Below are 144,179 nucleotides of genomic sequence, written 5' to 3' on the forward strand. Positions count from 1 at the left end.
GCGCAATCTATATTTGTGGAAGAAGGCTGTGTAATCTGTATTAGTATTAGTGGACAGCGGTGGCATAATCTATATTAGTGGATGAAGGAAGTGTTATCTGTATGAGTGGATGCAGGCAATGTAATCTATGTTAGTGGATGGAGGTAGCATAATCTGTATTAGTGGTTGGATGTAGTGTAATCTAAATTAGGGGATGATGTAATGCAATGTAATTCATGTCAGTGGATGTAGGTACTGTAATATAGATTATCTGATACAGGCAGCATAATCTATGTTAGTGGATTGAGAAAGTACCAATCTGTATTACTAGATACAGCTAGTGTAATCTATATTAGTTTGTGTAGGTAGCATAATCTATTAGTAGAGTGAGATTTAATTAAATTTAATTTAATTGTATATTAGTCATTATTATTATGTCAATGTGTTCTGCAGTGTACCACGTATTCTCAATTTGAGTGGACAGTGATGCGGGTGCATCTCTTCTCATGCAGGCCTTTCCCCTGTCCATGAATGGCCACATGTTTTTATAAATCATTCACAAAATGGTGGCCCAGCGACTCGACTGTGTGATGCAGCGCCGTGCGGTTTAATGTACGAACCTCCACGCCTTTGAATCAACCAGAAACAATTACTTACCCCCTAATGTACAGCCAGGAAAAGCAGGAATATCCGCGCTGAGAAAATAGATGAATATTTTCACTCATTAAGGGTGATCTCAGCACTACATTAACATTGCCTGCTAAGTACGATTAAATTGACTTCAAATTAGATTCATTATATTGCTCTCGATGCGGCGCGGTGCATCTTTGGGAGCGACTCAGTCATGAAAAATGTATTCAGATTGGAAATGGCGAAGTTATAAATGCATCCCATCAAGATTTTATCATGTCATGATGATAAAAAGGTGCTAGCTGCAAAGAGCAACAATGGTGGGTAATGTAGGTTATTATATGGTACATCACACAAGATTGATATAGCCCATGATGTTGAATGTGTAATATAGATAATACTATCTATATTTGGAATGTGACATATCTGTATGTTTAAAGACTAAAATACCAAATAATATTACTATAACCTTGGCCCTCATTATTATTATTATTATTATTATTATTATTAGTAGTAGTAGTTGTTGTTGTAGTAGTATAAGTCATAGTAGTACTAGAAGTAGTAGTATTCTTCTTGTCATTAATAATAATAAAAATATGACAAATTTACAGTTATCTGTAGTGGCTGACAGAGCTTTTGAATGAGTGCAAAATGCTGTAAGCACAAGTACAACCATCAGCGTAACACGTGACCGGAAGCAACCAGCTAAATATCCCTCAGCACCTCAGAGCAGCACATACAAATTTAAAAACCAATTACCAAGTGCTGAAAATCCAATATGAATCACGTTTATTAGCTGTCGACTACACGCAGTAACCGCACGATAAGTAAGATATCATTGTAATATGTTATTGGTATTGAGTGGTCAGGGGTCAGCAGAATTGCTTGGCTTTGCGGTTATGGGTACACAAGTAGCGGTTGTAATACCAGCTTGTGTACGCTGAAGTGAGGCTCTCCGCTCTCGCTGTGCTTGTGTCTGTCTGTGCGGCTGACTTTGCTCGTTAACAGGGCTATTGGTGCATGAAAGCGCTCTAAAGATGCATATATACCAGCCCTAATGGTCAACTCCGGTGCCCCTTCCACATCGTATGCGATTCCTTTCTCGAGATGGAGCTGGCTGTCCGGTTAGTACAGTACATAGGCAATCTTTGTACCTTGGTGTGTGACTACAGAAATGACAGGAAGCCGTTTACCGTCACCCTCGGCAAAGAGAAGCAGCCCAAACCGCTCCTGTCTCCTAACCTATCATTGCTTAAATGCGGCGGCGCTATGCTAGATATTAGCCGGCAGAGCCGCTGAGGCTAAGTCGGGCAGTTAGGAGTTGGAGGTCGGGTTCGGTTCGACGTGCTGCGGTTCGCGTTTAATCGTACGTGCATTCTGGCTTCTGCGCGTAATTTTAAATGACATAATCTTCTGACAGTGTGGGGAGCCATGTCCATATATGCATATTAAACACAATCAATTCTAGTACAATGTAACTGTCTGGCACAAAGCCTTTTTGTGCATGTATGCACATACAAGTAATAACAATAATAATAATAATAATAATAATAATAATAATTATCATTCACTGCACTCTCACAAACATGTACACAGTTGTGCAAAAATGTGACCATTCTTAAAGTTGTGGCTGGTGTGGTAAATGCCTTTTTAAATACGTAAATAAAAATAAGAATAAATAAATAAATAAATAAATAAATGAAAGCCCTTTTCTTCATAGGCCATAGGCTCAGAAAATGTCTGCCATCGTGGTGATCAAAGAAAGTCGTGTCCTCAGAACGCAGGCGTTACCGGCTCTGTGTTTCCTCAGTGGCGGTAAATGGCGGTGAAGGGCCCTTAAATGGGCCTTGTACGTGCGCTCGGGGGGGCGGCCGGGGCTAATGGCACTCTCGCCGGCCGCCTTGGCTCTGAACCCGCGGAGAGGGAGGCCTCAAGCGGAAGGCGTCGTTAGCGCAGGGCGAGCGCGTCGACCGCGGGGATTAAACGCCCTCGCGGTACGCGGTCCACTTCTTCCCCTGCCCCAACCCCCCCCCCCCCCAACCCCACACGCTGGAGATGTCTGCCTCTTCCCGCCATTGGCCCCTCTGTTAGCGGTAGCCGTAGAGCTAACACGACCCCTCAGTGGCTTTAATGATGGGCAAGCCTGTCCTTTGGGATTTCCCACAGAGGAGCGACTATGTTCACTGCAAAATAAATAAATAAATAAATCTCAACAAGTATTGTTGTCTTAAATTCTTATTTCCATTCATTTTTTTGCTGAAGAAAACCGAAAGATTGCCAATTTCCATTTCACTTGTCAAGCAAAAATAACTTAAAACACGCTAATACTTTGTACTTGGGAGAAAAAAGACCAATTGCAAGACTAATACAGTTGTTAAGAGAGACTGTCAGGCGTTCTCTTCGTTTGAAGGCGTCCGCTAGCTTTAACAGCTGTGGAAACAGTAGCATTGCATTTCTTCACAGCTGCATCTCAGCGGGGTCCCTCTTCTCATGTCCGAAGATGACCCTTTTTTTCGGTAACGAGGTGCAATGGGATGAGAAGAACAAGGGAGGTCCGAGCGTTGGGAAAGTATCCACCCAGATGAAGGCGCGTGAGAACACGCTGGAATTTAGCATTTCTTTAGACCGTGGATGCTGATAACGCTGACGACTTTAGTGCCCGTGATGACGTCATAGGCACCCCTAAGGAAGTGCCTCAATGTCGTCGGTCGCCATAGTGCCCGACTCATGACTTTCCGTTCTAGGTTTTAGAGATTAAATCTGTATTTCCACACCTCCACTAAGCTCCCCACCTGACCCATCTGAAAAGGACTTTTCAAGGGCTCCTTAGGTTCTGCACTGAAACTCATTAAACTCAGGTAAAGTGTTTAATTGGACACACACAATTAAATACTTGATGTGATGCATCGAATAAAACACGGTGGGTTCATTTCCTCATGATAGTTTTGCCTCGTTCCTGAATTTTACGATGTTAAGGCCTCTGGTAGTCATTTTTGCTTTTGCACATTTAATAAACATGACCATATTGCAATCCAATACTCTTATGCTGAAAGAAGAGGAATTTTTCTTATTATGCAGATTTTTTAATGTCGGTATCTGATGATGTATACAAGGAAAAGTCGTGTGTATATGCACATTTGTTACCCATAATGCAATGTGGGCTAACCACGTCATCTCAAGAACTGAAATACTTGGCGCGATGAAAACTGAAGCAGGCTGTGTCACTTGTAATGCGTCTCGCCTTCCACTCCTGTGAAAAACGCCAGTTCTGCACAGCAAAATATTTAAAAATCTGGCGCGAGCGTAACGGCCACCGTGGCCTAGTGGTGTCGTCGTCGGTTCGCGATGCAGCGCGTTCAGGGTTCGAGCCTTGTTCTTGGCCTCTTTTTCGCTTGCGGTTCTCTGTTCTCATCTTCCCCTACCATCTGAAACGTCTCCGCCTTGGCTCGATTGCGGGTGGCGCGATGGTACTGTCGCCGTCTTTGGAACCCAAGCTTCGGTGTTCAAATCTCGCGTCTACTTTAGATATTCTTGTGTTGTTGGGTTCTCATCTTCTGTTACCCGATGCAGCACCCGTGGTTCTGTTGCCTGACTGGTGGCGTAGCGGTACTGTCGATGTCTTTGAATGCGAAGCTCGTGAGTTCGAACCCGCATGTTCCATTTGGTTTTTCTTGGGCAACTCTTGGGTCTCACTGGTTCTTCTACCCTCTGCAGCCCTGGAGCCAGAGGTCGGCAGTGGCTCAGCGGGTAAGTGTGCCGGTCTCAGAAATTCAGAAATTCAGAAATTGTGGGTTCAAGCCCCACTCCTGCAATGTGCCTTTGTCTAATCCCTGTTTCTCATCCACAGGTCCTGATGCGTGAGCAGATCCAGACGGTGTCCGAGAGGGTGCGGCGGCGGCAGCGGCGGACAGGTAAGTTGGGGGGGAGGGGTAGAAGGGGGGCGCTGGCCCCCCGGAGGAGTGGAGGAGGAACGGTGGGGGTGCTGGAGCAGGGGGAAGAGAGAGTGGGGGAGTCTTAGTTTGCTGGCTGGCCGGCCCCCCTCCCGATATTATATAATTTTTAATATATAGGGGGGCCGGCCCGCCAGCAAACTAAGACTCCCCCCTCTCTCTTCCCCCTGCTCCAGCACCCCCACCGTTCCTCCTCCACTCCTCCGGGGGGCCAGCGCCCCCCTTCTACCCCTCCCCCCCAACTTACCTCTCCGCCGCCTCCGCCTCTGCCGTCGCCGCCCCCTCTCGGACACCGTCTGGATCTGCTCACGCATCAGGACCTGTGGATGAGAAACAGGGATTAGACAAAGGCACATTGCAGGAGTGGGGCTTGAACCCACAATTTCAGAATTTCTGAGACGGCACACTTACCCGTTGAGCCACTCCAGCACCCAAGCTACCCACCTCTTATTCAGCATTATAAAGCGTACAGTGTGAAACATCCAAGACAAACAGAAAGGGGACCCGGGAATCGAACCGGGAACCTTGGCATTGAAAGACAACGACGATACCGTTGCGCCACCTACATCGTCGTAGACACACGGCTGCTTCAGAGGGTAGAAGAAGATGAGATCACAGACACCCAAGACACACCTGAATGAGATGCAGGAAACGAACACAGAACACAGAAACGCTTTCAGGTGCGCATGATGGTGATTAGACATTTTTTGGGGCGGGCGCGGTCTGGAGTCTATCTAAGCATGCAGTGAGTGAGATGCGGGATTGTACTCTCAACAGGTCTCCAATCCATTGCAAGGCAGGCCCACACACCACTTAAGTTTCACTTAACCACCGTGTCGTCCCAAACATAGTCCAAACATGTTTATTTCAAAGTGACACACAACAATATAAAATGCATACAAATAGTCATTAGGCACTGGGTGTGATAGGAGTGGACCAAAGTTGAGCCTAAAGAAGACTACTCAGACCAGGGATTCATTTCAATCACTTATTTTATCTATTTTATTGAGGCAGTGCTAGTCGAACACCTTAGATACAGGGTAATTGAAGGACAACATCTATACTATTTCTCATTTTATTTTCACATCTGTCATGTTCCATGGGCGGAAATCATTGAAAATAATGCAAAGAAATAACTTTACAATCTGATACTAGCCCAGTGACAGGTGATACAGCGGTGCAACGCGTCATTAGGTACCGATGTCACCTCAAACAGACGCTTGATCGAGCAAGGATGTTCCATTTGCTTACTACAGCGATCTGTAACCCTGGTCTTGGAGAGCCACATATTCTGCACTTAATTAATCAATTAGAGCAGTTGATTACACAGTTAGCTCACTTCACCTGGTTGCTTGGGTCTGAAACGGGTGCTGATTTTAGGGTGAAAACAAAAAAGCGGAAGAGCTTGTGGCTTTCCAGGACCAGGGTTACAGACCCCTGACCTAATACCCGTTCCCTCGATTCCTCCGTCCTCATATCTCAACCATGCATCTCCTGCTCATGTCCTCCATTAGCTGGAGCTATGCAGCAAGGAAGGGACACGAGGAAAAGAAGCAGGGATTTAAAAAATAAAAAAATGTTTGGAATGAACCCCTATAGTAGTTATTCTTACTCCCGAGGATAAACAAAATGGTGGGTCCTCTGCAGATTTCTGGCTCTAATCTGCAACCAAAACAAAAGCGCACATTAAAAAAAAAAGAAACTGAACATTAGAGGTACATGGAAACACCATAAAAGAAGCAGCACCAGATTAACACAGAAACCACCGACAGTTAAGCCATAAAACAGTCTGTCTGAAATGGTAGGAAAGCCACAAATGTCTACTCGACAGATGAGAATTCCCTTCTCCAGCTAAAGCAGGGCCAGTGTTGGTCCAAAGGCAGGTGGGGGCGATTAGGCCATCAGCAACTGATCAGGGTGTGGCCCCAAATCACCAGGGAGAGAGAAAGGCACAGGATCACCAGTAGGGGTAGCAACGTCACCAGTACAAAACAACTGTTACGATAGAATGAGTCTGAGTTCTTTGGTGTGTTTTAAAGCTGTAGCTCACTCTTTGGCACATGCGTGTGTGGGTGCGTGGGCGCTTGGGTGTGGCTTTAAGGTTATAGCAGACCAGCAGCTGAGCACAGGAATGGACAAGGGCTCTCAATGGCAAGAGTGTAGAAACTAATGAAAGGGGCCTGAACTCCAACGTGTGTCTGGGTCTTCAAACAAACGGGGATATGCAAGTACTGACTTGCTAACTTAGGCCCGTCAACCCCACTAAGCACTGGCCGTCCATAAGTCCTCCCCACTGCATCTGATTCTGGGCCAACTTCTCCAGGTCATTCCACCTTATCTTGGTCACCTTCACTTGTGCGTGAAGGAGATTCGTTTGTTGAAGTTTTCTTTGCTTTGAATGATGTTTTCCTCCGCAATAATGAACCATGAGATGGACAGTTAATCGAGCCAGCGGCGCACCAGGTTGCGAACACAGAAACCGCCAACTGTTAAGCCAGAAAACAGTTTGTCTCAAGCGTCAGCTCGACAGATGAGAATGTCCTTCTTCAGCTAAAGCAGGGCCAATGTTGGTCCAAAGGCAGGTGGAGGCAATTAGGCCATCAGCAGCTGGTCAGGTGTGGTACCGAATCACCGGGGAGTGACAGAGGCACAGGATCACAGAGGGTAGCAATGTTTACTGTACAACAGGTGATCAGCATGGCTGAGTAAAACACTGAGTGTAGATTTGAGTACTGATATCTGGTTTTTAGCCTGTGCTGCTCTTTTATGAGTGAGTGTGTGCGTGCGTGCGTGCGTGGGTTGGTTTTGGGTTTAAGGTAACAGCAGTCCAGCAGCTGAGCAGAAGAATGGACTTGGGCTCTGAATGGCAAGAGCGTAGAAACTAATGAAAGGGGCCTGAACTCCAACGTATGTCTGGGTCTTCAAACAAACGGGGTTATGCAAGTATTGACTTGCTTACGTAGGCCCGTCATCCCCCACTAAGCACAGGCCGTCCATAAGTCCTCCCCGCTGCATCTGATTCTGGGCCAACTTCTCCAGGTCATTCCACCTTATCTTGGTCACCTTCACTTGTGCGTGAAGGAGATTCGTTTGTTGAAGTTTTCTTTGCTTTGAATGATGTTTTCCTCCGCAATAATGAACCATGAGATGGACAGTTAATCGAGCCAGCGGCGCACCAGGTTGCGAACACAGAAACCGCCAACTGTTAAGCCAGAAAACAGTTTGTCTCAAGCGTCAGCTCGACAGATGAGAATGTCCTTCTTCAGCTAAAGCAGGGCCAATGTTGGTCCAAAGGCAGGTGGAGGCAATTAGGCCATCAGCAGCTGGTCAGGGTGTGGTACCGAATCACCAGGGAGAGAGAAAGGCACAGGATCACCAGTAGGGGTAGCAACGTCACCAGTACAAAACAACTGTTACGATAGAATGAGTCTGAGTTCTTTGGTGTGTTTTAAAGCTGTAGCTCGCTCTTTGGCACATGCGTGAATGCGTGTGTGGGTGCGTGGGCGCTTGGGTGTGGCTTTAAGGTTATAGCAGACCAGCAGCTGAGCACAGGAATGGACAAGGGCTCTCAATGGCAAGAGTGTAGAAACTAATGAAAGGGGCCTGAACTCCAACGTGTGTCTGGGTCTTCAAACAAACGGGGATATGCAAGTACTGACTTGCTAACTTAGGCCCGTCATCCCCCACTAAGCACAGGCCGTCCATAAGTCCTCCCCACTGCATCTGATTCTGGGCCAACTTCTCCAGGTCATTCCACCTTATCTTGGTCACCTTCACTTGTGCGTGAAGGAGATTCGTTTGTTGAAGTTTTCTTTGCTTTGAATGATGTTTTCCTCCGCAATAATGAACCATGAGATGGACAGTTAATCGAGCCAGCGGCGCACCAGGTTGCGAACACAGAAACCGCCAACTGTTAAGCCAGAAAACAGTTTGTCTCAAGCGTCAGCTCGACAGATGAGAATGTCCTTCTTCAGCTAAAGCAGGGCCAATGTTGGTCCAAAGGCAGGTGGAGGCAATTAGGCCATCAGCAGCTGGTCAGGGTGTGGTACCGAATCACCGGGGAGTGACAGAGGCACAGGATCAGCAGCAGGGGTAGCAATGTTTCTGTACATTACATTACATTACATTATAGGCATTTAGCAGACGCTCTTATCCAGAGCGACGTACAACAAGTGCATTGGTTCATGATGTAGAGGTGCAAAAGAAACACTAGAGTGAAGTAAGGATCGTAGTGCCAGAAGTGACCACTCAGGGGGAAGCGAGAGGGGGGTGTGATCACTGGATGAGCATGGTTTTTTAGCCTAAATCTGTAGCCTGCTCTTTTGTGAGTGAGTGTGTGCGTGCGTGCGTGCGTGGGTTGGTTTTGGGTTTAAGGTAACAGCAGTCCAGCAGCTGAGCAGAAGAATGGACAGGGGCTCTCAATGGCAAGAGTGTACAAACTAATGAAAGGGGCCTGAATTCCAATGTATGTCTGGGTCTTCAAACAAACGGGGTTATGCAAGTATTGACTTGCTTACGTAGGCCCGTCATCCCCCACTAAGCACAGGCCATCCACAAGCCCTCCCCGCTGCATCTGATTTTGGACAAAGTTCTCCAGGTCATTCCACCCCATCTTGGTCACCTTCACCTGTGCGTGAAGGAGATTCGTTTGTTGAAGTTTTCTTTGCTTCGAATGATGTTTTCCTCCGCAATGATGAACCATGAGATGGACAGTTAATCGAGCCAGCGGCGCACCAGGTTGCGAACACAGAAACCGCCAACTGTTAAGCCAGAAAACAGTCTGTCTCAAGCGTCAACTCGACAGATGAGAATGTCCTTCTTCAGCTAAAGCAGGGCCAATGTTGGTCCAAAGGCAGGTGGAGGCAATTAGGCCATCAGCTGCTCGTCAGGGTGTGGCATCGAATCACCGGGGAGTGACAGAGGCACAGGATCAGCAGTAGGGGTAGCAAAGTCGCCGTTACATAACTGTGATCACAGGATGAGTCATTTTTTGTAGCCTGAATCTGTAGCCTGCTCTTTTGTGAGTGCGTGAGCCCTTGCGTGTGTGCGTTGGTTGGTTGGTTATAGGTTTAAGGTAACAGCAGTCCAGCAGCTGAGCAGAGGAGTGGACTTGGGCTCGACACCAGCCACGTGCCTCTTGGGGCAGCACTGCGATGGCTAGGCACGAAAAAATGAAGACAGTGTTTTGAGTTGGTTATGTTTGATGGTGTTGCATTCTCATCGGTGTGTGTGTGTGTGACTGTGTGTACTGTTTCCCCTTGCGCTTTCGTTTAATTGGTTATTAATGCCACTTTTGACTTTAATGTGGATGTTCAGTTATACCCAGCACTATTGTGTCTTGTGTAATAAAAGTTTTTCAGTGTTTTAGTATAATGTCCGGCAATAAAAAAAAAATCTTGTACAGATGTAAACAGTATAATTTTGTTAATTATATTGTGTGACTGTGTGCTTGGATGTTAAGGCCTTTGGTAGTCATTTCTGTATGTGCACATGCAATAAAAGTCACCCTACTTTAATAGAGCTTAAAGCTTTTATTCTGAAAGAAGTTGAAGGTTTTTCCAGGAACCTCATTTTGAAATGTCTGTATGTCTGATTATGTATAGAATCATAAAAAATAAAAAATAAAAACTCAAGATGTGTCTGTACAGATTAGATACCCATAATGCATTTTGTTTATCATCACCTACCCACGAATGTGATTGCCAGCTATTTTCTGTGTACGCCAACATGTGCAAAAGACAACTTGTAAGTATTACAATAATAATAACTAATTCCACCCATGCACTCCTTCCCACTCCCTTTACACAAAGATGGGCGTACTGACAATCACACCAAGATACTTAAATTTAGATATACGTTTACTGTTCTTTGGTACAATTTACGTATGGGGTGTAACTTCATACACAAAACTGAGGTAAACCAGTGGGATGTTTGTGTGCCCGTGTGTACCTCAGTCCTGGTTTTCGAATGGCTGGTTATGGAGTGGAAATGCTGCCTGCGCTTCTTTGATAAGGGTGCTGCTGAATTTAAAATGGCTACATGAATAACTGATTGAAAGACTGAATGCATGACTATGAATAAAAAGTTAATGAGTGTGTAGGCCCAATCAAAAGTGTGTGTTCCAGAAGCCTCAATTTCCCATCAATCATCACATGGCATTTCCAAAGAAGCCAATCACATTACACAGGATGTTTAACCGTCCCAACCAATCACGACAGCTCTCGACGTCCAAATGTAAGCACTCATTCACCAGTTCCATTTCTAGGGCACATCTAGGGCCAGAGTGTCTCCTCTGTACATCACACCCCACTGTACAGTGTGAGTTCATCTGTCCTGTAGGAGCAGCCAGAGTGTCTCCTCTGTACATTCACAGTGTACTGAGGTACTGTGCCATGGTGCAACCGAGTTACACTCAGTCAACACAAGTCTTTTATGAAGCCTTGGCATGAAACAGTAATGAGACACTGTTCAGGTCACTCTTGGAATTCAGCTGGTACATCAGTATGCTGCGCTCCTCACAGACGGCTGAGGCTGACTGGTCCTTATGGAGAGGTTGGGGGGTATCTTGGTGGTGCTGTATGAGGCTGGCTCCATCGCCACAGTGACAGAGCCCCAATGGCCTCTTGTCCTCTTTGTGGTGGCGGAAGACTCAGACCAGTGAGGACTTCCAACTGGTCACGTGCAGCCGTGGTGAATCCACTCATCAGGGCACTGTGAAAACACACAAACACAACACACACAGGTCAGCACCACTCCACTGAAACATGCTTCTGCAGGACCCACTTTGAGAATAGGTCCTAAAACTACATGGATACTGGATGTGTATTATGGGCACGTTTGTAACATTACATTGCATTACATTTATCTGGCAGACGCTTTTTTATCAAAAGCGACGTACAGTAAGTGCATAACATATTTCCTGCCACACTCTCAACTCCAGTACCTTCATATGGATAAACTGTCATTAAAAATAAATCGAGCGATAAAAGGGACTTGGACTCATCCAGCCCTAACTTGAATCGGAATGTTTCCTCTCTTTTCCCTCGCGCGTGTCTGTAGTCCTCCAACTGTACATTTAAAAAATTTGACTGGTCAACTGAACTTTCTTACCCGCGTCTTGCACGGCTTTGCCGTTTTCCAAGAAAACAGTCAATTGCACGCATGGTATTGTTTTTGTGGACAAACGCACAGCGCAGTACAGTTTGATCAATTCAAAGTACTCCCGAAAGTAAAAACACCCACATTACGTGTTTATTTTCTAGACATAAAAAGCGCACAGATTTCCCTCTTTTACCCTCTGCTTCACTGACAAGTATGTTGTTTGCGAAGTGGAAGTTACCTTTTTAATCACTCGATCTGTCTTCTCCGATCAGTTTGTTTGTTTTGGTTTCTGCGACTTTATCAGTCCAGTACAGAGCAGTTCCAGTCGATCCATGCGTGGCGTGAAGATCAGGAATCCAAAGTCTCGGCGGTCGGGCAACGCAGATGAAGATCAGGCTCACATTCAACTTTGAAACCTGTCTCCAGAGAGAAATTCATGCACATCAGATTGCTTATTTAATAAAAATGATCGAAGCGCCTGATAACCTTCTGTGAGAACGTCGGAATTCGTTTTCAACACACTAGATATCTAAACCGGACCTGCTTGTAAGTTGTGATACACATGGGTCTGACGCATGCGTACGTTGATGTTTACCTTCTTCCGGCCTATGTCCGCGTTAGCTAAATAGGCTTTGATTACAGCTGGGCCAACTTTATCAACACCACAGTTCGCGAGCAACGTGAGCTTGGCGAAAAGCATCCCCGTAGAATTATTCTTGAACTGGCTAAAATATGTAATTGCATGGTTTTATCTTCCATGCAATTGCATATGTCAATAAGATGCCACGCTGTGACAAAACGTATTAATGCACACGGTGTCATTTTTTTTGCCAAGCTTTCCGTTTAAGCGGGCAAAATGACAGCTCTTGAAAAAGGCATTCTGTCGTTTCTCTGAACATTCATTTTAAGTATCTACATAGCTTTTTCACTCGTTTTTGCTTGCACATGTGTGAAGTATATCGCTATTTACAACAAAGGTTAGTTACTGAATAAAAGTGTCGTGCACAACAATTGAAAAGCATGTATGTATATTTTACAAATGTGTAAGCAATGACTCTAGGTCATATTTAGTTGTTGAAGTGAAACTGAATGTTTTAGTTTGTTGTTAAAAGTTAGACTGGAAAAGGATAACATTTTACTAACCTGGAATTTTATTTCTCTTCTGCACCCAAGCTGAAAATGAATCACAAAATACAATAAAACTTTCAGTTGATGTGAGAATTACTGGATGTTTTCAGACTTCTGCTGCTTTACCCCACAACTCTCCAGCTGTGCTTTCAAAATCACTTCAGTCTACAAGAATATTCACGCAAGAAGTGAACTGTCAACAACATCTTTATTTTTGGTGTCCCGTAGTTCCAAAGCACAGCGGACTCCTGTCCAACGCATTGTCGGTAACAATGATTTTAAAAAGAAAACGCACATTTTACTTTGTGAAGAAAGAAGAAGAAAAAAAAAAAACAATAAATGTGTTGGCTTTATTATCGCTGGTATTCAGGAATAAGTTCCAAAGCACAGCAGAGTCCCGTGTCTGATGTATTTTCAGTAATAATAATTTCTAAAAGGACACATACATTATAGGCTACATTGTGAGAAAAGAAATGTGTTGGCTTTATTGACTAACTCAGACAGAGACACAGATATATCAGCACGTAATGGCTGTCCTCCATCACTCAGGTGTGTGCTGTGCATTGTTGGACGGTTGGAGATGATGAGAATAGAAGTTCTGTATAAATGTAATCCATTATTAAATCCATTATCCACCATGATTAAAAAGGTTGAAGCCTGAATGTTGAGCTGGTGCGTATCTCTTACTGTAACCTGGGCTGCTGTGCAACTTACCGAGACAAAGCAGAGAAGACAGGAAGGACTGAATTTACTCTGAGTGAAAGTGAAGCAGATGAGCTTCAGAGTTCCAGATCCGTGCTTTCAGCGAGCAGACGCAGGAAAGGGTCAACACGGAGAAAAACGAGGTCACCCACCCGCCACACTTCTCACACGCCAGACATCCTCCACACTCAACGCGGCGTCCCGATTTGGACCAATCATGAGCGTTGTATGCTGCACGACAGCCCGGAGCAGAGCTGCCCAGCCCTGCACTGGCATCGCGGTGGCTTGCGCAGGCGCTGCGGTTGGTAGAAGATGAGACCACAGATACCCGAGAGAAGCCAGAAGGAAGATGGGAATCGAACACAGAAGCATTGCAAAGGCTGTACTAAAGCAGTCCTCGTGCGCTCTGTGGTCTACTGTTGTAGCACGCGGTCTTGTTTCGCTCCCCACTGTTTGGCTAGCTCGTTCTTTAAGCAACCCAAGTGACAGGTCTAACAGATGGGATATTATATATTGTGTTGGTTTAGTTAAAGCGTGTACTTTAGCAGCTCCAACAGCATTTATATTGCTGGCATCCAGGAATCGGTTCCAAAGCACAGCAGGGTCTTACATCTGATGTATTTTCAGTAATAATGATTTTTTTATTTTTTTAAATAAAGGATAAACACATTATACATTGTGAGAAGGAAAAAAAATGTGTTGGCTTTATTGAGGAATACAGGTGGAGACAGAAAAAACAGAAAATAACTGTCCACCATCACTCAGGTGTGTCGTGCACTGATGGTGGATGGAGATCACGAGACATGGGTCGCACGATAATACACAAAATGTCCTTCTGGTAAGTCCTGTGCATATGCATATTCTGATGCATTTCCCTAACTGCATTTCTGTATCATGACCCAATTAAAAAAAATAATAATAATGATAATTCTGTTAGACAAGGAAAATTGGTCTCTATCTAAAAGAAAACCACCTGCATAAAATATTGGACAAATACATTCATGTTGTGGAGATTATGAACAAAATGTGTTATGGGTAATTTATTGTCATATACAGGGAGTACTTTCAGAAAATTTTGTTCTGATTATGAATGTATACTCTTTACTCATCTGTTTCTAACCCAATGCAATATGTTAATTTATGAGACTAACACACATTTTGTATTAGTTTTTATTCATTTGCATTGAAATATATTCACAGAACATATAAGTGAGAGTTGAAATATATTATGTAACATACATAGATTGTTTCATTAGGAAACACAGAGTCATCCTAAATATCACATACAATGTATGCTTTAAGGAAGGGAGTATGTTTAATCTGAGTCAAAGATTTTACATTGTTCAATGGAAATCAGTAGCATTATTAATTTTCAACAAAAGGTCAAATACTTTTTTTTGTTTTTGTTTACAAAAGACAGTAGATCCACCACATGAAACATTTAACAAATCACATTAAGCAATAAAGGGAAAGAGATTCCTTCTTTTTCTTTTCTTTGGTATCGGTTGGTCGGCCAGTATTTTTTTATTTTTTTATTTTTAAGACAAACTATGTTCTGATACACTCTGAGACAAATCATTTAATGCCTTTGTGCTTACTCTAGCCTTCAGGCTGTCCTGAGCGATAGATTAAAAAAAAAAAAAAATGTTACTTCGAAAGAAAAAGACAGCCAGCTACAGTTACAGCCAGCGCACCACAGTTCTGAATGTGCGAGGGGGCGTAGAGGCGTCAAAGACCAGAAACTTAAAGGGCACCAGGATCACTTTCTGTGTTCAAAAAAAAAAAAAAAACGAAGATGGATGTATACATGGAATATAAGATAAATAACAGCAAGGTGGGGGAAAATATTAAGCAAAAACCAAGATGAAGCAACCATTTCTGCAGACTGAAGAGGGAGAGACAACTCTAACACCGGACTGCGGTCCCTGGTGTTAGAGTTGGATCAGATTTCGGAGTGCTTTACAAGCCACTGCCAGAGTTTGCACCTCTTAAGGACCAACAGCATTAAACTTGCCGTTTGAGTTCTGAAGTTCCCCTCTTCCACTCTTCCTTTTTAATTATAAAATACACTCCAAATAAATGTTCAAATACTCGACATGCCAAACCTAAGTTACACCAAGATTGGCATTAATGGTGCCTGGTGTTAGTAGAAAAATTCCTATGGGGTTTATTTGACATAAGCAGAGTTAAGTGCCCACAAACACATGAAAACCACAGGGGAGTGGGATGAATACTGACCAATGCAACTCTGTCCAGGCCTCCAAAACAAAACAGTGTCATAGTAACAACGCTCATAGTCTCAGTAGCATCTTATTTAAAAAGAGTAATGCACTTTAAACAACAGATCAAGAAGTAGATTACATATTATTCTAGTGCTTTCCAGTGATTAATCACTTGATATGTAGGCAAAATAGATACTTTTTGGAGAATACAATATGATTACACCAAGATATAACTCCATAAGGAAAATATATAAATATATATTTCTATAATGCAGATTCATTTTCACTGTATATGCGATCTGAAAGTGTTCATTACAATGCTTACATATAATTTGTACTTTTGTTGGAAAAAATATATTTCAGTTTGTGTATTAAGCTTATTAGACTGACAAATGTACACATATGGTTATCATACACTGCATATTCCATACACATTAAATGGGCCATATTTACAAAATTTACAAAATGGCCTTGCACCACCTGAATACAGGATAATGATAAAAAGATATTGGAGTAACACATTTTATATTTATGTCTCTGTTAAAAAATATATATTATTTCAGTTTTAGTGTAGTGTCTGTTATGGAGACATAGCATCACTGCATCATCTGCTCTGGAGTTATTTTTAGTGCCATCTTGTCATATCCACAACGCACAAATGCCCCCAAAGCCAGCCATTCTAAAAGCAGCAGGTCGTCAGAAATTCAGGCAAATATCTAAAATATCCTTCTTAGTACACAGAAGCTGCGTGGGCCAACAGAAAACATGCACCAACACTGAAATAATATTGTGAGAAATCTAGAAATTTTTAACTATCCCTTTATGCATTGCCTTCTTTATTTGCATTTTAGAAAAGTGCTGTAAATGGTAATACATATGCTACGAAATCCTTTACTGATACAGCCAAACTGCATCATCCAGAAAATAAATGTGGTTTGATTGACACATGCTTCATTCACACAGTTTAGGCACACACATTGTATGCTACATATAATTTGAATGCTAAATGATCTCCTTTTCCATAAATATATAAATGCCTTCGGTGGGGGGGGAGCACAGACATAAATTAACACTTCTGTCCACATCTCCTTCAGTCAGAAGTTATATTAACAATTCCAGCCACAGAGACACCCAGTCAGCAATGTCTGAGATGGAAGAAAAGTAATTTGATTGCAAACACGCAAAGTGCCCATGACTTCTTTGTTAAGCGGTTCAAGGCTTAAAGCCACACAGGAGTCATTCAGAAGGAGGATTGAATGTATGGCACTAGTTCTAAATTTTAGGCGGGAAAATACATTCAGGATTCCTATAAAACCAGAAACAACAAACCCAGGACTCCCTCCCTAGCATCTACCCAGCACAGCTAATGTGTTTGCTCAATTAAACGTGTACTCCTGATACGACTGTTCTTCCCTCAGTGATGTCCCAGCAGCCTTTTGGGAACTGGTCTCAAAGAGGATTCTCCTGGTGATTTCCAGAACCTCGGTTCCAGTTTGGATTAATAATAGTTTTTTTTTTATTTTTTTTACAAATCCACGTGGGAGAAATTTAATGGACTGATTCCTTTGACGCGCTTAAATAAAAGTCTGCACTTTTTTTCTTAAATACACCAGCGACTGGAAGTTTGCGCTTCAGCAAGGATTTGACGACAGAGGTTCCAAAAGGAATGTGCAAATGATTTTACAGCTTGTCTGTTAAAATCCACAAAATATGAGCCCGTGGATGAAAATAAAAAGGAACGTATACATAAATATGACATGCAAATATATACAATAGTCTGTTACATTTAAATAGTTTTTATAAACCTCTTAATACTGCTGAGAAATAACATCCTCAAACACGATAAAAAAAAAAAATGAATTGCCGTGTATTCCCATTGAGTTTTACGTGAGAGAGCTGCAGTAGAAACGGAGTCATTTTCGCCGGCAGCAGAGTAGAAATCCTCGTTAGCTTCATTAGCGTCTGGTGTACACCATATCTGAAGAGGAGAATAAAACGTAAAGTAAGCGTTATTGTAGTTGAATTCCCCAAAATGGTCATTAAGAGTTTGTGTCTAATTATATTAGCAAATGTGTACAGGTAGTGAACAGAGAAATGGGGACACAAAATAGTTTCCTAAGCTAAGGGTTCTGTTGGGTCCATAATGGCGTGGGAAGCATTTGAGTAGCATACATTGGGTACACTCATGCCCTTGTAAGGCCAGGTCAATGACAGCTGTTACAAAATGGCACTAATTGTCTTCACCCAACTAAAGCATTTCTATCCTTTTAGAGAAGGGTGTTTCACCCGATTAATACATTTCTGTCCTTTAGGGAAGGGTGTTTTTAGGGTCATTAAGTGACTTAAATTGGTGTTTCCATTTATTAGGTCACTTCAAGCTTTATTGTCAATAATTAATAAATTCTCCATCGATTGAAAAAAGCTTTTTGTGAAGTAATACCACGGTGGAAGTATAACTGTGGCAATGATGGATTGCCACTAAAACTTGTGGCATCAACAATACGTAGATTTTTTTTTTTTTGTAAACATGACTTCATCAATCATGCATGTACTCTATAATGCACGCATTAAGTGTAATGGATGCTCTTTGCTGAAATGCGGACCGGGTCCCACAGGTCATTCGGCGATGGGCTGAGTGCAGTGGTTTCGGAGCCCAGAGCACGCACCTCTGTGGTAGTCGGGGTTGACGTTCTCGTAGATGGGGTACAGGGGGTTCTCCTGCTCGCTGCGAAGCTTCCTGGCCCTCAGGACGTCCCGCACGCACTGGTGCAGGTACGTGTACTGGCACTGCGTGGGGAAGAGGGGCACCGTGTTAAGGCCTAGCACTCCCGCACATCCCCCACACTCACCCCTCCATCTTCACTCCTTCATCCTCACTAATTCACTCTTTATCAAACAGGGACACCGTGTTAAGGCCTAGCACTCCCGCACATCCCCCACACTCACCCTTCCATCTTCACTCCTTCACCTTCACTCATTCACTGTTTATCAAACACGCGCCTGCTTGTTTAATATAACCAGACTGTAGCGCTGATGCCTGTAGGGTCCCACACTCTGAAGTGAAAGGCGTGGCATCCATTCATTCACACTGTGAATCATTCACGCAGTGCGTCTGTGAATCATTCACGCGGTGCGTCTGTGAATCATTCACGCGGTGCTCTGTGAATCATTCACGCAGTGTGTCTGTGAATCATTCCGCGGCGGTTTCCGCTGTGATGGAATCACACGGGCTTGAATGGGGGTGCGATGCTTCACCCAGACGTGCGCTTTGACGTTTACAGATTCTGAAAGTGACACTTTAATATCGCCTCATAAATAACATCTGAACCGCGGCAGCGGACTCTCCAATCTGCTTTCTGTCAGCGGCACTATTATGGGATGCTGAAACACCATGGCTGGGAAACAAGAACTGAAAGGCAGTGAACAGAGTGTGGACTGGAAACCTGTAACGGAGAGTGTCGCGGACGGAAACACGTTGGAACTGAGAATGTTGGCGAACGTAAACGCGGGAGAACGTTGGCGAAACGCTGTGAGAACGTCGGCGTGCGGCGGCGGCCGCTCACCTCGGTCTGCACCATGTGGGAGCGGTGGAGCCGCAGGTCGAAGACGGCGCCGTAGATGTCCACCGTGTCCTTGGCGTCCAGCTGCTGCAGGACCCGGTCCAGAGCAATGAAGGTGCCCGTTCGCCCGACCCCAGCACTGCGGGAGAGAGAGAGAGAGAGAGAGGGAGGGAGAGAGAGAGAGAGAGAGGGAAGGAGAGAGAGAGAGGGACACCGCTTAGAATCACGCGCCTCTCACGTCCGACACACGTGCACCGCAAAGCTAACGAGAACGTCACCAGGCCAACCGAACCGAAACACTTCCTGTGTAGTTACTAACGGAACAGAAACAGAAACAGAAGAGACGGGGGTCTTGAAATCCTAGACCAGCGTTTAGTCAGGCTGCACGTCTGAATCTGTGCGACAGGTCAATGCCCTAATTGGCCAATTTAATTCAATTACCGCTGAATGAAGTCGCACTACGTTATTTATCAGGTGTTCTCGTCCAGTGAAAGAGAACATTGGGTCTGCCACAGACCCAGTTACCAAGTTACCAAAGCTCTACTGAGTAACACAGATGAATGTAATAATATAATGCTAATGCAGGGTAATCATCTTTGCTGAAACCTTGCACTTCAACACTTTTTACGCCGCTTTTGAAGCCATTTTCCGTTTTTTTTCCTTTCATCACCACCATTAGGAGGCGTCCTACACGGAAAAGTAACAGTGCAGTAATTCACTGTCATCCAGGCACGGCGCATCACAGATCTCCTGTGACCTATTTTAAGCACCATCGCAATCTGCCGTCAGTAAAAGGACAGGAGACACAGACATTTCTTATCCTCTGAAGACATCTTTTTTTCCCCAAAGAAAGAGGAAGAGGAGGAGGCGAGGGATGACATTTAGGGTGACCTCGGGAGTCAGAGGACGGGGCACGGCCTGAGGAGGGAGAGAGCTGGGGGGGGGGGGGGAGCTGCAGGCGTCGACGCACCCCTGCTCCTAAAACAACGCTGTGTGGCCTGCAGCGGTGCGCGTTTCCCATAATGCTCAGCGCAGAACTCACTGGGCAAAGTGGGGGAAATGCGGGGGGGGGGAGGGGGGGCTGGAAGCTGAAAGGCTCCCCAGCTTTAAGTGGCTTTAAGTACTGAGTGCCTCCTCACTACCGTGTGAGAGCCTGAGGAATGGGGGGGGGGCGTTCTAGGGGGTGTTTGCACGAGGGGGGTGTCCATGAGGAGCGGACACAGTAGAAATCTAATATAAAGAGAGTAAAATCATAAAGAAATCAGTGGGGTGGTAAATCCAATAATCCAACAAATGTGGGAGGGAGGGAGGGTGGGGGGTTATAGCTTTTGGATATGAAACTTTGGATATGAGGTGTTTAAATATTTATGCTCATCTGTGAAGGGCTGGTCATCTCTATCTCTCTCTCTCTCTCTCTCTCTCTCAGAAAGGCACACAAACCAACACACAAATACACGTGCAAACACACACACACAGGCCGGTTGAAGGGACACAGTGCGCGTGTGTGTGTGTGCGCGTGTGTGTGCGCGTGTACACGTGCGCACAAGTGTTAGAATGAGTGCCAGCCAGAATTAAACGAAACAAAAATCGACAAAACGAAACCAAAACATAAATAAATGAGCCATTATATTTGCACAGGCGGCAGAGTCCAGCCTACCTGCAGTGCACCACGGTGGCTCCAGACCCGGGGGTCCTGTTGATGTAGTCCCGCACCGTCCGCACGAACTGGATCAGCGACTGCGTGGTCTCCGGCACCCCGTGGTCCGGCCACACCGTGTAGTGGAACTGACGCACCACCTTGGAGTAGTTCAGCTGGTACTCCTGCAGGGGGCGATGTGATCGGCTTTGTGAAACCCTCCCCCTCGGTTCTCTCACCGATACACAGCACTGCTGCCAATCAGACGGCTTTTTCACTGGTCTACATTACGCAGCGATCAAGCTGGGGTCACTTTCCCCACACGCTACAGCAGACGAGTGCCTGGCACTGTCGTATCGTGACTGCTACATTTCGCCCACGCGTCCACACTCACGCTGAAGATCTTGAACTCTCGTATGGTCCACTCCGGCAGCTCCGACTCGGACAGCATTTGGACGATGAGGTCACCGTAGTACAGTGGGTCCTGGTCGAAAGGCCAGTAGTGATCGCACTTCACCTGAACGAGACAAAAGACACACACGCACACACACACTTGGTCAGACAGCGGCTGGTTTCTTACTTACAGACAGAGAGAGACAGAGCGACCCTCCAGCACATTGTCTCCTGTTTTCTGCTGACCTTTCCCTCCCTGGCGAGCGTTTGAGACGAGAGCTGCCTCGGGGAGAGTGGTGTGGGGGCCATAAGGCCGAGAAAGGCCCCCCCCCCCCTTCCCACTTGCCCCCTACACCCACCTCCCTGCCCCCTCCCTCCCTCCCTCCCTCCGTCCCCCAGTCTGTCTGTCCGTCTGTTGGCTCACCCGGCCTTTTTCCAGGCACTGCGTCACCATGACGATGTTGTGGACGTTCTGCTCCCACACCATCTTCCAGAAGTCGTCCTTGGTGCCCGGCAGGGGCCCCTGGGTGGCGATGTACTCCCGCCGGAAGCTGTTGCCCTGAAACGGCGGAAAGAGAGAGAGAGAGTGAGAGAGAGAGAGAGAGAGAAAGAGAGATGCCGTCCATTCCCTCGCCAAAAGCCCAAACTGTTCTGAACACAGGAGCAGGGGCAGCCTGAGTTTTAACAGCTCTTTAATAAACGTTTGAGCTCAATGCCTTTGGCAGGACCACAACCAAAAATGGGCATGTTCCTGTGTGAACCTGCTCCGACCGCTTTGGTCCACAGGGATTGATGGGCTTTCATTTATTAATGAGACTAAACGCAGTGACGCTCTCCAGCTGTGGGCCTTTGGAAGGCCCAAGCCTTAAGCCTCTGTGTACCCCTGCCAGTCACTGCAGTCCATCGCTAGGATTAGACTGAACGCCATCGTTAAGGACAGAAGGAGGGTTCTGCTAATGTGCTCAGTGCCACACGCCAGGCTCCTGGCTACCTAGGACTGCCCATCTGTCTCCACTGCCTGCACACCGTCCAATTACAACTGCGGACAGACACAACACCCTCCAGACCTGGCTGAATCCTGAGCTGTGATTGGTCCACCACTAGCCCCTCCACTTCTAAGCTTTTTTCTCTTCACTATCACAAGCAGATGCTCAAGTCTGTAAGAGAGGCTATTCCACCACCACATCTACAATATTTATTTTTAAGTCTGTTGCAGCGATAGCTTTCATTTGTCATAATCCTGTTGGCGTAAGCGAAGGATTCGGGTTACTCTTTGTGCTGTTGACACACACAAAAAAAAGCTACCATCTTAACTTGCTTTCTCACGGCCGCCATTTTGTTTTGTGCTACAAACTCTCTTGGTTGCAAAAGCATTGATGAGTGAAACTACACTAAATATGAGCCGAGCGACTGCTTGAATAATAAACAATGTCAGGTAAACAAAATAAGCGGCGAAAGACATCAATGTCACTTCAGTACTGAAAATAAATAAATTACCAAAAATGTCAACCTACCGGGACGTAGCTGGCATTGATGTAGTCAGCACACGGGTCATCGTCCACGTGGGACAGCTTCACTCTGGTCGAGTCGTCTAGACGGGAGAGAGAGAGACGGGGGGGGTCAGCGAATCATGAGCGTCACTCGTGACCGGACGGTTGAGTTTTCGGACAGGCGACCCCCCCCCTCAAGGCGCAGGCGCCCGCGCACGGAGCCAGAATGGCCGACGGTGACGGTTTCTCGCTTCCTCAGACGACCGGGCTAGACCTCAGCGACTCGTCTAAGACACGCCAAGAACGCAAACGTGGCGTCAAAAAAACGGACTGATGATATTCTGGGGAAGGAGAGTTCGCTGGCATTCTTAAAAGCGTCCATCGGAGACGTCAGCGGCGTAAGCCTGCCAAACTTGTCAAAGTAAATCTACAAAAATTGCCGCGTCGGACGATCTGGAGCAACGGTGTGTAAAACTGGGGATCGATCATTAAAGATGGAGGTGTATCCACCACCCGTACGGCCGCCCAAAATTCCACAAATCACAATCTGCCAGACAAATATAATTAAAAGCCTAAAGCCTCCCTCTGGAGACGGCTGCTATTGCCAGGACACGGGCGGTGTGATATTTCCCTGTGAAGATATTCTCGAACGATAACGGCATTCGTCTGCTCTGTCATAAGTGTGGGTGGGCTGCGGAGGGGGGCGGGGGGGGGGCGCGTGAGCTCGCTTATGGCGGCCATACTTCCGATGGGCCGCGCCTCGCGCCTCGCGCCTCGCTTTCCCCTGTCCCGGGGAGGTCGGATAGTTGCCATGACGACGGAGCGTCATTGCGCACACGGGCGGTATGATGTCACTCACAGGGCAGTATGTTGTTGTAGCGGTTCTTGCCCCTGTTTTCGGGGAGGGTGGCGCAGTCGAGGGGCTGATTGCGTCCCACGTCCTTCAGGTCCTGAGAGAAGAGGGGGGCAGAATTTTTTTTTTAGGGTACGGGTGACCCTGACTCAGATGGGGAGGGGGGGTGGGGTCAGAGGCACCACACTCTCAAAAGGACAAGCTATAATCCAACAAACTTTTTGTGTTGCTATTGATAAATTTTGTGTCCAAGTTACGACTTACGTGTTGAAAATGTACAATTTACATGTTACAAGGGGAGACTTGTTAACACAGACTGTGTTGAAAGTAACACAAAATGTGTTGGCCTTAACTAAGGCATGGAGATTAGTTAAAAAAATAGACACAGTGGTTTTCAGAGTTCAGGTTGCGTGCATTTACCTCGTACTCCTCAGAAAGGAGGTAGTTGGAGTCGGCCTGGAGTTTGGTGAGGTGGTTCTCAAAGTTAGAGATTTTGATAGGGCTGAGAATGTGAAGAAGAAAAATGGTTTTCTTTAAAAATGACACCAGTACATCAGAGACGGACAAATCACAAAAACATTCTTTGAAATGAATTCTTTTGAGGTGGTAAAAGGAAGTAGAAGATGTACCTTGAAATGCGTCGATTGCTGAAATAGAAGAGATTTGCAGTTAGGTGACATTTTTCCCCATCAAGGCCATTTTGCTAATGCTAATACTTTCTCAAGCCTTCATCTCCCGCTCACACTCGGCTATCTGTCTCAGTTCAAATCCTGACTTCATTGCATCTGCACTGAATTGAGTGTCTCCATGGTAAAAAAAAAAAAAAAAGCCTTTGTTGATTATGGACTGTGAAATTAAACATCACTAAAGTTACATGACAACATGAATTCATTGAAGAATGCTTCAGAGCATAAGCAACTCATCTTAACAGAGTAGCAGAACCGAGGTGAATGTGAATTTGAGTCCAGCACATAAAGAATTTCTGAACTGATCCAACCTGTCCATCAGAAGATGACAGGTGGCGGGCGTGAGCTCTTAACCCTTTGAAGAGTAGGTTTTTTATAATGTTTTTTTTTTTTTCAGTGTTCCAGAACTCCACTGCCTTCAGCTACCAGCAGCGACTGTGACATCAGCATTAGAATGTTCAGTTAAGATCATTCTAATCACACTAATCTGAAGGGTTAAGCCCCTCCTCTCTGCCTCTCGGGTGATTATGTCTGTTAAAGCCTCTCGCACACCGGGATTATTTGCAGGGGTTGAAAAGCGACTCTTCCTCCGTCGCAGCGATTAGTGCCCCGGTTTTATCACCCACGGCAACAAACTGGAGCGAGGCCGCAGAGATCGGTCTGAACCCATGGGCAACACGAGGCGGATGAACTTCCTGTGTGTAAACAAGGCTAAGCCCCATAATCCCCTGCGTTAAAACATTCCAGTGAAGCTGCTCATTAGGTGATGCGATCTAACATTGGGGGGGGGGCGGGGGGACAGGACGGGGGACGGGGGGCAGGCTGACGGCTTCATGATTTTCACTTCCAAAACCCACCTGGTTTAATGTGATCTCAATGTGCACTAACGATCACAAAGACACACCAGTACCAGAAACTAGCACCACTCAGATTCCGTGCATCTTCTAAGGACCGTTTGGCAATTTGTCACTAACAAGAGCACCTAAGCCGGTTCTTCGCAAATGCCATCGCTATGGCAACGGGGATTCTGGGCAGGAGCCCCTCACCTCCTGACGCCCATGTGCATCCCCGAGGACGGCCGCTCCCGCCGCACGCTCATCCTGACCACCGGCCGCTCCTGGACGCTCCTGCGGAGAGCCAATCAGAGAGGGCGATCAGCACCGCGGCGCACAGAGAGAGAGCCCCGGCGGCGGCGCTCGCCTCAGAGAACGTTCCGGAAGCTTCTCTCTCTTTCTTTCCATCAACCCTTCAACCCTTGTGCGCCGCACCCCACTGCAGAAGTGTGCGGTGAACGTGCCGAACTCCATGCAGTTCTGAGCTGGGCAGTGCTATGCTACTGTTACTAGCCAGCCTGAGCTAAGCTGAGAAGGTTAAAGGAAGTAATACAGCTAGACTACATTCATATTTAACTCAATGATATATAAATATAGAAAATAAATATGACAAATACAGATAAAAGAAAAATGAAATGGGATGTCGTGTGACTGTAACAGCTAGTATTTAATGTTTACCATAGCAGAATGAATCACATCACATCCAGTTATCAGAATTTAAAATGGAAGGGCTGATGGTAAAATGGCTCAGAGTTTCCCGGTGTGTTTCTCAGTTGTGCACCTGGGTGCAGTTAAATGGGGTGTGTTTAAGTGCCCTGAGGCTGCAGCGGCGCCCCCCAGAGGGTGCGGCGGGTATCGATCGGCAGTGGAAGTGCATGGGCGTGTCCGGGGGGGGGGGGCGGCGGGGGCACTCACACTTTGCGGACCTTCTGCCTGCAGATCAGCAGGACGGTGACCCCCATCATCACCAGGATGAGGAACATTCCGGCGCTGATGCCCTCGATGACCCCGCCGAGGGGCTCTGTAAAAAGCGCGGGGGGGGGGGGGGGGGGGGAAGCAGGTGAACCGCCATCGCGGCACTGCGTCCTCCACCGACCGCTAAAAAACGGCTGCTGTGGAGCCCACTGAATTATGTGGTCAGAGAGTGCCCATAAATGTGCCTGAGTGCTTCTGCCTTAAAAAAACCACCCCGGTGGAGCGCAAGGATAAAACCCGCATCCCACTTATATCAGTCGTTAATTTTAATGCCGTTAGTGTTTATTGTGCTTCCTGTTGCTAACGGCGCATCAGGGCTTCCATGAGTCACGCTCCACAGCGGAGCTGCACAATCCAGAAAGTTCCAAAAAGTTCCAAAAGTAAAAGTCCCCCCCCCAGCAAAAGTTCCAGTCATCCGCATTTGCTAATTAGCACAACACTTCAGCCAGGTGGTGGAACTAATCAGTGAAATCAGCTGGCTGAGTTCACGGGTGGAGCGAACACAGGGCAGGACTTTTACTCTCTGACCCCTTGCACATTCCACACTGCAAAAACCAATGAATAAGTCAAACTTAACAAGTGTTTTTAGTCTTACATTTAGACTTAAAAATCTATTTATTTTATTATTTATCTATTTATTACAAAATGTATTTCTGCTAAATAAGACAAAAAACTATGTGAGACTCATTTCAAGATTTGCCAATGGGGCAAAGCAGTTTCACTTGTCAAGCAACAAGTAACTTAAAATAAGGTAATATTAGATATTTGAAATCTCATTACAGGATTAAACACTTGTTAAAACAGACATTTTCTTAGCAGTGGAGCGCAGGCAGAGTGACAGGTGAGAGTCGGAGTTGCTAGGGGGAAGCTGAGACTCACCTGCTTCTGTCACCAGCGGGAGAGACAGGTAGGTGTCCGTGAACAGCGGCTCGGGGAACTCCTGCTCCTCGTCGAACAGCTGGGTGAACGCGCGGATGCTGAGCCTGGAACGAGGAGGGGAAGAGCCCTGATGATGCTGCGCGGTCCTCAGAGCCAATGGCCAAACACACTGGCTTCCCAATCATACCAGCCATTAGACCCATTAGTTAGGAAGGGCAACTTCCTCCATGGCCCAATTATTAGGACCTCCTCCTATGCTGAACCTGACCACCATCGCATAAGGTTCCTACAACATGGCGGTGGGCAATCCCAGTCCTGGGGGGCTGGTGTGTATGCAGGTTTCTCTTTCCGCTAATTACCCTGGCTAAGGGAGCTAACTGGGCTGTGCTCACCGACACAGGTTCACTCATAGATTAGATCATGCTAAATGTTTCACGCAGGAAACACAGGATCGGTCTTCGGCTGTCATGCACGCGCTTATCAAGCTGAAACATCAGACGGCGCAAATGTCAGGGCTGATTAAATAATCAAGGCCAGGAGTTGGCATGGAAACCAGAAACAGACACAGCCCTCGCTGCCCACTTTTACTATAACGTGACCTGCAGTCCTACAGCCTCTGGCTCAGTGTGGATGTGATTTGCCACGTGGAGACGGTACCCTAACTAACTCTCTACATGACCACATTATTAGAACCTCCTCCTGCACTGAGCCCAACCATCACATACGGTCCCCATGTGCGACCCGTGGCTCAGTGTGAATGTGATGCACAGCGGCACGTTGAGACGGTACCCTAACTAACTCTCTACATGACCACATTATTAGAACCTCCTCCTGCACTGAGCCCAAGCATCACATACGGTCCCCATGTACAACCCGTGGCTCAGTGTGGATATGATTTGCCACGTGGAGACAGTACCCTAACTAACTCTCTACATGACCACATCATTAGAAACTCCTCCTGCACTGAGCCCAACCATCACATACGGTCCCCATGTATACGGACCCGTGGCTCAGTGTGAGTGTGATGCAGAGTGGCACGTGGAGACAGTACCTCACTAACTCTCTACATGGCCACATTATTAGAACCTCCTCCTGCACTGAGCCCAAGCATCACATACAGTCCCCGCGTACGACCCGCGGCTCAGTGTGAGTGTGAGTCACAGTGGCACGTTGAGACGGTACCCTAACTAACTCTCCACATCATTAGAACCTCCTCCTGCACTGAACCCAAGCATCACATACAGTCCCCATGTATACGGACCCGTGGCTCAGTGTGAGTGTGATGCACAGTAGCACATTGAGACAGTACCCTAACTAACTCTCTACATGACCACATCATTAGAACCTCCTCCTGCACTGAGCCCAAGCATCACATACGGTCCCCATGTGCGACCCGTGGCTCAGTGTGGATATGATTTGCCACGTGGAGACAGTACCCTAACTAACTCTCTACATGACCACATCATTAGAACCTCCTCCTGCACTGAGCCCAAGCATCACATACGGTCCCCATGTGCGACCCGTGGCTCAGTGTGGATATGATTTGCCACGTGGAGACAGTACCCTAACTAACTCTCTACATGACCACATCATTAGAACCTCCTCCTGCACTGAGCCCAAGCATCACATACGGTCCCCATGTATACAGACCCGTGGCTCAGTGTGAGTGTGATGCACAGCGGCACGTTGGGACGGTACCCTAACTAACTCTCTACATGACCACATTATGGAGGACGGAGTGTGGCACAGTGGGTAAGGAACTGCGCTCGTAACCGAAAGGTCGCAGCTTCGAATCCCGGGTAAGGACACTGCCGTTGTACCCTTGAGCAAGGTACTTAACCTGCGTTGCTTCAGTATATATCCAGCTGTATAAATGGATACAATGTAAAGTGCTATGTAAAAAGTTGTGTAAGTCGCTCTGGATAAGAGCGTCTGCTAAATGCCTATAATGTAATTATTAGAACCTCCTCCTGCACTGAGCCCAAGCATCACATGCGGTCCCCATGTATACGGACCCGCGGCTCAGTGTGAGTGTGAGTCACAGTGGCACGTTGGGACGGTACCCTAACTAACTCTCTACATGACCACATTATTAGAACCTCCTCCTGCACTGAGCCCAAGCATCACATACGGTCCCCATGTGCGACCCGCGGCTCAGTGTGAGTGTGAGTCACAGTGGCACGTTGAGACGGTACCTGTACGCGGTCTTGGCTTTGAGGGGCCCGTCGCAGAAGGGGCCCCCGCTCTGCTCGGGCCCCTGGTCGCAGGGTCCCCCGAGGCTGTCCGTTTCGGCGCCCAGGTCGATCTCGAACCCCTGGTCGTCGCCGTTGGGCCCCTCCGCGCAGCGGCTGGGGAAGTAGCTGGTCTGGTAGGCCTTGACCGAGCCGTTGAGCCTGTACTCCTGGTAGGAGGGCAGCGGGTGGCGCTGTTCCGGCTGCAGGTCCTCCACGTCTGCGGTCGTGCGACAGTTAGCCCAGTTAGCCCGCTTCAAAAGCGCGCACGGCCCCGAATGGAACTGACTGACACAAACCTGGTGACCTTTGAACTTTACCGTGCAACACACAGGAGAACACATAGCACAGTACCTGGCAAGCAACTCCATAAAAATCTCAAATATGAAAATGGCATTTTATCAGTAAGCTCAATATTGCTGCAACCCAGTAAAATATTTGGCGGTAAATAAAAAGTTTTGGAGTTGAATTAACACTGGACATTTTACTGTGAAAGACTTGGGCGGAGGGCGTGTTAAGAATTGAGGCTCACGGCTGTTCGCTGAGCCAGGGCGTGTGGGGGGGTTGGGGGGGGGGTGACGGGGACGTACCGTCGGACTCCGCCACGATGACGGTGAAGAACTTGACGGCCCCGTTGACGTCGCTGAACCAGCTGCAGTTGAACCTGAAGGAGATGGTGGACTTGGTGATGCGGGCGGTCTTGTCGCTGACCCGGGTGCTCAGCGGCGGGAGAGGGGGGCCTGGAGGGGAAAAGACGAGGGGCGTCAGCCAACCGACAAAAAACGTGGGCCTGGGGGGCTTGTGTCTCCGGGCAAATACTTTAACAGCTGTAACAGAAATGCAAGCTCAAATTGGTTCGTTGAGACCAGCAGCAGCTTATCTCATCCGTGTTAGCTAGTGGTCCTAAAAAAGTTTGTATTGGTGAGCACATGTACAGGCTGGCTGTCTAGACTCAGGATTTATCACGACGCTCAGAGAACACAGAGATTTACATCTCCCCCATGATCCTGGCATTTCCCCGAGTTTCGCATTGATATGCTCCCCGGCACGCCGGACTGCCAGTAAATGCACTGGCCCGCTGACGCACGTATGCGATGTAAATCACAGGCAGAGCCGAAATGGCTCCCAGTCCGAGCATGAGGCCACACCGCCATTACTGTAAGTGGTAGATGGATATTGCATCATGCGGTGCGAAATTGGTTCTAGAGGCATGTCATACTTTATGCTCACTTTTTTTTTTTTCCCAGAACGGCTTAATTCATCTGAATTCAGGTGACGCATGGAAACAAATTCCTGTGGCAACAATTTCCCCTTCAGAACACCCCCCCCCCCCCCGGCACCCTGGTGCCACCTGCTATTTTAAATCCCATAATCCAACTTTTATTTCGGTGAGGGAGGACAGGATTGGACTGATCCAAATGACAAATTTGTTATACTGCATAGGGGGGTGAAAGCGATCGTCTCTGTCATCTGAGTGAGTTTGGAGGTCGGAGGTCGAAGGTCACAAGGTAACAGCGCGCAGTCGACACCAAAGTGCCTTTGCAGGGCTCAATGCTCCAGCCGAACCGGTCGGGGGGGTTGGCTGGGTAGAAAGTGAGTGTCGCTCCTCTCCAAAAAACCACGCTCCCCTGCCCGGGAAAAGGTGAGCACTCTGCAGCCAGCTACTGCAGCAGCTGAAGCCGCCTCAGCGCACAGTGGAACATTCTGGAACGACTGTTGGATTTAGAGTCCTTATCCCGGCTAGAACCGGTGTCCAGAATCACAAGGCCATCACCCCGCCCACTGCGCGTGTGGACAAAGAAACAGCATCTCACAAAAACACTCTCACAGCACTGTCAGGGTCGCGGAACTTGGAGGATCACTTTGTCACCTTCTTATAAATAAATCGCAGAATAATACTGAATCTAACAGAAATCTGTCTGCTTCTGAGAAAATGCAAAAAAAAAAACAGTCCCAGTTCGGTTGCCACGGTGAGCACAGCCATCTGGAGGATTTACTGCTTACAGTTTATGGCACCCGGTCCACTTAACTAATTATATTTGTTCAAAACTACTTTCTCTTCCTCTCTGCCAAATTAGTGGCATTTGCGCTGCGGGGGTGGGGGAGGGCGAGGGGGGGGGTAAGGCTTGGCCGTGGGCCTGCTCCAATAAATCCGCCTGCTGCCTCTGAGATTTTGAGGCCCCCGCTCGATTTCTATTTCGGGGAATCTTTATTTAAAGGTGTTTTTGCATGGTGACTGTGCCCTGTGGATGTCCCGTCTCGTTCCAGAAACCCCCCCACCCCACCCCCCCGCCCCTAACTGCCAGGGAGCCCCGAATTCACCCAGGTGTTTCCGCCTGACTTAATCAGCATCCGGAACCTTCCGTACGGGCGCGGAGGGAGCAGCGCAGCGCTAACAAGCGGAGGGGCGGAGGAGCGGGTCTGTATTCGCCAGCTCCTCCCCGGTGGCCGGCCTCGGGTTCGACTCCAGCGCTACCTACCGCTCATTTATTATCCCCCGTGGACCAATGTCAAGCTTTTTCTTCACTTTTTTTTTTGTGTGAGTCACGTTGAGTCCGTGTTGTCCTAAATAAATGAATGCGGCAAAAGTTCTTCTTCTTCTGCTGTGCCAGATTCACCCCCCCCCCCCCGACTCTCCATCTCTCTTATCTCCTAAAATAAATCATGTTGACAGAACTGGAATAAAAAACCGCAGAAGCACTCTGCAAAACCGCCGATAAGGGCTTGAACTGCTGAGCATCCAGCGGAGGTCAGCCAGCAACGGTGCGTAAAAGCACACCTGATTTCCTTACCCCTCCTCGGACGGCTAGACGCACTTCAAAACGCTTCATCTTTATCTGCGTGTTCAATAAACGGTCTGAAAGAAGGTTTTGTCTGTCTGACAACCTGTCTACTTTTCTGCTTGGTGAATTAAACATTTCTGTAGTTCGTTCAGAGAAGGTACCATTAAGGACAGGACACACAGGACAGCTCGTTCAGGGCAGATTGCTGAATGGAGCACTGTAGCTCTCAATCTTCTGCCATATTTATTTTGAGAGGGCCTCCACGTTAAACCTGTCACCTGGCTCGGTTTGGCTTCTGCCCTTTCTCCGTCAGTCAATGGTCTGGTGATTTCCAGACCTGGGTCAAATATGTATTTGTTTTGGATTCAAATACTTTTCTGTGCTCTGTTGATCTTGCCTGGTGTATTTGAGCCTGCCAAGGCGGGGTTTGTTTGCACTTTTTCAGTATTTCATCTGTTCCAATACACCAGACAAGATCAGTAGAGCGTAGAAAAGTAGACACAGGTCTGGTGATTCCCAATCTGATAGTGGGTAAAAATCATGACGTTCTCCTGCTAACCTGCGCTTGGTTGTACGTGTTTTTTCGATGGCGAGCGGCGAGAACCGGACGACGCTACGCGCTCGGCGGCGGCGGCGGCGGCGGCGGCACTCACGGTCGATCATGGTGACCACGCTGTCCTCGGCGGCCTCGCTGGTCATGCTGTCGGAGATGACCTTGACGGCGACGGTGTAGCGGCGGTGCGGCTCCAGCTGGGCGATGAGGTAGCCGGTGCTGTCGCGGCCCGTGCGCCGCGAGTACACCAGCGTGCGCGGGTCCCGCCGCAGGCACTCGATGGTGTACGAGTCGAAGTCCGACTCCGGCGGGCTCCAGGAGCACGAGATGGCCGTCGAGCTCTGCGGCCGGCAGTGGATGTGCTGGATGCGCTCGGGCTCTGAGAGAAAAGGGGGACGGGGGGGAAACGGGAGGAGTTAGGGGCTGTCAATCAAGAGCCAGGTGGGCGGAGCCAAAGTACACCGTGGCGTAATGTCACTAATCGCTCTAGTCTAGAAGAGCCACCTGCTGTCAATCACAGCAAGGGGGAGTTGGTGTTGCTACTCGCCCTAATTTATGAGGAGAACAAGAGGCACAGCTATCAGACTGGGACAAGGGAACAAGCCAGCAAATGCAGAAACTTTCCAAACATTTTTGGGGCAACTATGTATTGCTCATTTACAAAACAGTTGGCCTCAGAAAGACGGCACATTTCAGATGGGTCAGTTCAGAATATTTTTGGTATCGCCTTCTGAGATTACGGTCTAAAACCAAAGAGAATGACCTGGTTGATTATGATTACCCTCACTGAATTTGATTCGACTAACACCATTAGCATCGGCCAATGGCGGCTTCCGCAATGTCAACGAATAGCCTTTCCACGGTGGACAGCGCAATGCAGGCCTCCCAAGAGATCCAGCCATGGATGACACAACCTTTTCAGTTATGAGCAAAGCCTTTTCATTGCATTGACTCTCGACTGCCAGGGCGGCCATATTGAAGCCGTGATGTACGACCTTCATAAATGCGCAGCCGTGCGTCAGCAAAAAAATCACGAAAAAAAAAACCCTTCCTCCGTTAGAACTGCGTTCCAACTCTTCGGCTTGCAACTGGAATTAAAATACATCCGACTGGATGACTCACACGCAATTTCATTTAATTAAATTTCAGTCTTCGGGCCAAGAGGAAGCGAGCGAGAACGTTGATGCGGGAGAGTTAAAAATGGCCGCCCTGGCTTTTTTCAAGCTGTTCTCTCCGAGCCGCGGGATAATCAATCTGTCATCTGCATGTTGCGCGGATGTAAAATATGCAGCGTTGATGAAGGCCATGGGAAATGGAGTCCTAAGGACGGGCGACGTGTTCGCAAAAGCGAAAAATAGCCACGGCGCACGTGTCAAACCGCTTCTCCTTAAGAGTGTTGAGTGGAAAAGAGCTTATCGAGGATTTGCACTGTATGCTTCTGTTTGCGTTTACCAAGGGATCTATTTTGGGCAGTAATATCACGATTTAAAAAAAAATAAAAAATCAATGATATGAACAAAAAAATTGAAGCAGAAAGCACAGACCACTTTGGTTCCTACAGGCAGGTCCATAAACTTTTCCAGGGGTGGACAGATGGACAGCTCGCCCCCAGTAGACCCCTTCATCACAGGGGTCCACAAAAACCAAAGAAACCAGGTGAGGTTTCTGTGTAATCAACTGCTTCAGTTGATCAATGAAGCACTGAGTAACAACAAAAAACCAGCAGACTCTGCGGCTCTCCAGAACCTGGGCTGGCCACCCCTGGCGTAGGCCTTCATTAATGATTGTGGTCAGTGGAAGGAAAAACTGGATCATTTATAAAACCAAAACTGTCCAACGCACTTAATCGCAACATTCTTCAAATGGATTAATTGGCTGTCACATCAGTGAAATTATTTTCCCCCGTATGCCGTCTCTGTCCTTTGTGCTGAAAAGCATTTGTTTCGCCCCGAGATTTTCAAATGCGTACCCAAAGCACGTATACCTATAGACGCACAGGCGTCTACCCAAAAATAAGTATTTTATGGAAACCGTAAGTCTGGTGGAAAAAAAAGTAAGAAAGACAAGAGAATGGAAAAACTGAATTTCAATTATATTTATTCTCTGATGCCCTCTGTCTCTCTAAGATCCTCCAGTCTTCCTGATGAATAAACCATGAGTCGTTTTCCATTATGTTTCCAGTGCATTGTGTGTATGGCTGCGCTACACGCTTAGCTCTGTCTATAACGAAGCCATTCTGCCGCTGCGGGCTCAGAGGCAGGTATGGAATATCAATAACTCCCCACAATTTGGCAAACAAGCCGACGGCGGAAGACTACAACATTTTAACTAAAAAGTACCGAGACCCCCGCCCCCCCAACCCCACCCCGCACACCCAGTCGCTCTTTTATTCAAACTCACCCTGTGCCACCGGACGCCCGCGCCCCTTTTTCCCCGAATAGCCAATCGTCGCCGAGCAATGTGATTAGGGGGGCCAATCGGTTGTCGGAGCTGTTACGAGTGTTTATTTCTGGAACGCACAACGGCCGGAGTTTCATCGGATCACCGCGGCCCTGAGCTGATTCGTTACCGCGCGACGGAGCGGCCGGACCGCCAGCTGTCAATCACACCGCCACTCCGCCGCGCGGAGCGCTGATCCACACCACCAGCCTCGCCCCCACTGACGGCCAGTTACTGCCCTCTGCTGACCGTTTGGAGCAACAGCCACACAAGACAGGTGAACCGCCATGTAAGTAATGATTCTAATACAGTTCTGTGCTTCGGTATTATATTTTTGCACACCCCTTTAGCAGTTAGCAGGAAGTTGCTGTGCTGCTTGGGTGTACCTACTGACATACTCTTCCAGCCCTGCTACTGTTCTGCTTCACGACCTGCTGCGGGTTCATTTGAATTTGGAATGTGAAATAAATGTGTTTTTATATCACCTTCGCCAACAAGATTACTTTCCTATTTGCCCTGGGACGCTGAATGCTGCAGCTGATTTATGTGCAGCTGGGCACATAAAAAAATACACAAAGTTCACTTCCAAATGGCCCTAAGATCACCCATCCACACCATTCATTAAAATGGACCAAATCTCCAAACTCCGATCGAATTGAAACGGCTAGAACTGAGCCCACGCCCCCCCATCCCCGCGGGCTCCACCTACTTGTCCTGATGCTCTGGCTGATTGGCAGGCTGTAGGCGGGCTCCCCGGCCCCGGCCCCGGCCCCGCCCCCGCTGACGGTGCGGACGCTGAAGCGGTACAGGCGGCCGGGGTACAGGCCGCGCAGCGTGCGGGTGCTGGAGCCGGGGGCTTGGTACGGGTCGAAGACGGACAGCGGGTCCCGCGGCGCCCACTCCAGGGCGAAGTCGTCGTAGTCGGTGCCCGCCGGCGCCGTCCAGGTGATCTCCAGCGACGTGTTCGTCACCCCGCCGAACGACACTGAGGTGGGAGGCTTGGGAGCTGTGTGACACGGGGGAGGGGAGGAGAGAGAGAGAGAGAGAGAGAGAGATTTTGAGATTTAAAAACCCTTTTATTGGGACATTGTTTAACCACAGAAATTACTGTACTTCAAAACAAAAATAATATACAAGCAACATAAAGAGAAAAACAATTAACAAACTAACCACAGGCAGAAAAGAGAGAAATAGCTAGTGAAAAGAGAGAGAGAGGGAGAGAGAGATATTCAGCGTGATAGGCATGTTTTTCCATCATAAAGGTGTATGAGTTTTTTTTATGGTGTTATACATTATAATTCACTGTGTTTGCCAAAGTGTGTGTTCTATGGTGCTATACATATATTATAATTCACCGTGTGCATCAAAGTTTTTCTGATTGGGGTAGACTCATAGCTATAGCTAGTTTAACTTGCTTTTGCAGAGGGGCGGGTGGGTTGTGGGTTTTAAACGAGGTGGTCGGAGTGAAGCGGCGGCGCCGGTCGAGCTCACCGGTCCTCCCGGCGACGGTGGCGGCGTTGACCAGCTCGCCGCTGCGCGTGAGCACCACGGCGGTGTACAGCCGCCCCGGCACCAGGCCCGGGAACGCGTGCTCCGTCTGCTCCGCCCCCAGCTGCCCCTCGGCCTGCTGGGAGCCGTCCGGGTTCCGGAGCGACACCAGGTACCCGCCCACCTCGCCCGGCGCCCGCTCCCAGCTCAGCCACAGCCTGTCGCTATGGTTACGGTTCTGCGCCGACAACCCGGTCACCGGAGCGGGAACTACCAGAGACACAGGAAAACCACCGGCACTATTATTAATACTTCACCACTGTTATTATCAATATCTTATCACTGTTATTATGCAATATCACTACTTTCCCCACTGTTATTATGCATTATTATCAATATCTTATCATTGTTATTATGCAATATCACTACTTTCCCCACTGTTATTATGCATCATTTTCAATATTTTTCACAATTCTTATTATGCATTGTTATTTCTTTGTCAATATTATTGCCCATTATTACAATGTCTTAATCATTATCGTTATGCATTATTATAAAAATCTGCATTCCTCTCTTCTGAGTATATATAATGCAGGATCATTTCCATAATGACAGAGATTGAAAATACATGTATTACACATCTGTACATGATGTCTTTCATTACATTGTTCAATTCTGTAGAAGGATAGGCTTGGATAATGTGATTATCACAAAGATAATATTTATGAAGATCGAAAAATGTTCAAGAAATAAACTTCCGATTGAAAAAAGTCTAAACCTGCCAACCATACATAATTAATAAATATCCAGACACAACATCCTGAACACTGTTATGTATAATATGAATAATTTACAAGTGAAAAAATTGAGAGTTATTCCACATTATTAAAGGACAGCATAAATAAATAAAAGGAAATGATGCATGAGATTTATTTGCATTTAGATTGTACCTGCTCGGCTATGAAATTGCATATTGTACATTGTAGCTCAACAATGCAGCGAAAAACCAATATCTCACATTCGATAAGCAACTGCCGACTGCCGTTTCCCCCCAATTTTTATTTCTACGACTTTGAAAAGAAAAGAAAAAGAACTTTCTATTAGCTTCAAAGTCATGCAGAGTGAACTGTGAACTAAAAACACACTCACAAGAACCTGAGAGAGGTCTCTGTGGAATTCAGTTCAGGTGTTCAACTGGGAAGCAAAGCCTTTAAAGGGACAGTTCACATTTACGGACCCAGATCCACTGAGTTTATTACCTCAAACACTACAATAAATTGGGGTGCATGTTGGGCTCAAGCCCTCCTAATTTGAGTACGCGTACCTCATTGTCTGTAAGCCATTATCTTTTCTTTTTAGCCAAATAACATGAATTTAAAGTGTATTTATGCAAGCGAATAAACACACAAGAAAGTGTTTAAGTTTGGTTTATTGATAATGTGTTTATTAATTACCATGGAAAAAAAACTGTAAAACTAAAGGTAGTGAAAACCGGACAAAAACCCCTTGAATGAGTTAAACAGCTGTCAGGTGGTGATTCTAAGGCCCTATTAAATCAGTGCTATTTGGCTAACAAAGCTAATGGCTCAAATTAGGAGGGCTTGAGCCCAATTTATTTCATAACTCAAAGCACCCAGGTCTAAAAAAATGCGAACCGTCCCTTTAAGCCTGGCGTGATTGACAGACCACCCAACCCCCCGCCCCCCCCACCCCCACCTGTGCGGGCCCAGACGGAGGAGTCGTTGGTCTGCTCCCCGCTGCGGGTCAGGACCACGGCCTTGTACAGGGTCCCCGGCTGCAGGTCGCTGAAGAGGCAGTCGCGGTCGCCGCGCTGGCCGTGCTGGCGGTCCTGCAGCGTCTCGTCCGCGCTGTACAGGTAGATGTCGAACGCCTCGAACTCCCCCTCCGGGGCGGCCCAGCCGAACGACAGGCTCCTGGTGCCGTTGGCTTTGATGGACAGGCCACTGACCGCTGCTGGACCTGGGGGTACACACACACGCACACACACACACACAAAGAAAAGTGATTAATCTTCAACACACACTCATCATCATACAATCTCGTATAATTCTGTGTTTAACTGCTGCTATTCTGCTAGATTAAGCCTATTCTTCAGAGGCAGGACAGAGAGAATTTACAGATAAATCAAAATGGTGGCTGTGTAGCATCCATTGTGTGGATCGTATGATCATATGCTCTTCTGTGAAAAGTGAAGAGGGCGTATTGCGTGTTCTGTGCAGTGTGTAAAGCTCATATAAAGGGGGTATTGCGTGTTCTGTGCAGTGTGTAAAGCTCATATAAAGGGCGTATTGTGTGTTCTGTGCAGTGTGTAAAGCTCATATAAAGGGTGTATTGCGTGTTCTGTGCAGTGTGTAAAGCTCATATAAAGGGCGTATTGTGTGTTCTGTGCAGTGTGTAAAGCTCATATAAAGGGTGTATTGCGTGTTCTGTGCAGTGTGTAAAGCTCATATAAAGGGCGTATTGCGTGTTCTGTGCAGTGTGTAAAGCTCATATGAAGGGCGTATTACGTGTTCTTCCTTCGGCGACGGCCGCCTCGCTCTGTATCCCGCCGCTGACGGTGTGCACCTGCAGCCGGTACTTCTTCCCAGCGGTCAGGCGGTCGAAGCGGTGCTGGGCGGCGCCCGCGGGCTGGGACCCGTTGGCCACCAGGGCGCCCCGCTCGTCCAGGAGGCGGAGGCTGTAGCCGTCGGCGACGCCGGCCCCGGCCCGCCAGGTGGCCAGCAGGCTGCAGGTGGTGTGCTTGTTGTCCACCTGCAGTCCCGTGACGGAGGAGGGCACTGGGGAGAGAGAGGAGCGACGGCAGCCAGTTTGGACCGGTTCACACACACACCGACACGTTTCAATCCCATAATGCAAAGCGTTCTGTGCTCTGTTTGTAGCTGTTCCTCTTTTATGGTTGATATCCTCCTACAGATCCAACAGTATACAATATGTCATATATTTTTTCATGGGGCCCCAAATCCCTCTTGGTACCCCAGCAGCATGTGTTTCTTCTTCTCTTGTTTGCACAAACACACGCGCACATACACACTCACACACACACACACACACACTCTCCCTGCCCTCACCAGTCCTCCCGCTGGCCGTGTTGTTGTTGACCAGGCCCCCGCTGATGGACTGCACCGTGACATCATACTGCTGGCCCGGCTGAAGGTTCTGGAAGCCCTGCTCGTGGACGTGTTTGGGGACGGGGCGGGTGTCCAGCAGGCGGGCCCCCAGGGACAGAGAGACCGAGTAGCTGTCCACGTCCCCCTGGCCCGGGGCCCAGTTGATCTTCAGGCTGGTGCCCTGCCCGTTGTTGCTCACGTGGATGTTTTTCACCTTACTGGGCACTAGAGGGAGATAGAAGCCAACATTAGATGGAGAGGAAGGCATGTGAAGTAAAATGGCTTCTTTGATTAATTGCCTTGGATCATAGATACAGCCTAGTTTCTACTCCAGGAGGTTATGCACATTCTGTCTTTGAAGAAAGCAGTTGGGAGTTTCGCTGACTCAGTGCACTCTGAAAAATCTTTAACTTTATTCAGCAAAATCCATCATTATCAAAGGGATGTGTACTGTGCACTTCCACAAATGCCATTAGCGTCACTACTGTAACACTGGCAATTTGGAATCAATACTCCTATTCAATAAGGAAACTATATATAGAGGTATAAATGTACAGCACTTATTCTCGGCTAGCAATAAAAGAGGAATGGCATATGAATTTAAAATGACTCACAGAGCTAATGTTACACATTCTGCACTGCCGTAATTCCTGCTTTGCCACTCGCTCAGAAACAAAGGCACATTTTTTAGTTCTTTAAGGACCAAAGTTCCTAACTGTACCCTAAAAGTACAATTATGTTTTATTCAGGAACTAATAAAAACCTTTTACGAGAAAAAAAGGTGCAAATGAATTACAGTATGCATTGCAGGCTAGGGATACAATTGTATGTACTGCACCTATAGGGTACCACCTCAAGGTGGCACGACTGCACCGAAGCATTGAACCAAAAAACCCCCCGAAATGTAACCATCCCACCCCTGTCCCCGGGGCCCCACTGACCGGTCCGGCCCTCGATGAACTGGGCCCTCTGGTTGGGCCCGCTGAAGGTGGACACCACCACCTTGTAGAGGCGGCCGGGCGTGAGGTTGGCCAGGCTGCACTCCCCGGCCGCGTGGCTCAGGGTGACGGGCGGGAACACCTTCATGTCGCTGAAGAGCAGCTGCACCTCGTAGTGGTCCACGTCGCCCGGGGCCGCCGCCCACGTCACCCGCAGGACCTCCGTCCCGCTCTCGGCCAGGGACAGGTTCCTCACGGTGGCAGGGACTGCGGGACACGCAGGGGCATCACATTGCACACGACATTACATTACATCACAGAGGCATTAAGTGGCATTACATTACTGACACTCAAAAAACACTTTTATCCAGAGTGACTTACACAGCTTTTGAATTTTTTTTAAAACGTATTTTCTTTTATGTAGTACCCATTACACACTGAGGCAATTCAGGTTAAATACCTTGCTCAAAAGTACAACAGTGTCTTACCTGAAGGCCAAACCTGCAAACTTTTGGTTACAAGCCCAGTTATCAAATCATTAAACCACACGACAGAGACGCCACACTAACACATCCAGGCCTTCTGAAACATCTTTTTTCCTCGTTTAAAGTTCACAAGTTCAAAAAGGAACAATTTAAATAAAGTTTTCCACTCACACGTCCGCCCGTCCGTGGACACGCTGGCCTCGTACTGGCCGCTCCAGGTGCTGATGATGACGGAGTACAGCCGGCCGGGCACCAGGGAGGTGAAGACGCACTCGCTCTGGGACTTGGGCACCGTCTTGTTCTGCTGGAAGACGTTGTTGTGCTTGATGGCCACCTGGTAGAAGTCGAAGTCTCCGGCCGCGTGGCGCCAGTACACCTTCAGGTAGTCGTCTCGGGCTGAGTGGATCGCCGTGGGGTTCTGCACGCTGGAGGGTTCTGGGAAATGGGGAGGAGCCAGATGTAATTCCCTCCCTCTTTATCAAGAAGTCCTTTTTCAACCAGTCACACACCATGTTATATACTGTCATAATGCTTGTGCAGTTGGCCCTGAAGTTTAAAAAATATTCAGCTAAAGTAAGTGTGCGCTTTAGTAACACTGTTGAACAAATATTGTTAGAAACAAAAAATGAAGGACTGCTAGCTAATTGATTGAGTATATGAAGTAACAGCAAGCATGGGAGTGTACCAGTGGCAGCCAAGAGAAGCTTCTACGTTAGTGGCATTTGGGAGGGGCAAACAGTATTCACATATAATACGTAGAGTTGCGTTTTGACCAATCAGCTGCTGTGTTACTGGGGAGCAGGGGAGACGGGGGGGACCTACGGGTGCGCTCCTGCACCACGGTGTGGTTCTCGTAGCTGCCGCTGCGCGAGGCGATGGAGATGTCGTAGAGGCGCCCGGACACCAGCGAGCTGAAGACGCACTCGGGGCTGGCCTTGGACACGGCCAGCGTGTGCACCGTCCGCTCCCGGTACCGCAGGCTCACCAGGTAGCTGTCCACGTCGCCCGCCGCCGGGCGCCAGGACACGCTCAGGAAGTCCATGCGCCCGTTGTTGCTGACCGTCACCTCGCCTACGGCCGCGGGCACTGAGGGGGGGGGGACAGGGGGCAACACATAATGAGATTGGGGGGTTTAAGGGGCGGCAAAATCCCTATTCACACTCTTGCTCCTGCAATTGTACACAGTACACAAGAAGGCACAGCCAAGTGCACTGCAATGAGTTCCTCAGTGATCAACAACTTAATCTGCTTACAATCTGCTATATGATTAATAAAACGTGACAACAAATGATCATTTTGACACAGAAGTAGAGAAGTTATCAGTATGCTGGAGGGCAGTATATCTAATTTTCCCTGATTCCCAAATGAGAGAAAAAAGGACCCAGGAGCTGTAGCAATACAGAAAAATATGTCTTTGTCCCAGACATTACAGAGGGCACTGTTGCTCAAAATAGCCAAGAGTCCTGCAGGAAAATAACAATCCTCTCAGGAAGTCTTTGAAGAAAGACCTTGACTTTTTTTGTTGTGCATACAGAGCTTCCTGAACATTCCTGAAATTCCTGTCAAATTGGAAAACAATATTTATCGCTGTAGCGATCTTGCCCTCAATTCCCAGGACAATGGCTCCAGACTTGTTAGTTTTTCTCATATATGGAAATGTACCTGTTCACATGCAGAGTTACGTAACAGATCTTATACAAGATGTGATGTACGACTCCGAGGTATTTTAAATTTTTTATAATTACAATAAAATTTTTATATTTGGGCTATGAAAGCTCTGCTATTCAAATACCAGCAATTGCAGTTTGATCACTATGGGTCTACCACTAAGACGGAGATCAATCAAATTGGCTCCACCAATAACAATTATCAATTCATGGCAACAGGGATACGAAGATAACTTAAAGTACAAAGACATTTCAGAAGAGTTTGTCCAACATAAAACGCAGTTTGAACCCTTACGGTCTGACCAGCTTGGCACAGGCCCGCGTCAGTGTCGCCATGACGACGGCGCAGGTGCCTCGTACCTGTGCGTCCCTCGGCGACGGTCTGGCGGGAGGCGAGGCTGCCGCTGACGGTGGTCACCACCACCCTGTAGAGGGCGCCGGGCTTGAGCGAGTGGAAGTGGTAGGCGGCGGTGACGTTCGGGACGCTCTCGTTCTTGATGACGATGCTGTCGTGCACCAGCAGGAGGCGGTAGGAGTCCACGTCGCCCGCGGCGCGCTCCCAGCTGGTCTGCAGGCTGTCCGTGCGGCCCTGGTTACTCACGCGCAGGTTCTTCACCTCAGCGGGAACTGCACACGCGCGCGCGCACACACACACACACACACACACACACACACGCACACACACGCACACACACACACACACACACACGCACACGCGCACACACACGCACACACACACACACGCACGCGCGCGCACACACACACACACACAAACACACACACACACACCCTTAATCAATCTGTGCTTTCAAAGACAGAAAAGCACCCGAAAGACCACACCAAAGAAAAGTTGGTGTTTGGACGTGATAAATCTCTGTAAAATGACTTAAATCGGTATCCCTGGATATGGATGCTGTCCCTGCGTCAGTTGTTTCAGCCCCCAATCCCCATCATAACCACGTTTAGCAGAAAGCGGAATCTGACCTAGGATCAGTTTCCAACGGCATGCAAAATATGGACTTTTCAAAATTCAAGCATTTTAAATAAGCCTAAGAATTGTAACGTGATTTAGAATTTTCATGCGACTCTCAATTCAAATTTGATTCGATTTTGTTTTACTGTGAAGGGTAATCCGACAGGCAAACGCGGCGGACGGCTCACCCGTCCTCCCCGTCACGGAGGCGGAGCTGCTGAGGTCCCCGCTGTTGGTGGCGACCAGGATGGAGTACTGGCGCCCGGGCACGAGCACGTTGAAGGTGCACTCCCTCATGTCCCGGGACAGGTGGCGCTCGGCCACGGTGGCCCCGCCCTGCTGCAGCAGCACCGTCTGGTTGTCCCGCTCGGACCAGGCCTGGTTCCACATGGCGCTCAGCGACGTTTCGTCCGCGTGGCGGATGTGCAGCTGCTGGACCGGCCGGGGGGCTGAGGGAGAGAGGAGGAGGGGGAGGAGGAGGGGGAAGAGGAGGAGGTGAAACATCACTAAATATCAGCAGAGCAGACAGCACCCCCTGTCACCATATTATGAGCAGTCATCCACTGATTGGAGCAGCTGCATGCTGACATCATCCACGTCACGTCCTTCAAACACCACAAAACAGAACCCAAATGAGCCACTGTTAGTTATTCTGAAAGGACCCCTGGAACAGCATGTTTCATATCCGACAAGTGCTCATATCCATGGCAACAGGGCATACTCAGGCCATACTCCCCACACAGGGAGGCCCAACACTCAATGAAAGTGGCTTCATAAATCAGGTTTCCTTTTTTGTTGAACCAAGTTCCTAATTATACATACGGTAGACTTGAAAGAGATTTACTGTGAAGTCAATCTGAGAGTTATAGATATTAATGATGTTGCATAACACAGTGGTGTTTTTTATTAAATGGAATGCTGTACCTAGTCTGCCCCGGCAGTGTGCAGTGGTGCTCAGGCCTCCGGTCTCCACGGCAACGGCGGCCGTGTACAGCCTCCCAGGGACCAGGGTCAGGCCTGAGAAGGTGAACTCCCGCACGGTCTTCTTCGCGGTCTTGTTCACCAGCGCCACGGAGTTGTTGAACAGCAGGACCCGGTAGTTCTCCCAGTCGCCTCTAGGGGGAGCCCACGTCATCTTCAGGGCGCCCTGCTCACCGAGGCCCACCATGGCCAACTGGCTGACCGAGTCTGGAACTGGAGTACAGACAGGGGGACGGGATGACGCACCCGACCCAAACAGTACAGTGACATCAGCGCCCCGTCCACACCAAAATTACTCGGCACATCCTGCAATGCCAATCACACACTGCCACACATCTCACACCCTGCCACACCCATCACACGCTATCACTTCCATTCGCTCAGCGAGACTCGTAAATTTTTCCTTATTGTTTAAAGGGATGTCCAAACTCCAGCCTTAGAGGGCTGCAGCGTCTGCAGGTTTTTTTGTGGTTTCCTTTCAAATGGCAGCCATTTTACGGCTTGGAAACAAGGTGTGCGGACCAGTGAGCCATTCCACTTCAATTAAGCACTTAAGGGCTGAAACGCACCACAAACCAGCAGACTCTGCAGCCCTCCAGTGCCTGAGATCCCAGTTCTAGATAGTAGGCAAAATAATGAACCTAGTCAGACTAATTGCAGTGGGAGTATCTAGACAGCAGCAAAGTACTTTAGGAGAAATTCTGAACATTCACAGAGCTGAGAGGTAAAAGACCCTGTATTTAAGAGAGTGATTCCAGGTGCTTATACAGAGGTGTGTCAACACCTGTAATGACCCTTCCCCTTTCTCTCAGCTGGGACAAGCTAACGGTGCAGTAGCAAGCTGGAGAAGCACCTGGACATGTGCTACACTGCAAAAACCAATCAATAAGTCAAACTTAAGACAAAAAATTGTATTTATTATATAAAATCTTATATTGCTAAATAAGACAAAAAGATAGCCGATGAAGTGAGACAGTTTCACTAATTTCAAGACAATCTAATTGTCAAGCAAAAAGTAACTTAAAGCAAGTGAATATTTTGTACTTGAGAGAATAAATGAAGATAAGATCTTAAGTCTTAAGTGTTAAGTGTGGCTCCGGTTCAGGCCGGGGTTCGGGGCGCGTGGGGGGCTCACCTGTCCGGCCCGTGGCCCGCGTCTCCGCGGACAGCTCGCCGCTCTGGGTGCGGACGGAGACGCGGTGCTCGCGGCCGGGCGCCAGGCCGGAGAACAGGGCCCGCGAGGCCCCGGCGGGGAGGGCCTGCTCCTGGGGGGCCGCGCCCGCGCCCGCGGCGGAGAGGGTCACCAGGAAGCTGTCCGCATCGCCGGGGGGCGGGGCCCAGACGGCGGTCAGGGCGTCCCGGCTGCCGTTGTTCAGCAGCTTCAGGTCCAGCACCGCGGCGGGGGCTAAGGGGGGGGGGGGAGTCACGTCAGATCACCATGGCAACAATCAAACCCAGAATTTTCCGCTGTGCCGTTTGTCATGGCAATGGACACATCCAAGTGGCACCAACAGACTCCTTACGACACAGCAGGTCAACAAGGTCACCAAGCGACAGACGGATGTGCAGTACAGACGGCATCCCTTATTATTATCAAAGACCTCAGGGATGTGCAGACAGTACAGTGAATCGACTGGGTATTCAAATACTGTACCACACATATATACGTGGTACGCTGAAATACATTCAATTTAAAAATGAGTATAAATACTTTTCAGGATTTAAACTTTCTGCACACGGTAGCAGAGGGACAAGGCAAAGAGTTTTCTTTCATTAATTCACTTCCCATCAAAATGATAGAGAGAATACATCTTGCAGTTTTGCCTTGAATTCCATATTGGGTATAACAACTGTAGAAGAAGACCGGCAGGTCATGGGCTTCATGTTACAGGGCAAAACATACTGGGATACGTTGACAGAAGAGCAATATTACTCAGACTGTAAAGCACACACAGAAAGACACACAGTTTGAGAAGCGTAAACTGTGTGTCTTTCTGTGAGTGTGTGTGTGTGTGTCCCAAACAAAGGGGTTTGAACAGAAGACACAAAGGAGTTGGTTTGGGTTGGAGAGGGCAGGGGGGGCAAACGATAACGAGGCAGAACAGGGAACAGCATGGGAAGATTTTGGACGGGATGGAGGTGGTGGGGGGGGAGAGGGGATGGGGGGGGGTGAGGGGGAGGGGGGGGGTCCTGAGACGCCTTCACCAAATCGCGGGCGGACAGCCGAGGAAGGGCGGAGGGCGGCTGCTGAAAATATCTTGGAAGCGGTTACAAAGAGCGGGGCGTGTGGAAAAGCGAAAAACAAAGAGCTGTGCGCTCAGTTCATTAGGGGACACGCCCTCCCCCTCGCGCCCTACGGGACCCCGCACCTGGGCACGGGCGCTGCCAAATTTCCCCTCTACAGGACAGGACAGGACAATCCACTAATGGACTCATTAATCAAATCCTGTAGGATTTGATAGGAAAACCTGTCACTTTTGAGATTGCATTTTGAGAGGCATTTTGGCAAAGAATGTTTTTCCCCTTCCCCTTCTGGGGAAGGTTTGGTTATTCAACATCCCAACAATGTTCAGCCACAACAATTGGATATCTACTTTCCTTAATAGTTGATAAAGGGTATTTGTATGAGAGGTATGAATGTAAGAGGAATATACACTTCTTGTAAAACACCAGGGGAAGGCATATCGCAGATTTAAGGCAGTGCTGCCAAGTCATGTGCCACAGAGAGCTTTCATTCCAACCAATCGCTACCCCCACTGATTTCACTAATTAACACACCTTCAACCAGAGAGGAGGGAACCAATTAGCGAAATCAGCAGACGTAGTGATTGGTTGGAATGAAAACCAGCATACTCCATGGGCACATGATTGGGCGCCACTGCCTTAAAGGGAGAGCTTCCCAATTTCCTCCCACGCTGGCCATGGGGCGCCATGGCAACCACAGCAAGGAGTTTGACCCCAGCCGAGACAGGAAGTCATCTTTTTTTTTTTTCCCCAACGGCGACGTCCCTCACCTGTGCGAGCCTGCCTGGAGGCGGAGTTCTGGAGCCCCTCGGCTTCCGTCACCACGGAGACGTTGTAGGGGCGACCCGGCACTAGGCCGGTCAGGCTGTGGGAGGTGGCGCCGCTCTGGAGCGTGAGGTTCCGGACCAGGCCGTCCGGGTCCCTCAGCAGCAGCCTGTAACGCTCCACTCTCCCTGGGCCCGGCTGCCAGGAAACGCCCAGGCTGTCGGAGGTGGTGGAGAGCTGTAGGCCCCTGACGGCCGAAGGAGCTGGGAACCAAACACACAGAAAGTTGGGGATTTAGTGCAAGTCATTTCTACTGATTGACCGTCCAAACAGTCTGCAGAATTCCACATGAACACCCTCAATAAGAGGCAGGGGGCCAACGGGCTGTTTCGGGGGTATTCTCCAAACATCTCAGGTCGCAAATAGGAGGAGCCACTCTCGTCATTGCGTTTAAAGACAAGAGGGAAAAGACAGCGTAAGAAATCCACATTAAATGTTAATAATGACACCTTCACATATAACTGCCATCAACCCACGGTTCCCAGACTGTGGTTTGAGTTAGGGGTTAAACATTAACCAGTTTACTGAGATGAGGATTGTCAGCCAAAGGATTGCCTTTTTAAGGAGAGCCTGAGATTAAATAGTTTGGGAACCATGGGTTATTACTGAAACTCTGTTCTTGCTGCCAGAACAGGGAAATGGAGTTTTGTTGGTTAGTACCATGCCACTTGGGATTCAAACCCGCAAACCCCAGTCAGCTGTCGTGTTTACGCGGGGCAGACGAGGCGGGTACCTGTAGCGGCAGAGGTCACCACCGCCGGGGAGGTCCTGTTCCCGGCGACGGCCACCAGCCTGAGGGAGTAGAGCGTGCCGGGGGTGAGGGCGGTGAAGCCCGACTGGGGGGCGGCGGTGCCCGTGACCCGGGTGGTCCGGCTCTCGCCCGTCGCCGTGCCCTCCAGCGTGAGCTCATACCAGTCCACCCGCCCCGGCGAGCGCGGCCAGGACACCTGCAGACCCGCCGTCCCGCCACCGTCAGGGAGGGCCACCAGACGGGCCGGCTCCTGGGGGTCTGAGGGGAGAGGGGCACACCTTCAGTGGGACGCACACGCACACTCACACTCACACTCGCACACGCACACACACACACCCACACCCACACTCACACTCACACTCACACTCACACTCACACTCACACTCACACTCACACACGCACACACACACACCCACATATACACGCACACCCACATACACACATAACCACACACTCACACATGCTCCAAGTGTCCAGTCATTGATTAGATCAGGTTTGTCGGATTCCAGTCCTGTAGGGGCTCAGTATCTGCTGCGCTTTTTTGCGCTTCAATACTTAAACGATTCATTTCAATCTGACAGGCAAAGAGGCCCAAACACCTTATTTCCAAAGCCTAAACAGGCCACCGACAGAAAAGGAAATGACACAAAACCTCAGACACTGCAGAACTCCACCCATAGTTTAATTAATCACACCACACACCCTGCTTCTAAGGCCTAAACTGACCGAGTATTCAAACAAACCCTAAAAGCCTGTCCGCTGCGGCCATCCGAGACCGGAGTTTTATACTGTGTCACTGATGTAAAATATCAGTATTAATAATCCCTGTGTATTTTTATTAATTCACAAGCCAAATTGTATATAGTACGTTTTTTTTTTCTTTTCTGTTATTTACCAGCATTCTGGTATAATAAAAAAGGAGAAGTAGGATGGAGCACATTGTTTATTCTGCGCCGCGCTGGAGAGGCGGCGCGGGCCGAGGTTTTGCGGACGGCGATAAGATTGTTCGGCTGCGGCTTCAGGCCGGGGCAGCGGGAGCTTCCGTGCAGGGGGGCCGAGCAGGGAGGGACTCCCACAGGATACGGGACAAGAAAGGAGGGGGGACGTTTTTTGGGCAGGCCAGAGTGGGGCGCACTACTGAAAGCGGGACCTTTGGGCACTGCCAGCACTCCCCTCGTCCCCCCCGTCCCCCATCCCGTCCCCCTCCTCACCCCCCGACTTCGCCCGGCACTGAACCTTGAACTCTTTCTTTACGGCTTCCTCCCTGGCGCCCTAGAGAATCTGCGCTTTGGTTTTGAGAAACAATGGAGAAGCACTCCATAAATCCCACCGCAGCTTTTCTCAAGCACACTTCGCCCCTGGGAATACACTGTTCTACTGTACTGCAGTACACTGCACTTACACTGGAAATACACTGTTCTACTGTACTGCAGTACACTGCACTTACACTGGAAATACACTGTTCTACTGTACTGCAGTACACTGCACTTACACTGGAAATACACTGTTCTACTGTACTGCAGTACACTGCACTTACACTGGAAATACACTGTTCTACTGTACTGTAGTACACTGCACTTACACTGGAAATACACTGTTCTACTGTACTGTAGTACACTGCATTTACACTGGAAATACACTGTTCTACTGTACTGTAGTACACTGCACTTACACTGGAAATACACTGTTCTACTGTACTGTAGTACGCTGCACTTACACTGGAAATACACTGTTCTACTGTACAGTAGTACACTGCACTTACATTGGAAATACACTGTTCTACTGTACTGTAGTACACTGCATTAAACATACTGCAACACTTCCACAATGTTTGAGAGAACGTGCTAATTATCGACATTTTCTTTGCACTGCTATGAAATATATTTACCATTGTAATTTCAAAAAGGTTTATATATTTCCAATATAGTGCAGTTCATTCTATTTCCAAGGGCACACATGCACTTTTATAACAGCGATGGTTAATTATACTCTTCAACAGCATGTACTTGGTTTTTAATTGGACTGAGCAAAAAAGTTAACTAAACGCATTCTAAACACGTTGCCAAACAAAGTGGTTTTATGATGCAGCATATGTTTTCATCATTCTAAAAAAAAAAAATCCTCAAATTCTAATTAAAATAGAAAAACATTCAGAAAGGGTTTAAATACCAGATCGATTTTAAACCACAAGCAGAGTAACTTCGAGGTTCACCAAAAAAAAAAAAGGTTGCGTGCTTCGAAGGTAAAGTTCAGAAGTGCACTTTTTATCTAATCTATCTGTCCCACAAAAAGCCAAACATTGGGCCCTTCTGCATCCGTTAGAACAAAGGAACAATGGGGGCGGGAAGTGGGCGGGGAGAGGGGGGCCTGTCTGGAAACAAACACTTAAGATTAGACGATCCGCATTGTTACCCACGTCTGCCCTGGAGCGCGGCCAGCACCCCTCAAACCAAGAGACCCACAGTCTGAACAGCACCCCTCAAAATGAGAGACCCACAGTCTCAGCCGCACCCCCCAAACCAAGAGACCTACACCCCTCAAACCAAGAGACCCGCAGTCTGAACAGCACCCCTCAAAATGAGAGACCCACAGTCTGAACAGCACCCCCCAAACTGAGAGACCCACACCCCTCAAACCAAGAGACCTACACCCCCCAAACCAAGAGACCCACACCCCTCAAACCAAGAGACCCACAGTCTGAACAGCACCCCTCAAAATGAGAGACCCACAGTCTCAGCCGCACCCCCCAAACCAAGAGACCCACACCCCTCAAACCGAGAGACCTGCACCCCCAAACAGAGAGACCTTCACCCCTCAAACCAAGAGACCCGCAGTCTGAACTGCAGCCCCGCTCCCACTCACTGCCTATGCAGAGGCCATTTCCATCACAGGCGGCCATGACACCACCAAAGGCTTCTATACTCTCTGCGTTGCCATAACGCTAAATACAACCTTTATACTGTCTGGGTTGCCATAGCACCACCAAGGGCCTCTATACTGTCTGGGTTGCCATAACGCTCCATAGGGCTTCTATACTGCCTGGTTTGCCATAACGCTCCATAGGGCTTCTATACTGCCTGGTTTGCCATAACGCTCCATAGGGCTTCTATACTGCCTGGTTTGCCCCGCACCAGCAGTACCCCATGCCTCATGATGTTCAGCACACACCACTGGATATTTCGGGTGGTGGCTGAGAGTTCTGAGAAGAGAAATGGATTCTTGGACTTAAGAGGCTTGGTGGGAGGAAATAAATAACTGCCTTTCACCCAGACACTTCCAGAAGTATTTTGAAGCATTAGATTTGTTTTATAATAAAAAATGAATTTCTATACATTTTTGATAACAACAGCATTGTTATGATGCTGATGCTGATGACTGTGACTATTATTATTATTTTTATTTATTATTTTATCTTACTTCAACATACTTATATGTAACATATGTCATGAACATATGGATTCCAAAGTTAAATGAAAATATATGAAGAACATGATGTGTACACCACACTGATTGTTTAATGCCCTCTCATCATCAAATAATAATAATAAGAATGATAATACTAATACTACTACTACTACTACTACTACTACTAATAATAATAATAATAATAATAATAATAAATAATAAATAATAGTACTCAGCAGTAGCATGACCAAAATAATAATGTGCAAAATTACATATTATTAAAGTCATTTTAGAGAACAATAATCATAATAAAACAGCATTAGTGAATTAAATGTAAAAAAGATAACTCATCTTCAATATTGCAAACAAATATAGAAATATTGCCTACATGAGCATATTACAGGATTGAAGATAACGGTATCCAGCCAACTCACCTGTTTGCACTGACACATTGGTTCGCCCTCCGTCACTCTCTGATATAATTTCCAGGTGGTACGAGGTGCCGGGTTCCAAATCCCCTATCTCGCATTGAAACTTCTGACTGTCGGTTTCATCTCGTGGACAATTCGTGGCAGAACTTCTGTTCACGGAAACCACATTGAAATTGCACGCTTCTCCCGGAGTAGTCCATTTTAGCAGGACAAAGTTTGTTTTAACGCTGGATTCGGTCAGGTTCACGCTACACTTCACAGCTTCGGTCGTCTCACTCTATAAAAAGGAAGAAATGCAAAGCATTAACGAATATCTTTAATTAATTTCAATATTTTCCACAGGTTCAAGGCGCTATATAACATAAGCGACAGAAGAAGATTCTGATGTCAACTTCAGCAATGACTCACCTGGAGAGACATTAATGCTACACAAAGTATAAAACAAACAGTTCTACATCTCAGCATTGCGATTGTTGTTTTAAATAATCCACTTCAATAAATAGAATCAAAATACAAAAAAAAAAATGAATCCAAAAATAGTTGAAGTTAAAATAAATCAACTAATAAACAAAATATTTTCTGAATATAAAAACTTTCCAGTGTTATTTTCTTCCGTTTACGTTTTTCCAAAATTGCTTCTAGTTGCAGATTACGGCAAAAACATGGTCGCTCCAGAAACGCGAAATCCGAAGGTTGCATTTAGAGTGCAATCTATGGAAAAGTTGATGAAGTATCTGAGCTCGCAGTCTCTCGACATTCCCACACTGTAGTTCTGACACACGGTGACTTGCTGCAGCCGCTTTCATGTACTTCCTCAATCAAGACAAAATGGCCTTGTCTTTGTCCAAAGTATTAATCCAGATTTCGGAATGATAAAATAGGTCAAAATATCAAATAGATTAGAATAAATTCATTTCTTTCTCCCTATAATAAATGTATGTTTTGTTTTTTTTTTTGTTCTCTGGAAATATTTCTAGTAGGTTTTACCAATCTGTGTATCTAATCTATTAATTTGCGCTCAGAACTCGAGATTAGATTGAACCAGTATCTAAAAACGTCCAAATCACAGAGGTGCAGTCTTAGACTTTCACTTGACTGGAAGACGCTTCTACCTTAAACAGTCCTCCGATTCCTTCACGCGCCCCACCCGGCTTTCCTTCCTGCTTGAACTTTCTCTCGAGACCCGATTCTTTGTTTTCTTTAGGTCAGATTCTGTCAGGACATACTGCGGTATTTTCATTACCTGCTACATTCTGAACGCATTCTGTAGGTCTCCCCCTTTACACGTTTTAAAAATTTAACGGTTTACTAATATACGTGCGTAAATTTGGGTAGGGGAATGTCTGCTGTGCTTTCAGAACTCCGATCCAATAAAACGTAAAAAAAAAACATACTTTTACAACAATTGGTAGGGAAAATGATTGCATGTAACTTTAGAGAACAAAACTGAATACTTGAAACTGTGCTTGGCTCAGTTTTATCTGTTAATCAGCAGAACTACAAACACCTGTTAGGCTTAATCATAATTAAGACTAATCGTGTAATCATTATAACACTCTTTATGTGATGCTGTGACCAATTTATGTACCAATTTATATGTTAAATACGCCTTGCCTAATCAAAATAATAAATAAATAAAATTATCTGAATTAAATACCCAATTGAATCAAATGTCAGCTATATCACTGGCCAGCAGTGAGTCCATATGCATTCTTATTAGACCAGTCATAATCAGGGAAAATCGTTCAAGGACTCCCACCTCTTTAAGACTATAAAAGTTTATACTGACAAAACAATTATGCATTAATATTTTAAAATCATGTCTTTTAAAATAAAAACAAAGTATATTTTAGCTGAACAGTGACAATAATTATAATGAAAAAATGGTGGAAGCAGAAACAAAGTGCTGTAAAAAAAAAAATAGTAACAAAAATAAAAAATACAATACAATAGGGTTCCAGCATATTTAAATTTTTAAAAATGTATTAAGAAATATGAATGATAATTTCAGCTCCACTCAAAAAAGGGTAATTTGTCTTGTCTACAAAGGGGAACCCTTCCTAGTGTTTTTTATGGAACCCTCTATGGTAGGTGTGAAAAGTGTGAAACCTCCCAGATTGAAGCATTTTGCCCGACAAAAGAACCCTTGAACTAGACGGGGTTCCTCTGCGGAGACACAGGGGAGCCCTTTTGGAACCCTTTCTTCTGAGAGCAGACGGTGAGATTGAGCGGGCAGTGAGACTGAGCGCACGGTGAGACTGAGCGCACGGTGAGACTGAGCAGACGGTGAGACTGAGCGCACGGTGAGACTGAGCGCACGGTGAGACTGAGCAGACGGTGAGACTGAGCGCATGGTGAGACTGAGCAGACGGTGAGACTGAGCGCACAGCTCTTCAAAGGTGCTCTCTCCATAAACACAGAGGAGAGGGGAAGTGGTGCTAGGAGAGGCCCGGATGTGCTTAAATAGCCGACCGTCGCCACTCCCAGAAACCCTTTCCATCGCTTCCTGACCTTCAGGGGGGAGGGGAGGGGGGGTGTTGGGGGCGAGTGGGAGTGGGAGAGTGGGAGGGGGGATAGGACAGGCTTGGCGGCTTTTATCGCGAGGAAGAGGGGCCTCGCACACAGCCCGCTCACAGACCCGGCCGCGCAGAGATCACGAGCCGCGACCTCCACAATGGAAGGGGGCCGAGCAAAGATAACACCCAACCGTGCCAAGAAACACACGCCGTTGAAGGGACGGCCGTCCCAGACTGCGATAAAATTAAAATGCGACGAGAACTCGGCACATCGCCCTGGCAACTGTTTTCCTTTCCACGGTTACGCCGGTCTGTGTACCCTGGACACTGGACGCTGACTTTCCATTCGTTGAAGTTATGGGAGCGCCGTCCAATCGAAACCTCATTTTCCTTAAATAGACGTGGCTCGCTTTTAGCCAGCTGACAGACACATTGCGACCCACTCAATTTCAAATAAAAATGCGCAAACGGTCGATAAAAGATTAAGCTAGCCACTGGCTTTCTTCAGATCTACGGTGGATGTAGAGTTCTTCCAGGTTCAACAGGCAATGGTGAAAAATTGACCAATCACAAAATGGAACATAAATAACTGTAGCCAGCCAGGTAGCCTGGAGACTGGATTAGGTACACCTCCACTGACTGAAAATGACTGGAACACCATTGTACAAAATAATATCCATTCATTTGTAATTTAGGGAATTGGATTCCCAGAGAATCTGTACATTCGCAGGATAGCAAATGCATTCGAGGTGGTGGACAACATCTGTGCTCACCTGCAGTGAAAAGGCATTGGAAGGTTGCATAATGGACAGGCATGGATATTAGTAGCAGAAGAAATGTTGACATTAATACAGGCATACCCCATACAGCCCTTATGATGTATTCCCAATGCGCAAGACACAACAGGGTCATTTCTACATTAGTTTCGCAGCCTTAGTTATTTCCCCTGAATAATTATTTATTTATGCCCACAGTATTCGTAAAGTATTTGTAAAATAACAGAATAAAATAAAGTATTAATTGCACCAGGGTACAGGTCCAGACTATTGTTAAAGACCATGTGAGCACAAAGAGAGTGAGAAAAATAAGATTAAGAAAAAAAAAGGTTAAATAATAAATGAGAACTGAAACTCATCAAAAGAAGCACAGCTATTTATACATTTTGTTTTTTAAAAATCACAATGAGTGAGCGATACCTGTGATTTCTCAGCTTAGAGATTTCCCCAGCGTGTAAACACATTTTGGCAGTATATTTGCGCCACGGGGGTTAAATGGAAAGACCTCCCATTGTGTTATGGAGCCAGAGGGAGAGGCCAAACCCCCCCCCCCCCGCCCAACACTGCCCCCCGACACCCATCCCTCATAATTCACACATCAATCTTAATCACATGGCTATTGGCGAGACACCAATATCCTCTTTTATAATCTTTGTTTTTTTACTGACCTTTTAGATTCCCTTACACTTAAAAATCTATTTGTGGGCATTGCGTCAGCAGCGTTATGAGTATACAGGTTAGGGCTGAAAGGGGTATACCTGTTTTAAGAAACTCTGAAAAAAAAAAAAAAGACCAGGAAAGCCTCGGTGACCTTTGCCAAATTTTACCGCCAAATTAACGGTTGTGATCAGTTAAGATCGGTTGTGGGGAAATCCCATGGTCCCCGTGGTCCATGTTCATACCAATTTTCCTGCCAAATTAAACAGATTGGTTCTGGGGGAAATCCTCAAAATTTCAGAAACATGTGGTTCACGTTTATGAAACTGCCAACGTTTCCCAGAATCCCTCTTGTGAGGGGTTTTGTGAGGTAAAGTGCTGGTCACGTCAGAGAGAAGAGCCAAAAGGGGCAGTGTGAGACCCCCCCACTCACCCGCTGGGTTGTGGCAGTAGTGGTGGGGTGCCTCCTGGTCCATGTGAGCTCTGTGGTGGCGGTGCTGGTCGCTGCTGCAGTGGTAGCAGGAGCCGCAGAGGTCACGGCAGAAGCTGAGGTCGTAGCAGGAGCTGCAGTGGTTGTGGATGGAGGTTCAGGAGTTGCAGTAGATGTAGTGGAATGTGTGGTAGAGATAGTAGTTGTAGTAGATGAAGTGGGCAGCATTGCAGTAGATGTAGTAGAAGGTGTGGTAGAGATAGCAGTTGCAGTAGAGATATCAGGTCTTAGAGGGGTGGTGGAAAGAGTAGCAGAGATATCAGGTGAAGTAGAGAAATCAACAGAGGGTAAAGTGGTAGGGTTAGCAGTAGAGATATCAGCAGTCAGTAAAATGGTGGGATTAGCAGTAGCAATATCAGATAAAGTAGAGATATCAGCAGTGGTGAGATTAACAGTAGCAATATCAGATACAGTAGAGATATCAGCAGTAGTGAGATTAACAGTAGCAATATCAGATACAGTAGAGATATCAGCAGTTAGCAAATTGGTGGGATTAGCAGTAGAGATATCATCAGTGGTGGGATTATCAGTAGCAGTATCAGCTACAGTAGACATATCAACAGTTAGCAATGTGGTGGGATTAGCAGTAGCAATATCAGCTGCAGTAGAGATATCAGCATTGAGTAAAGTGGTAGGATTAACAGTATCAATATCAGCTACAGTGGTGAGATTAACAGTAGCAATATCAGATACAGTAGAAATATCAGCAGCGGCGAGATTAACAGTAGCAATATCAGATATAGTAGAGATATCAGCAGTTAGCAATGTGGTGGGATTAGCAGTAGCAATATCAGCTGCAGTAGAGATATCAGCATTGAGTAAAGTGGTAGGATTAACAGTATCAATATCAGCTACAGTAGAGATATCAGCAGTGGCGAGATTAACAGTAGCAATATCAGATACAGTAGAAATATCAGCAGCGGTGAGATTAACAGTAGCAATATCAGATACAGTAGAGATATCAGCAGTTAGCAAATTGGTGGGATTAGCAGTAGAGATGTCATCAGTGGTGGGATTAGCAGTAGCAATATCAGATACAGTAGAGATAACAGCATTGAGTAAAGTGGTGGGATTAGCAGTAGAGATATCAAAATTACTGCCTGCAGGAGCTGTAAAACTGGCAGTATTTGTAGAAGAGATAGGAGGTGCAACAGTCAGGGCATGATCTAAAGCGCCTGGAGTAAGAATGATAGGGGCTGTTGTACTGGTGACAGGGACTGTAGTAAGGGTGATAGAAGTTGCAGTGGGGGTAATAGAAGTTGCAGCTGGGGCAATAGAAGCAGTAATATGAGTAACAGAAGTTGTAACAGGGGTGACAGGAGCTGCAGAGGTCCTTGGAAGTGCCTGTTCCTCATCAGTGCTCAGGTAGAGGGCGTCACTGACAGTAGCGGTCCGCGCGCGGGCCTGTCTCTCGGTGCCGACGGCAGCGCGCGTGGCTGAACCGGCACTGAGGCCTGAGCTCTCAGTGAGTGCGGCGCCGGTACCGGTCCAGAGGCCAGTGGTACCGGTCCTCCTGGTCCGGGCCTTGATGACGTCGCCGGTGCGGATTACCGTGGTGACCGGGGTAGCCGCGATCCCGCCGACCCGCCAGCTCCAGGACGGAGGGAAGCTTCCGGGAAAGGGAGGGGAGGCCGTCCTGGGACCGGCCGCGGCCGCGCTGGGCGTGGACCGAGCCGCAGTGGCAGCGGGGAGCGTAGTGGAATCTGGAAATAAAAATAACAAAGTCACAAAAAAAAGTCATTCGGTTGCCACGAAAGTCAACGTGCTCCAGACAGCGCGATATCCACACACAACCACCCACACCTCTGCACTGCGGGGGTTCATCCTTTGACCTTCTGCTGAAAAAAAAAAAAACCAAACTTTTTTTAAAACCGCTGTGCAACATCTACTCAAAACCGTCCACTTAAGGCACACAATCTTTAACCGGTCACGGCCCCCGACCTTACATTGTGCATTCAGTTCAAAAGAAAATGTCACAGGCGTTTTATATGTTTTCACTTTGACTCGCTGCAAAATGTCACAACTTCTCTGAACTGGACCAAATTAGAAACAGGAACACAATTGAGGGGCGTATCAGAAGAAATCCAAACTTCGCCATTTAGCCCAAGTGCACCTCAGAGAACCATGGCTTCAAACTGATTTTTTTTTTTGTTTGTTTTAAACTACAAGAAAAGGCTTGCATCTTTTTCAGGCAAATTGTTTTGGCCAATACTATGCTTGAACCTGGTGAGACTGGACAAGCTGTCGTTAAATCAAGATGCATAAGGCACAACACCATTTCAGGAGCGTACGCTTTTAACAGCCTGAGGGCGACAGTGATATTGAGCCCGACTGACCCCCTGTGAGCATGCTCTGTAGAGACTGGTAGTGAAGAGACCTTCCACTGTGCCCACTGTCACCGAATCCTTGTAGCTCTATGACAGCTACGCCGTATTTATTGGCTTCCTGTTACGAATTAGACGCAAAGCACTGACAGATTTATCCCAGGAGTCAGAAGAGAATAGAAATACTCTGTCTACAGCAAGATGAGTGGTGCAGTCCAACACCCCCCCTCCTCCTCCTCCTCCCCCACCCCCAAAAATGGGCAGAGGTTCAATTTCTGTCATAGTGCTTCTTCAGTCGTTTTTCTTTCAGTACTTTTTTGTTACTTATCACCCTCTCTGCTTTCTACCTGTCTGAACATAGCACAGGGAATGAAAGGCAGACTGTATCTCTCTCCTGGAAAATAAAAAAGAAATATTCCACCTCACAGAGAAGCCCTGTCTTCTGGCAATGAGTTAATGTTGCTGCATTGTGGTGCCCAAACGTAGGATTTTGGCTTCCTGCATATTTGTCAGACATGGAATTCTGAACTGAACACAAATTCACATTAAAATGACAAAATAAAAGCAGCAAATATACGGCACAATGTCTCCTCACTGCCCTTTGACCCCAAAATTGCCACGCCCCATCTGCATGACTGCTGATACGAAGCAGGACATGGGGTGATCTCGAGGGACAAGCCTGGATTGGCTGGAGTGGAACATCAAGGGAGGGGCCTAACAGAAAGTGCCAGGGCGGGGCGGTGCCGTAGCCAGGGTGAACTCTGTGCAACCCCGGCTCAAATATAACACATCAGCCCTACCGCAATGCCTTTTAACCTCCCGACCAGCAGGGGGTGCTACGTGCACAACCAAGGGGCTTTTCCCACTGGTGGGATGGGTGGAGATGAGTGGCCGCCCCTGGAGAAATCTCACTGGTGGGGGGTCAGAAGGCCAGTGTGCAGGCCTTCGACACAGACAGGGTACGCCCACGGGCGGCGTCCAATCAGGAAGTCCCCCATCGGCCTTGGCGATGAGCATCATGGCCGAAGCTTCCATGGTATGACACTAAAACTCTGACAAAACGTGGCAGGAGCTGTTTTAAACTTGCCCATATAGAGGGTTCCTCATTAAGCTAGATCCATAAGCCACATTCCTACTTGTATCTCATGGGACAGGTATCCAATTTCCAGCAGAATCAGTGGATTTTGTGACAAATGTTTCTGAAAACAGCAGTTACAAATGGCCCCGGGCCACCTCCGGAGGCTCATGAACAAGGCAGAGACTTTCACAAGAATATTTTCCATACTTCCATCATACCCCTTGACACCATAATTCAAACGGACCCAATGTTGGTACACAATGTAGAAAATAAAGATTCAGTGTTCACTGTAGACATTTGAGAAGGCTTATCCAACTTTTTTTAAAGAGAGTGAACAGGTTCGCTTCCTTTCATATTATTTTGCTTTATTCAGGGAGAAAGCAGACAGGGTAAGGATTTTTAAAAGGGACCAGAGAACAGAAGATGCTATGGCAGGGATTGAGCCTATACATGGACTAAAAGCCAGCCACCCTACAGACTGCACTACACTTACCTAAAACACAACCAGCTGCTACTTTACACCCTGCAGGCCAGTAACCGAGCCCACAGAAGAACAAAAGCAGATGATACAGGTACCCCCTGAAGAACCCCAAGAGACCAGAGGGGGCGCTATGGGGCACTGAGGCTTCATGGACGTTACTCCTCCCTCCCTAAGTCGCATAAAGCCCAACTGTGCACAGCCAGTCAAAGCCTCTGGGGCCCTCGGCCAATGCTGACACTGATGAGGTCAGGATCAGATTCATTGCATTGTAAGAATGTGCCATTTGAGAAGACAACACGTTGCACTTTCATTAACAGACACAAGGGGGAAGAATGCCAAGGGCCACGACTGCTCTTCCAAATGATCTGTACCTGGACTATTGATAAATTGATTGATTGTTACATTATACAAACAAAATAGCTGTGCAATCTCTTTCTCTCCCTCTCTATGGCTACACAGTATGTGCATTTGGGTGCAATAAGGGTTGTTGAAGATGAAAGAAAATAAATAAATAAATAAATAATCCCAACATGAGTTTAAAAAGTTAAACTATTTTCAAGAAGCAACTTTTATACTGTGTATACTGTTGCAAATAAATTGTTCACACCAATGTATTCATCACCTTTAAAACCCCATTAAAAACCACTTTTAACACAGAAAGTGATCCATAACTTACAATACATAATAATAATAAAGCTGAATTTGGAGTGTTAAAATCATAATGTTTATTTAATGATACCATGCCTATGCCAACTATTAAGTATTGTAAAACATTCAACCACTCGCCTATTAAAAGCTGTGGTGTACTGGGGATTTTTTAGAGCTGTAATTGAGATTCCAGCTCATCAAATATTAACAGTGCTCTCCAAATATTTATCTGACAAAGCTATTCAATCTAAGCAAGGATACTCATACTCAAATTGGGCATATTAAACTGTATGAACGTACTGTATGAAATCAGGTGCATACAGTATGTGCTCAAAACAGAAAAAAAATAGAAATGACAATGTGTCATGCAAAAATCTCCAAAAAGTGTATTTTATATACAAAACGATTCGTTTATTTATTTACTGAACCAAGACAGCATTATACTTTAAAAATGCGACATAATGAACCAGCTCTTTAAGTTGAGTTATGCGACATTTGCAACAAGAAACCATGCATGGACCTGAATGAGAACTTTAAAAAGTGTAAGAAAGCTAACATGACAAAAAGACGAAATTTTTGTAAAATAAATACATAAATAAATAAACAAACGGGGACGCAAGTTTGTATTACGACACATGCGATGTGTCCATGCTGGGCCTAAACGAGACAGTGTGGGGTTGTCAGTCGCTGTTTCAGCGAAGCCAATTTTCTCAGGAAGAAGAAGCACTGCTGACGACATTCCTGTGCCGGTGTCTCGGCTGGGAATGTCCCTGAGCACAATGTGCGGGGAAGTTGGTATCAAAAGTGATATCCTCTGCTTTCATTAGCACAAATGCCTGAAGGGCCAAAGCTCAGACAGGCTCAACACGATTTATCTTCGCGTTAACTGCTGGTACCCAATGAAACTATATTCCCTTTCCCGTTATTTTCCCAAGCACGCGACAATAAAATATAACCGTTATTTTCTCAGGTGTTCGCACAGCCAAACCATTTTTGGTGTTTCCCCACAGAGTGCATGCTGTGAATAGGTGTTTGCAATCTTCACGGTAAGCCAATGGCGTGGGTAGGTCTGATTAAAAGTGAAATTATTTTTTTTTAATCCCGAAAACTCACCTTCACTTGGACATAAAGTGGTCAGCGTTGGTCTCCCCCCAGGGTCCATAGAGTACTTGGTCCAGTTTGAATACTTCTGGTCTGTTCGGAGGCCCACGCGTGGACCTTGCTTTCTCAGGTACATTGTCCAGTCTGCCAGCCCAAACGTCCCGTTCTTGTCGTAGCACCTCCACGCAGGTGCGACGCGGCAGTCGTTGATTGAGGTCAAACGCGCGTGGCGCGGTATAGACGTGCTCGTGTCGGCCCATAGACACTTGGAGGACAGAACATGCTGCAGCTTCATGTCATTTGTCCATCTCCAATGCTGATTGGGATTTTCCTTATTACATCTGCCAAAACGGACTGCCGTGTTGTGTGTTAGTAGGCATAACACCGTCCGCGTGTGGGCAATAAGGAAATCCTCTATAAGCAAAACAGAAATGTATGTCTTAAATGAAGACAATATTAACAGATAATCAGCAAATTAATTGCTTAATACCACTTTACTCTTAGTTTAACAAATTATGAATAAACACGAAAAGCGTGTCAATGGTCAAAATCATGAGGAACTATTGACAATTAACCGATGAAACCAACAAGGAGAACAAATAATAATGCCATGTCATGATTAGCACAAGAGCATTAAACATATAAACACGTTCCGCACGTGCCAGCTATCTTATATTCACTCTTGCGCACAATTTGCTGTGGTGAAGCAGACTAGACGGCATACAGTTGCTGCGATTATGCAATTGTAAGAATAATAAAAGTTATGGCATTTTAGCTTAAAGTGAGGACACACTGAGCCAAACCATTTTTAGCTGAAGTAATCTGCTCAGCTCTGTATACACAAAAAAAAATACATTCAGATGCAGTTTTATCACTTGTATCTTGAGTTAATAAAATACCTTTTTCTATTATAATGCATCACCTAGTCTGTATTTCGTGAACTCAATGCTACAAATATTTTGTTATTTTAATAACACAACTTTAACAGCATTTTTATCATTGGAGCAAATGCACCATTAGTCTAATCTGACTATTAATTCATGTTTGCTTAAGGAGGCATACAAATGAAGTGTATAATCGCTCTTTTTCCAGTGAGTTATTGTTACTCGAGAAGGCAAAGATGAAAATCTGGACATGTTTCCGTTATTTCGGCCGAACCAGCCCCAACCTTCTGAGAGACCTATTGATACCTCCTGAATGTTTAATAACGTCGACAACAAATAATGGTCAGTCAGACAACGCGTTTTACTCACCTGTCTCGGCAAAACTCAAAAATATTATTAATAATACGGCCACAAATAAAGTATCCATTTTACGCGCAACAAGTTCCTCGCGTTCGCTGGTTTCAGATGAGCCGAGTTGAGGCGTCAAGAGGAAATGCGCCTTCAGGGGAAGAAAGTCAATGACGAGCGCTTCCTTCTATTCAACTGTTTTTTGGAGTTTCGTAGTAGAGCGCCATTTGAAACTCATCAACCTGGGAGTCTTCTCTTTTCGGAAATGCCACGGTGCATTGCAGATGTGCAAATGTACATGCAGCTGTGTTACCACTAACACTATAATTGTGCCCACAGCCGCTCTCCTGGGTTGCAGGGCGTTAACTGCTGCGCGTGTAATTCGGTTTAATAATGTGTTTTGGCCCCACAATCCCGAAAGCAGGTCATTTAAAATGCGCTGAGTATCACAGTTCCAAACGTTCATACAGTGTTTAAAAAAAAGGATTAGAATACCTTCAGAATCAAGGCAGAGACCTCCATTTTTATTTACTGAGGATAGTACCTGAAAAAGAAAACCCAATACAATGGGGGGAAAAAAAACATATTCACAACATTTAAAATTGTATCAGTTTATTGGCAGTACAGAATATAAAGTCAGCCGCTTAGGAAACAACACAGAGTAGTCTGCGTAGAAGTACACTGCTCAGTCTATCCAAGGAAATAACATTTTTTTCCCACAAAGACATTATAATGACACTTGATTAAAAATCAGTATACAAATACACGGAACAATCCTTTTGAAAGCTTCATGGTATGGCTTGGTTTAGCACACCTGGGCTCCTCCTGAACGGCACTGAATACACCGTGTGAAGGCCTAAATACCCACAAATGGCCTTACTCTGCGGAGATGAGAAAAATGAGCATCAACTCAGAAATACAGCTACAATATCTGAGCTGCCAAAAGCTTTCTTTAACCGACTGTTGCCCTTCCACACCAATCTGCTCTTCTATTTTGAAGTTTCTTTTTCTGTCAAAGAAACAAAAAGTCAATATTAACCACAGATAAAACCCCAGGTGTGCTAAATACAGGCTCGCATTCCTTCCAGTCAGGGGCCACGCCCATAAACAGCCATTCCATTCGATTCGATACTTTCCCCCCTCCTTGCGTGTCATTTGAGGCATACGTATGTACAGCATATCGATACCGATTATAAATAGTTTACAATTATAGTCATATTAGACGGTGAAAGTATCACAACATTCATCTGGATTAATAGTTTATAGGAACACAGGACTGGGATTGGCTCACGCAACCAGAGGCCCACACAGTGGATAATCGCTACAAACGGTAAACAGTATACATCAACGTTTCTGATTTATAAACACGAGTAAATGGGCATTGTGCATTGTACCTGCTACATGATCGTAATATAAACAGATTAATATCATCTTTTGAAACCTTTATCACTAATAATAATAATAGTAATAATAATATTTATAATAATAATAATAATAACAAATTAAAAAAACAATACATACAAAAATGTTTCCATAAAATTCTCATTGTCAGACAACAATCTTCCTTCCCTCCTATTTTGTAAGATTTTAAAGATAAAACACTTGCAGTCGTAGCAGCAAGATCCTTATGTGGTAAAATGGTACGCCAGCCACATAACTTGTTAATAGCACTTTTTGCGTGTACCGTACACACTCCTCCACAATAAACGCACCGTACCGTAAATAAAGACGAGCATTCACAAGCAGATCACCTTCCTCTCGGAGCACGATCTCTCAGCGGGTAAAGGCCTGGTTACGCGAGGACCCGACGCGTGCGGCGGGCATGCGGGTGTGCGTGCGCATCCGTTCACACCCGGTTCGTCCGAGAAGCACGAAGCTTAACTGCGAGTTGCTACCGGAATTTCGAGGCAGTTGGGGAGACAAGCACCTCAAAAAGAAGTTGATATACACCATTGGTCACGCACGCTAAAAATAATGGCACAAATATGCCGTAACACAACCTCTCACCGGATTTCTCTGTCTGTATACTGCATGTAGTTATGATGGCAGTTTAGAAAAAAATAATGATGTTACCCTGTAAAAAAAATAATGTTGAAGTTAAATGGTAGGGGAGGTCATGCTCCTTAGTGTCGCTTATAAGGGGAAAGCCTCCTTCGCACATTCTTGCAATGTTTTAAAGTTTGAGATGCCTATGGCATGGAAACAACACCTATATTATAAACTTAGGTCAATATAGTGTGCTGCCATCTAGTAAAATAAACATGATACTACATAACAGGACTTTTGGGAACAGACTAGAGGTCTCCCCTTTAGCGTTTGCACCAGACGGGGATCTGAGAAGCACCACTTTGGGCCTTGTTCTTGTTGTACTTGTGAATGAGATTCGCAGTCGGTTAAAAAGACTCGGGAGTCGATTCAATTGGTCGTGAAAACAAGTGCATCACACTTTGGCTTCCCGCAGCGAATGGCAGCTCTCGGAATGCAACCGTCCAATGGGATCATTTTTTAGCACCGAAAAACAGCTCATCGTGGCATTCCAAGATCTTACTTAATATCAACAAGCTGAAAAGCGACCGACTTGGAACAATATCATTTGTTGCCCAACTCTAAAGTTTAAATAGAGCATTTCTCCTACAAAACAGAGTTGGCTCATTAGACGGAGCAGAGGGTATAGACAGGTTTAATGTACATGTGTTTGATAACTACAGTACAAATGCAATAAATGCACTCCTATGAAGTACATGCAAAAGCATCGCGGCTCATAATCCCATACTGACAAGATTACGAGTTTAAAACCGTGAAACGTTTTTTGAAAATGTCATTTTACAAAAATATGATTACGTTTTCAGTTTCCGAAAGCTTTATACTTCACCTGACTACACCGTCAAATATTTGGACTGTGATTTTAACCTTCATTAAGTACTGTGTATGTTTTTTTGGTATTTTACAAGGTAAAGTGTAATTCAGGGACAAACTGCCCCGTGCAGTCAAAAGGCTTCCTATAACAGTCAATACAGTAAAGGTATGAATTTGAAAACCGATTCTATGCTCATGCCTAAAATCTAAAGCTTATTTTCATTCAAAGCGAGACTTAGCCTCACACTTTTTAGGGTAGAGTAAGTGATAATATGCTTAATGATGATTAAAACGAGACATACAGGCCCCTTTGAACAAAGTAGTACGCTTTGGCATGAACTGCACTTGCAGATTCACTGTACTGCATGGTGCCTGGACTGACAGGGGAACAGTACAGTACTGACGCAGCACTGACGCAGTACTGACGCTCATGGTATTCCAAGGAAAGGAATATGCCTGCGTTTAGATAAAGATGAGTTGGTATTTGGTAGGAATGAGGTCCCCTTGTTGCCGGATAAAACGCCAATACTCTCTTCCTAAAGCAAGCTGCTGCATCATGCCTCCCACAAAAAAAATAATCCATTTACTCACTGTGACCTCAAGAGCAGAAGCCTTGAGTCACCTGCAGCACACCGTGATTATAACAGTCTTCCTTATTGCACCCTCTTCAAAGCAAAGGTGACATTCTAAGATCTTTTTTAAAAAATGATTGAACATTGAACAATCAAAATAAAATTTGATTATCAACTTTGATTAGTAATATTAACTCGATACAGGAAAAACGTATTCAAATAAATAAATACATAAAAAACAGCCATTAGTAAATTCTACAAGAACACGTAATAGCCGATAGAGGTCCAAGATGTAGGTGTACTGTCGGTACAGCTGGCAGAGTGGGCGGAGCCTGTGTCGTTGCCGTGACAACGAGGCAGAGCTTGTTACAGGGCGTTAAGAAGCCACTTACGAGACAGACAGGACGAAGAGGAGGAGGAGGAGGAGAAGGGGACAGGACACAGTACATTCGTTAACGGACTATTGTCCTTCTTTTTCTGGTGTGATCTGTTCCCTTCTTTTTTGACGCCAGGTCAGTTCATTCCGCAGTTGCCCCACAGGATGGCTCCTAGGTTTGAGTGACAGTTACCAGGGTAACGAGATTACCTCATGATTCTTCCTCCCGCCTCACTGGCCTGCTTCAGCTGACAGACGACTCTCGTACAGGCTCAGAGCGTGGTGCACAAACTCATACTGCTCCCCTGTCTGAATCATCCCTCCCCTGTGCATGGGGCACACACACACACACAGACATGCACACGCACACACACACAGGCATGCACACACACACACACACACACACACACACACACACACAGGCATGCACACGCACACACACACATACGCACACACACCACACACACACACACACGCACACACACACACACGCACACACACAAACATACACACACACACGCACGCACGCACACACACACACACACACACGCACACACACACACACACACGCACAAACATATACACACGCACGCGCACACACGTGCACACACAAATGTGCACACAAACAAACAAAGACACAAACAGACATGCATGGTCAGAAAATGCAACTATGGCTCACTTTGTTCATAACCTAGTGGCCCATGGTGATCAAAAATTAAACACAAATCCATGAGTGACGAGAATGAACCCAACTTTACAGTATGTGCTTCTCATTATTATTATATTGTATATAGCTATTATATTAATATGCTGCTATACAGGCCAGCACATATTGTATATTCCACCGGTACCAGGGCCTAACTATGCCTTTTACAATTAAGAAGGAATAAAGGAACACAGAAAAAGAATTAAGGTTAGCAATTATATAAGAATTAAGGTGCACGTTATCATGCTGGAGAAGACCATTTTCATATTTAGATAATATATGTGCTGTTATTACATCGGCTAGCTGGCTGTATGGCAGACTGGAAGCACTGCTAACAGATTCCCGAAGGCAGCCGTCTCCCACTTGGAGTTCCTTTCCCTCACTGGTGCATCATGGGAAAAGGAGCAGTGTGTTTACCCTGAGGGTGTTGCTGAATCTCTCCAACCTCAGCGATTCAGCGCTTTCCTGTCCTTATCTCTGGGAACGAGCCCTACAAGCGATGGAAGGTGAAAACACCCTCGTCTCGCACCCCCCCTCCCCCCCCTAACCCCCCCGGCATCCTGTCCTCACCAGGGCCCCCTCGGGGGGGGGGGGGGGTTCTCTCTGAGCAGGACATCTCTCCACCCTGCACGTCCTTCAGCCTGGGCTAGCCTGCAGCTATGCTAGCCTGTTTATCTGCAGTATAGCACACTGCAGTTTACCTTCGTCATGTCTTCAACTACGAGTGCTTTGAGACCAGGTGCATTCTCAATCCTGACTGACCTAAACATTAAGAAGCGCTTTTTTTTTAAAAACCGTGTCTGAAGCACCTCAGGGGCGGAGCCCACGCACCTGTCCACTCGGAGCTGGCACACGATGCCCAGCACGTCCACGGCCCCCTCCTGCTGCAGCTGACGGCACCCTATCGTCGTGGCGATGAAGCAGCCGGTCCGGCCAATCCCAGCACTGCGCAAAAAGAGGATGTGGGCGGGGACTGGTTACAAGGACAGCTTGCACCACAGCGATGAAGAGGTCCAAGGTCAATCAAGGACAATCAGTAAATAAGAACTAGGTACTAGGTATTTAGAACAGAAATTGCATTATCTGTGCATTTTATTTGTTTATTTTGTCTCAGGAGTGGCAGGTGGGTTGATCTTGCATGCTGACCTAGGTAATGTGGTAATTTACACACTGCTGGAAATTAAGCAGTTATGGGTACACAAGCCTGGACTAAGACTGCCACTATCTAACGGACCCTCCTACGTTCTTTAGCCCACAGCAGCCAGAGAGGGCGCACTATAACCCGAAACGCTGTGGCTGCGGGTCTGCCCCCGTGTGACCCGTCTCCCCCCCCCCATCCCGCCCGCGCCTGGGGGGGGGGCCCCGGAGCGGCACCTGCAGTGCACGATGACGGGCCCCCGGGGGCCCGAGGCCAGCCGGTCCTCCTCCACCTCCGCCATGAGCTGCAGCAGCGGCTGGGCGCTGTCGGGGGTCTTGTGGTCGGGCCAGGAGGTGTACCAGTAGTGCTTAACACTGCGGCTCTGGCCCCCTTGCTGCGGAGCACAGGCACACACACACAGAGAAGGGGTGATGTCAGAGACGCGTCATAGCTACTCAACGCCAGTGTCACACACCCATAAGCACATGCATGCACACACACACACACACACACACATGTATGCACATGCAAACACATACACACGCACACACAACACACACACACACACACACACACACGCATGTATGCACATGCAAACACATACACACGCACACATAATGAGTCTAAGATTCACATAAATATACAAAATACAGGAATAATGAAGCTACAGTAACTGGAAAAAATTCAAATACTCAGTAGTTACACTACAGACTCTACCAAGGGCTGCTGTGACTACTCCCAATGCTGTGCACCCTAAAACACCCAGAGCACACCTAGACTCATACTACACACACAAGTGGGGGTTTTCTTAATCTCTTGGTTCCAAACACTCATTCAGAGACCACAGAAAGGTCTCCCCAAATTACACCTGAGCACACAACAGTCCTCATCACCCCACCCACAAATCTACTGCTCTTTAGGGAGCACGGGTCTCTCCCTTAATAGAGCAAATAATCATGGTGCAGTCATGGCATGGAAATTCACACAGCATTATGATCTTCATATTGTCCTGCGTTGTGTAATTAAAATGAGCGATGCTCTTCCATTTCCTCACTCGCACACTGCCCTTCCCCGTTTGATAAACAATGTCAGCAATCAGCGACGTCCATGCAGAATGACACACACTGCCCCCTATCTCTCCTTCAGCGCCACTGCAGCTCTGCTTAAATCTCCAGCGCTTGCTCCCTTTCAGCCAATGCGCTTCAGAGTTGAATTATGACACGTCCGCGTCAGCGCAAGAATTAAATGAAATCTGGAGACGCTGACAGCCATTCCGTACCGGAATGAAACTTTACAAGAACCGCCATTCCAGGGTCAATGTCTCTCTTTGGCGAGGCTGGTGATTGGCAGCTGGTTTTGATGCAGGACAGCTTGGAGTTTTTTTTCCAGGCACTTAGCTCATAAGCTTCATAACCCACCATGTCTCTCCCCCTCCCCAACCCCCCCAATTTTACACGCAGGCTCGTTCGTCTAACATCTCTGTCCTGAACACAATCGCACTGGTGATCTGCCAGCCCCTGTAAATACAAAGCCTATCCCATCTCCCGTTTCCCCTGTGAATTAAGTGCATGAACTACAGTAGCACCTGTTACATTTAACACTTCACTTAAACCAAAATCTGCAGCCAGGTACTGTGTTTGGTCAGCACTGGTCCAGCCACACTGCTGCTCAGAGCATTAGCAGCACTGACGTCCACAAACTGCCGCCGGCTCGTCACTGGCTGGCCCGCTTTCGGGCGCCGGCTGTCGTCATGGCGACGGGCGGGCGCGCGTGCGCACGTGGCCTTACCTTGACGGTCAGGTTGCGGACGGTGTAGTGCTCGCACTCCCGCGTGCCGTTCACCAGCACCTCCACCTTGCCGTAGATCCCCCGCTTCTCCGGCCAGTACAGAACGCACTTCTGCCAAAACAAAAAAATATTTAAAAAAATTTTAAAAACACGCCGCTCATTTCACGGCAGAACTTCGTCCTCTCAAAGGACGGCACGTTCGAGATGATTTCCTGCCAAGCGAGACGCCTGTCAGCCTCCGACGGAGTCTCCGCTATCCCAGGAGTCTCGGCGTGCGAGAGCGGACCCGTCACGCAGCGTGAGGGCGTCCCGTGAATTGCCTGTCTGCCACGTTCCTTCATTAGGACTCCCAGCATCCCAGACACAGCTCTGCTTCTCCCTCAGCTTCTGCTTCAGGTGCTATGATGTGTGGCGGATTTGGAGGAGCGAGGGTCTCTCTCTCTCTCTCTCTCTCTCTCTCTCTCTCTGGGATCTGAACAGCGGTCTCCTACACTGAGCTTGTTTCAGGAGGCAGGGTAACGCAAACGCCCCCCTCTTTTCTGTCTGAAACATCTTTAGACGAGGCGAGAGGGCTGCTATTGTGCGATGGGCCGGCCGTTATCAGAGGCCCTCATCAAAGCCTCCGGCCTGCTCGGCGGGCCCCTCCCTGTGGGGCCCCTCCCTGTCGGGCCCCATTGTTCCCCTCCCCGAGGCGCCAGCCGGCGGGCCCGCACCCTGGGCCGCTCCCCCCTCCCCCCAGCCCTGACCCGTCCGCCCAGGAATGGGTACTGATGTTGGTGCTGGTCCAGGGAGAGCCTGTCCCATTGTGGGCCTGGCCATTGTGAGTTATTTTCAGCACCCCCCCCCCCGTATCTCGCCCGCGTGCCCTCGACCGCTCGTCTCCATGGCAACGACCCCCGCTGTGCACCGGGGTCCTCCCCGCTGCGTTTCTAATGCTCCCTGTCCCGCCCCACCCATGCTGTGATAGGACGAGGGGTGACCACAGGCACACGCTTCCATTCTGAATACATACAGATATGCAGATATGAGAGATAGCAGGAAAATCTGCCAAAATCAATATTTATACTACAACGCATCTACATTACCAACAGGACATGCCTGAAATGACTGGATTAAAACAACTGCTCATCGAGGACACAGGGGCACAGGGCGTGTGTGTGTGTGTGAGACAGAGAGGGAGACATAGAATGTGCGTGTGCACGTACGTGTGTGTGTGTGCGTGCGTGCATGCTTGCGTGTGTACGTGTGTGTGTGTGTGTGTCGGTGCACAGGTGCATGCTCAGTCTTGCATTTCCCACTCCCAGCCAGCAGGGGGCGCCTCACCTCGTTCTTCTCCTTCAGCTTCGTGATCATGACGATGACGGGGCAGTCCTCCTGCCAGGCCATCTGCCAGAAGTCGTTCACCGTGTTGATCATGGGGCCCTGGGTGGCGATGTAGGACCTCTCGTCTCCCAGGTAACCCTGCACAGGCACACAGACTGTGAGAAACTGAGATCTGAAGCCTGCCGCTTCCGTTCATCTCCCCACCGCCAAAACGCTGCTTCCTCCTGTCCCCAAACACGGGTGTCCTTCGAGCGTCAAACGAACAATCCATCCGGCGATTTTAATATCTGAATATACAGAACGAAACACAATGAACTGGACTTGTTTATGAACAGGTGCTTTCACACCCAGTTCACTCTCTGCCCTGTACTCCTACTTCACCCAAACTAAAGCCGTGTAATCTGAGACACGCATGTAAGGGCCAGCCTTTGGATATGTTTTCAACGTCACATGGAATCTCAAGGTGCTCATACTGACACACAGTCACAACAGATACTGGCAATGTCTCCCATGGTAATGGGCATATCGCCAGCAGGTGACAAGAACACCCTATGCGATGACATCACAGTGACATCACAGTCCGCTAGTTCACCTTTAGCCGCTGTAGCCAGAGGAGCAGTATCTCTTTCATTGAGACATTAAGAGTGTACTGTATTGTCCGTTACCTTTCCCACGCACAGACTGCAGCTCTTGTCCCTGCTTACATCAACGCACAATTAACACACGTTAGCTCTTCCTGAAAACACTCCTGGAGTCATTAAGTGGCCTAATGCACTTGGGCCCAAAGGACTAAATGCTAATATTAGCTAGCCAGTCACCACTTTGGATTTTCAAGTGGGGATAATCTCGCTCTCTCGCTCAGCACCCTCGCCCCCTCCGGGCGGACGTCCCCCTCTTAATTAAAAAGACGCGGCGTTCCGAAAACCGCGCCAGCGCTCCGAGCGGTCAGGGACGTCTCCCGGCCCGAGGGCGAGAGGAGAGGGGCTCTTGGCACGGGGGGGGGTTCCTCCTCATCCTACAAAAACATCCTCTGTTCCCCCCGGGCCTGAGAAAAGGTGCGCTGATTGTGTTTTTGTGCGCGCCGCCGGACAATAAGGGGGCAGGGCCTGGGCTTCCTTAGGCTGCGTGACCTGCCCCCCCGCCTCCGCTCCCGACCCCCCCTCCCCATACCATAACAAACCTCTCCAAGAGCGAGAGCATTCACCACCGCTCCTCACGCAGGTCAGCAGATCAGGAGCCATTAGGAGGGTTTTTACATAAGGCTGGCGTTGCTTTCCTAACCTCTGCCACTTGCAAAATGGCCGCCGGGGGCAGCGAAGCCCCAGAGGTTACGACAACATCAAACGTAACGGGGGGTCCGTGGAAACAAGCGTGTAACGCTCTACATCGCTCCAGAGGTCATTTAGAACGACAAAACGTTCAGCTTTATTTACTGTTTGATAAGCAATCAATCACCCAAGTCAATCTTCATTTTGGATGGCACCTTTAAAATGGGTGCTTCACACTGGAAATTTTCAGGACAAATATAGGAGCAATAATTTAAAAGAATGGCTTTTATAAACCGATGTGGACAAGAGTGGAAAGACATTCCCTGACCACTGGGCAGATTAATCTAGAAAATAGTGGAATACAAGCAAAGCCTTTGAAAAAGAATAGCACACCAGCTCTATACTGTGTATCAATGCACATGCATTTCTGTTATGGGGAACAGAGCCGAAATTACAACCCCTGCAGATGAGCAGAGACTTAAACGTGCGGGCCGGAGCACGCAGGGGTCAGGCGGTCCTTCGGGGATACCGGCTGTCCAAACAGCGGCCCGGGCTTCGCGGGCGAGCCGAGTACCTCCCCAAACAAACGGGGTTAATGAGGTCTCCAACTGTCCCGAGCTGGCTCCGCTTCCTCACGGCAAACCAGTCACCGCACAAACCGACCAACCCCCCCGTCTGCGTTTGAGTTTGAATTTGAGATCAAGCAGTCGTTTCAATGGGGCTTCGTGATGTTTGGACGCGACTGCGTATTCGTACACGTGAAAATGTGCGTGCTTGATGTTCCGGACGTTTTATTTCGCGTTTGGTTTGAAACCGAAGCCATGTGAACGGATATTTTCTGAGTTTTGTTCAGTTCCTGTTTCGCGTTCGTCGAACAGAACGTTCCATCCCACATGTTCTCCTGGAAAGTAAATCAGGCAATCAGAAAAAAACGCGCGATTAACAATCAGAGGAAAAAACATTTGGACTGCACTTTGTGTTTTTGTGTTACCGTGTCTGTTGCCATAACAACAACCTCTTGCTGACAGGCAGGTAGGGTTCTGTTGGAGGTGTGAAGGGAAGGCGCTCTGTGTCACACCCCGTAGCCAATGGGGAGGAAGAGAAAAGGGCCTTAAACTTCCTGCATCAGGAAACAAACCTATTGTATGTTTAGGCGAACAAGCAAAGCCTTCAGCTACGCTTTGGGACAGGGCTCCTGGCACGAAATGCTCCTTTCACTAAAGAAAAAAAACGTCTTAACGTCCGACACAGCGGACAATTGAGTAGAGCGATGCAAGTCAGTGTTTAAACTGATTTTACAACAACATAACCGCAAAAATGTAATCAGAGTGCTTGCAGGTCCTACTGGCTCTGCCTCAAATCATCTGCATCGAAATAAACAAATTAATTTACGCAATACCACTCTGTGTCACACCTTACACTCTTGAGAAAATACATAACATCACCGCTCTCTCTTAAATACTGGGACATGTAGTGTGTGAGCGTGCGGAACTGAAGTATGGTAGTTTTAATGCGGGGACGATGACTCACTCTGATGTAGTTGGCGTTGATGTAGCTGCCGAGGGGGTCGTACGTGTTCCTGGTCTTCAGGATCACCCTGGAATGGGGGTCTGCGAACGACAAAAAAAACGAGCATTCGCTGGTTACCGTGGCAACCACGCAGCGGCACCGTTCAGGGCCACCGATTCGCCCCGTGCGACGGTGTTTTAAACGGCGGGACGGGGAACCGCGCTTCACCGAGGGGCGAGAACGCGTGGGGGGGCGAAGGGTGGCTTACGGTGTACCCACGACACCCAAAAGAGACGGTCTTGTTCGGTTAACCTGGCCCGGACCCGACTCGTATTTTTAAACCACCTTCTAATGTTCTTCAGCAGACCTGGAAGAAGGAAGCTGCACCCACTACAGGAAGACATGGCACTTAACCCCCAGGCAACAAGGACGTGGAGCCCAGCCATCCACCTCCCCCCAAAACACTACCCATCCCCCCCAAATAAACCTACCCATCAATACACAACAGGGAGGACCCAAACATTCAGGGCCTAAGTGATGGTCCACACACCCTGAATTTCAGGGGGAGGGAGGTGTCACCCACGAAGACTGTGCAATCCCATTCAGGGGCAGAGTCCTCTGCTCTGAAGGAGTTTGGATGGGCACGGTTTTGGAAACTGAGCGTCCTTGGATGTGACCGTGAGCCAGTTCCCGTTCCAGTCTGAACGCAAGGTTAACGTTCTGTTCCTTCTTGCAGAATATCTGTTTTTGTTTGGGGAGGGGGTTCTGGAAGGAGCAGCTCTGTCCCAATATTGATAAGGGGCCTCCCCTTCCTCCGTGCGGGACAGGGGGGACGCAGATAGCGATCGGGCGCGGCGTCTGGCTCGTTGCGTAACGAAGCAGGCGCTCTCTGGATCGGGACCCGCGGTGAGAACAGCCCGTCCTGCTCCCCGCCGCATTGTTCTCGCAGGCCCCGCCCCCCCCGTGCCAATGGAAACTATAGGTTCACACGCGCTGACCCTGACCCCGCCCCCCCCCCCGCTGATGGGAGTAATGAAGCTCTTCCTCCCCGGCCTGTCAGCAGCTGCGAAGCTGGCGGTTGGCTGCCAATGTTTGGGACCGGAAACCCTCGCCCCTTCCACCCCGTCCCTTTACAATTAGCGCGCTACCCCCACCCCCCCTTCCCCCTCAAGAACCTCCACCCCTCCCCCCAGCCAATCAGGGCCTGTCAGCATCAAAGGTGCGCACAAGATGTGACCCCCCCCCCCAGATCCCCAGGAAAGGTGGGTTAAGGAGGAACAAGGGGGGGTTATATTTGAGGAACAGAATGTTCCCTGGTGGAGGACCAGCAGGGTGGCCATCTCTCTGCCTGAGGAGGAAGCCCCAGAGAGGGTGAGTCCCATACGGGGCAGTGACATTGCTACCTCTGCACCCTCTCACACAGAGTCACGCGTTACTATCAATGCTGAAAAGGAAAAATTCTTACGGGTTGAAATACTCACTTGGCAAAATGGTCTTGTATCTGTTCTTAGTTCCGTGACTGGAAATGTCCAGTTCTTTGGGATCCACAAAATTCATCGGAATTTCCTGCAAAGCACACAAAGACATTGAATGTGCAAAATGAATATTGTATCTTATCGAACCTGTGTTTTTGTAGTTGTTCCAATGACCCTGATGAGCGCTTTTGTACATCGCTTTGGATAAAAGCATCTGCTAAATAAATGTAACGTAATGTGATGAATATCATTTTTGACTGTTATCTTTTTGGACAGAATTGCAGGGAACTCTGTTAGGGCACGGATGGGAAAATTCCCACGATGCATCACACAAATGATTCCGACAGCACATTGGGAGAATGCTGGTAGAACGTTGGGAGAACATTGGGAGAACACTGGGAGAACGCTGGGAGAACATTGGGAGAACACTGGGAGAACGCTGGGAGAACATTGGGAGAACACTGGGAGAACGCTGGGAGAACATTGGGAGAACGCTGGGAGAACATTGGGAGAACGCTGGGAGAACAGTGAGAGAACATTGGGAGAACATTGGGAGAATGCTGGGAGAACGCTGAGAGAACGCTGGGAGAACACTGGGAGAACACTGGGAGAACAGTGAGAGAACATTGGGAGAACGCTGCACGCCGCCGCCCCTCCTCACCACGAACTCGGCGTGCAGCCGCTGCGTGTTGAGGGCGATGTCGCGGAGCTGCTGGCGGGACAGGGCGCGGCCGGCCGTGTGCAGGTACTCCAGGGCGACCCGCTCGCGGGGCGTGGCCGGGGCGCAGCTCAGGGGCTCCACCGCGCCCAGCGCGCTCATGTCCAAAACTAGGGACACGTTGGACCCCCGCCTGCAGGGGGCACAGCAAACAGCACCGTCACCCACAGACTCTTTAAAAAGGCCAATGACAAGCCGACCCCCTGTTCCCAATCCGCAGGGCTTAAGAAATACAAACACATAAAACAACCGGGCCTTTCTGAAAACCAGCACGTACAACATGACCAGCTGCCCAATCAGGGCTCAGAACAGGCAACCCGCCCGCTCAGAGACACGCCCTGTTTGGCTTCTTGCTTTTGCCTCTCTCCCAGATCTGCTGACCTTTGACCCGCCCCCCCCCAGCTCCACGGAGGGGGCGGAGCTACGCCACTCTCGGTTGCCAGGTCTCTCAGTCTATCACGGGGGGGAAGGAAGACATCAATTAGCTGGAAGAGAACAGTGCGCTGGCTGCGAGTGTGGGACTGGAACACAAAGACAGACTCCGAGCCCCAGTCTCCCTCTTTCTCTCTCTCTCTCCCTTCCTGTCCATTATCAATCCTCATCTATCTCTACTCCTCCTCTCTCTCTCTCTCTCTTCTCTCTCATCTATCTCACTCACTCACTCTCTCTCTAACTCTCTCTCTTTCTCTATCTCAGGTCAGAATGTGTGTTCCAATTTTTAATTTCTGCGGGAAGATAAAAAAGTGTTTGCTCAGTTATTTTTATTTTTGCGCTGTTTTCAATGTCACCCTGAAAGGGCAGCCTGACCTTAACAGCCTCCAAATAACATCCTCTCTCCAGATTGGTTTGAACCCTTTACCCAAACAGACTTTTTCAAACCTACTCCACCACTCTACCTCTGAACCACTCCAGTTTCCTACCTCTTTTACAGGCATTTATTTACATGTGTTTAACCGCAGTAGCTTTACCGATTTCGCAAACCCACCCTGGGCAATACAAGCCATTGGGCCGTGAACGTACAGGCTAAGAATTCACCGGAAATATAACCGGGTCACAGGTCCACTTATTCACCATATGCCATAATTCATATATTCATATTTCATATACAGTATATGTACTCTGATGAAGAAGAACCTTTTCGTCCCCACAGGCGTAGCAGTTAAGAGACGAGTTCATTCATAGCCAGTCTAAGAGCTCAGGGGCCGGTGGTATTACAGTATGCAAAGTGAAAAATGATTCATAAGTGGATTATGCAAAATTCAACAGATTCAATTCGTTCCAATCTCTGGAATAAAACTGCCTCGCAAAGGTCATCCCTCAAAAGCTCACAGGCTAATTCATCTTTCCTTTCACAGAATGCCTGTGCCCCCCCAACCACCACCCTCCCCCCCCACAACCCTCAACCAACAGCGAAGTGCTGGACTCCAGGACAGGACACTAAGGTTCACCCTGCCTCTTCCCTCAAAAAAAAAGGACTAATTTCCCCAGGGCAAACACAGCCATACAATATAAGTACAGCAGCCCTGATGAACCCAGTAACATGCAAAAAGCATAATCACAATTTACAATGCACACTTAACATGAAGCTTTACATGACAACATCAGACGAGGACTAGCAGTACACACATGCACTTGAGTTTCTTTGTTTCCAGGCTGAGCACTCTTGTGCAGTGTGGGTGTGGGTATGTGTGTGTGTGGGGGGGGGGGGGGTTGTGGGGGTGTGAGGGTGTTGGGGGGGAAGTGACCCTGGGACACGGAGCTGGACCAGAGCCCTGCAGCAATCAGTGCGCTGCGGGCAGGAAGTGCCAGCATCCTGTGCAGGAAGGGAGCAGACACGCAGCCCAGGCCTGCCCCTCCCTCCACACGGGCCGGGGGCCACACACGGGTCGCCCCGGGGCCAGCGCTGCCCCTCTCAGGGGTCCACCGGGGGGCCTGGGGGGTCCTGCACAGACCAGCCGCTCGTGTGTGAGGATGAGGGGGGATTCTTCATCACCATCATCACACAAACCAGCCCACAGCCCTGTCCCGTCCCACTGCCACCCACTACCACTGAACTTAAATATCAATATACAAACACGCACACACACACATAAATATGCACGCGCACACACACACACACACACACACACACACACACATACACACACATATTTTGCATGCATTACAGTTTCAGAATGATAAACTAAAGTGCACATGGCACATGCAGAAGTTTGGGCACCCAGTCAGGCATTACCGCACTTAGTAACGCTCATTGACACCTGCTTTGGTGTCAGATCCATAACAGCTTACAAACGTTCCCTGCAGCCAGTGAAGTCTCTCTATTCTAACTCTGATCCTCCCAGCTCACCGGGACTGTCACCCCGGGAGTGTCCTGTAAGGTGAGGGGGGTTCTGCCGGTTCATTTGAGTGCTGGGTGAGGGTTGGGGCGGGGCTGGTATGTTGGGTCTGTAGGCCAGGTTCACAGCTTGGCTCTGCACACGTGCGGTCGGACGCCATTTCGATTAAAGGAAAGCTCCAGTCCGCAGCTTCTCACCCGCTCAGGGCAGAGCTACACCGCCTGTACAGAAAGCCCAGATGCGGTCTGTCAGCCGGTTCGCGTGTGGCGCCCCTTGTGGGGGAACGGGGTAGTGCAGTCAGGATGTAGTCAGTGTCTGTCTCAGCCTTGACTCACACTGTGACTGTCAGGCCCACCCGTCTGAGGGGCCGCGTGGGGGGGGTACATCGTACCGCTGCCCTATAAGGCAGTGTGTGGCAGGGACAGGCCTGTGGTGCTAAGGCCACAGGAATCCAGGAAGCGGAGCGCCCGCGCTCTCCAGCGGAGAGGCCCGGAGCCGAGCGTCAGTGAGGAGCCCGCTCCCAGGCCTGACGCAGCGCTGGACACTCTGAGGACAGCCTTCAGCGAGCTCCCAGCAGGCCGAGCGGCCAGAACAAAGCACACAGCCGCAGAGCCGGTGACACACGCGATGATTTAACTGCGCTCCCACACAAACACGCACAAACACACACATACGCTCCCACACTCTAGAGCCACACAAACACGCACAAACACACACATACGCTCCCACACACACACACACATACGCACACACACACACACATATGCACACGTGCGGACACACACACACACATACGCACACGTGCGGACACACACACACACATATGCACACGTGCGGACATACGCAGACATGCAAGGATACACAGATGCACACAGGCACGCACACATGCAGACACATGCACTCACACGCACAAACACACACACACACGCACTAACACACACACACACACACACCACTCTTCCAACAACCAACAGTAATGGCAGATATTCCATAAAAATGTTTGCTGTTTGACTCTCCTCCGGGAGACCCAGACAGTTACCAGGAGGTTGCAGGTTCAAATCACGTGCTAGACTGCTGCAGCACCCCAAGGCACAGAACTGACTATGCCCCGCAGTCTGAAAACAGCCAAGTCATCCACCAAAAGCGATTTAAAAAAAACTAATTAATAACATTAATAATCTGCACGCCTGACTGGGGTCTGCTGGCTGAACAGCGCGGACAGAATTTACAGCTTCACACTTTATCTAATCAAGGCGCTCGTTTAGATGACAACAAGAGATAAGATTCTTTCTTTTTTGGCGGTTTAATCTTTCAAAGTCAGTCCTTGAGTCCTTTAAGCTTTTGTTGAACCCCCCACAGGACGTACACACGCTGTTCTAGGAGAACGATTTCTGATAAACAACATTTCTTTGCCGGGCCCGGGGTTACATAAATGTCCCGAAATAGATTTTAATGAAGTTATGAAAGACCCCGTCGGACCGGACCACCTTCCTTTATCAGGGGGGGGGCTTCCCGAGCCGACGCCCGGTTTCCTCGCCTGGCCCGCTTCGGTTTTTTTAACGAGCGCGTTCTCTAACGGGCCCTTTCTCCTGACCCTCATCAGCAGCGCGGTGATTACAGGAGCGAGCTCTCACCTCACCTCACGCACTCCTCAGCCCACACGTACGCCACCTCACACCTGCTTCCTCACGGGGGGGGGGGAGAGGGGGAGAGAGAGAGAGGGAGACAGAGGGGGGGGGGCAAGAGGGGGAGAGTGAGCAAGAGGGGGAGAGAGAGAAAGAGAGAAAGAGAGAGAGAGAGAGAGAGAGGGGGGGGGCTCTATCCCACTGGAGTCAGATTCTGCTGCTCTCTCTTTTTTAATATAAAAATTCATGAGACCTGATCAGATGCCAATCTCAATGAAGTAAATGACAGATTATTTTTTAATAACAACAGCACTTCCAGTGCTCCTAATGCTACCCAGTGCTAATCACCGTTAGCATCTCTCCTTGATACTTTGCAGCGATGATTCTTTTCCTAATATATTCTCTATTCTGTTTGTCAGATATTGTACCACACCACAATGTCTACATGGTGCACTCACATGCAGAAATGTTGCAGAACAGCCCTAAAAAGAGGGATATTTATTGACTGTGTATACTATGTGAATGCTGCTCCTCCTCTCTCATCTCTGCAGCCGGTCGTTAAAGCTCTTCTCTCTCTCCTCTGCGTTTGCGGGCGCCAGAGCAGGTAGCCCCGCCCCTTTGACCTGCTCATCAGGCGGAGAGAGGGGTCAGGGGTCAATCAGTCATAATGAGGGGAGACGCTGCACATCCATGGGCGAGGGGAGGGTGGGGGGCAGGGGGGGGCGCAGATTTATGGTTTCGGGAAGAGCGCGTCTTCTCCAGGAAGCGGGAGCGCGAGGGTTGCCCCGGAGACGGGGAAATCAATTTGGAAAAACGTTAATGAAGAGCGGGCGAGCAGAGAGAGATCAATCTGGCGTGTGTACCGGGGGCGTCCCGCTCGCATCATCCATCACGCGTTCCCCGTGACACAACAATGGGCTCGCAAATTAAACAGTCTGGGAGGGGCCACCGAACACCCCTGCCCGCTTAAAACTAAAGACCTTCGACGCTAGCATTGCGAAACCCGCGCCGTACGCACAATGGGCCTCGTTCACGAACCGTGCGTAGGATCGCGTTCGATCGTTCACCGCGCGGAAGGACGCTTCCAAGAACGCTTCTAACCTCTATTTGTACATGGCTGTACAGGATTGCGCATAAAATTTACAAACAAGCCCGCATTCATCATCTCATACACCTGGGATACGCACAAAAACAAAGGTCTGCACATGTGTAATGAGTCCCATATTGGTTTCTCGTAGGAATGTTTCTGAAGAACAAAAGTAAGAATAATTTAAGAAAGGTTTTGTGAACGAGGCCCAATGTGGTTTATCTCTCTCTGAAAGTTTCCACAGAACTGCGGATGCACCTCCGCAGGGGCGACAGCTATTTCGGGCAGGTGGGCAGAGCGCCACGGGGTCTCCCTACGCGAGGGCCAGGGGCCCGCCGGTCAGCAGTCATAACTGGTGAGAGACACGGGCCCCGGGGCTGACTGGTCCTGACTGTGCAGCAGCCTGCGGTGCGTTTAGGAGAGAGAGAGAGGGGAAACGGTGACTAGCCTGCCTGTGAGCACACGGGGGGGGGGGCGGGAGCCATGTATCCGCAGCGCGAGAAAACACACCGTTTTAAACGCGCCCCGATACGGTATCTGTGCAAACAGGAGAAACCGCCAACTCCCCGCCCCGTGTTTGTCTTGAATGCAGCCTGTTGATACTGTGACTGAGTGTCCGGAGGCTATGCGATTGGTTAAAACCCCCGCTTCACTTCCTGTGAACGGCCATGTCTCTAATGCTGAGTACTTATCAGCCATCGGGTAAGGATCAATATGCCATCATTGGCAGGATATTGGTGTCAAGGCAAATATTAGCAGTGACTGGTGCATCATGACATGCCTGATGTTTTTTTAATCAATATCAAGCAAATAACAGGCTATCAAAGCAATATACCGGCAGTTTGCTTCTTTAAAAATGTTTTCCTGTATTTGGGTTTCAGGATACAGTGTGACGGAACCATAAGTGGCTCGAACGACAGAAATATGAGCAACACTGCTGGAGTTAATGTACATTCATCCACCGGCCTCAAAAGGTTATGCAATTCCTCTAGTGCACCACTAGAGGTCAGTGCAGCACCAGAGTAGGCCTCGACGGCAGCCGTCCACCGCTGGAAGCTTCTATCTCTCCCAGCTTCTAATGTCTACGCAGAAACAAAATGCGCTCTTCTGTTCTCTGTTTTCAGAGGAGATAAATAATTCAGACACCGTTTCAAAAGGCGGCTCTCCGGGGCAACCGTCAGCCGGGCGGAAGATGAAAAAGGGGAACGGGAACGATATTGGCAAACGGGCGAGAAACATAGCCGTCCTGCCGTGAGCCAGGAGAGAGAAAAGGGTCTCTCTGGAACATTAGCCGCTGCGTAGCCCCCCGTGAGAGGGAGCCGCACATTAAGAGCAGGAGAGATTAATCGTCAGTACTGAAGGTTTGCACACGGCAAAAAAAAAAACACGAGCGGTCGCTCGTTTAAGAGCCGTTAGCTGGGATCTTCTGCGGCTTTTTCCCTCAGCCGAACGCGCGTGTGTGCGCAGCGAAGTGACCCGGGGTCAGGGCGTCTCCTTAATGAAGAAACCGAAGAACAAATGGAAAACTTCCCCTCCGCACACGCGTCCAGAGGAGAGCTGCGGGAAGCTCACTCCTCTCTCTGATGGCAGCAGCGTGACCAGCAGGGCAGGAAGTGTCATGGAAACAGGTCTGCCAGGTCTGTGTGTGTGTGTGCGTGAATGTGTGTGAGGCTGTGAGTGTGTGTGTGTGTGTGTGTGAATGTGTGTGAGGCTGTGAGTGTGTGAGTGTGTGTGTGTGTGTGTGTGTGTGTGTGTGTGTGTGAGGCTGTGAGTGTGTGTGTGTATGTGTGTGAGGCTGTGAGTGTGTGTGTGAGTGTGTGTGTGTGTGTGTGTGTGTGTGTGTGAGGCTGTGAGTGTGTGTGTGTATGTGTGTGAGGCTGTGAGTGTGTGTGTGAGTGTGTGAGGAGGGATGGGGGGATTAAGAGATCAGGGCTCTCCTGAGTCTCCAACTCCATTAAAGGATTCAGTGCTGAGCAGGAAGCCTCTGCACTTCCTGAAGATCCTGCACCCCCCCCACTCCCCCCCACACCCCCCTCCCTGGGATTACTCACAGGGGGGCTATAATCAGCCTGCGCTTTCATCTCCTCCACCACCTCCACCACACCCAGCACGGTGCGCGCACACACACACACACACACACCCAGCACGGTGCACCCACACACACACACACACACATCCAGCACGGTGCGCACACACACACACACCCAGCACAGTGCGCACACACACACACACACCCAGCACAGTGCGCGCACACACACACACACACACACACACCCAGCACAGTGTACACACACACGCACACACACACACACACACACACACACACACACCCAGCACAGTGTACACACACACACACACACACAGAAATCATAACTCTGCTGCTGAACTCCAGCATTTATATGAATGTACACAAATACTATTAGCACATCAGACATCTTTTTTTTCGGTATTAAAAAAACAGAACTCACAGAGGCCTCCTTCATTACAAACTGGTCCAGGGCCATTTACTCCCTCTTCAGTCATAATTAGGTCATCTATTTTGCAGAGGCAACAGAATTCAATTCTGTTATGAATTAATCTGAATGGGGAATGAGGCTGTACTTCACTCACACGCTTTTAATTACAAGACTGTGTGAAAACCCCATAGAGCAAGACACGTCTCTGCCACTGGCCTGTAGTGCTGAGCCACACACAGTGGGAGTGCCTGTCACTGACTGACATTACTGACCTGAGCCACTGACACTGGGGTGTCTATCACTGACCGACATTACAGACCTGAGCCACAGACACAGGGAGTGTCCATCACTGACCAACATCACAGACCGGAGCCACAGACCAGCAGAGACAGAGCCAGACTGGCGCTCGTATCCCACTGATAATTATGGCATTTTCAGCCACAGAGATGATTGGTGCTGTCATGGTAACCAGGGAGCATGTTTTATTGAACAGACCAGCCGATCCACACAAGAGCTTCCCTGTGTCCTCTTCTAAACGCTGGGCCTGGAGGGGGGGGGGGGGGTAAAGTGAACCCTACAGACCTGCCCCGAACGCAAGGGGGGGAGAGGGGTCCCGTAGCCGGGGGTGTCCCGGGCCTTACCTCTCCTGCAGCCCGGCGGCAGGCTTCATCCTGAAGGGGGAGGGGCCGGCAGAGGGGCAGGGCTTGGCGGGGGCGGCGGCGCAGGCGCTGGCGGGTTTGGGGGCCGGGGCGGCCCGCACCATGCTGGGGCCGGTCCGCGGCGGGGCCGGCGGGGGGGGCGCGGTCCGCACCGGCACGGGGGCCAGGTGCACGTCCCGGCTGGGGGCCTCCTTCAGCTGCCGATCGGGGTACTCGACCTTCTCCTTCAGCCGGTACAGGACCTGCGGGACGGGGGGAGAGGGGGGCGGAAGTCAAAATGAACCTGCTCTGCCCTGTACAGCACCCTGTATCAGGGGCCCAAACATGATTACCTGAACCACGGTTAGCTTAGCGTAGTTAGCGTATTAGCCGGCCAATCACAGTGCCTGTTTAACCGTAGGGGAGCGGTGGGGCGGAGTCACAGAAGCTCTCTCTTTCATTGTAGCTGGTCCCTGCAGGCCTGTCAGTCAGGCACTGATTAAGATCCACTTAAATGACAAACATTCTGACCTTTGACCTACATGTGGAACCCATGCGGGTCACTGAGAGGGCATGAGCTCATTACGTGAGTTCATTTTTACCTAACGAGGCTGCCACGGCAACAGAGCGCGTGTGTGATCACCATTACAGGCTCCCACACCCCCAGCCCTGTTCTCCACAATACAGAGTCCTCCGATAAAAAAGATGTTAACCAGTATGTACAAGCCAGAACAGACAGTCGTATTAAGTGTGTGTGTGTGTGTGTGAGTGTGAGTGTGTGTGAGAAAGTGAGAGAGAAAGAGCGCACATCTCCAGTGATGTAGCTAAAGTGTTTGTTTGTTTGTGCAAAGTGAGAAAAGTCTCAACACTAACGCATTATATGTACGATCCTACAGCCGACATTCACCCGGGCCTGTGGGTCCACTTTGTTCCGCGACGCCCCGTTCTGTCTTGGCTCTCAGTACAGGAGAGGTACAGCTCCTTATTTCAACTTATATGCTGACAGGACAACTGTCAGTGGAAAACCATTAACTCAGTGATGCCCTGGATGTACATCTTTACCTCAACAGACCCCAATAAAAACAGACGCTGCCAGTTGGAGAGAGTGAACATGGAGGAAGTATTTCCCAAAGCTGGACAACTGTACAACTTTAACTCACGTAGAAGTGACAAGGGCTTCAAAATGTTGAGAGATTCAGCCCATGCTGACTCATCACGTACCTGCAGTCTACAATATATCAGCACTGCACAGGACCACAAGGACGTCTGCCTGTCCTACATGCACTGACAGCTCCAGAAAAGAAGGAAGAGTACAAAAAATTAAACAAATAATTAAAAAATTTAAAAAACAGATCGGAATGTACCTTTCGGTAATCCCTACCTGTGTTCCTGTTCTTCTGACAGAACCCCCTCTGTTAATCCCTTTTATGAATGGAGAAAACCTCAAACAAATCCCTCTGTTTCCTTCTATTGCTAAGCCAGAATTAATTAAGCCCCTGAAGTCTCTCCTTGAAACTATTTCCTCATAACTTCTACATATTTCACACGGCAAGCAATTTAGTTTCCCTTCCTTGTTCTTTTAAATTTTTTTTCCGTATTTTTGTAGTCGTGTGGTGCACAGAACCGTACAGTCTCTGGTTCTGTCCAATCAAAATATGTGAGTGGTGCATGCTGGGAACAGACAATAAAGCAAGGCATTCTGGGTAATGGAATTATTACCCATGCATTACTGTCTCGGCGATGGAACGTCCAAGAAACACACTCTGTTGGGCCCAGATTGTGCAGAAGCATGTTGCCCTGCAGTTCTGGACTGAGGGTGTGAGAACATGCTGTAGTAACTATGACATCATTAAGATGGCACGTAAAAAAAAAAAAAAGGATGATTTCATCCACTTAGAGCACGTCCAATGAGCAGGATTTACAGCCTCACAGAGACCCACAGCTTCCCGAGCCGGACCGGGAATTCCGAAGGAAGAGGGCGTTTCCTTTGTCTCGACGAGCGCGTTAGATCACCCCGCAAGGGTGCGATAACCGTGATGTGTGTGTGTTCCGTCGTGACATAAGTGCGTTATGTCACGATACATGGGCAGTCTGTCATGACATAACCGTGTTACACCGTAGCAAACGTAGCACGGTGAGGGTGACACAGGGGACGCAGACTGACAGGCGTGTGCTTTTTCTCTCTCTGGCGGTATAGCGCATAGCATGGCCCACAGCTCCACACTGTAGCGGCTCCAGCTGCGTTACAGGACAGGAGGCTCTGGCTACTCAGCTTAGATTATTTTCTCAGGAAGAGTCGGCTATTATAAGCACAGATCACTGCAGCTCCTGGTAAAGGGATTCCGGACTCAACCACTCTTCCTCTTTGGTCTTCATTAATATGAAGCCGCAGTGGTGTCCACCCCCCCCCCCGTGATGATGTCACAGGGATTGCGTTAACTAAGACAGACTAACAGCCTTTGCTCCTGACTAATGAGATGCAGAGAGAGAGAGACACAGAGAGAGAGAGAGAGAGAGAGCTCAATAGTCCATGTGTGAAAATAACCCTCACATTCACAAACACATGCAGACACAACTGGTCCCCTCTCATTAGCACAGGCTACAGCGGCTCACATCACAGATCTAACCCACAAACTACCATCGCCCCACCAATAACCTCTACACTCAACCGCTTCACAGGCATTAACCAGCCAACCAAATGAGCTTCCTTTTCTACCTGCGAGTATAACACTGACCAGCAGGAGTCTCCTGCTCCGTGTCCTCCATCCCTTTCTCAATATAGTTTTGGACGGTATTTTTTCAGCGCTAACAGAAATAATGTAGCCATAGACAGCTGAGCGATCAGCGTGGGCAGAGCAGAGCGAAACGCCTGAGGGCTCGTGAGCGCGCGCTCCAGACGGTGTCCTGGGAGATAAAGAGGAACTAACGAGCGCACCTGTCAGCACTCGCTCGCTCGCTCGCTCGCTCCACACACCCCGCTCAGGCTGACCGGAGGGGGGGGGGGGGTGGGTACAGAATCAGAGAGACAGGCTTCTGCTGGGAGCAGAGCCCAAAACTGCCTCGCTCCTCACATCAGGAGCAGGGACAGCAGGAACAGCAGGAGGAGCAGGAGAAGCACAGCTAAGACAACCCTGCCACACCAACTCTTCCATGAGGGGGGGGGAAAGCTCCACAGCCATGTGCACTCCCACAGCAGGTATGAGGGTGGGGGGGTGGATTTAAATCCCCGCTTCCCCCTCTCTCCGACAGCGCTTCCTCTGCAAGGCTCTTCAGTGACACCCCTGAGAGGGCTCCGGTGATTCACACGCCATTAAAGAGTAAAAAAGCACAGACAGGCCTGGGAGACTGACTGACTCACTGCCAGCAGTCAGCAGCCATTAAGGGAAAGCAGCGGGAGAGGAGAGGAGGGAGGGGGGAGAGAGGGAGGAGAGAGGAAGGGAGGGAGAGGGGAGGGGGGGGACTTACCATCAAACAAGTGACGATGATTATGAAGATGGTGAGAAAAATGACCACGGCGTAAAATCCCTCTTTGGTCCACACGTCGTCCCGCTCGTACTGCCCCTGCAGAACATTCTTCTGTGGAGAGGAGAGACTGGGAGTCACGACCTGGACATCCCCCACCCCTTTCCCCCCTCCCAAAGCACCCTGGACTGTCCCAGCTCTGCCCTCAGGGGACAGCCCTCCCCCTCCACCCCCCCCCGCCCCGCCCACCTGCAGCGGCTCCGGCAGCCAAACAGGAGCGAGCGTGGAGGGACTCCCGGGCTGCAGCGAGCCGCTCTGTCGCCGTGGGAGATCTGACAGGTGAGCAGGGAGCCGCGGCGCAGTCAGGAGCAGAGAGGCGGAGTCAGAGCCCTGGCTCCGCCCACAGCCCCCTCCCACACACTCTCTCACACACACACACATATATACACATGGACACACACACTCTCTCTTACATACACGCACTTATACTCACATATGCACACACACACATGTACACACACACACACACACACACTGTCTCTGCCACACACACACACACACACTCACTCACACACACACGTGAGAGTGAACAGGAGCGGGGGGTTGAGACTGAAGGTCAGGGGAGGTTTTCGGGAGGACAGAGGCGCAGCCGGAGCAGCGGGAGCACGGTGAGCAGCTGCAGCCCCTGTCCGTTTGGAGCGCAGATTGGGGTGCGCAGCGGCCGGTTGGAGCCCACTGCCCTCTGGGAAACGCTCCCCGGACCATAAATCCCCATTAGCGCCCGGGGGAGCGGGAGCAAACGCCGCGCTTTACGCTGTAATGAGCCCAATGCATTATGGGTGAGTGCCACACTGTCACCGCACGACACAGCCAGGCTGATATACACCATCTCCCGCACACCAGCAGCCACACGACACAGCCAGGCTAATATACATCATCTCCCGCACACCGGCAGCCACACAACACAGCCAGGCTGATATACATCATCTCCCGCACACCAGCAGCCACACGACACAGCCAGGCTGATATACACCATCTCCCGCACACCAGCAGCCACACGACACAGCCAGGCTGATATACACCATCACCCCCACACCGGCAGCCACACGACACAGCCAGGCTGATATACATCATCTCCCGCACACCAGCAGCCACACGACACAGCCAGGCTGATATACACCATCTCCCGCACACCAGCAGCCACACGACACAGCCAGGCTGATATACATCATCTCCCGCACACCAGCAGCCACACGACGCAGCCAGGCTGATATACATCATCTCCCGCACACCAGCAGCCACACGACACAGCGGAGTGCTCAAGGGCCAGGCGGAAACTCACAGTGCAACAGCAGCACTATGGAGTGAGTCTCCATTCCACACGCCAGAATTACTCTCTCACTCCCTCCTCTCTCCTCTCTCTCTCTCTGTCTCTCTCTCACTCTCTCTCCCCCTCTCTCTCTCTGTCTCTTCCCCACTCTCTCTTATCTCTCTTCCTCTCTCTCGCTTCCCTCTCCCTCTCTCTCTCCTCCCACTCTCCTTCTCTCTCGCCCCTCTCTCTCATCACAGTGATGAAATACCAGGTCTCAGAGAAAAGATATTAAACAAGGCCGGAGTAATAAATGGAGCAGTAATTAGAGAAATCCATCCGGCGCTCCAGACCGAAACGTCGTTTAACGTCCCTCCATCGTTCAGCTCTTATTAATTTCACGCGACACGGAGAGAAACCATTTGTCAAGAGAGAGTTTAAACGTGTTTCACTGTTAATATCCTACTTTCAGTTAGACAGCTATTCCTAATGGCTTAGCAACACTACAATTTATTGGACACGGCAAAAAAAGAAAAAAGAAAATCATTAGAAAAAAATCATTTGAATCTTATTTGAGACTGAGCAAGAAAACTGAATGAGAGAGATAGGGTTACAGTGACAGTAAGTTACTGTTGTTTTGTCATGCCAATAAAGCATTTGAATTTGATAAGGAGAGAAGAGCAAGAAGTGCGTGCTCCTCTCGTTTTGGAGAGAACGCAGAGAGATCCCTCAGTCACACCTGACAGGAGCCCGGAGCCGCGGCAGGCAGTTCCCAGAATTCCCTGCTCAGCGTGATGTCGCGGCAGCCTCTGAGCGTCTCGCAGGAAACAGCGTGACTGTAAGGAGCTCGCCGTCTGCTCTGCTGGGGGACGCTGGCGTCTGACGCTCGGGCTAATTCAGGACCGCGAAATGTCTTCTGCTCTGACGCGTTATTCAGTCTTTGATTCACCTTCAGTCCTTACTGCGTGAGGGCGGGGCCAAAACGCACAGCGTGATTACACTGCTGACACAGAGACTCAAACATACAGCGCACATGAACACACACACACACACAGACACACATGCACACACGCACACACACATACACGTGCACACACACACATGCATGCACATGAACGCACGCACGCACGCACACACACACACACACACACAAGAACACCCAACTCTCACAGTAACTGTTGTGAAATTTTCTTCACAATGCATGTTTGTGTGCAACTCTGTATTAACTGTACTTATTGTGTGTGGTTGTAGTGCTGTGATGTGTGTGTGTGTGTGTGGTGTGTGTTGGTGTGTGTTATGTGTGTGATGTGTGTGTGTGTGGTATGTTGTGTGTGTGTGTGGTGTGTGTGTGTGTGTGTGATGTGTGTGATGTGTGCATTATGGTTTGTGTGTGTCTGAGTGTTTGTTTTGGAGCGAGGGCTGTGCAGAGCTGACTCAACTACAGCCCAACGTTTCACCATAACGCCACAGAGAGGCCAGCAAAACAAGCGCCGCACAAGCCGACACAACACACACTACGCAACAACAAGCCGAGACAACACACACTACGCAACAACAAGCCGACACAACACACACTACGCAACAGGACAGAAATAGAGAGAGAGAGAGAGAAGAGAGAGGAGACAGAAAGAGAAAGGAGAGAGAGAGGAGAGAGGGAGAGAGAGAGAGACAGAAAGAGAGAGGGAGAGAGAGAGAGAGAGGGAGAGGAGACAGAAAGGGAGAGAGGGAGAGAGAGAAAGAGGGAGAGAGAGGAACCCCTGACGATCAAAGGCACGGGGGGGGAGCGTACCTCAGGCGTGACCTCGGTCACCCCAAACGGCTCCAGGCTCCTGTGCAGGACGTTGATGTTCAGGGAGCGGATCACCTCCTCGGACGGGACGGGCTCTGTGGCTCCGGGCCGGTCCGATGACACGTACAGCTCGATGCCGTTCTTCCTCTCCTGCGGGGGGGGGAGTGGGAGGAGCCCGTCGCCACGTCAACAGCGCGGACACACCTCTAACCGGCACTCGCACACGTGCAAATTCGCATTCTTATCCAGAGCAACGAATAAAGAGGCACAGCATCAGGAGTGAACATTCAACACTGCCAGGGTCAATGATTAACCTCTGACTGCCAGGAAAACAAGAATGTGCGCTGGCAGCTAGGAACAGACCACAGAGTGGACATACACGCCTAGTACAGAGCACAGGGCAGAGCATGCACATGATGCAATACGTCCCTTAATAGTTAATCTAACTCAAAAGATCCCATCCGACCATTTAAGGTCATCACAAATATGTGATTAGAATGTTCTGAACTGAACATTGTAATGCTGATGTCACAATCACTGCTGGTAACCGAGAGCAGTGGAGTTCTACAACACTGACTTCTGAAAAAAAAAAAAGCATTCAAAAAAAGGCTTCTAAAGGCTGAGTGAGCAGAAGTGCAGTGGGGGCGGGGCCTCACTCTGATGCCCTGCAGTGCAGCGCCGCGTATGAAACACAGCTCACAGCTGCAAGACTGCAGCCGATTCCCACGGGACTATGACTTACAGCCCGTGAACAAGGTGCTAAACAGTACCCGCCTGGCGCCTGGTCAGCGGCGAAACTGCAGACGAGGCCCAACGCAAACTCCCCAAGTCACCCCGTCCCTCCGCTAAGTGAAATAAACTAACTGTGTAACGCACAGCGAGTCAGCACACCGGTAGCGCTAGTCCTGGGCTTTTCCGTGCCTGTGTTTAACCACAAGTTTAAAGCCCACAGAAGGTTTACTTGTTTATTCTACTTAGTCTCAAATGCCTCTGCACTTCCAGAAAAGAACATGGTTTTTCAACACTACAGAATACGGTGCAGTTAACAAATGTGTAATAAAGTATTAATAAGCGCATTCTACCCGCTTATAAATGCATCGTAACACATTAATAAACGGTGTGTTGTGCCGGGCGCTCTTACGCTGAGGCGGTTGATGTGCACCAGGCGGGGCGGGAGGTCCAGGGCGGCCGCCACGCCGTCCCGGAACGCGCGGAGCAGGGTCGCGTTCAGCTTGCGGACGTCCACCTGCAGAGCCTGGGGACGAGACGCCAACAGAGTCACCGTGGAAACCGCCGCCGCCGCAACTCTCGCCAGAATCGCCGCGGAAACCGCCGTCGCAACTCTCGCCAGAATCGCCGCGGAAACCAGCACAACTCTCCCCACCACGCCGGCCCCTTGGCGATGATAATGTCATAATACCGCAGCAAGATATTAAATCAATAATGAGATTAAAACGGCTGCACTTATCACCTTTTCCTGTTCACATATTAACGCTGCAAACAGGACATTCTATTCCCTGAAATATCATTCTGAGGTTATGCTAACAGACCTTAAGCAAATAAGCTAAGCAATTAGCGACTTAAGCTGGTACTTCCACCCAGAGACAGGAGTAGGAGAATTCCTCAAACCAAAAGTGCGCGGAGATACCAAATGCTATCAGTGGTACGCTGATGTGACTTGTGAACCAACTGTTGTGTCTTGCAGAGGTTAAAACAAGTCAGTGAATGACATCACAACATAGCTGTCAATCAGCCATTAAGGGGGCAAAGAATAAAGATACTCCACAGAAACATTTTGAACTGCAATTACCAGGAACCCAAAATGGATTCCCAGAAATCAAAAGTACAAAGCAAAAATACTCTTTTTATTTTTTATTTCTGGCACATTTTAAAACGGTTCAATGGACAATGCACCGAAGCAGCATGCATGAGCAGTGTATTTATTTATAACCGTGTCTACAACTGAAAACCAGAGAAAACCGGTAACAACTTTAAAATTACTCTATTAACGTTAAACGTTCCAAGCCACCTTCCGAGCTTAATGTGAAAATGACTTGAGTTCAGATTTCCAGGAGTGCCAGGGAGCCCTGTTCTGTTCACATGAAAGGCCACTGAGTCCACTGGGAGGCGGAGTCCCGGTTCCGCTCAGCCCCGCCCCCTCCGCAGATCAAAGCTTGCGCACGTGGGCGGCCGGGGCCCGTCTGCTCGGTTGATGTCTGTGATGAAAGCGAAGGGGGGCGGGGCTTACGTTTCAGATGAGGAAGGCACAGAGCGTTGTTTCAGGAGGCAGCTGTGACCCCAACTCCCACACGCACACCCAGTAGGATATTTTAAAAACACCCAAGCTTTCAAAGCACACTGCCTGGGAGATACCAAACAGATCCCCTCTCTCTCTCTCTCTCTCAGCATTTGTGCAGATTAACATATGTGTTAGCCACTTTTTAAAATTTTGATCACTTAAAAACACAGACATATTATAAAAACAATAAAGGTGTCCAAATCGGTTTTAAATCTCAGTGTGCATAAGACAAAGTGAATGACCTGATCATCTGGTTACCATAGAGAATCTGTGGCTGAACATTTTTTTTTTTTCCTGAAAATTCCCCACCCCCTGTCCCCCCTATCCCACCATCCATCCGTCCGCCCGTCCTGACACAGACAGGCCCGAGCGAGGAGGGCTCCCCCCCTGTTCCGGGAGGTCTGCAATCTGATTGCCTCTGAATGATTCCCCATTACAGCCACATAATCGGGTTTGTGTGAAGCCAGAGGGATAGAGCCTGACAGTACAGAGCAATAAGACACAGCAAACGCGGTGTGGGGTGGGGGGGGGAACCGCACACAGGAGCGAGGAGGGGGGGGGGGCGCAGCTTGTTTTTGTGAGGATAAACAGAGCGGCCCCGCTCCTGCCGCCCCCACAGCTCTGGAAACAGCGCTCGCTCTCGCTCTCTCGCTCTCTCTCTCTCTCTCGCTCTCTCTCTCTCTCTCTCTCTCTCTCTCTCCAGCACACACACCCCCCCCGGCTGTTTAACAGGAGCAAACAAACCCACATCACGCTGGCCAGCGGACTGGAACACACAGCGCGGGTTCCGCCTGGTTCGGGTCATCGCCCCCGCCCCCCCACCCATCCCCCCACCCCCACACCCCACACCCCATCGCCAGCGCTGGCAAAAGCAGTTTCTGTGTTTTTCTTTCTGATTTTTTTATGGACACACCTGACATGGACTTTCTAAGGAAACGGGAGAACACGCCCCCGCCGTCTCTGACTGACTCACTCTCACTGAAACGACAACGGCTGAAATTCTCCAAGGCCTCCATGTCAGGATTAACCAGGACTCCTGACACCCCCCTCCCCCAGCCCCTGCCCCTGCAGACCTGCCACCACGGGATGGCGGCAGGGCGGGGGGTGGTTTGGGACGGGAGCAAAAACAGGATGTAGCCGCGGGGCAGATCGCACCGGGGACAGGCCCGGTTAAAGTAATTAGAACCCTTAGGAGGGCCACCCCCCCACCCCTGCTGCCCGCTGCCCTCCTTCCTGGCAACACATGGCACACCTGTGCGCAGGTACCAGTGAGTCACTCCAGCCCACAGCCTCACGACAGAGGAGTCTAAGGATGGCGCCAAAACTAGGAGACTGACAGCCGTTTACCGCCAAAATCCCAGCGACGTCTTCAGAATCACATTCTGTTCAGCCTTCCCACAATGCAATGGACAAGAGAGGCAAACGGCCTCGGAGAGCGACGCCACGGCAAGGCTGCTCAGAGTTCACATCTCAGCATTAAACCCATTCAGTTCCATCTGACCTTATGACACCATTACGTTTCCTGTGAAATACAATCAGAGAACCATCAGTAAAATCAATCTGACATCTCAATTATAAACTGCACGCACATGTACACGCACACACACCCACACCGTTTATACACACACACCCCCCACACACACACACACACACATTCCCCCACAGCCATACTCACACACACACACACACTCACACACCCACAGCCATACTCACACACACGCGCACACTCACAGCCATACTCACACACACGCACTCGCACACACACACACACACACACACACACACACACTCCCCCACAGCCATACTCACACACACGCACCCGCACACACACACACACACACACACACACCACACATTTCCAGGCAGAGGGTAAGTTTGCTGGCTCTCTATGCGCAGGGCAGAGGTTAAGGCAGCCGCGTTAAGGTGACTCAATCGTTACGTCTCCCTGCACTCCCCCGGCACACCACCGGGGCGAGTTTCCAAAACAGAGGCGCAAACCCCGCCGCGGTCGCCACGGCGCCCAGCGGCGCGCGGCAGCTGTGCACACAACACGCTCAGCCTAATGGAGCGACCGCCGGCACTCACCTGGCAAACGCACCGGGGGAGACAGAGACAGGACGCCTCGCTCCCGTCCTCCATCTTTACCCCGCCTCCTCCTCCTTCCTGTCAGCCCCCCCCCCCCCCACCCGGACCCGCCGAGCGCTCACGCTCACACACGCGCGCGCGCCCAACATCGACCGATAATACGCTCCCGGGCTACTCTACACAAGCCACTTCAAAGCACTTACCGCTTCCCCGTGTGTGTGTGGGGGGTGTGGGGGGGGGGGGTCTCCGTGCGGGCACTCTCCCATTCCACTCCCCACCCACGCAACACAACGACACCCAAGAACGCTCAGACTGCCTCTCTCTCTCTCCCTCCCTCTCTCTCTGTCTCTCTCTCTCTCCCTCTCCCTTTTCTCCCTCTCTGCCGCGGGTCCAGCGCGATTATTTTAAGAGATCATATCGCGTATTTATGCAGGGGTCTCACCGAACGGGCTCGCTATCCTAAGGGAACACAAGCAGGCTACAGGGCTAAAAGACATCATTACACATTACCCGTTTACCCAGTGCACAGAGCCTTAAAGATCACCACCCCTTCCTACAGCCAGGAGTGCTGCAGTCATCTGCTGAGAATCACATTATACCTCATTGATACAATATCTCATTATACGATATGCGATTACTCCTGACATGAACAACCTCATCAATTATCTACAGAAGGTTTTAGATGGTAGAATATTATTTCATACTCTCGCAGGTTTAAAGGGCAGCCACAGTGAATACAGTTACTTTTGGGGAGACGTTTGTGCCGTTTATATTTTTATTTTTTGGAGGGGGGGAGGTTGTTTTAGATAGCTTCCCCCCTTCACCACTGCAGCCCCGCGTTCTCACAGCATCTTACCGCTGATTAAAAGAAGGAGGGCTGGCCACTCCTCTCTGGCGATTAGCTCGAATCAGTCCCCCCCAAAATAGCCCCTGCCTGGTACACTGCGCCTCAATTAGCCTGTAAGACCGTTTCACAACAGGAAATGAAGGCTAATTGGATGACACTGGGCAGCCACCCCGCTGCCAGCTAGGCTAACATCACAGGGAATCCAATTAAGATCGTTTGCTCTTCCAGGGAATGACATAACGGGATAAAGCCAGCCACAGACAATGGAGCTGCAGGGAGGTTAAAAAGGGGAGGAGCAGAGGCAAAGGGTGGCGGGGCAGAACTGGAATAATATCAGAAAAGCAACAAATGAGTAAGCTCCACAGGGTAGGGAGGCACAAGGATGTGCCTGATGGATCTTTTTCAGGTGGATGTCATGGTTCTGACCTGTGGAGACTGAAGGCTACAAATCCAACTGTAAGAGGAATAAGAAAGGGGACATTTAAAAAAAAGAAGAAAAAAAAAACAAGCAAGTGAAGGTAGGCTACTAGAGCTCACGGAGTCATTCAAAGTTAACAGGAAATACCTGCTACGGATCGTGCTAATGAGCATCAGGATGCAACAAAAAAAAATCACATCCTCACAGACTGCGAGGCCTTGGTGGAGGAAACCAACGATTGCCCGGCCAAATTTCTGCAGTTCAACAGTCGAGGAGCCTGATTTGTCCACGCTGTCAGGACCGAGGACAGCGCCCGGGAACAGGCGCCTCGCCAGATACGACCCGCGGCATCTTGGGAGTTTCAGCGACAGGGACAACGCGGCTCTGTCCCATAATGCACTTCATCAGCCCCCAGCACTGATAAACCACATCTAGTGGCTTGTGCACGTTTTACAGTCTCAGCTCCCACGATCACTTACGCGTTAAATGAGCACGTCTGCATTTCGACCATGTGACCACCATTAAAGACGCTCACACCACCTTAGTAAGGGCTGAATGCTACAACACGGGTGAATAAGAACTACAGAGCCCAGCATGCTCCAGAGAAGCCTGCTCCTGTGAGCTAAATGTTTCATATGCAGGGAACGGTGTGACTGATTTAGGACTGCATGATGCTGCCACACCGCCCTGTTGCGCATTGAGATTCTGCCTCTGTCACAGACCCCCTCCCCGCTTAAAAGCCCCTCCTAAAATCGCCTCTGTCCTCGACAACAACCCCGCCGACCCTGTTCTTTCTGCACAAAGCGCCTCGTCTGGCAATGCACCCGCCATCAAATCTGGTTAAATGTTTAAAGACCGGGGTTGTAAAATGAAGGTCACTGATTGGGCGAGGTGTGGGGGGGGGGGCTTAGTCCCAGCGGAGTGTAATTATCTGCGTTTCCCGCGACGTGGCGGGGGGGGGGGGGGGGGGTGCAGCGTGTCTGAGGGGGGTCTGACAGATTGAGGCCGGCGAGCCAGCCGGCGGACAGCGCTGGTCCCGGCGGCCGTTTCCGTGGCACCCGCGAACCGCGGCCCAGCGGCGGATAAGCGGCCCTCGCTGCCGCTCCCGCCCCCTCAGCTTCCAGAAGGGAGAGAAAGAAATCGGGCCCTCAGAACAGACCAATCTATAACCCACGCAGCGGCACAGGACAGAGGAGGAAATAATGAGACTATTAAAATACACCACGTCCACTTTAAGGAAGTTAAAACGCACCACGTGATTAATGCAGCCCAGGACTGAACAGACCTGCACTGGCTTTAGCATTGCAAATAATCGCAAATGCAAATAACTCAGCGACGGGAGGTGAATATTTCTCTCAGTGCGGTCGCTGCACCCATACACGACCCTAACCCTTCCACGCGGGACGTCTGAGAAACGCACCCCATTGTTGTCTGCGGGCCGACGGGCTGAGTGTTTTTAACGAGGCCCTGGGACAGGACGCGAGGGGCCGCACCAAAAATAGCCGCAGAGAATGGGCGGAAATTCCAGACACGTCGGAAAAAAGGGCGGGGCCCGGGGCAGGGCGTGGGGAAACAATGCAAGTTTTACAGCAGGGCCCTGGTGGAGGGGAGAGAGAGTTTACCCCACCGCGGTGGGACACCAGCGTCGCTGTGAGGAGGGCCTGCTTACCCAGCGCACCACGACTCGAAACAGCCAGGCGTTCCCCTCTCACACACCGTTCTCACTTCAGTACAGGGGTGTCAAGCTCCAGTCCCGCGGTGCCTGCTGCTTTTCAGAATGTTTCAGCATGACAAGCTATGTCTCCTGATGTCATTCATTTTACAGTGAACTGAAAGGGGAGAACAAAATCAACCAATAGGATTACAAAAAAGGGAAAGGAAAAAAAAAAAACCCCTAAACAAAATGCACAGGGCAGCAAAGTGCCCTGGAGGAACGGCCCTCCCCTTTGCCACCGCATGGGGATACTGCCATCTGGTGGGCTGAACAAAGCACAGCACAGCACGTAAACAGGTCACAATGCCCTGCTGGACACGCCTCAAAAAACTGCAGAGGATTTTTTTTTTTGTCCCCTCTTTCCATTCATCATTGATACGCGCTTGAGACTCTCGAGCTCGAATCCATAATCCCGCCATTCAGAGGGGATAAAGCTAATCTGCCTCTTCCTGAATGCGCACAATAAAACGGCTATTTATAGACACCGAGAAGCCTGGCAGAAGCACAGGCCATAACTCTGTATAAATAACAGTTTTTTTTTTTTTTTTTTACATTTAAAAGAAAACGGAAATTATTACAGATAACGAAATAATGACCAAACGGTGGGAAAATGGGCCCAAATGTACTTTGCTAAAGAGACACACAGAACAGAAACGGACAGAGCTGTGCTGTAGTAATGCGGTCGAAGCCGCAGGCCAAACGCACACGGGAGGAAGCGGCTTTTTATGATCCGCCCGGGCTCCCCCACAGCGACGCGAGAGTCCGCAGCCCCTTATGCGCTGAGCACAGCGCATGTTTAGTGCAGAACGGCGTCTGGTCACCAACACAGAGATACGACTGGTCTGCCGTCAGTATCTGCATGCTGCAAACAGAACTGCATGCTGGTCAGTACCATTGATTCACAGCTGAAATGTACACTGTTAGAGTGAGAGAGTCACAAAGGGGAAGAGAGACAGAGAGAGAGAGAGAGAGAGCGAGCGCCTGCACAGGGCTCCGGCACGTGTGTGTGCCTCTCTTCCCTCTCCAGAGACTCCGCCCCCCAGGGGGTCACAGGCTCCGCCCACAAAACAGGTTCCATACTCTCTCACACCAGCCCCTCCCTTTCTCACTAATGAGCTTCTCTTCCAGAACTCTTCTGCTCCGCCCCTTTCCCCTCACCGCTGCCAATCATGCATGGCCCCGCCCCCTTTCCCCCCACTGCCAACCACACCTGGCCCTGCCCCCTTTTACACGTGGCAATCACACAGGTCCCCATCTCCCGTTACCGGTGTCAATCACACATGGCTCCTCCCCCTTCACCAGTCCCATTCACATTCTCTCCAAGGGCACATGGCCGGGAACGTGATCCTCCTCTGCCTTTGCCTTTTTATGTCCTTTTACAGTTAGAATTTCAAACGCTTTATTGACAAGGCATGTACATACTGACAGACCTTATAGTTCACCACTGCATTTAAATCTGAATCCTTTATATTGCCATATAATGTACATGCTGACAATCCTCAGCATACTGCTCCACCTCCCGCAGCACCACTCACACCCCCCACCCGACAGACAGCTGGCATGAAACGTGAAGGCGAGCATGTGATGAGACCTTCCTCTCCTCCCCACTTCCCCCTCCTTCTTCATCCCCCCTCTCTCTCTCCCTCTCTCTGTTTCTTTCTCTCTCTCTCTCTCTCCCTCTCTCTCTCTCTCTCTCTCTCTCTGTTTCTCTCTTTCTCTCTCTCTCTTTCTCTCTCTCTCTCTTTCTCTCGTGCCTCCGTCTCGCTCTCGATTCGCAAACCGGTCGGCGGATCGCCAGGGCGACGGGCGCCCTGCGGGGCATGTGTCACGTGACCGCACACCGCCCGGACCAGGCGCGGAGAGCGGAGCTCCGTGTGTCACTGCACACGGGAGCCCCTCCCGACCAATCGGGTCGCGCGCATCCCCTGCCCCGCCCCACGGGGAGGAGCTAATCTCAGCGCCATATTACACACAATCACACACACACAAACACACGCAGTTTAGCACAGAAATGCTGCAATGGGAGACATTTACAACAGAAAATACAATCAGCAAAAAAGTAAACTCAATATACAATGAGGCAATACTGTGAACCGGCACAATGTGCTATTCTCAAAGGCCAATTTAAGTCCTCTTTTGAATGTGAAAATATACTGAAGCCAAATATAATAGAAAATAGCATATTGATAAGCCCACACAATGAATAAATGGCACCGAAGCACTGCTACTGTATTACATGGTGCTACATGGGCAGGGAGTGCTCACTTAGACCTTACGAAGCACATGAGCCACCGTTACAGCTGGGTTTGCCCACAGGATTCAGGGACAGCAGTGCACCTGTGTGGAGAGCAATTTGTGCAAACATCAGCACCAAGCTCACGCACCCGCCTCAAAAAAACCATCGCCCCCACCTGCAACGCCCCCCCCCCGCCTTCGGCGTTCTCTGAATTTGGAAACGTGACCTTCAGCTCCTGAGTTTAACTCAGCTCCTATGTTGGTACAGGGGAACAGGGAGCAGGGTATAGCAGGGGAATGGGGGTGCGGGGCTGGGGTACAGGGACAGGGGGCAGGGGAATGGGGGGTAGGGCAGAGGCGCAGGGCACGAAGTGGGGGGGGGGGGTGGTGGTGAATGGGGAATACGGCCCCAATCGCGGCCCCCTCTCAGACGGGCGGAGCCGTGGGGCCGTGCACGGGGACGTCTGCAGCGTGGAGGATTTATTTATTGAGTAACTAAGGGCGACAGACGCGGGGCTGCGGAGGAACCGCTGGGGCGATGGGCGCTGGGCGCTGTCCACGGTCCTGAAACCCGAGACAGAGCTCGTAGGGCATCACCCGCTGGGCAGAATCAGACCCTCACAAACACGAGTTCTGACTGTGACACTGCTGACCATGGCCGGCAGCCCCTGGAGGGCGGCGCGTGATTGGGCGATGGGTCGCCCGGGGGAGGAGAAGGGGGCGTTTCATTGGTCAGGACTGAACTCGTCTCGTTGCCGGACTCTTCAGCAATAGGAAGAGGAAATGCATAGATATAACTGTCAATACCCTCTTGTTTATCTCTGACCACTCTCAGGCCAGGAAATTAAAACCAGGACCCTTTCAAGGATGTGTGCGTGCATGTGTGCGTGCGTGCGTGTGTGAGAGTATATGCATGCGTGCGTGCGCCCAAACAAGAAGCAGATGCAAAGGTCATTCAGGACCATGAAATGTCACCCACAAACTCCATCCCCCACAATGCTTTGTCCCAGCACAGCACCAGAAGCTCTTCCCTAACCCAAAAAGGCAAATCAGGAGAGAGACAGGCCTGCGCTTCCTGCCCACGGAACCCCCCCACCTGGGCTTCCTGCAGGGACAGGGAGCGGGCGAGATAATCCCTGCTCATTTCCTGCTCCAGTAATGAAAGTGCTTTTCGCCCAGATTAGAAAGGACAGCCCGGGGAGCGATACGAATCGGCAGGGCTGACAGCACACAGGTGAAGTCCCACGAACGGAGATGGTTATAAAAACCGCACTGCGGACGGATATAAGCCAACAAACAAATAAAAGACAAAAAAGCAGCCCGCAGATACGTCCGCAAACCACTATGTCCTTGGCCCTATGTCTACACCCTGTGTACATACTGTATATACAGACATATACACACAGGGAACTTACACAATCGAGATAGTCATGACACAAGCAGTGATCAACAGCCAACATATCCCAATATTTTATAATAACAATGAACAGCAACACAATACAGGCGTGCTCATCCAGGTCTGCAGAACACGTCATCAGTTGCAGAACAGGTCATTCCCGCTGCAGCTTTGTCCATTCCTACTTTTGAGATAACAAAGGAGGAATTTAAAATGCGACTCTTCCCTTGGCTCTCCACAGGAGACCTCCGTTGGTTGTAGAGTAACTGCAATTAAAACCACATCTTGCACTTGCGTCTCTGTCTGAAAGACAGCCCAGCACAAGATGAAGCTGTCGGACGTTTGCGGCGTCTCTAGTTTCAACGGGAGCGTCCCGGCTGTATGATCCTGATCATTAATATTTCAGCTGGCCCGCTGTGGCAGGGCGGGATTTTTTGGATGTGGTCCAGAACACCATTTATGTCACCGTAAATCACCCCACCCCCCACCCCCCACCCCTCCTTGACCTTGGACGGATAGCACACGCAGGGACGGGTGGGTTGCACCACGCAGGCACGCAGGGGGCGCGCGTTCCGGCGAATCGATCGGGAAAAGGCGGGGCCCCCCGGACGCGCTCCCGAAACGCGGAGGCTCGTTAGCTCCTAACTCTCTTACGGGGGGAAAGGGGGGGGAGACGGACGTTTCGTCGATGGCGGCCCGTCGATGCAATCCGCGGAGAAAGACGCGGTCTAACGATCCCGCCGCGGCTCTGGCGGTGAAACGGGGGAACCGGGGGGAAAGATCCGGACCCCTCTCGCTCTGGAGGAGAGCCGAGCGGACGCGCGATAAATCACGGCGGGGGACATCAATCAGGCGCCCGGACGCTAAACAAGCGGGCGCTAAGCGATGCACTGATACCCGTCCGTCTGTTCTGCCCGCGAGCCAAAACGAAATCCCGCTATCCTCCCGCGAGCATCATCACAAAAGCTGGGCCGCAATTAGACCCGCTCAGCAGCCATATATCTTTAAGCTCCGGTACTGACAGAGCCGGGCCTGGTAACCGGAGCGGTGCGCGGCGTCTGGCGCTGCGTAACGGCATCGAAACATCTCCGCTTTGTGGGAAACTGTGTCAGCGCCGCTCCCTACGAAACTGGGTCTCGGGCTGCCGTTTGTTTTCGATCGAGCCGGGCGCAGAACAACACAAAACAAAACAAAACAAACAAACAAACAAACAAACAAACAAACAAACCCTCGCCTGATCGCCTGGCGTCTCCCTGCCCTCAAGAGCTTGACCTGCGTCAACGTGACAAAACACACACACACACACACACACACACATACACTTGCACTTGCATGAGCACACACACACACGCGCACTCACACACACACACACACACAGGCACACACACGACACACGACACACACAGTCTCCAGATATCTCGCAGCCAATCAGAGACAGGCGGTGCAGACGAGCTGGAGCTCTGCCAGGCAGGGAGGGCTGTCACCAACCAAATGGCATCATGGGAAAATGACAAAGCAACAGGCCCCACGGCGCACTGACAGCCTTATTTACAGCAGAGCCGCCGAAGGCCAAGGCGCTAACATTAACCGCTAACATTAACCGCTAACGTTAACCGTCTCCAAACCCCCAGCGAGCTTCCACAAACGTGCTCTAAGTCTCATGAAGCCTGAGACAGATTCTATGTCTTTATTTAAATCAAACGGACTTGCCAGGAGAGGGTTCTCTCTCATTTAACCCAGTCGTACATTCAAGGCCAAAACAAAAACCACCCCTTCATTTTATCTTGGCAAATACAGGTTGGAGAGTTCTTACGACCAAAATTAAAGCATCAAGCTGTGTTTGCGAGGAATAAAACTTGGCACATTTTGGAATTATTAAAAAAAATAAATAAACACAGTCCAAATTCAGGTCGACTGCAGAATGAATCCAGGCCAGTGATTTCGGAGGGATACACACTGCCGCTGTCACGCTGGCCCATAATGCACTGCGACCCTCCGCTGAAACATGATTGACGCACCCCTCCCGACTCCCGAGACACCGTTTCCCCCGCTGCCTGTCAGCCCCCAAGGCCAGCTGCACACAGCCTGGCCGCCACCGCGGAGCGAGGGGGGGGGGGGGGGCTGTCACATGGCCCAGAGACAGCGAGACAGACAGCTCGGGCTCGGGCCCTGTGGGAGTATCAGAGGTCCAGCGCCAGCAGACATCACAGGAGACAACCACCCACCAGCATACTAATAACCACCCGCCAGCAAACTGTATCTGTAATGGGAGTACTGTGCTGTAATATGTATATCTGTACTGTAATGGGCATAACACAACTGTAAAGGGTATAACTGCACTGTAATAGGCACAGTGTACAGTCAGGGATATATTATACCATGATAGGTATAACTGTACTCTAATAGGTATACTCTACTATAATGGGTATAACTGCACTGTAATAGGAATACTCTACTGTGATGGGTATAACTGCACTGTAATGGGTATACTCTACAGTAATGGGTATAACTGCACTGTAATAGGTATACTCTACTGTAGTGGGTATAACTGCACTGTAATGGGTATACTCTACAGTAATGGGTATAACTGCACTGTAATAGGTATACTCTACTGTAATGGGTATAACTGCACTGTAATAGGTATACTCTACTGTAATGGGTATAACTGCACTGTAATAGGTATACTCTACTGTAATGGGTATAACTGCACTGTAATAGGTATACTCTACTGTAATGGGTATAACTGCACTGTAATGGGTATACCTCCCCACACGGTGTACTCACCACAGTGACGATGTGCTGGGCTGAGACCGGGGCGTTCTCCAGCTCCACCTCATGCCCGGTTTGGGCCAGGAGGCTGATGCCCTGCCCTCGGGGGGCCTGGCGGAAGTGGGACCGCGGCGCTGCGTCGGCGGCAGGGGCGGCGGCGGGGGGGTGCAGCTTGCCGATCCTGGCGCGGGACAGGTAGTGGAAGGGGCCCCCGTGCCTCCCCCCGACGTCCAGGTCCAAACCCAAACCCCTCTCCTGGAGGTGCCACTGTGACCGCCACCGCCGCCGCTCGCGCTCCTGCGCGGTGGCGAAGCCGCCATGGTCCCCGGAGAAGCACCCTGGGGAGGGGGGGACACGGCAGAGGTAAGAGGGGACGGGTCGAACACGGTGACGGTTGCCGCGTACACGGGGGGGGGGGGGGGGGTTGGGGACCGCGAGACGGCTCTCCATCACAGCCAGCCCAGATCCGGTTTCATGGCAACACCCCGCGATGGAGAGTGAGAGGTGGAGGGAGGGAGGGACAGAGGGGCTGCTGCCATCTGCTCCGGTTCCCTCCCACAGGCAGAGAGGCCTTCAGCACCTTGGACAGCAGCGGCCCCACACACAGCCCAGCAGAGCTGAGTCTGAGCAGCAGTGTCTACTGTAGCCAGGTCTCCTACGCCAAACTGGTCTTACTGTTTATATTTAACACTACTGATGTGTTTTATGTGCATGTTTGTAACTTTTAACTGGATCTAGACCTAATCTGTTTTTTTTTTGCCTTTTAACACACATTATCAAACCTTTCGCTTCAAATTTGATTCTGATTTTGTCGCTTTGAATATTGTAACAAGCATGCATTCAGGCTCACAAAGGTCACGTTGTGGCAAGAAAATAAAATATGGTGGCAAATACAAAAAGGGGTTCTTATTTGTTCTAATCAATCCATCATAGGGCACGGAGACCTCAATCTTTGCACATGTAAGCTGCTTGCCTGAAGCCATATGAGCCATGCATGATATCAGGCGATACAAAACCACACAGAGCCTTGCATGCATCATGTATGGGCTCTCATACATAAGATCTGGTATGTTCTGATTATTAGGTGAAACAATATGGCCGACCATTGGATACATTTTTCTGAGTTGCACAAGAGAAATGTAGATGTTCAACCGTATTACAGTATTGAGCTTTTACAAATTAAGGCCACAAGTCCTTCAAATAAAATGTAGTTCATTTTAATTTAATAGGTCTGTACAGAGAGAGAAGTATGGTGAAATATAAAAAGAGGGATAGGGAAAGAGAGACAGGCAGAGAGGAAGAAAGTGCACATTGTGATATCCCTATTTAATTAACTTGCTCGCTCATGCGCTAGCGCTAGAAGCTACGGACCCTGTCCTCCTTTCACTGCTGAGTGCGGCCCAAAGAATGCCACGGTCACATGGGCGCGCTCAGCCAATGGCCACGAGGCATTAGTCCCAAGAGAGGCTTGACAGGTTGGGCGACCCTGGGCACATTCCACTATATAAACTCAATGGCCAAGACACGTACAGCCAAGATGACAAGGGACAGCGGTGTGACCTTTACACAGCCCCTATGTAAATATGACAGACCCGCTACAGCACAAGGTGAGCGTAGTGCTACATGCAGGGGGTTGATCGGAGTCTGGGGTCTTCAGCCGTCCATCAAATCTTCGACCTTGGAAGCTGATTGGTCGCTGGGAGACAGAGACATGCCAGTCAAACCGGGCTGCCACGCCCTCTTCTGACAGGTGCTTCACGGCGGCTAGGAGAGTCCGTTAACCCATAATAAACAGGCCTCGGCAATGATAACACGGAGGTCTATCGTTCCTCTCACCTCCATTCAGCGGATGGATTGCTCAGTAGCCCCATTCCAAAACGAGCCGTTAAGTGTCTAATCCCTGTTGCATCATGGGACCCCTGGGACTGTGCAAAGATTGTGCATTCTTGAATGGGCGATGCACAACACATAACAGCCAATATGAATCACTCTGAGTGATGACAATGATAATGGTCATGGTGCAGCTAAAAATACCTTTGATACTACATCAGTAGTTTGTAGAAATAATTATTTATAGTAGTTGGGATATTATCATTACTGCTACTACTGCGACTACTGTACTACTACTACTACTAATAATAATAATAATAATAATAATAATAATAATTGTGGCAAGCCATTCATAACAAACGTTAAACAGTTGCAAAGTCGCCGGCACAGTAGCTATACCAGGATCTAATTGATAAAATAACATTCATATTCATTTAACTTAATGCATTCACGAATACAATAACAGAGGAGCACATACAAACTAATGCCTGTGATAATCATTTTAGAATCCGATAGCCTACGTTTTTATAAAGTATAATGTTATCAAAAAGCTCCCTTCTCTGTCTGTATCAAGTTTCTTTCAATCCAAATGCGAAATTTGATCATTGGACGTGATCTTTTTTTTCCGTTCAGTTAAAGTCCGTTTTTTCCCCGGCTACAGCGTTGTTTCTCGGACGGTTGCTTCCTTGGTGCTGAAGAAAAGCATGCGATTGGACTGGAGGCAGGGATTTGATTGGCAACAGCGATCACCCATTAATGGGGAACAAATATTAGCGCGCACACATACACACACACACAAACGCTTCGCTTTTTACTGTTAATCTTAGCCTTGGACATCTTGCCATTCATTTAGCGATACCGCAAGGAGTGTATACATTAAAAATGCTTAATTCTTACTGTAGGAATTCTCACATCCAGCCCTAGTCGGATTTAGTCACATATTGTTTTACAGGCATACCACACATATGAACTGTATTTTCCACAAACCATCAGCTCATTTGTGAACTTGCAGAAATTCGGATATTGCATAACAAGAATTATGACCCGACAATTCATTCAAACCGCCTCAAACGGTCACATTGCCAGCCGTCGGTTTCTTTTCATAATTACCGAAAATTACAAACTTGTCCTCATTTCATACAAAACCTTCAGATAAAACATGCACGTTGGTCAACAAAAGACTAGTTACACAAAAGAAAACCTGGATGTGAGCAAGGTTATTCTCCGCACCTGTTAACAATTACGAAACCTTACCTGCAATCTCGAGCTGGAACAAGGCGTAAACAACCAACAAGAATATGCTTCTTCCTCGCATCTTTCCGTGGGAATAGTTTCCTTCCACGTTCACATTAAAATACGATTTATTAATGTTTTCTTTCCTATCTGTGTTTCTCCTTTCGTGGTCGAGAGTCTGCGTTTGTGAACCGCTTTCTATTGAACGAATTTACGGTATTTTTTTGCTGCTCTATTTCCAAACGGTGCCTCCCCGTGCAGCAGCCACAGCGGCTTGGGTTATAGTAGCTCGCGCAGCTACTTGACGAGACCCGTCTGGGGGGGCGAGGACTGCTGCATAATTAATAAAGGAGTAGTCTGCCGTTAAACACGCAAAGATTCCTTCAGACGTACACACGGCTTTCAGAACGTGTGTGGACCAGGTTGTAATTAAACGTACAACATATAACTGTCGCATTCTTATTAGACCATATTCTCACCGATATGCTGATATAATTTTTTTTTTCCCCTGCAGGTCAGTATAATTGTTTTTGTGATGGGACCAACAGAGGCACAACAGCACATAAAATACATCTATTCTAACATGAAAAATAAAAATCTTAATTGACTATCATCATGGTATTGTGTGGCTTAGTTGTGTAGGTCAGTCAGAAGGTCAAGGTTCTCCCAGGGATGTGGCCAATCACAAAGATGGCTTGGAAATGATACTCTAGCTCTTAAGAACCGGTGCCAAATATGTACATCTCCCCTTTGATCTTGGGGTTCGATTTCCCTCCACCCCCCTCCCTTAGCTTCTGGGGTGCACCCAGTTACTGTAGGAAGCATGCCGTCACCAAAAGCATTCTGGGTAAGAGGACTATTGCTGTTCTCCCAGTAGCTCCAAGACAGCCCAGGCGTATTACACATCCAGCGGTTTTTTTTTTTTTTTTTTGGGGGGGGGGGTCCCCCATCCTCACTCAGGGAACCCCACCTGGCAGTTATGAGCATGATCTGTGAGCCAATCAGACAGCCGAGGCAAGGTAAGCCGTCTGCTCCTTTAAATGCAGTCAGATCCCACCTGCTACCAGCACCGATCGCCCACACAGAAAACTGGTCAGACTTCCAGTGCATTCTATGGAGGGCTGTGAAACTGAAAGCTTTGCAGGATCTGCATTGGTTGGAAATCCTAAAAACCAAAACGCTTTTATTCTACCCTGCCTGCTGCCCCGCCTTTCTGGGGATTTCTTCATACCTAGCTAAACCTAGCTAATCTCTGAATATCACAGTAGAGAAGCCATTTTTTTAGAGTAACACAAGCGAGCGTGCATCATAATGTATACAATTTCACAGGGTGGTTCTGTATTTATTTTTTATTATTTTTGGCTTTTGAAGGAACTGCCCTCATTAAAACATCATTAAACCAGGAAGAGTGAGCATCTTGCCCAAGTCCAGGGACAGCGGAGGTAATTATATGCCTGTGTACGCCTTCCGAGCGCGTTATCTACAGATGAGGCTGTCAGGCTGATATATGGGGTGTAGGCTAATGGTAACTTTGGCAAGCCCAGGCTTTGGAGCCTGGCTCCCAAAAGCATCCGCTCAGAACCTCATTCTGTAACCGTGACTACCTGCTGTTTGTTTATTTCACATCGCCGCTAGGCTTTCCTGTTGTTATGGCGGCGTGGGTAATGCACAAAGAAAATTATTAATCAGGATGACTGAGTGGAAAGGGGGGAAATGCTGTAAAACCACCAGTCGAGTTCACTAGGGGCTGCTGGGAGTTGAAGTCCAAAGTTTAAAGGACGCATTTTCACTGGCAGATATAAGCCTCAAGCCCCCAGGAACTACAGTGGCTCCATACACAGAGGTGAGTTCTAAATGAGACCTCTGTACAGCCCACCTTGCTTGATTTCCGAACAAACAGAAACTTTTAACAGGGAGTGGAATTCTCCAGTCCTCGTGATACCAGAGGCTCCCCAGCAGTGGTCTGCTGGTCCAATCGGAATCCTTTTCCCCATTGCCATTCAGAGACCCATAAGAGAAAACACAAGTTTCCGGATCAAGGACGTCTCCACTCTCACGTCTCGGAGCGTTTGTCTCGTTAGCGTTTGTCTCGTTAGCGTCCCGTACGGCTAGTTCCGCTCGGCCGTGATTGGACACGGCGGCGTCGTCTCGTTACCGCCGACGGCATCGCCGGTTAAAGGCCAACGTCAATATGAGCGACAGGGAGGGGCCCCGTTCGCATGTGCGTGATCGATAGCTAATTAGCCTGTCTGCATGGCCCCGAGAGCAATTTCATGGAAGATGTTTGTTATGGATCGACAGCGGTACAGTGCAGTAGTCACGTGGTCTGCTGTGGATACAGCCTTAGCCTGGCAGTCATGCAGTGTGTTACAGTTACCGGTGTGGCTACATGGCCACGTCTCCCATAGCACCCCAACCATCTGGAAAAAGCGTGAGACTGAGATGCCATGAGTATCTTTTTTGCAATAATGCACACAATTTTCAAATTGCTCCAGGTTTTTGTATATACTGTATACACGGGTGATGACACCACGTTGTTGTTTTGGCTCTGTACTCCAGTAGGTTGGATTTGAAGCGAAACAATGAGGTTAAAGTGCAGACTTTTGAGGTTAAAGTGCAGTCCGTTTTAATTTGAGGGTATTTACATCGGGTGAACCGTGTAAGAATTACAGCACTTTTTTCATACACCAGTCCTCTCATTTTAGTGATGTATGTGCACCTCAACCTGACAAAATGTCATTGCACCCCCCCAGCATGCAGGCACTGTTTGCAGGGAGAGAGCAGAGTTTAGCACCAGCGGAGCTGCAGAAGGGGCATGCTGACTGATCAGACCAACCTGACCTACTTCTGGAGGTGGGGAGGGGGGTGGGGGAGGAGGGCGGCACTCCTCCCTGAGAGCCAGTGTTGCCAAGCGGAGCATCCCAAAAAAAAAAACGCTGATGGAGACAGCCGGCTTCCCGTGACTCACCGCCGAGCAGGAGGTCCTGAGAGAGCGGTGTGCCCCGGTAGAGAGAGGGCGAGGGGGGGGGTCACCCGATCCTGACCCAATTAAGTGCAGAGTAACAAATAAAACCAGCAGCCCCCGCGGCCCGCCAGAACCAGGAAGCAAGATCACAGACTTATGCGCTTTCAGCCTCTACTGACACGGCGCCCCTGTAGGGGACATAAGTCTCTGGTCTTACCCTAAAAACTACGTATTATATTGTGCTGGATCCTACAATACTAAGGCCATTCGATAAAAATAAATGAACAATAGGCTGAGTTTTTCCAGACACGGATTAAGCATTATAAATGTTTCACATCTAGCAGCCGTCCTGCCCATGTCTCAGTCCATGAAATATAAATGAGCCCTTTTAAAGACAGAAATCTTTTTTTTATTTTTTTTTATACGATAAGTCTCTTAATGTGCTGCTGTACCCAGAGCTCTGGATCAATAAGGCTGTGCTCCCCAGCCTGTTAGCCTAGCGTACTCCTGACGCCAGCCCAGCCCCCGCAGCCCCCTCTGAGACTACAATAAGTTAATAAGAGAGGGGGGCGGGGCTCTGGACACCGCCCCACCCTCCTCCGCACACGGACCAATCAACTGGAAGCGCTCCTTCTCCTGCCGGCCTCTTTAATGACATATCTGCAGCGTGTTCACAGGGATAGGGTGGGTGGCCAGCCAATCACAGCCAGGGTCACACAGCCTTCCGTTCCAATCACGCAAAAACCCAGCATGCATTTCTCTGACCAATTCACTTACCCGTGATTTACGGTTTAATTGGAGGGAGTGGGGCGGAGATGAGGGGTCACTGTAATTGCGAAAGGATCCTTCTCCGGACTCTAATACTGAAAGACAAGGCCTTTTTATCTTTATTTCCTGTGAGAAGGGCATCCGGAGGAGATCTCATCTTAACTCAATTAAAACCGTCCGCTTGCAGCACGATGCCTATATTTATCCACTGTACACACAGAGTGACGTGGACACATTATTACACTATCACACTACTACTTTATATACAATAGTAAACACTTTAACTGGGTATGTTTACAATGTGCTGCATATCACTAGCTGCAGGGACTGTTGCTTCCATATCACTGAATCACTGAATCTTTTTTTTTATTTTGTGCAGTATTTTTAATGTGGCTCCATCTACTGTGCAGTGAAGGTATCGCAAGATGTGGTGCCAGGCGAAAAACGGTGTCAGTCCTCTCCTCTGTAGAAGAGGGGGGGGAGAGAGAGAGAGAGAGGGGGGGTGCTGGGGTTTCACCTGAAGGTCGTTGGCAGGGGATACGGGACGTCATCGGAACCCGGCGGAGAGCGTCACCGCCGTCCTGCCGCCCCGTAAACAGAAGTGTGCGTTTCGCCGCCGCGGCGCGGACGCCCAACAGAAACATGGCCAGCGCCGCTCGCTTAACCGCAGGATCGATACCATGAACCGCGTAGCCTGCGTGCTACGCCAGCACCATCACACTGCAGAACACACAAGGATTTAAAGCCTCTGTTTATCACACTCCGTTTTCCGCTTCTTATCTGGAAGACAAATAGATGTGTAAGGCCTTATAGTATCTCTAAATCACACTCTGACTTCCAGTTCATATCTGGAAGACAAATATATATATATATAAGGCTTTCTGTCCTCTCTAAATCATACTCTCATTTTTAGTTCTTATCTGGAAGACAAATAGATTTATAAAGCTTTCAACTCTCTGTAAGCCATACTCAAATAATATAGACAGACAACTAGATAATTGTGGGAAAGTAATTAATTATAATGAACCCATTGATTAAGTCATTCAAGGCGCCGAAAGCCATAAGCATAGATTCAGTCAGACTGTTTATGCAGGGCTTATGGAAACAAACTCAGTCACGTCTGTGCTTCACGCGTATGGTATATTAACATGAGTGCGTTCGCTCTCCAGATCACATGACAGTTTACTCGGCATACGAATGACAAGTGAAAATGGAACCCAGAACCAAACGGTGTGGCTGGTGCGTACTGACAACCAGCCAATGATGGGGAACAGTGCCGTTTCTCCTCTGCAGTTTTATATACAGAGCCTTCCTGTGCGCAACGTTGTCAGAGCCAAAGGCAACTCTAATAGTCATATTTCTGTCACGCGGCAGGGTTCTGCGGAACAAAATCATCTGGAGAAGATAAGGAAATGATAAACGCTCTATACACATGACAGAGGCCTCTTACAGTGTCTTCAGAGAGCTCTGTCCTGTTGCAAATAAGTCCAAGTAAAACATATCTTCTCCATTCTGCGTTCTCCAACTTAAGAACCTCGCTAATCTCAAAACTTATATTAGTGTTCAGATATCTTCGTGATTGTATTAAAAATGTTAAAAAAACACAAAAAGGGGTTAAGCATTCAGCCCCTTTGTGCAAACGATCTTTCCACATTTTGCCTCGGTGCCCCACCTCCTGTAACAAAGCAGAAGAACATAAGGGCTTGTCATTAGGAAGTCATGTCAAAAAACAGATAAATGCTCATCCTCCCCTAAAGGAGACTTGGGGGGAATTAAGGTTATGCTTCCGGATACCTGCAGGTGTTTTATAAAAAACACAATAACAGCCCTGCTGTGCAAGTATTTTATTACGTGCTGTAAAACCTAAATGCCAAGTGTTTCCAAATGAGCTGAGTGGTCTCGACTTTAAAAATTCATAATAACCCACATAATAATTATAACTCAATTTAAAAAGCCATTTGAGGAAACTTAACTCCTGGGCTTTGCAGCGCAGTTACACGATAGTAATAATTCTTTATTGGATTTTTTTTAATCGTGCCTGCCTGTTGCTATGATGTCAACACTGGTAGGCATTAGATTACATTATTAGCTGGTGCATTTTTCCAGGGCCAAGCACGGGAGCAGAGAACATTAACGTTCATACCAGGAAAACAAAAATTAACACCTAGCAGGCACAAAAGGCCCATTCCTAATCAAGCGTAATATTAACCTAATAAACAATAACTGGCATTGTACCAAGAGAAGGTAACATTAGGCAGATAAGTACAGGCTATACCTGTAGGACTACCCTAAAAGAGACAGACGGAAAGAACACATCACACATCAATTATCCAACGGACATCCTTCAGTCAAAACAGCCCAGTCACACGCTGTACCTGCATGCATAACACAGGCAAATGAGGCTACGGACTCCAGCGTTATTAAGGGGGGAAACTCAGCCTGCAGGTCGAAAGGCTCATCACCTGGCTTTATTACACGCAGGTGCGTTAGACAGAAGCCTGAACAGACAAGGAGAGAGTGAGATACCTGGCAAGCATCGAGCCTGCACCCCCAGTCTGCAAAACCAGTAAGTAGCCTGTGATATTTTAGCCGTTTCAATACAGCAACTGTTCGATGCTTGTCTGCACTGCCCCCTCGTGGTGAAATGAAATCAGAAAAGCAGAATCAATTAATTTTATGCACTAACCCTTAGTGACCGGCAGAGGGGAGTGTTGCCTCATATTTGATTATTTTCAGTGCTACACGGGAGTGGTAAATGGTAAATGGACTGCATTTATATAGCGCTTTTATCCAAAGCGCTTTACAATTGATGCCTCTCATTCGCCGGAGCATTTAGGGGTTAGGTGTCTTGCTCAAGGACACTTCGACACGCCCAGAGCGGGGTTTGAACCGGCAACCCTCCGACTGCCAGACAACTGCTCTTACCTCCTGAGCTATGTCACCCCACATGAGCACATGGCAGCACATGGCAGTCGCTCACCGAACTGAGTCATGAGTTAAATCCCACTGTGAGAACACGGATTCATTCTGCATTCAGATTTCTGGCCTTTAGAAAAACTGAACATACGCACCTGGTGCCGTATTAAAAGGGGAACAGTCATGCGCTCTGGTGAGTCAGAGCATAGTTCACAGGGAGGGGAGAAGTACTGCCTGTGTGTGTGTGTGAGTGTGTGTGTGTGTGTGTGAGTGTGTATGTGAGTGTGCATGAGTGTGTGTGAGTGAGAGACAGCGAGAGACGGTGTGTAATCGGGTGTGTACATGTGGGTATGTGTGTGTGTGTACGTGTGTAATTGGGCATGTGTATGCATGTACAGGCCTGTGGATGTTAGGCATTCCTGTATGGTGGGGTAACCCCACATAAAGGAGCGCGATCACAAACACTCGCGCCCCCCCGCCCCCCGTACCCCGTCCCCTCCGGGTTCGGACATTCCAGCCCGTCCGCTATTCCCGCCGGCGAGGCAGCTGACTGGGGGGGGGGGGGGCGCTGAGCGGAAGGGGTCTGTGTTAAAGCAGGCCAGCCCAACGTGATGCCCCGAGTCACGCGCTTTAGGAGGGGAGGGGCCGCTCGCTGACCCCCCCGCGACCCCTGACCTCCCGATGCCCCCCCCCGCTCACCCCGGCACACGCCAGGCCCCGCCCACTCGGAAGCTGCGTTTGTAGCATTTTTTCCAAAGGTAAACACTGCCCCCCCCCCCCCCCCACCACAATGTGCATCTGCTTTACGGTCACAGTTTGACCTCTGGAGTACAGAATGGGGGAGGGGGGGTTAAAATACAGAGAAAGGGAATTAAACAAAAAGGGAAGTGGAGGTAGAAGAGAAAATGAGGAGGAAAGAGAGAGAGAGGGAGGAGAGAGAGAGAGAGAGAGACAGAGAGACGCTGTAGCTGCTGGCTATTGAACCTTATCTGTGCTGACGCGGCCCTCAAAGGAGGACGTGGTTTGTATACCCCATAACACAAATGTGCACGCACACACACACACACACAATATTCTCTACCACCACACAATACCATACACGGCACACACACACACACACAAGCGCGCACACACACACACTCTCTCTCTCACACACACACACACACACACACACACTTATTCTCTCACACACACACACAAATACACATACACGCGCACACACACACACACACACACAAATACACGCGCACACTCACACACTCGCTTATTCTCTCACACACACACACACACACACACACACTGTAAACAGTGTGACCTCACAGGCCCTGAGTGGGAGGGCAGGTCAGTGGTCATGTGCCCTGTGATCGATACCATCCTCCAGCTGCTTGGCACACGCCTCTGTGCCCACATCCCTCCATGGCCCTGCACCAGTCCCAGCAGTGCCCACACACCAGCCCCTTTTTCTTCCCTGAGAGAAAATGAACTCAGAAACGAACACACTTTGGCTACGGCGGATGGGGGGTGTGGGGGTGGGGGGGTGCCTCAGGGGATCCACGTGGAATTTGACCTACAATTCCCAGAAGGCCACAGGAGCAATTAAGTATCTCAGAGCCGTGATGGAGTGTGGGCCACTGCTGGTTGAGCAAGAGGGGGGAGGGGGAGGGGCAGGGAGGGAGGGGGAGGGGCATGTGAGCTCCCGGTTCATTTCCTGCATTTTTATGACTTCACTATCTCATTAAGCTCTGCCCTCAGTCACGCTGTCACATGCACTTTTTTTATCAAAGGAGTTATGAAACAGAGATAATGAAGGTACAGTAGATAAGAGGAGAGGACAGAGTGAACCCCAGGGAAGCTCTTCAGCCACAGCTTACATATATATATATACTTTCACCAATACTCAGGAAAAAAAACCCTTCTTACAAACGCTTTGGCTAGTAACATGGATTGTAGAAATAAGTGTCTATATGTGTGGTGTGTGTGTGTGTGTGTATTATATATATATTATATATAAATATATATATTTATATATATATATATATATATACACTGTGTGTTTGTGTGTATGAAATGCATGTGTGTGACTGTAAATGTCTCTGATGGCAACAGACCACGCCCCCTCAGCACATGATCTCCACAATCAGGAGGGCAGGCCTGTCAATCCCCCAGAGGCTGGGGGGGGAGGGGGAGGGAGGGTGGGCTGGGCAGGGTCAGGAGTCAGAGCAGATGGCCTGCAGCAGCCCTGCCCCTCAGCTTCCGCACACCCCCCCCCCATCCTGACAGCCCTGGGGGGGTGAAAGAGCTGCGATAATTATAGCAGAATGGGGCAGGGGGGTGTCAGAGGGGCACTCCATCACTCCATACTCTATCCAAAAGAGGATCAAAGAGCAGCACCTTCAACCGCCCCCCCTGCTTCATTATCCCACTGCAGTGCACAGGTGCATGATGTCACCTGTCAATCCTGCCCACACACACACACACACGCACACGCTCCACTCGCACACAGAAACACACAAACACACACACTCTGCGCACGCACTCACACACACTCACATAACGCACACACACTCACACACACACACACACGCTCCACTCGCGCACAGTACACACACTCACATACACACACACGCTCCACTCGCACACACACACACACACACACACACACGCTCCACTCGCGCACAGTACACACACTCACACACACACACACACACACGCTCCACTCGCGCACAGAAACACACAAACACAAACACACTCCGCGCACGCACTCACTCACACACACGCACACACTCCACTCGTGCACACACTCACATGAGGCACACACACATGCTCACACAGACCACACACACACCAAACGGCAGTGAAGCGCTCTAACCACCATGCACACATCCTGTGATATGAATCTTTCTATGTTTATCTCTCATCTTTTTGTCTAATTCCCTTATTCATCTGGCATGCAGTGAGTCCAAGGTATAAAAACATTCTATTATAAAACCTATTCTTTTTGTTAATTACTACATAATAATTATGATTACTATTTATTAGTAGTAGTATTATAATAAGAATAAAAAAATTATTATAATGATGATGATTATTATGATGCTGCCACCATCCACATCCGTCCCATGCTGTGTGTGACTCAGTGTGATGTCACAGTCCCCTAAGAGGATGACTACCATGTTGTTTTGATTCCACCCATCAGAAGTCCACCCTAAAGCTCCAGGCCTCCTTATTTATTTAGGAAATTCACCACTGAAGTGCCCCCCCCCCTCTCCCCTCCCCAGCTGAATGCAGGAGCCATGTCACAAAGCTGGCTGATTATTCAGACAAACAAAACATTTCTAATTTATCAGAGCTTGGATGTGCTTTGCTACCACACTGGCCAAACGTAGTCACAAAAAGATCACCTCCACTCCACCCCACCAGTCAGCACAGCTGATCTTAATTTGGCTCACAATTAGACACACACCTGGATTCCACCATTCCAATCAGTTACCTGGGAGACCCCATGCACACTTAGTCCAACAGTCAGGTCATGACCTTTTTTTAAAAATAAAATATCTCTGGACAAAAAAAAGAAAACCTCACACTTCCAGTCTGTACAGTGAGCATTACTCCTTCACAAGCCAAAATGGCAGTTCATGCTTAAAGCCGACAGGAACCTTGTTGCGCTGCAGAGTCACACCTACGGTATCTTCTGTGTGTCAGGCATATCACTCCTCTCCTCCACTTCCTGCCTCTCTCCTCTACCTCTGCTTTTCATACTCTGATGGGGGGGGGGTACTGTGGAATCCCCCCCCCCCCCCACACACACACACACGTACACACAAATGCATATACACACAGACGCATACATACACGCACACACACACATATATATATATATATAAACACACTCAGACGCACACACACACACAGTACACACACTCTACTCAAATAGTGCTTCTTCAACGATGCATGTATTTATAGCGGCAGGACCTACACTGTTCGGGTTTCCATTTTAGGTCATGTCTAAAACCTTGTCTGAAAAAGGGATCATCGGAGAGAAAGGCCACCTTGTCAGTGAGAGAGAGAGAGAAAGAGACAGAAAGAGAGAGACAGAGAGAGAGAGAGATGGACCAGGGCTGGAAATCTTTATCCACAGTGCAGTCTTGTCTGTGGAGAGCAATTTTCTCCATGTTTATATTTCTGAACAGACTAGTGAGTCTGTTGAGAAATATAAACACCCCCCCCTCCCCCCCCACAGACAGCCTGTCTCCACGCCGACCTCACAGCGACTCCGTCAGCCCATTCAGCAGGCCGCGAAACCAGGGCCAGCCGCGCGCTTCTCGCCCTCCGCGCTCGGGTTCGAGCTGAGCTCACTGAACCCCGTCTCCCCGGCCACCACTGGGGGACACGGCCATAGAAATGCTAGCGCCCCCCCCCCCCTCCCACCGCCCCCAACATCACACACTCACCGTCTGAAGGGGCGCTCCCCCTACCCCCCCCCAGGTCCAACGGAGCGATGACGCGCCACGTTCCGCCACTAGATGGCGCTCGCACCAGCAGCCACTGAGAGCGTCTGAGCGCGTATTTCTGTGCAGCCTTCAGAGACGTCGGAGGGAACCGGTGAGCCCGCTCCCGCAGCACGCACAGGTACATTATCTACTGTTATCGTTCTGAAGGAGTCGGTCTCGGGGCCTGTTCTGAAGGAGTCGGTCTCGGGGCCTGTTCTGAAGGAGTCGGTCTCGGGGCCTGTTCTGAAGGAGTCGGTCTCGGGGCCTGTTCTGAAGGAGCCGGTCTCGGGGCCTGTTCTGAAGGAGTCGGTCTCGGGGCCTGTTCTGAAGGAGTCGGTCTCGGGGCCTGTTCTGAAGGAGCCGGTCTCAGACGCATTTGCATGAAACTCAAACGCTGTGCAGCCTCTGCCTTTCTGGTTTTCAAGAAGCAGCAGGAGGTGACAATGCCCTGATCTGCAACCAAATACTAACTGTGTGCATGCATGCATGTATGTATGGATGTATGTATGCATAATTTATGCATGCATGCATACAACACAAACCCTCTCTCTGTCTCTCTCTCTCTCAAAACTGTCAAATTCAAATTCAAAATGCTTTATTGGCATGAAATACATTTGTAAATATTGCCAAACAGCACATACAGAAATAAAGAAATACATTAGAGCATGAGCATAAACTGAAACAAACAATTGCTATATCTAACTGCCTCTGACTGGTTAGTTGTGTTAGAATACCAGGATCAGTCTTCCTGTAGCGTCTCATCTGTCATCACTAGCGTTCACAATGTGCAGTGAACGTCAGACAGGCGCACAGGAAGCAGTGTGACATCACATGACGCGCTGTAACCAGCCGTACAGCACACCAGAGCCTGCACAGCACAGAGCCTGCACAGCACAGAGCCTGCACAGCACAGAGCCTGCACAACACAGAGCCTGCACAGCACAGAGCCTGCACAACACAGAGCCTGCACAGCACAGAGCCTGCACAGCACAGAGCCTGCACAGCACAGAGCCTGCACAGCACAGAGCCTGCACAACACAGAGCCTGCACAGCACAGAGCCTGCACAGCACAGAGCCTGCACAGCACAGAGCCTGCACAGCACAGAGCCTGCACAGCACAGAGCCTGCACAACACAGAGCCTGCACAGCACAGAGCCTGCACAGCACAGAGCCTGCACAGCACAGAGCCCTCCTGCAGACAGGGTGCTAGTGCAGGGAGCTTGCTCCTCTCTCTCTCTCTCTCCTCTCCCTCCCCCCCTCCCCTCTCTCTCTCTCTTTTTCCCTCGCTCCCACCCCCCTCCTCTCTCTCACCCATCCCCCTCTCTCTCCCTCTCTCTCTCACCCCCCCTCTCTCTCTCTCTCTTTTTCCCTCACTCCCACCCCCCTCCCTCTCTCTCTGTCTTTTTCCCTCGCTCCCACCCCCCTCCTCTCTCTCTCTCACCCCCCCCCGTCTCTCCCTCTCTGATTGGGCTACCTGAGCTGAACCCGGTGCAGGTTGGGAAAGGAATGCGCAGAGGGGATTGAGTTCTCCGCTCAGGTCAGTCCGGGTGAAGCTGCTGCCGGTCCCGGGTAAGAAAGCCGGTTTGAGGGCGGGGCTCCACCCGAGCTATTTTCGAGGATTTGTTTTTAAACATTTTTTTAAACCGTGCGTTCCATGATCGGGACACCTGATCATCGCGCTCGCTCTGGCATTTTGGGGCGAGCCAAGGTGAGGTCACCTTGGGGTGCACTAGCCGTGTTGGGTCTCAGCGAAGGGCGAACTGGCTGTGGGGGAGGCAAAGCTCCTGTGTTTACCCATTACAGTACATTACAGGCATTTAGCAGACGCTCTTATCCAGAGCGACTTACACTATTTTGTTTACACAGCATTTACACTGCATCCATTTTATACAGCTGGATATATAGTGAAGCAATGCAGTGTTATAACCTGCAACCCTTAGGTTACAAGACCAATTCTTACCCATTATTATGCTACACTGCCGTACCCCACAGCACACGTGCCCAACCGCCAAAAAGAAGACGCTTATAGTCTTTGAAAAGGCCACTGATTGGACGGGATTACTCATCTCAATCCGTACCCTGAGACAAAGGGCTCCATCTGTAGCCTCAGTAAGTGAGAGCGGGATAAATCTGGGATCAGAATCCCTTAACTCCACGGACGAGGGATTGCTCTACCGCCATCCCATAATCCTATCAGCGTCTTTGAGGCCCTGCATCAGTCTGCGCCGCCATTGGCCCATTCGCTTTGAGCGACTGGCTGTTTATGCCCGATAGCCAATGGGGGGTGGCGAGGGGCGGGAACGGCTACGGACGCCTGAGATCCTGAGATGAACTTTTCAACTGCCCAGCGGAGGCATTACGGCTTTTTATGTCCCCCCCCCCCTCCCACTCCCTCCATTACGGAACGGCCCAATCACATTTGCGGGCTCTTCTCATCGCTGAGGGACGCGCGTTTCCGCGACCGCGGCTCCCGTAAACGATTTTTCCCCTCTCCTGACCACGCCCGGCCTTCTTTCCCACAGTCCCAGGAAGCTTCCCCATCAGAACGGCAGCACGTTAGCAGGCTAATAACACGATAGCGCGCCGACAGCACGAGGAACGTTCAAGTCCACGTTGCCGGCCTCGCGGAACAGCGACCGAGAAGCGGCGTTGGAAATAGCCGCTACGTCACACGCCGCCACGCGTTCCTCGTGACGCTCACCCCAGGCTTCCGTTTCGTTTTGGGGAAGCCGCTCGTCCCCCGTCTGCACTGCCCACGCAGCTGTTAACGCGAGAGACTTTAGCGGACGCTAAATTAAAAGCTAACGCCACCGTCCGCCTTAGTGCAAAGCAGCAGAAGTCAGGCCGGGTCCGCTCCGGCGAAATGTTGACGTGCCACAGATGTTCCGCTCGGCGCGATTAGCATTTTTGTTTTCACCTGCGAGCACTCAACACCGCATTCCTGCTACAGCGAGCACGCAGACGGGCACACCGGCGCGGAATTCCAGGAATGCCTCTTGGCTCTGTGTGCGTGTGTGTGTGTGAGTGTGTCAGATCTCTCCACCAAAATTTGTGCCAAGGAGCACATGTGCTCCCAAGTTGAAAACCTTTCAAACTGAGGAAAACACTAATTCAGACCAATTAATAAACGTGCTTCCAAAATATTTTTCCAGTTAGCACACATCACTTTTCAGGAGCAAATGTTCCTAAAATGGGAACAGTGCGTGCGTGTTTTGGGGTGGGGGGGGCAGGGCTGGGTCCATGCTGAGCCCATACAGGGAGGGAAACTGAACCTGTCACTCCACAGCAGCACTGAAATCCTTCCACATGACTGTGCCATCTACTCTACGCACTGCACTACACCCCCCCACCATCTCCATGGCTACAATCTCCCCGTCAACACACAACACACAACACAATCACCACTATTATTATCATTATTATTATTATTATTATCCATCCATTATCTACAGTATACCCGCTATTCTATCACAGATTATTATTATTATTCGCCCCCTGGACTGGACTGGACTGGGCTAGAGGGCAAAGGGCATGAAATAAAGTGCATTTGGCTGACCTCTGACCCTCAACGGACAGCCGAAAATAGACCACGGCCCGTGGGCGTTACTCAAGGAGCGCCTGTGCCAAATACGGTCACGCGACACCCAGCCAAACCGGCTCTGCGCTGATCAGGTGACCTCGGGACACACAGGGCTGCGAGCGTCCCCTCGCCGGTCACATGGCAACGGAGGTCACGGCTGAAAGGGGTCAGCGCAAGGCCGCCCAGGATGTGTCAGCTGACTTCAGGTTTTTTGGGGAACGCGAGTACGTGAATGAAAGCTGGCCCCAAAAAAGTCCCCTATGGTAACTTACAGACTGAAAAAAAAACCTGGTTCTAGACACAGTAATAAAAAAGTGTGTGTGTAAGTCTATGTTAGTGCATGAGTCTGTACGTCTATATTTGTGTAACTATCTGTGTGCAGAATACATCTATGTTAGGGCATGTGTGTTTATGTTAAGTCTATGTAATGTGTATGTGGGTGTAAGTATACATAAAGTTATGTGTTGTGTGTCCACGTTTTCTCATGAGCCCTTGGGACCTGGCTCTCTGCACGAGGGTTACCGTGGCAACCCTCACGCGGGCCATCAGTGTTTTGGGGGGGGGGGGTTCTGGCGTTTGCCCTACGAGTAGCGGTCAGGGGGCCCGCAGTGAGCGGGACTGGCGGAGTTTCGACACCGCCCCCCCCTCGCCCGCCCTGCGGAGACGCGCGGATCACCATGGAAACGCCCCCGCCGCGGCCCCAGGCCCCCAGAGAAACGGAGCGAGCGGCTACAGTAGCGCTCTCCATTACCCCCGCCCCCCCTCCTCCTCGTTTCCCACAAACACCACCGACGGCAGTCTTTCACACAGGGACATTATCATTATAACAGCCCCCAAGATTACCGCAATTATCCTTATGATTGTTTTACCATTCATTCTGATGACTACCCTCCTGAGACCCAGCAGGGAAGAGAATGTCATACAGGCGCCTTGGATGACAAAAACAGCACTGGCCAAGCAGCGAACCTTCTGGGGGGGGGGAAGTGTCCAAGATCCGCCCCAAACTGAGCGACCAGACGAGAAGGGCAACTGTCAGAGAAGTGATCGAGATGGCAGCGTGGCAAAGCGCCAGATGGTTATAGGTTCCAGTCCCAGTCTCCAGTAAAGCCACGTGCCTACACTGCTGTACTTACATACACAGTCTGCAAATGTTGCATTTGGTAAAACAAAAAAATTATAATTATGTATATATACTGTATATATATAAAATCAATTTTTAAAATGCAAGTCATATAAATCACTGCTAAAGGCCATAAGCAAAAAACCGAAGCAAAAAAAATCAATAAATTAATGAGGCAAGGTAAATGCACTATTTTTCTTCCCCCCCCCACAGCCGAGATGACATGAGCCATCTGTTGCCATAGGTGGCGGGTGAGCCAGTTGGAGGCGTGGCCCAATGAGGACGGTGGGAGGAGCCTGACAAAACAGCGTCATGTTTCCAATCGAGGGTAAGGCCCCCGCCATGTCGGTAAGAGGAACCTGACAATAAAGTGTCATGTTTCCCATAGGGGGCGGGCGCAGGGGTCTGGGGGGCGTGGCCTCGTGCTGTCAGTAACCGGAACCTGACGGCGGTGTGTCACGTTTCGGGGAGCGGGAGATGGTGCCCTTACAGCGATAGTGATGAAGAGGCATGACTCATCACGCAGAGAGGCCGGCCTGCGTACGGACTGGAGCGCTGCTTCCCATCCTCAGACTTCTCAGAAAATCACTCTTCACAATTAGCAGTGATGTCACAGCCTGGCTTACTGAAAAGCAGTGACCACACTGGCCAATATCTGGGGAATGAAATATATGCTCTTAAGGGTAAAGTGTTTTTTTTTTTTTTTTGATTGGGGTGACTAATATTTATCAAAGTTAGCAAACACTTGTGAAGAATGGTTACATTACATTACAGGCATTCTCCTCTCATCCAGAGCCACTTATAGGAGGGCACGGTGGCAGTGTTCTACCCGGGAATCGAACCTGTGACCTTTAGGTTACAGGACAAACTCCTTACCCATTATACTACACTGGTTAAAGCAGCATCGTGATACATTAGTTCTGTGTGCTGAGTGACATCCTGGCATTTGGGTGATGTCACTGATGTGAGCGAATGAAAGGCAGGCTTGGGAATGCCACCGACGGCCCGTTCACAGCAGACTCTCTGGCTCCGGTGCCACGGAAACGGGCTTTGACGGACAGGAGCCTGCCTCGGCCGCCCGTGGGAAAAAAGGCACAATTCCGCTCGGAATTCTGCCGGCGAGCGGTCTCACGGTGGAGTACGCGGTTGCCGTGGAGACCCAGTGCGTGTGTGTGCGCGTGTGTGTGTGTGTGTGTGTGTGTGTGTGTGTGTGTTTGTCTGTGTGTGTCTGTATACCCCCTCGAATTTAATTGAGGGGCTCCACGGTAGGAGTGCCTCGCGAGAGCCAATCGGAGGGCCGGACGCCCCGCCCCCTTGTTTAAGCGAGGGCTCCAGCGATAATGAGATTACACAACGCTTTCCCAAAACCCACACACATGGGGGGCAGGTTCACATCCCAAAACACAAACATGCTTTTTCTTCCTGACGTGGGCGTGGTGGGGAGCGGAGCGGGGGGGGGGGGGGGTTGTAATTGAGGGTTTCGTTGATCCCCTTAGTGTGAGAACAACTTATACCCCCCCCACTCCCGCCCCCCCCCCCGCAAAACGCAGTTAAAGAGCAGCTGAGAGAACAGCGCTGTTCATTCACGTTACGTAACGTCACTGAAGGAGCGCTGAAGAGGAACGCAGAGCGCTCGTTAGCATGGCTGAAGGGTACAACCCAAACCCAAACCGAGGTGCTCCGCTCCAAGCACACGAAAGAAGGTTCGATTTGTTCGAGTACACTGGCGTCTGTAACTGTGTAATAGGTGGACCCGCTCCAGACGCAAGCCACTCGCCCAGGATCAGTAAGACACTGGAGCTCCGTCCCATTGGAAGATTCGGTCGAAATGTGCGCGATAAAGAGTCCACTTTGGGAAAGGCATCGAGGTTTATAGTGTTTTATGACTTTTATTTTTACCTCCTTATTTTATATAGAGGATGTGCCGCATTGATATAAATACATGTCAGTTCTGCTAACCCACTAAAGCGAACCCATTCCCCTCAGCTGCTGACTGGACACATTCATGTACTTCTGGCCATGGCTGCCTTAAAACAATAAGAGGACATGAAACAGGGCTGACCTGTAACTCTCACTCACCGCGTGCCGTGGGGAAGAAAGCCTCGCTCCATCAGCGCAGGTAATCAGCAGCGTTTCGCAGGTGAGTCACCCCCCCCCCCCTTCCCCAGGTGACCCCAGCGTCCCCCGAACTAACCCCTCAAACCCCTCCCACCCCCGCCTTCCTGAGGGAAACATCCAACCCCAAAGAAATACAACAAAAAAATAATAATAATAAAAACGTCCCCGATGGCTATCCGGAACGCCAGCTGCGAAAACAGCCCGGCCAGCCCCGGCCTTCTCCTGTGGCCAATTAGCCGAGGCGCTCAGGAAAGGGCCCGACGTGACCTCGGGCTGGTGGGCGGGGCCTAACGAGCATCTCCTGTCACTCAGACCTCGCTCAGGCACAGCCCTCGTCGTGAGGGGCCAATGGGCTGCGAGGGGGAAGCCGGGACAACTTGACCTGGGGGGGGTTCTGGGATAGCGTGAAAACAACGTGGGAGGACTGAAAGGAGGAGAGGAAAAAAAAGAGAGAGAGAAAAGACGATGGAGGAAATGGCCGCATCTGCCCCGGTGAAGACAGGGCACTGAGCATGCTCAGTGGCGTGGGGGGGGCGTCCGCTCTGTATTTGCCCCTTAACTGCTCGTTCTCAGAGGGAGTCAGACAGCAGTACCAACGCACAGACTGCAGATGTGCGCCAGCATGACCAGCCGTCTACCGACTGCAACATCCAGAAGGCAAACTGGTGCTGTGTCAGCAAAACGCTCCCCAACAACAAACCGGCCACCTGCTCCCTCAGCCCACCGAATAAACTGCCACCGCTCCATCAGCGGACTGGCTGAGCGTGGAGAATGTGTGCGGTAGTGCTCCCAGACTGTGTGTGTGTGTGTGTGTGCGCGCGTATTGTACCCACAAAGAAACCATATTGTGACTAAAAGCAACCAGAGGACAGTGTCCCATACACAGTAGAGGGAGGTGGGGGGGGGGGGGGTCACCAGTGGGACAGTCACGATTTAGCAGTTCAGTTTGTATACCTCTTACACGTATACAGCACGTACACCTGTCCCACTGCAACCCAGTAAGTTTGGGAGAGATGTAAAAATCCTTATAAAACCTGGCAGCACTTGCCCCTCAACTAAAAATGGATGCTACAAAAAAAAGTCACGACCCACATCTGCACACCCTGCCGATTACACCGCACATAATATCACAGACCTGGGAGTTTTCTTCGGAGAGGTGTTAAGAACTATTCTAAGCTTGCAGAGGTAAAAAATAAGCCTTGAAGCGCTTCGTGTCTCGTTAACAATTGTGAGAACGGAACGTTAAAGGTATTTTTAGCGCGCTGTTAGCCTCGCCTGTCGGGGTGTGACGGTGTGATGTGACGGCGGGTACGCGGCGCTACCGGTGTGCCTGCTAGCTTTAGCGTGGTCCCGCGGGCCGCCGCTCCCATACCGCCGTGTTAGCGGGCGTCCTGCGCCTCTCGCTCTCTCGTCCTGCGATGCGAGCTCAACGGATATCGCCGCGGTGACCTTGCGAGTCACTCCGAACGCGGGCGTCCGCCAAACAGACGCGTGCGTAAATAACGGCACGCTCAGCCTCAGCCGCCCCGCTCTCCAGCTTCACCCCTGCGCTGCCTGTGACTGAGGGAGAAAGAGAAGAGAGAGAGGGAGAGAGAGAGAGAGAGAGAAGGGGGAGAGAGAGAGAGAGAGAAAGAGGAAGGAAGAGCCAGAGATGAAGACAGAGAAAGAGAGAGGGAGGAGGAAGAAAGGGAGAGACAGGAACCAGGATAAAGGGTGGGGGGAGGAGAGAGGAAGAGAAAGAGACAGAGCGTGAGCGGGAGACCGTGCTGCAGTTCCGCGCATGTCCAGCAGGGGCCCCCCTGGAGCGCTGCGGCGCGGGCTGGGGAAGGCGTGGCTCCCCACTCAGGTCAACGAGTTCCTTGCGGTGATGAACCGAGCGGCTCTTCCAGACCCACACAGGCTCTGCCTGTGCGCGCCTGCTCAATGCGCTCATTATGAGCTCCACTTACCCTGCAGAGCACTGCGCTTAACACACCCCACACACACACACACACACACACACACACCCCACACACACACACACACACACACACACACCACACACACACTCAACATCCACACACCACACACACACACAACACACACACACACACCACACACCACACACACACCACACACACACACACACACACTCCACACACACACACACACACCACACACACACACACTCAACACACACCACACACACACACACACACACACACACACAGACACCACACAGACACACAGACACACACACCACACACACACACACACACACACAACACCACACACAACACCACACACACACACCTAACCAACACACACACACACACACAACACCACACACACACACACACACCCACACACACACACACACCACACACACCACAACACACACCACCACACACACACCACACACACCACACACACACACACCACCACACACACACACACACACCACACACACCACACACCAACACACACACACACCACTCACACACACACTCACACACACACCCCACACACACACACACCCACACACACCACACCACACACCCACACTCACACACACCACACACACACACACACCACAACACACAACCACCAACACACACAAACCCCCACACTCACACTACACCACACTCACACACACACACACACACACTCATACCCACACACACACACACACACTCTCACACACACACACACACCCCACACACACCCCCACACTCACACTCACACTCACACACACACACCCACACACACACACACACCCACACACACACACACACACTCACCCCACACACACACACACACACACACGCGAGCGGCCGGTGTCGAGCAGCACTTGTGTGTGTCTCTCTGAGACAGCAGTGTCTCCCGCTCGCCTAATGACTCATGTCTGAGGAAAGGTGTTCCTCATTCCACACACAGACCACCACCCAGACCCAGACTCAGGGGAGGGGGGCACATTCCTCACTACAGGGTGTGCCGGGGGAAGGACGGGGGGGTTAGCCGCTGGCTGAGTCTGTGTGTGTGTGTGAGTGTGTGCGGGGGAGTGTGTGTGTGAGGGGGAGTGTGTGTGTGTGTGTGTGTGTGTGTGTGTTACATTAACAAAGCGTCGCGCTGCTGCAGCATCACAGGCTGGGTGAATCGGGGTCACACTGGCACCGTTTCAACAATCCACAGCTGGATTCTGCAGACACCCCACACTTCTACAGCACCACACACACACAGCACAATGCTCCTATATATACATACTACTACAGCACCACACACACACACATCACAATGCTCCTATATATACATACTACTACAGCACCACACACACACACATCACAATGCTCCTATATATACATACTGCTACAGCACCACACACACACACACACATCACAATGCTCCTATATATACATACTGCTACAGCACCACACACACACACACATCACAATGCTCCTATATATACATACTGCTACAGCACCAAACACACACACATCACAATGCTCCTATATATGCATACTACTACAGCACCACACACACACACATCACAATGCTCCTATATATACATACTGCTACAGCACCACACACACACACACACACATCACAATGCTCCTATATATACATACTACTACAGCACCACACACACACACACACATCACAATGCTCCTATATATACATACTACTACAGCACCACACACACACACATCACAATGCTCCTATATATACATACTACTACAGCACCACACACACACACACATCACAATGCTCCTATATATACATACTACTACAGCACCACACACACACACATCACAATGCTCCTATATATACATACTGCTACAGCACCACACACACACACACACATCACAATGCTCCTATATATACATACTGCTACAGCACCACACACACACATCACACAGCCCTGCTCCTATAATACACACAATCCTACAGCATTACACACACACACAATGCTACAATGCTACACACACCCCTATAAGTTTGCTGCTATGGTACACAATACCTAAACCCACAATCGCACAGACACCAGTCCAGTCCAACTGACAGTTTTAAAACCGCCCGTCAGCCAGTTACTCTCCTCTTAAGTGCACTTGGACAGACTAAAACACACTGCAATAAGTGCGACTGGCCACGCAGAGCGGCCATTTTAAATGCACCTCGGGGCTGGCAGGGGCGCACGCGTTCCGGTCGACACCTCGTCTGTGATCTCACCAGAGCGCCCGCACCTCCGACCGAGGGGACGAGGGCAGTTTTGGGCAGTTTTGTTTGGGGTACAAATTCTTCGGAGGCTCAAAGATTTACGCAATTTATGCAGATTAAAACCGAATTCCACCATTATTATTATTTCTTCACCGTTTCCTCCCTGCTAAAGCTCACTGTGCTAAACTACGGCCAGCGGGGTTTATCAGCAGGGATTACCAGTCAACTGACCGGGGGAAAAAGACCCAAAGACCATCTCAAGCATTTACACAAATGACTGTAATTTATGTTGTCGTTTTGTCCTACTGCAAAATTTACTTTCATTTTCCATTTAGTTTAACCAATGGGTACACAATAATGTTTCCATAACAACAATGCTGTCTGGTTTAGCATACGACAATATTACATTAAATACCGATACATGCGTGACACAGACTTCTTCATTAATAATAATAATAATAATAATAATGAGGCTCTAAAGGCACTAAAGGTGGTAGAACTAATTAAGTCTACCACCTGTCTGAAGAATTGAGCTAATTAGCAAATGCAGGTGACGGGAACAAAACACTGGGGAGGACTTTCACTTTCTGAACCTGGGTTTTCCTCTGGTTAGATGTGCTGCGATGGTTGGACAATGCCCATTCGCACTCTCCACCGCCCCACCTGCACTCCACCTCTCTCCGACCCCTGACGGACCCCTCTGCCTCCCCCCAAAAAACGAACAGAAAGGCGCCCTGTGAGGGGCCGGGGGGCCGAGCGGTGCGCACGGAACGGTCGGGGGGCGGCGGCGGAACAGCGGCCCCGCTGTCTGCGAGGCCCGGGGAACGGGGGACGGGGACGGGGCGCAGCGTGCCGGGGGGACGGGGGTCCCCGCTCTGGAACCCGCGGGCCGGAGGGGCAGAATGGGCTCTTGTTCCTCGGCGGGGGCGCGCCAGACTGCTCGGCTCCGGGCGGGCCGGGCTGGCGTCCAGCCTCCTTTGGCGGGAGTCGCACTTTAAAAGCACGCCGTGTGAAAAGTTTGCCTAAATTACTGCCCCCCCCCTCCCCTCCCGCTCCCCACAGGTGATGATGTCATCACGGCTCCCCAACAGAAACCCTTGTTTTGTCTGGAAGGTAAGAAGATTTACTGGAACTTTCAGTAAACTGTGCTGCCTTTATTTCTCCAACTCCCCCCCACCCAAAAAAAACTCACCAACTCCCACCTACACAGCTCTGTATCTCTCTCCCTTTATCTCAATTCATTACGTTTCAATGGTGCTTTATTGGCAGAGGAAAACAGCACAACTGCCAAACCAGTCGAATCCAGTCTGAAGTGCGACTATGAAGCACACGCACACAATACAAACCGCCGTATCCACACACCCACAGGAGAAGCTAACGCTAACAAGCTAGCAGGGGTAATGTTGAGGAAAAGCAGCGTGAGAGTGATGCATTTGAACTTCTCCAGCCTAGCACTCTCTCACGCTCTTCTCTCTCTCCCCCCCTCTCCCTCTCTCTCTCTCCCCCTTTCCCTCTCTCTCTCCCCCTGTGTACACCTCTCTTCCTCTCCCTCCCTCCCTCCTCCCCGGCTGGACGGAGTGTGTTCCCAGGCCGCAGTGAAGGCCTGACTGTTTCCCTGACAAAGGGCCCCCTTCTTGTGGGAGAGCGCGGCGTTTCCGGCGTGAGGTCATTGTGCTCGGGGAGGAAAGGGGCGGCGGCGGTATCCGTGGCGATGGCGGGCCCCGGACGCGGGGTTTTCGCTGGGGCGGCGCGGGGCCTGGCACGACCGGACCAGCGCCGCAGCTGGGACCCGCAAACAAAGGGCCGAATCTAACTCCGCCCGCCGTCTCCACGGCGATGGAGAGAGTGACAGCTCAGGGGGGCCAAACCGCTGCCACACACACACATACACACTTACGCGCACGCATGTGTGTACACACACTGCCACACACACATGCATGTATGTATACGCACACGCACACACACACACACACTACCCACACACCATACACACACAGCCACACACACACATGCAGGAACAACGCACACAACAGCACAGGCACCACGCACATCACCACATCACCACCACATCACCACTCACCACACACCATCACTCACTCACCACTTACCGCACTCACGCATTGTACACACACTCCACACTCACCACTTACACGCCACACCACACACACACACACACACACACACACACACACACACACACACCACACCACACACACACACACACACACACACACACACACACCCCCACCACACACACCCACACACCCCCACACACACCCCAGCCCACACACACACACACACACACACACACACACACACACACACACACCACACACACACACACACACACACACACACACTAACACACACACACACACACACACACACACACACACACAGGCAGTATCAGGGCGGTGCTCAGTGGCTGTGATACTCAGCCCATTGATTTAGGATCAGTGCGCGGCGCTTGTGCTGAGCGCTGAAGCGCACTTAGCTGCTCTTGCGGGTGTGAGCGGATTTATGGGCCTGCCGCACGCGCTGATCGACCGGGCGGGCGGGGCGGGGCAGAGCGGCGGGCGGGGCGGGGCGGGGCGGGGCAGAGCGGCGGGCGGGGCAGAGCGGCGGGGGTTCGCAGACGGACGTCGGGGTTCGAAACGCTCAGCCGCAGCGCTCATCTTTCTTACGTTCTAATTTCTGAAACATCTTTCTGGTTTCTGTGCTTCCCTGCAGTTCCAGGGAAATCACACATTTTCACTAAGAGGTTTTTTTCCCCCATTTTGCATAAAAAAACTTTTTAACAAGACTGTTTCTACAACTGTGTGTGTGTCTAAGTCTATGTTAGTATGTATGCGGTACGTCTCCACATCTCTGTCAGTATTGTCGTGTGCTGAGCTGTAATTTCATTCTGCACGTTCGTCACATAGCTGGGTATTTGCAGTAGTGTATATTAGGCGGCTATAACTGTGCCTCATCCGGGAGGTGAACCGGCAACCCCTGGTATGAAAGCCCAGCCTCGTGACTGCAGCGCCACACACTTCTTCCACTCTTCCTCTTTTCCTTCTCTCCACCTCACACTCTCTACCCTCGTGCATTCCCTCCATTCTCTCCCCCTCCCACTTCTCACACACTTTCAATTTTCTCCTCTCTCCTTTTCTCCCACCCCCTCTCTCTCTCTCCCTCCTGGTACCCATTTCTCTCAATCCCACTCTCTATTCCTCCTCTCTCCCTCTCTTCTCCGCGATGTGGGTGGACGAGGAGTGACCTGTAAAAAGTACATTATCTGCCCTCCTGTGGAGGCCAGTCCGATCTGGTCTAATGCAGTATTGATCTCTGTCTCTCCAAAGCACCTGCTACAGCTAGGGGGGAGGGGGGGGCAGGGCTTCCCCCCTCTCCCTCCCCTCTCTCCCTCTCTCCACGCTTCCTCTGTCTCGACTGTATTCTTAAACTGAAAAAAGCATTAAATATGAATAAAATATGGACACATGAACAGCAGACCATTGTATGTGCACACACATACACTCACACACATACACAGACACACACACTCACACACACACATACATACACACACATACGCACACACCTACACACGCACACACAGGCACACTCGCACATGCACACACACACACGCACACATGCGCACACAGCAGCAGCCAGCAGAAATAGCCGGCTAAATCAATCCATTAAAAAGAGCACAACAGTTTGTCTGCGTGATCTGCCCCCCTCCCACGCAGCGCGCAGCGCCGGTGGCTTATAAAAGGAAACCGCGTCTCAAACTGACGAGCGCCTCGCATCCCCGCTCCGCCAGCCCACCGCCAGCCTCCTGTCCTCAGATTACTCCGCATTCCGGGAATACCATAAAAAATCTGCCGATCCATTAATCGGGCTGTCGAGAGCTCCGGGCCGGGAATCGATACGCAAAGCCCCGCCCCCCAACCCTCATCTCCCCACCCCCCCCATAGCCAAGGTCCTCCATAGATCTGAGACGCACAGACAGAGGTGCACCAGGAGGTCACCGTCCTCTAATAGCAGCCAGAACGCCACTCGGGGGCAAACCACAATGGACCGCGCCAGTTTTATTGGCCAATTCGGTCCCATGACCTGCCCTCGCAGAAACCATCCTTTTAGTCCCATTAGTTTCAGTGCATTCAACAAGCCACCGAGTACTCACAAAGTGTCCGCTGAAAAGGACTGAAATCCCAGCTTGTCATGAACGGCGCATTTCAGAAGCACAGAGAAGGGCAACAAGACTGGGTCCAGGTCACGTGATGACAAAAGACTGAAGACATTTTCATAAAACGGGTTTAAAAAAAAAACCCTCCCGCTCGCTTTGAATCGGTGATCGCGTACCTCAGCGGCCGACGATGTCGCTGTTCGACAGAGCGACGCCGCGTGGACCCCAGAACAGCTGCCCTCTGAGAGGCCTGATCACGCGCGCGAAGCATCTCACGCGAGACAGAAGCGAGGGATTAGGTCTGCATTGAGCTGCAGCGGCAACAAGGACACAGTTAAAGTTAAAGTAGCAATTTTATTTATTTATTAATTATTCTAGTCAGGTCGTTAATGACACACTTTCCACTTATCAATACACATGAATTTGAACAAACAGCCGTTTGAATCATTTGATAATCCATTCGCATATTTGCGACAGCCCGCTTTGTGCAAGTAGTTACAGTCTTACGCCTCCCCCCCCAACCCTCACCCTCACTGTCACCCCCACGCCCACGCCCACTCGTAATCTAACACTGGAAAAGGAAGTCTGCAATTACACAGCGAGGGACGGAGCAGAGCGGAACTCTGCTGCTCCTGCCTGACATGCACACTGAAAGCACACTCTGTCCTCACCCCATTTAACCCTGTAGGGCAGCAGCTGTGCGGAGTGGGCGGAGCATCGGAGTCCGGTGGGCGGAGCCCGGGGAGCCATCCGGCTGTTCTGATTGGCGCCTCCCCTGCAGCAGCACACTTAAGAGGCCATTACGTTTTAATGTGATCTGGGCTTCAGGGAGCTCTGCTTCAGCACTCAGTGGTGCGAGAGCCCAGCTGATTATCTGGCCCCTCACCTGTACAGGTGCGCTGCTGCTTCATCTGGGGGGCGGGGGGGTGGAGGGGGGGCTGTTTGTTGCTGTTCTTCCCTAGCGGCGGCGCTCACGTCTGGGACGGGAGGGAGTTTCCCCGTGGCGGAGCCCGGCGAGGCGCGAACCTCGTGTGAACCTTCTGTGAACCTCGTGAACCTCGCTCCCCTGCATGATTCGTCGTCTCCGCGTCGGGGAGCGCGGAGGAGGAGCCAGAGAACAGCCGGCGCCGCTGCCTCAGCGTCGCGCGCGGCTCCTGCTGAAACCGCCACGGGCCCGACGACGGCGCTGAGAACGACTGCGCGCTGAAGCCAAGGCCGATAAGTGGCCATTTTAACAAGAGTGAGTTCCTTTGTACAAATCCAGTTGCTTTCCTCTGCTCAGTTCCCCACCGTCCAGGGGAGCAAACGGGGACGTCTTTGCTGTTTGCAGAGCAATCCCACCCTTTTCATAACTGCGCCTGTGCACGTGCATGCACCTGTCGCACTTCAGTTTCCTTCTAGAACGCCCCGTGCATTTAACTTTTTGAAGAGTATTTTTTTTTCAAAAGTCTGATTCAGTGTTCTAGGACTAGACTGTTTTCAGTTACCAGCAGTGAGTGTTACATCAGCATTAGAATGTTCAGTTAAGAACATTCTAATCATGTACTTCTGGTCTTACACCGTAAAGGGTTAAATGTTGCACACCACAGAATGGGGGGGGTGGGGTGGGGGATCAATTTCCAGGACTACTGAAGGCCAGAGCACAGAGGCTGCTGGTCAGGGTGGGCTGACCGCTGAGCTGGGACGGGGTCAGCGTGACCGAAATCGGAGCAGGAGAGAACGAGAAGGCTGGCTGCCTCAACAGCGCCATTTTTTTTTGTGTGTTTTTTTTTTGGGCCTACCCTGAGCCAGAAAAGCAGAACGCGCACATCATCTTTCTCCACCTGTCGCGCCAATTACTGTAAATACTGTCAAATATAAAAGAGACAAACAGCTTTTGCTCGACCTTACAAAAAACAGGCCTTGGACGTTACAGTCATAACAGGAGACAGATCTGGCATTTTAAACGATGTTTATAGGCACGCTGGCTCCTGAGCGGCCATGTTTTCTCAGAGTCTGTCTGTCGGTGGTGTCCAGCGGCTGTAATCGCTGGGGAAACACCGGCAGAATGAGTGACCCTGAAAAAACAATCATCACAGACCGCATGGGGGGTTTGTGGGGGCACACCCCCCCATCCCCCTCCACACACACACACACACATACTGTCTCCCTCTCAAACACACACACAAGCACACAAGCACGCACACACGCACGCACACACACACATACTGTCTCCCTCTCAAACACACACACGCACACACGCACACACACACACAGTGTCACTCACTCACTCACACACACACACACACACACACACACACACACTCTCTCTCTCTCTCTCTGAGCCGTACAGTAAATGAGCTCCTCTGCGGCGCTGCAGTGCAGCGGGTGCAGGGGAGCGCAGGCAGTGCAGCGGGTGCAGGGGAGCGCAGGCAGTGCAGCGGGTGCAGGGGAGCGCAGGCAGCGCAGCGGGTGCAGGGGAGCGCAGGCAGTGCAGCGGGTGCAGGGAGCGCAGGCAGTGCAGCGGGTGCAGGGGAGCGCAGGCAGTGCAGCGGGTGCAGGGGAGCGCAGGCAGTGCAGCGGGTGCAGGGGAGCGCAGGCAGCGCAGCGGGTGCAGGGGAGCGCAGGCAGCGCAGCGGGTGCAGGGGAGCGCAGGCAGCGCAGCGGGTGCAGGGGAGCGCAGGCAGTGCAGCGGGTGCAGGGGAGCGCAGGCAGTGCAGCGGGTGCAGGGGAGCGCAGGCAGTGCAGCGGGTGCAGGGGAGCGCAGGGCGACCCGGGACAAGGCCGGCGGGATGAGTTACTGAGCCCACGGAATCTCCGGGGGGCCGGCGTTCCGGCGTTCCGCTCCGGCGCGGCTTTTCCAGACGCTCTCAGGGTCTGCGCCGCTGCCGGGCCGCCGGGGGCAAGCTGAACTCCAGCTGGCCTCCGTTACCCGGGGGGGGGGGGAGGAAACGGCGTACTAAAACCCGCATGGAAAAAAGGCCACCTCAGAAAACCCCTCTTTCCACAGCCACAGCCATCATTACCGACTGTTCCATCGCCGCACCACTCCGGCGTGTTCTCTGAGGCTCGCGAGGGGGACTTCCTGCTTCCAGCGCGGGGTCTTTGTGCTGTACACCCACCCCCCCCCACCCCACAACCCCACCCCCTACCCCACTTCCTGCAGGCCTCGTGTGCCAGAGCACATCCTTCCGGCGCTGGGGGGGGGGGACACTTCCTGTGCGGCGGTGGTCGCCGCAGATCGGTTACCGCCGGGGGTCTCGCCGGGGCGGGCGGGGCCAAGGCAAGCGGATAAATCAGAAAAGGGCGCTCGCCGCGACGCGTAAAAAAACCGCGCGGACTCTGGCGCCGGAAGCCTGCGCCGCATGTCGCCGCGGCGATGGCGGTATTTATCCAGGCTCGTTCTCTCTCTCTCTCCTTTTTTCCCTCCGTCTTGAATACACAACGTGCTTCACCTCGGATCCCCCCGCTTTTTTTTTTTTCGCTCGAGTGTGTGGAAAGACAAACCCATCAGCCACTGCTTGGAAACCGGCATCTGCATAGAAACCACCGTCTGTGTTAAAAGCAGCCTTTGTGATATAACCAGTATCCGCTTAATAACCAGCCTCTGCGTTATAACAAGTATCTGCATTATAACCGCCATGTGCTCAATAATCAGCCTCCGCATTATAACCAGTATCTGCATTATAATCAGCCTCCGCATTATAACCAGTATCTGCATTATAACCAGCCTCCGCATTATAACCAGTATCTGCATTATAACCAGCCTCCGCATTATAACCAGTATCTGCATTATAACCGCCATGTGCTCAATAATCAGCCTCCGCATTATAACCAGTATCTGCATTATAATCAGCCTCCGCATTATAACCAGTATCTGCATTATAACCAGCCTCCGCATTATAACCAGTATCTGCATTATAACCAGCCTCCGCATTATAACCAGTATCTGCATTATAACCGCCATGTGCTCAATAATCAGCCTCCGCATTATAACCAGTATCTGCATTATAACCAGCCTCCGCATTATAACCAGTATCTGCATTATAACCAGCCTCCGCATTATAACCAGTATCTGCATTATAACCGCCATGTGCTCAATAATCAGCCTCCGCATTATAACCAGTATCCGCTTAATAATCAGCCTCTGCGTTATAACCAGTATCTGCATTATAACCGCCATGTGCTCAATAATCAGCCTCCGCATTATAACCAGTATCTGCATTATAATCAGCCTCCGCATTATAACCAGTATCTGCATTATAACCAGCCTCCGCATTATAACCAGTATCTGCATTATAACCAGCCTCCGCATTATAACCAGTATCTGCATTATAACCACCTCAGTATTAAAATCTGAATCTGAATGAAAACCAGCCTCTGCTCTGAAATCAGCCTCAGTTTCTCTGCTCTGAAATCAGCCTCAGTTTCTCTGCTCTGCTCTGCTGTGCTGTGCTGAGAAGCACAGATTCGATGAAACGGGAGCGACCGGCTAACATTAGCGCCGTTCGCGCGGAGGACCGCCACACGGCCTCACGCAACCGAGGCCGACCGCGACCCAGAACCTCTGGCCGGGGGGTTGGTCACGGGGCCTTGGGGCGTCAGCGCCAAATTCCGCAGAGCGGCGCTAACGGCCGCCTCCCCCCCCCCCTCCCAATCCGCCGCTCCCGCACCCGTTTCTCACCTGGGGAGGGGTTCACGTCTGGGACGGGAGGGAGTTTCCCCGTGGCAGAGCCCGGCGAGGCGCGAACCTTGTGTGAACCTTCTGTGAACCTCGTGAACCTCGCTCCCCCGCGTGATTCGTCGTCTCCGCGTCGGGGAGCGCGGAGGAGGAGCCGGAGAACAGCCTGCGCCGCTGCCTCAGCGTCGCGCGCGGCTCCAGCTAAAACCGCCACGCACCCCAACAGGCATGGGGGTGGGGGGGAGTGGGGGGAGTTAAGACAAGTGTGTCAGAGTAAAAATAGCACAGCCACCCCCCGTTCCAGGGGAAGACTACCCTCAGACCTTGTGTAGGCAGAAGCAATGCTGAATATTAAATATTGAATGAACGGTATTCAAATATCAGTGAAAGGCAAATAATGACATTTGAATGACTGCAAACAAAGAGCCTGAAAGGGTGAAAGCAGACTGAGGAGACTGGCGGCGACTGACATGAATAAACTCACAGCACCTCAGCATCAAGGACAGGACGATCTGAGCACTGCGCTAGGCAGCGTACGTACTCAGAATGCGGTGTGAATGTGCAGTGGGTTTGGGCAGTGCATGTGTAGTGTATGTGCAGTATTTGTGCAGTGGTTGTGTAGTATACTTGTAGTGTGTGAGTGTGTGCATGTGTAGTGTATGTGCAGTGTATGTGTAATGCATGTGCAATGTATGTAGTGTACTATGTGTGTAGTATATGTGTAGTAATAGTGTAGTATGTGTGTAGTATTAGTGCGGTGGTTGTGTAGTATGTGTGTAGTATTAGTGCAGTATTAGTGTAGTATTCGTGCAGTATTAGTGCGGTGGTTGTGTAGTATGTGTGTAGTATTAGTGTAGTATTCGTGCAGTATTAGTGCGGTGGTTGTGTAGTATATGTGTAGTATTAGTGCAGTATTAGTGCGGTGGTTGTGTAGTATGTGTGTAGTATTAGTGCAGTATTAGTGCGGTGGTTGTGTAGTATATGTGTAGTAATAGTGTAGTATGTGTGTAGTATTAGTGCAGTATTAGTGCGGTGGTTGTGTAGTATATGTGTAGTAATAGTGCAGTATGTGTGTAGTATTAGTGCAGTATTAGTGCGGTGGTTGTGTAGTATGTGTGTAGTATTAGTGCAGTATTAGTGTAGTATTAGTGCAGTATTAGTGCGGTGGTTGTGTAGTATGTGTGTAGTATGTGTGTAGTATTAGTGCGGTGGTTGTGCAGTATATGTGTAGTATTTGTGCGGTGGTTGTGCAGTATATGTGTAGTATTAGTGAAGTATTAGTGCAGTATTAGTGCAGTGGTTGTGTAGTATGTGTGTAGTATTAGTGCAGTATTAGTGCGGTGGTTGTGTAGTATGTGTGTAGTATTAGTGCAGTATTAGTGCGGTGGTTGTGTAGTATATGTGTAGTAATAGTGTAGTATGTGTGTAGTATTAGTGCAGTATTAGTGCGGTGGTTGTGTAGTATATGTGTAGTAATAGTGCAGTATGTGTGTAGTATTAGTGCAGTATTAGTGCGGTGGTTGTGTAGTATGTGTGTAGTATTAGTGCAGTATTAGTGTAGTATTAGTGCAGTATTAGTGCGGTGGTTGTGTAGTAATAGTGTAGTATGTGTGTAGTATTAGTGCGGTGGTTGTGCAGTATATGTGTAGTATTAGTGCGGTGGTTGTGTAGTATTAGTGCAGTATTAGTGTAGTATTAGTGTAGTATTAGTGCAGTATTAGTGCGGTGAACACGCTCGGGCTCTGCAGTGCAGCTCTGGCTGCCGCAGTCCCCGTGAGCGCTGGCAGGCTGCTGGGGTGTAAGCACAGCGAGCGTCGCCACGGTGACACATTTACACACATATCTGTGTGTGGCCAGGGGCTGCCTTCCAGAGACAGCCCAACAGCGTGCGAGGAGAGAGGAGAGAGAGGGGAGGGAGGGAGGGAGGGAGGGAGGGGAGGGGAAGACTGTGTCCCGAGCTGACCCCAGCTGGGTTTATTTTCAGTGCAGCAGCATCCATCTTCATCTGCAATGCAGGCACGTGCCCAAAACTGCCTCCCGCTTCACCACTCTCCCCCCTCTCTCTCCCTCTCTCACAACCCTTTTTTCTTTCCCTCTCTCAACCCTTTCTCTCTTTCTCTCTCAACCCTTCTCTCTTTCTCTCTCTCTCAATCCTTCTCTTTCTCCTCTCTCCCTCCTTTTCCCGTCGAATTGTTCTCTCCCTCCTTCCTCTTTCCGATCGCCGTCTCTCTCTCTCCCTCTCTCTTCCTCTCCCCCTGTAATTCTCTTTCTCTCCGTGTGCCGGTTAAAGTCACGGCTGCTGCAGCTACAGCAAGCTCTCTCTCTTTCTCCTCTCCCCCCCTCCTCCCTCCCTCTCTCTCTCTCTCTCTCTCTAAAACAGGGGCTTGCTGTTAGTTTTGACAGACAGGCTCCTGAGTATCGTCTGTCGCCTGGGGTATCCCTCCAGCAGCACCCGACCGAGCATAAAATCACTTTTATTCACACTGCCATATTTACTCCCTTATTTATTTGCTTAGCAGATGTCCTCATGCAAAGACTGGCTGAGTACACAGTTCCTACACACCCACTCCCCCTATTTATGATATTACTGAGATCTCACTGGAGCAATTCAGGTCAAGTGCTCAGGAGTACGATGACTGAGCCTCACGCCTGGTATTTGAACCTGCAACCTCTGGCTGTCTCTAACCACTATACTATGTAGTCAGAGACAAAAGTCTGGTTTCACCATTGTGAATTTAGATTTGGTTCACGTGAGACCAAAACTCATATTCACGTGAAATCAAGCACTGGCAAGTCGGTTAAAAAGTAAAACATACTACAAATAAGCGAGCGTAACCCTTGGGAAACTACGCGACGACATCTCGGGCCGCTGAGTTGTGTCATGTGACCGAACGGGCGGAACCGCAGCGGAAGAACAGGAACGCCGCGCTCCCGATAACGGCTAATCGCGTTAACCGATTGGGTTTCTCAAACATCCGCTCGCGGGGTGGGGCTGGGGGGGGGGCTGAGGAACCACGGCGAGCGCTCTCTGGGGACGGCCCCGCCTTGGGATGGCGGCGGCGGCGCGGAACGCCACTTCCGCAGGGCGGCGTTGGGCAGCGCGGCGCTCAGGCAGACGCTCAACATCGCGCGGCCCGGCTCTGCCCGACTTCACTTAAACAGAGGAACCGCTCCACAGAGACCACTTTCCTCCCCATTTAAAAAGAGAAAATATATATATATATATACTTAACAAGACACAGAGCTTTCCAAATGAAAAGCAGAGGAAAGTGTTTGCTGCACAAAGCAGGCCTGTTTTGAACCCTGGAGGAATGTCCTTTATCGGTCCTCTTTTATCTTCACTTAAACATCACGTTTAAATTTTTAAGAAATACTTTTGGTCTGGGCCTGAGAGAGGGTGGGAGGGGGAGGGAGAGATAGACAGTAAGTGAAGGAGACAGGGAGAGAGATGTTCATAGAGACCTCATGACCTTCAAAAGAACCCACCCCCCCCCCACTGTAAAAAAAAAAAATACATTTCCCAATTGTCGTTTTCCAAGTGAATACATTCAGAAAACTTTAAACACCAGAAAACACAATCAACTCCATCTTCCCTCGTCGCCCAATTAATATTTAAGTCATTAATGCGTCAGAATCATCTTACAACTGTCATTATTCCAAATATGATTCCACGATTCCAAACTGTTCCAGCAGCCTGACGTACCCAATAGTAAACCACCATTGTTCTGGAGAATACCAAGAGCTCAGGCAGCACAGGGCTTCAAGGACCCGGGAGAGGACAAACATGCAGAAGAGATAGCCTTTCGACCAATGGGAAGGCCACTACCGGTCATGACATCATGGTGACCCCCCCCCCACTCCACCCAGAGGTGGGTCATGTCATCAGAAGGGGCCACAGCCCTGCACTCTGGCCCAGCTGAAGAAGCAAGGGAAACAGGTGCTCGCTGATAAGGGCCTATGGGCTGACAGATAGACTGACCCTTACAGGTCACTCAGGGAACAGCTGAAATAGAGCAGGGTTTAGTTAAACAGCGTTTTAAGGTGTACCTTCATACACAGGGCCTGATTCAATCAAACAGGCACAACTCCAAGCACAGGGCCTGATTCAATCAAACAGGCACAACTCCAAGCACAGGGCCTGATTCAATCAAACAGGCACAACTCCAAGCACAGGGCCTGATTCAATCAAACAGGCACAACTCCAAGCACAGGGCCTGATTCAATCACACAGGCACAACTCCAAGCACAGGGCCTGATTCAATCAAACAGGCACAACTCCAAGCACAGGGCCTGAT

General features: G+C 49.6%; 2 protein-coding genes and 1 long non-coding RNA gene across 7 annotated transcripts; all 3 read right to left on the reverse strand.

Annotated features, from left to right (window-relative positions):
- Positions 1–10,399: 10,399 nt before the first annotated feature.
- Positions 10,400–12,244, reverse strand: LOC135245566 (uncharacterized). Its single transcript, XR_010327302.1, has 2 exons — positions 11,899–12,244; positions 10,400–11,270 (listed from the first exon to the last, which is right to left on the reverse strand). It is a non-coding gene; the product is annotated as an uncharacterized LOC135245566 (long non-coding RNA).
- Positions 12,245–14,646: 2,402 nt separating this feature from the next.
- ptprb (protein tyrosine phosphatase receptor type b) lies at positions 14,647–64,036 on the reverse strand. Of its 5 annotated transcripts, none has more exons than XM_064318676.1 (34): positions 63,664–64,036; positions 62,423–62,824; positions 58,330–58,481; positions 52,343–52,616; positions 48,486–48,761; positions 47,698–47,955; positions 45,819–46,088; positions 44,627–44,896; positions 43,891–44,151; positions 43,090–43,356; positions 41,885–42,148; positions 41,234–41,497; positions 40,581–40,844; positions 39,601–39,864; positions 39,040–39,309; positions 38,228–38,491; positions 36,515–36,781; positions 35,733–36,029; positions 32,685–32,963; positions 29,839–29,988; positions 29,213–29,468; positions 27,018–27,121; positions 26,079–26,184; positions 25,377–25,457; positions 24,274–24,291; positions 24,065–24,146; positions 23,651–23,741; positions 22,816–22,892; positions 21,726–21,860; positions 21,303–21,425; positions 20,930–21,093; positions 19,276–19,411; positions 18,379–18,499; positions 14,647–17,690 (listed from the first exon to the last, which is right to left on the reverse strand). In XM_064318676.1, the coding sequence occupies exons 1-34, from the start codon at positions 63,719–63,721 to the stop codon at positions 17,668–17,670; spliced, it is 6,588 nt and encodes a 2,195-aa protein (XP_064174746.1). In that variant the 5' UTR covers positions 63,722–64,036; the 3' UTR covers positions 14,647–17,667. The 5 variants fall into 5 exon arrangements, with proteins under 5 accessions (XP_064174746.1, XP_064174745.1, XP_064174744.1 ...); XM_064318675.1 differs by lacking the exons at positions 58,330–58,481; positions 62,423–62,824; positions 63,664–64,036 and adding exons at positions 56,722–57,340; positions 57,545–57,563; positions 57,621–58,322; XM_064318674.1 differs by lacking the exons at positions 58,330–58,481; positions 62,423–62,824; positions 63,664–64,036 and adding exons at positions 56,722–57,340; positions 57,545–58,322.
- A 201-nt stretch (positions 64,037–64,237) lies between these two features.
- Positions 64,238–109,306, reverse strand: ptprr (protein tyrosine phosphatase receptor type R). The gene is made up of 14 exons (XM_064318678.1): positions 108,921–109,306; positions 105,852–106,174; positions 93,215–93,328; positions 92,074–92,223; positions 88,979–89,089; positions 85,517–85,776; positions 77,315–77,504; positions 76,660–76,744; positions 75,200–75,279; positions 72,402–72,539; positions 71,079–71,189; positions 69,527–69,684; positions 68,984–69,097; positions 64,238–67,771 (listed from the first exon to the last, which is right to left on the reverse strand). The coding sequence occupies exons 1-14, from the start codon at positions 108,979–108,981 to the stop codon at positions 67,678–67,680; spliced, it is 1,989 nt and encodes a 662-aa protein (XP_064174748.1). The 5' UTR covers positions 108,982–109,306; the 3' UTR covers positions 64,238–67,677.
- Positions 109,307–144,179: the final 34,873 nt, after the last annotated feature.

This window comes from Anguilla rostrata, chromosome 19, assembly GCF_018555375.3.
Source record: "Anguilla rostrata isolate EN2019 chromosome 19, ASM1855537v3, whole genome shotgun sequence".
NCBI lineage: Eukaryota > Metazoa > Chordata > Actinopteri > Anguilliformes > Anguillidae > Anguilla > Anguilla rostrata.

Excerpts from the sequence above, each read along its gene's own strand:
- ptprb (XM_064318676.1), bottom strand. The coding sequence starts at position 63,721 with ATGGATACTTTATTTGTGGCCGTATTATTAATAATATTTTTGAGTTTT. Across the intron at positions 44,897-45,818 it reads GCGGGCCACGGGCCGGACAG|TTCCAGACTCGGTCAGCCAG; the intron begins GTGAGCCCCCCA and ends TCTGTACTCCAG. Across the intron at positions 38,492-39,039 it reads CGTCGCCGAAGGAAGAACAC|GTCCAGCAGCGGTCAGTGGC; the intron begins GTAATACGCCCT and ends GTGTACCCCCAG.
- ptprr (XM_064318678.1), bottom strand. The coding sequence starts at position 108,981 with ATGCGAGGAAGAAGCATATTCTTGTTGGTTGTTTACGCCTTGTTCCAG. Across the intron at positions 85,777-88,978 it reads TCATCGTCACTTGTTTGATG|GTCCTGTACCGGCTGAAGGA; the intron begins GTAAGTCCCCCC and ends CCCGTCCCGCAG. Across the intron at positions 67,772-68,983 it reads TGCCAGCTCCGAGTGGACAG|GGGAGGGATGATTCAGACAG; the intron begins GTGCGTGGGCTC and ends CCCCATGCACAG.